At 40.8% G+C, this 122,599-nt stretch overlaps 2 protein-coding genes across 2 annotated transcripts; both read left to right on the top strand.

Annotated features, from left to right (window-relative positions):
- The first annotated feature begins 41,085 nt into the window (after positions 1 to 41,085).
- On the top strand, positions 41,086 to 105,573 carry XPO4 (exportin 4). Its single transcript, XM_066620431.1, has 22 exons — positions 41,086 to 41,185; positions 42,096 to 42,237; positions 45,679 to 45,817; positions 57,348 to 57,464; positions 59,213 to 59,366; positions 64,381 to 64,493; positions 66,938 to 67,095; positions 67,291 to 67,465; positions 73,802 to 73,978; positions 77,470 to 77,612; positions 77,720 to 77,865; positions 81,493 to 81,670; positions 84,296 to 84,455; positions 85,250 to 85,419; positions 86,537 to 86,711; positions 87,869 to 88,162; positions 91,511 to 91,691; positions 92,991 to 93,109; positions 94,857 to 94,987; positions 95,835 to 95,952; positions 97,210 to 97,302; positions 98,869 to 105,573. The coding sequence occupies exons 1-22, from the start codon at positions 41,092 to 41,094 to the stop codon at positions 99,064 to 99,066; spliced, it is 3,375 nt and encodes a 1,124-aa protein (XP_066476528.1). The 5' UTR covers positions 41,086 to 41,091; the 3' UTR covers positions 99,067 to 105,573.
- Positions 105,574 to 113,296: 7,723 nt separating this feature from the next.
- Positions 113,297 to 121,983, top strand: EEF1AKMT1 (EEF1A lysine methyltransferase 1). The gene is made up of 5 exons (XM_066621687.1): positions 113,297 to 113,393; positions 115,058 to 115,210; positions 117,731 to 117,813; positions 119,089 to 119,369; positions 121,817 to 121,983. Exons 2-5 carry the CDS (start codon positions 115,061 to 115,063, stop codon positions 121,954 to 121,956), a joined length of 654 nt encoding a protein of 217 aa, XP_066477784.1. The 5' UTR covers positions 113,297 to 113,393; positions 115,058 to 115,060; the 3' UTR covers positions 121,957 to 121,983.
- Positions 121,984 to 122,599: the final 616 nt, after the last annotated feature.

Genomic DNA, 122,599 nt, shown 5'->3' with positions numbered 1-122,599 from the left:
GCATTCCTGGACCAAATCCCTGAAGATGTTCTAAATTCTGCAACATTTGAAAGTACCTTCCCAACCTCAAGTCCTAAATGTTGTGCTTGTTTTGTAATCCAGTCAAATGCAGTAACAATGCTATCATCACTTATATTTCCACCTTGGAATCTTGGATCCAGCAGATTTGCAGCAGCATGAATTGGATGGCAACAAAATTATTTCCTTTTTAAAATAAAATCTTCCACTTTACTTTCTTCTGTAGTTGTAAGTGGAGGTATACAGAGATTGTTCAAAACAGTTGTTTTTATCTTGGTCAGGGGTGCTCAAACATTTTGGCAGGAGGGCCACATTGTCTCTCTGACACTGCGTTGGGGGCCTGAAAAAAAGAATTAATTTGCATTTCAAATTTGCATAATTTACATAAATGAATATCTTAAAGGCGGAACTTGTATGAACGAATGAATTCAAACCAGTTCTTAAGCACTTTCACACACAGGTAGGGGGGGCATCCCACAGTCAGTTCTTAAGGGTTCTCATACACACCCGCCTGCTCGCCTACCTCCTCGTCCTCCCTCCCTCCCTCGCTGGGGTGGCATGTGCTGCTGCTTGGCCACTCACCTGCCCACCCTCTGGTGGCTTGTGCTGCAGCCTGGCCACCCACTCACCCGCCCGGCTGCCTGCCTGCTCGCCCACCCGTCTGCCTGGCCACCCTCCCTTCCGCAGCTTGTGCTGCAGCTGGCCATTTGGCCACCCAGTCACCTGCCCGCTCAGCTGCCTGCCCATCCAGTCCCCCCCGCCCGCTCGGCTCAGCTGCCTGCCCATCCAGCCGCCCTTCCCCCCTGCCCGCCCCTGGCCGCTCGCTCAGCTGCCTGCTCATCCAGCCACCCTCCCCCCACCCGTTCGCTCAGGTGGCTTGTGCTGCTGCCCGCCCGGCCAGCCGCCCGCCTGCCTGCCTGTCCTCAACCGGCCAGGCAGGGAATGCTGGGTCCAGCGTGCATGCAGGACCTATTATAGTGGGAAGTAATGCGACACTTGCAAGGCTTGAACTAATGTGAGACTTGCAAGTCTCGAGTTACCTTCCCACTATAAAAGGTCCTGCATGCACAGTTGGCTGGTCTTTCCTTTGCTGCCACTGACAGCGGCAGCAAGAGAAAACCAGAGCTGGAGCTCGCATGTCAGGCCAGCATGGGCTGTGGTGAGGGCCGGGTGCCCACTGAAGATGGGGGGGACCTCGTGGGGGCTGGATGGGAACCCACTGTGGGCCACAAGTAGCCTGCAGGCCAGGCTTTGGGCACCCCTGATCTTGGTCCTTAAATAAGGAATTTCTGACAAAAGTGCACTATCTGATTCAGCTGCAGATTGCTGCAGCAATTGGCTTTAGAATCTTCAGGGAATTTTGCAGCGGAACCCAGAAGATCTCCTGATCAAGAACAGTGTTTCTCACACTCCTGGGTACTTTAAGATCTTCAACTATTACTGTTTCTTGAAGAGCTTGTTTGTTTTTTAGTAAACTTTCAAAGGAGATCACCACTCCAGCCCACCAAGTTTTACTACAGGGCTTCAGGGTCACTATTTTATTCTTTACATTTTTTTCTACTTGCTTCTTCTTGAAAACGGCAGCTACAATATGAGTACCTTTTATATGTTTTATAACTTCTTTTGCTCATCTATAGATCATTTGAAGGGTGTCCAGTTTCATAATATCATTAAGAAGCCAGTTGAGCCCATGAGATGCACATCCTATTGCAGTAATATGTGGATACTTTTCCATTATGATCTCCCATGCTGCTTTCATATTGCTGGCATTGTCAGTCAACAAAGCAAATACTTTACCACTCCCAATTTTCTGTAGGACTTCACATATTTTACAGCCAATATACTCTGCAGTATATCTGTTCTCTCCTGTTTCAATGCTTTTGTAAAAAACAGGTTGAGGTGTTACAACAAAATTTATAATTCCTTCTCCTCTCACATTTGTCCATCCATCTGTAAGTAGTGCAAGACATAGCACTTCATTAATTTTTCCTTGCACAGATTCCATGACACATTCATATTCCAACTCCAAAAGAGGCTTGCTCAAAGAATGTCTGCTGGGCAAATGGTATGATGGTCTTAGTAATTTCAAAGCTTCCTGCCAGTACGTATTTTCACTGATTGAAAATGATGTTCCAGAAGAATATATTGCTCTTGCAAGAGCTTGATCAATTTTTTCCTGATCTTCACGTGCCATCTTGTCTACAAATGAAGTTATTGAATAATTTTTGGATGCAGCTGTCTTCAGTATCTGTTTACTTGAAGATGCTGTGATGGGACAACACTTTCTGTTGCTGCTGATGTTACAGATAGACTTCTTGTAAGAAGAGACTTCTTCTCTTTCTTGTTAGAAAGAGGACTTCTTGAACGAGAACGTTGAGGAAAAGCTATGTGCATTTTCATCATTGTGGTCGTCTTCGCTTGGATCCATGAAGGATTTTTTAATATCTACAGGACACTTGTTACACACAAGAATGTGTTTTGTCATCCTGGTAGCATTTGGAAACGAGTATTTCATCTGACAATACAGTATTTGCAAATCACATTTTACTTCTCAGTAAAGTACTTGTAATGTGTAAATGACTTGTAATGTGATGTGTAGTGTGTAAAGAACTTGTAATGTGAAAATGCCTCCATATGCTAGATGTTGGTCTCACCATTTTCCTGAGGGGAGTAGGAAAGAAAAATAATTTAATGGCTACTTTGCAAGAAGACACTAATCTATGGTTGTGGGTGGGGGAAGTAAAGAACCAGATTAGGAGTAATTAAATCATTATTTACACAAAGGTTATAAAGATAAACTAATGTAGCTAAATGATTCAGTTTTCTGGAATCAGATAAATGTAAACTCTTACCTTTTTAAATTAAATATATACTTTCAAATCCTTTTTGTTGCTCTGTATTATCTTCCAATGCTTTGAGGCCTAGTGAAGAGAACAGAACAGAACCAAACATACCCACCCACATGCAAAAACCAAACTGAAACCTTTTTCTTTTCTTGTGACAATAGCAGCACCTCCTAAAGGAAGAAATGCATCTTGTTCTTGCATTGGAGAGTTCAGTTTGTAACCTCGGACTTGCTTGTCCTCAGTGCACAGACATTAGAATAATCTGATACCATACATATTTTTTAGAAATGATTTGGAAAATATTTGAACAGCTTGTCTTAAAATATTTTATTCATCATGTTAAAATAAAACATTCTATAATCATTTTTTTTTCTTTTTTTTCTTTGGAAAAAAACAAAAAAGTCTTCAGGAAAAAATCAGAAAAAAACTGGGGTTTTTTTCCTCCAACAAATCTCTGTTTATTTATTTATTTAACTATAATAAACATAAAATAGAAAAACAAAAACATACATAAACAAAATTCTAATAAAGCAGCACAAGCGAAACCAAAACATTCCCATACTTATAATCCAAATACATACAGTCCAAACATTAACAAATATTAATCTATACCACTAATACTTCAAAATCAATCTTCAAATCCAAAATACCTCAAATCCCCATCCTCTCTCTGATTCAAAAAATCAATAACTGGACTCCAATTCTTAAAAAGTTTTCTGTTGAATTCTCCCTAAGCAAAATTGTTAATTTATCCATCTCCGCATAATCCATAAGTCTTATCCACCATTCCTCCACCGAAGGTATATTCATAGTCTTCCAATTTTGAGCATAAAGTATTCTGGCAGCGCTTATCATATACAAAAATAAAACTTCATTTTTTCTTTCCACATACTCATCTGTCATACCTAATAAAAATACTTCTGGCTTCATTTGTATATTTGTTTTTAAGATCAACTGTATCTGTGCGTGAATTTGTGACCAATATTTTTTAACTTTTGAACACGTCCACCACATGTGGTAAAATGTTCCCTCTTGTTTCTTACATTTCCAACAACTATTAGACATAGTTTCATACATTTTGGCTAATTTACTTGGTGTCACATACCAACGATAAATCATCTTATATATATTTTCCTTAATGTTAACATTCAAAGTAAATTTTGTCTATTTTATCCATAATTTCTCCCATCTGTCCATTGAAAGTTCATAGACCACATTTTTTGCCCACTGGATCATGCATTCCTTAACCTGTTCATCTTCTGTTTCAAACTTCAAAAGCAATTTATATATTTTAGATATTACCTGCTCATCTAATCTTAATGGTTTCTCCAATATTGTCTCTCCCTCTTCAAAACCATATAATTTTTTATCAATTTTAAATCTTTCTAATAATTGTAAATACATAAACCATTGGCAGTCAAAACCCTCTACAATCAATTCCTCTCTAGACTTCAAAATACATTGACCTTGATTACATTTCAATAAATTCTTATACAATAACCATTTATCTCCTGGTACAGTTCCCAAACCAAAATGTGCTTCTTGTGGTGAAGCTAAGAGTGGAATTTTATTGTAAAACCTTTTCTTATAACGATTCCATATCTTCCACAGTGCATGTCTAACATAATGATTCTTGAATTCCATATTCACTTTCAACTTATCATACCAAAGATATCCATGCCAACCAAATCTTAAATCATATCCTTCTAACTTCAACAATTTTTTGTTTTGCAACAATATCCATTCTTTAAGCCACAGAAAACAACATGATGCATAATAAGTCTTCAGATCAGGCAGTCCTAAACCTCCTCTTTCTTTTGCATCTTGCAAAGTCTTAAATTTCACTCTTGGTTTTTTCCCTCGCCATATAAAACCTGTCACATCTTTCTGCCACTCTTTAAAAGGTTTATCAGAAAGTAATATTGGTATATTCTGGAAAAGAAAAAGCATTTTTGGTAGTACATTCATTTTAATTACAGATATTCTTCCCAAAAAAGAAAAAACGGCATTTCAAGAATACCGTTTACAACACCGCCTTGTCCATATTTGGCAAGAAGACCAAGACAGCAGACTGGTTTGAAGCCCACTCTGAGGAGTTGACACCAGTCATTGAGGAAAAGAGGAGAGCTCAAGCAGCATACAAGGCCTGTCCCAGTGAGCGCAACCTGCAGGTCCTCCGAGGTGCTCGCAGCAAAGTCCAGCAGACTGCCAGGAGATGTGCTAACGACTACTGGTTCCAGCTCTGTTCCGAGATACAGATAGCAGCTGACACGGGCAACATCAAGGGGATGTATGATGGTATCAAGCAGGCCCTAGGTCCAACACAGAAGAAAATTGCCCCTCTGAAGTCTGCAACAGGCGAGGTCATCCAGGATCGGGCGCAGCAGATGGAACGCTGGGTGCAGCACTACTCTGAGCTATATTCCAGAGAAAATGTAGTCACCGAAGAAGCGCTGAACAACATTGAGTGCCTGCCTGTGCTGGAGGAGCTTGACAGTGAACCAACCCTAGAAGAACTTCACGTGGCCCTGGACTCCCTTGCCTTTGGCAAGGCACCTGGAAAAGACAGCATCCCTGCTGAAGTCCTAAAGTGCTGCAAAGAGATCATCATCACTGAGCTGCATGAAATCCTTTGTCTCTGCTGGAGAGAAGGTGGAGTACCTCAAGACATGAGGGATGCAAACATCATCACGCTGTACAAGAACAAAGGCGACAGGGGTGACTGCAACAACTACCGCGGCATCTCTCTCCTTAGCGTTGTAGGAAAGTTGTTTGCCCGAGTTGCACTAAAGAGGCTCCAGGTACTTGCAGAGAGCGTTTATCCAGAATCACAGTGTGGATTCCGAGCCAACAGGTCCACCACTGATATGGTATTCTCCCTTAGACAACTGCAGGAGAAATGCAGGGAACAACGACAGCCACTCTTTATAGCCTTCATAGATCTCACAAAGGCTTTCAACCTGGTCAGCAGGGATGGCCTCTTCAAGATTCTCCCCAAGATTGGATGTCCACCCAGGCTCCTCAGCATCATCAGATCCTTCCACAAGGACATGAAGGGCACTGTTGTCTTTGATGGCTCCACATCAGACCCCTTTGACATCCGAAGCGGCGTGAAGCAGGGCTGTGTTCTTGCACCAACCTTGTTTGGGATCTTCTTCGCTGTCCTGCTGAAGCAGGCCTTTGGAACTGCAACAGAAGGCATCTATCTCCGGACCAGATCAGATGAAAAGCTCTTCAACCTCTCCAGACTGAGAGCAAAGTCCAAAGTCCAGCTGAAATGTCTGCGTGACTTCCTCTTTGCCGACGATGCAGCTATCACTACCCACTCTGCCAAAGATCTCCAGCAGCTCATGGATCGTTTTAGCAAGGCCTGCCAAGATTTTGGACTGACAATCAGCCTGAAGAAAACACAGGTCATGGTTCAGGATGTGGACTCACCTCCCTGCATTACAATCTCTGCACATGAACTGGAGGTTGTCCATGACTTTGTGTACCTTGGCTCAACGATCTCTGACACTTTCTCTCGATACCGAACTAAACAAACGCATCGGTAAAGCAGCTACCACGTTTTCCAGACTCACAAAGAGAGTCTGGTCCAACAAGAAGCTGACGGAACATACCAAGATCCAGGTCTACAGAGCTTGCGTCCTGAGTACACTTATGTACTGCAGCGAGTCATGGACTCTTCACTCACAACAGGAGAGGAAACTGAATGCTTTCCACATGCGCTGCCTCCGAAGTATTCTCGGCATCACCTGGCAGGACAAAGTTCCAAACAACACAGTCCTGGAACGTGCTGGAATCCCTAGCATGTATGCACTACTGAAACAGAGACGCCTGCGTTGGCTCGGTCATGTCGTGAGAATGGATGATGGCCGGATCCCAAAGGATCTCCTCTATGGAGAACTCGTGCAAGGAAAGCGCCCTACAGGTAGACCACAGCTGCGATACAAGGACATCTGCAAGAGGGATCTGAAGGCCTTAGGAGTGGACCTCAACAAGTGGGAAACCCTGGCCTCTGAGCGGCCCGCTTGGAGGCAGGCTGTGCAACTTGGCCTTTCCCAGTTTGAAGTGACACTTGGCCAATAGTCTGAGGCTAAGAGGCAAAGAAGGAAGGCCCATAGCTAGGGAGACAGGCCAGGGACAGACTGCACTTGCTCCCAGTGTGGAAGGGATTGTCACTCCCGAATCGGCCTTTTCAGCCACACTAGACGCTGTTCCAGAACCACCTTTCAGAGCGCGATACCATAGTCTTTCAAGACTGAAGGTTGCCAACTTCCCAAAAAAGATAATTTCAACCTTTCCCGTCTTGCAAAATCTTTTTTGATTTCACCCCAAACTTTAACATAATTATTTTGAAATAACATACAATTCGTGTTTATACCAACCCTAGAAGAACTTCACGTGGCCCTGGACTCCCTTGCCTTTGGCAAGGCACCTGGAAAAGACAGCATCCCTACTGAAGTCCTAAAATGCTGCAAAGAGATCATTGTCACTGAGCTGCATGAAATCCTCTGTCTCTGCTGGAGAGAAGGTGGAGTACCTCAAGACATGAGGGATGCAAACATCATCATGCTGTACAAGAACAAAGGTGACAGGGGTGACTGCAACAACTACCGCGGCATCTCTCTCCTTAGCGTTGTAGGAAAGCTGTTTGCCCGAGTTGCACTAAAGAGGCTCCAGGTACTTGCAGAGAGCATTTATCCAGAATCACAGTGTGGATTCCGAGCCAACAGGTCCACCACTGATATGGTATTCTCCCTTAGACAACTGCAGGAGAAATGCAGGGAACAACGACAGCCACTCTTTATAGCCTTCATAGATCTCACAAAGGCTTTCGACCTGGTCAGCAGAGACGACTTCTTCAAGATTCTCCCCAAGATCGGATGTCCACCCAGGCTCCTCAGCATCATCAGATCTTTCCACAAGGACATGAAGGGCACTGTTGTCTTCAATGGCTCCACATCAGACCCTTTTGACATCCGAAGCGGAGTGAAGCAGGGCTGTGTTCTTGCGCCAACCTTGTTTGGGATTTTCTTCACTGTCCTGCTGAAGCAGGCCTTTGGAACTGCAACAGAAGGCATCTATCTCCGGACCAGATCAGACAGAAAGCTCTTCAACCTCTCCAGACTGAGAGCAAAATCCAAAGTCCAGCTGAAATGTCTGCGTGACTTCCTCTTTGCCGATGATGCAGCTATCACTACCCACTCTGCCAAAGATCTCCAGCAGCTCATGGATCGTTTTAGCAAGGCCTGCCAAGATTTTGGACTGACAATCAGCCTGAAGAAAACACAGGTCATGGTTCAGGATGTGGACTCACCTCCCTGCATTACAATCTCTGCGCATGAACTGGAGGTTGTCCATGACTTTGTGTACCTTGGCTCAATGATCTCCGATACTCTTTCTCTCGATACCGAGCTAAACAAGCGCATCGGTAAAGCAGCTACCACATTTTCCAGACTCACAAAGAGAGTCTGGTCCAACAAGAAGCTGACGGAACATACCAAGATCCAGGTCTACAGAGCTTGCGTCCTGAGTACACTTCTGTACTGCAGCGAGTCATGGACTCTTCGCTCACAACAGGAGAGGAAACTGAGCGCTTTCCACATGCGCTGCCTCCGACGCATCCTCGGCATCACCTGGCAGGACAAAGTTCCAAACAACACAGTCCTGGAACGTGCTGAAATCCCTAGCATGTATGCACTGCTGAAACAGAGACGCCTCCGTTGGCTCGGTCATGTCGTGAGAATGGATGATGGCCGGATCCCAAAGGATCTCCTCGTGCAAGGAAAGCGCCCTACAGGTAGACCACAGCTGCGGTACAAGGACATCTGCAAGAGGGATCTGAAGGCCTTAGGGATGGACCTCAACAAGTGGGAAACCCTGGCCTCTGAGCGGCCCGCTTGGAGGCAGGCTGTGTAGCATGGCCTTTCCCAGTTTGAAGAGACACTTTGCCAACAGTCTGAGGCTAAGAGGCAAAGAAGGAAGGCCCATAGCCAGGGAGACAGACCAGGGACAGACTGCACTTGCTCCCGGTGTGGAAGGGATTGTCACTCCCGGATTGGCCTTTTCAGCCACACTAGACGCTGTTCCAGAACCACCTTTCAGAGCGCGATACCATAGTCTTTCGAGACTGAAGGTTGCCAATACAATACAATGTGTGTTCGTCAAAATAATACCTAAATACTTAATCTTCTTCTCCACTTTGAACCCAGTCTTATTCATCAACTTCGATTGGTCTTGTTCGTTCATATTTTTAGATAAAATTTTAGTTTTCTGTTTATTTATCTTAAATCCTGCTAATGATTCAAACTTCTTCAATTTAACCATCAACAACTCTATGTCTTTTAAAGCTTTTTCTAAGATCAAAACCATATCATCTGCAAATGCTCTTAATTTAAAACATTCATTTTAAATCTTTGCACCATGTAGTCTTTCATCTTGTCTAATATCTCTACATAACACTTCTAAGGCAAGTATAAATAAAAGTGGCGACAATGGACATCCTTGTCGTGTTCCCTTTTGAATCTCAAACATTGTTGATAATTCTCCATTTACCACTACCTGCACAGTTTGTGATGTATAAATTGACTTTATCCATTGAATAAAGTTCTCTCCAAAGTTCATCTTCTCTTGACAGCAATCAAGAAAGTCCAACTCAAATTGTCAAACGCCTTCTCAAAGTCCAAAAAAATCTATGCTAATTGTTTCTCTATCCTTTTATCATAATATTCCAGCAAATCCAATACTATTCTAATATTATCACTCATGTGTCTTTTCGGTAAAAAACCACATTGATCTTCATGTATAAGATTTTGTAATATCTTCTTCATTCTGTTTGCTAAAATTGCTGTAAATATTTTACAATCATTATTCAACAAGGAAATAGGTCTGTAATTTTTTATAGCCATCAAATCCTGTCCTTCTTTAGGAATCAAAGTTATATTTGCTGCCTTCCATGAATCTGGCATTTTCCCAGTCTGCAAAATATCATTCATCATGTTAAGCAATGGTAAACTTACTTCTTCTAAACTTTTATAGAATCTACCTGTTAAACCATCTGGACCCGGAGCTTTATCTATATTAATCTTCTTTATTGCCTCTACAACTTCACACAGAGTTATTCTATTATTTAAAATTTCCCTTTGTTCTTCAGACACTTTTGGTAAATTTTGTTTATCCAAGTAGTTCTTTACTTCTACTTGATCTATTTTTTGACTTTTGTATAAATTAGCATAATAATTTGTAATTATTTTTTTTTATATCCTCCTGATCAGTATACATTTTTCCCGCCTCCTGCAATTTTAAAATTACTCTCTTCTCTCTCTGCTTCCTCAATTTGTAGGCCAACCATTTCCCTGGTTTATTGGCATGCTCAAAATATCTTTGCTTCACAAACTTTAATTTAATTTCCATTTGATTCACCATCATCAAAGATAATTGATGCTGTAAATCTTTTATTTGTTGTACTATTTTTTTTATCTCCTGGGACTTCTATTAACTCATATTCCTTCTTTTTAATTTCCTCCTCAATTTTCTGAAACTTAATTTGTCTCTCTTTTTTCCATTCTATACTTTTCTGAATAAAGTATCCTCTCATAAAGGCTTTACTAGCGTCCCAAACTATCCTCATTTCTGTTCCCTTATTTAAATTCAAATTAAAAAATTCCCTTAATTTCTGTTTAGCATCCTTTATTATAACCTCTTTTTGTAACAACAATTCATTCAATCTCCATCTATATGTTGTAGGTTTCTTCTTAATAGTCATAGTTATTGGATTATGATCTGAAAGAGTCTTTGATAGAATTTCTGTTTTAGAAGTTTTTATTGCAATATCCTTCGTCACCCAGAACATATCTATTCTTGAAAATGATCTGTGTCTTTCTGAATAATAGGTAAACTCTTTTATATTTCCATTCATTTGTCCAAATATCTACAACCCCTTTGTCCAAATATTTGTCCAAATATCTACAACCCCTAAAGCTTCTACCAAATCAAAAAAAGTTTTTGGTAATTTCCCTTGAGAAATCTTAATCTCCTTCTCAGATTTTTTATCCCTTTGTGGTAACACAACTGCATTCCAATCTCCCATCAAACAATAACTTGAATATGAGGAATTTAAGAGTACATCCAATAATTGCCTAAAAAAAACTCCTCCTTCTTGATTTGGAGCATACAAACCCAAAAGTAAAGTTTTTACTCCCGAAACGATAACTTCCACAGCCAACCACCTGCCTTTTTCATCTGCAAACACAAGTTTTGGTTTTAAATAATCTTTAACATACATAACCACTCCATTTTTCTTCTTTGAATTTGTTGAAAAAAATTCTTGTCCTAACTTTCTCTGTATTAAGTAGTTTGTATGACCTTTTTTAATATGTGTCTCTAAAAGGCAAATCACATCTTTTTTAAGTTTCTTCTAATAATAAAATATTTTTTTCCTCTTATTTGGAGCATTAGCTCCATTAATGTTCCAAGATAAAAACTTATACTCCATAGCTAATCTTCTGAACTAATTATTTGAAAGTCTATTTGGGTTTGTTGCATATCCTTTAGATTTTCCTGTTCTCTTCTTTTTCCTCCTCCTTCGAATTCCTTCATAAAATCTTTAGCTTTCTGAACTGTATCTATTCTATACATTCTATTCTGAAATCTAAAGATAACTCCTTCCATCTAAAGATAATTTTCTTCTGTTTCAAAACATCTACCAGAAAGCCATATTCTTTCCTTTTCTTTAGAATTCTAAGTGGAACCTCCTTCATCACAATAATCTGTACTCCTTCTACTGTAAGCTTCATCTTTGCATGTTGCTGTAAAACCCTATCTCTTGTCCTTTTTCTTATGAAATGCACTAATATATCTCTTGGAAGCTTTCTCAACCTTGCAATCCTTGTATTTACTCTGTAGACTCTATCTATCTCCAACTCCATCTCATTAGGATCACTTTTCAAGCAAATTGCCAAGATTTCTCTCATCCTGGCTCTTATCTCCTCTCCTTCCTGTTCTGGTATAGCTCTGAATCTTAAAATATTTTCTTTTTGCGCCTGTTCCATCAATGCCAACATATCCTGATTCCTATCATCTCTGACTTCTAAATCTTCAAATTTTGTCTCATGAACTTTCATTGTATCATTAATCCCTTTTATCTTTGTTTCTTCCCACATTTTATCCCAACGTGACATGTTTGTTTGCCTCTGTAAATTCATCTCCTGCATTTTTTGATGTAATGTTTCGAATCTCCCATCCATCCCTTCTATTTTTTTCTGCAAACGATTTTCCATCTTCATTAGTAAGTCTTGAATAGCTTCCAGATTCAACTCTTTCCCTGATGATCTTGGTGGAGATTTCTCTTTATGTATCTGTTCCAACGTATTACGTCTCCTGGTGGACATTTTCCCTTTAAAAATCTCAGTCTCTCAGGTAATTAAATTACCTGATCTTAAATTTCCACAGATGTTCCAATCTGTAACACTTCACAAGTAGTTATCTTAATTTGCCACCAGATATCTGTCTACTCCTTTATGCAAAAAGCTCAACAAGCAGCCTTTTAGTTTAATTCTATTATTAATGTTGGTAACTTAAACAAAGTATTGTAACCATAACAAACTTCTCACTTCCCAGAAGAGATGGTAAACACAACTGATATGCTCAGGGAGAGGAGAAAAAAAACTTTTTCAACACAACAAAAAACGAGACTGTCTTTCTTCTGTCCCACACACAGTAGAGTTTTATAAGAAAAAAAAAAACTCCAAAGTAATAAACTCCAAAAGGGTTTTATAAAAACTCTTCTCTTCTCGACAGTCTCGATCCCAGCTTGAAAATCCACCTGACCGGGCATTTAATTCTTAGTCCTTTAATACTTCTTATCTTGTTAATGTTGGTCCTTCTTTATCTTTCAAGTCCAAATATTTCTTGCTCTTTCCCAACTCTGTTCTCCTCTACGTGCCCCAGAAAAATAAAGCTGTAGGAAGGGGGGGTCAGGCTTACATTTACTTCCGTGGCTGAGCTCGATAGTCTCCAACTCCTTGGCTCTGAAACGGTTTTACACCCAGAGCCTTCGCCCCAGGAAGACAAAACAGAAACGTTCTGGAGTTAATTATGGTTAATCTCACGCCAAGACCCCTTTCAATCCAGGGGTGTTTAAATTAAATCCACAGATGTATCTGCTGATAAGCAGAGCTTCCAGCAGCCGTCAGCCCGCCATGCCTCCCTAACTGGAAGTTTTTTTTCTGAATTTTTCTGGTTTTTTTCCAGACCTTCACATCTCTAGCTGGAACAATAAAATTCAAAGTCTGAACACTGGCTGACACATCAAGGCATAAATTGGAATTACTGCTGTAGCATGCAACATGAATTCAAAGCTGCAACCAAATGTTCCATTTTTGTGTGAGATAATTAACAATAAGCATATGTTCAGATTTAAGAAACAGTAACCTTTTTCCATTCTGTACTCTAAAACACTTTATGGACAGGGAAGAAATCACTATTTACCACTCTGTGAGCATTTCATATAGAATTAAACAGGCATAATTAACACTCCAATTCTATCCACCACCACCAGCACCAATACAGCCATGTCAAAAAGACTCACACTGCATCCTGGGGATGTAATCCACAGGCAAATGGAAAGTTAAATAATTTTTACTTCCGTGTAGGCTCTGGGGCTACTTATGGGTCTCCTCAGACATATGCCTGAGACATATATGTCTCCTCAGACATAGGCTATGATCCAGCACGCACCATTCCCACCAGATCTACATCTTCCTGTGTCCTCCATTTCTCTAGTTCCTTCCCCCTTTCCGGCCCAGAAACCTCCATTCTTCCCATCTCTCCCAGCACCAACGCCCCCGCCACTGCCTTACCTAGTCCCAGTGGATGGTGTCATTGCTGCCAGCAAGCCACCGGCAATTGCCCTGGCAGCCTTGTCACGCCTGCTGTTAATTTTGTGTGATGCACGCTGGATCCAGGCACTTCTGCCTAAATTCTGATGCTTCAATTGGCGAAAAGCGCATTCCATCAGCAGACTGTAAAGGATAGATTGGGCTATCTTTCTTTCTTTTACTGGATTTTTTTGAGATCAGTATAAATCCAGCCTATAATTTACAGCCCAAACCTAACAAGGTCCTGAGTCAGCAGAACGAATGTTTCACCGGTACTTTCACAAAAGCACCATAAAGCACTTTGTCTGAACCACACTGACCACACTGTGTGGTCAGATTTGATTGAATCAGATAGGGTTGTAATTGGCTCACCAGCCAAAGCTGAGCAGATGCTCCCCTAGCCAATAGCCCAATAAGGGCATCACATTTCTCCTGACCAAGAGGACTTCTGTTATGTGCTGATTTAGGTTTAGCTTGTTAACCAGACCCCTACTGTCTCTAGATAGCATCCTAGGATTACCGTGATCTCTTTGGGATTAGATCATATATGGCCCAAACCTATCCAGGATTGTGCTGATTTTTGACAGCAGAATGCAGTTCTGCCATCATGAAATAGTTTCCAGCTGATCTAATTAGCCCGGGAGGGACATTTTAGATCCTGGAGGACTGAAGCAGACACTTGCACAATCTCAGACTCCAAAGGCTCCTGCCCACATCCTCAGGTCATACAAGATGCTAGGACCACAATGCTAGGACCAACAGATACACGGGATGTTGACGGGAATGCCGTGTCCAAGTAGTGATGGTTGAATGAAAGCAATTGTAACTGAAAGTGCCTAGTGAAAGGGTCACAATGAACCAAGTTGCTCAGCCCTGCCTCTCAGGGACCAGATGGAGCAGACCCCACACAACCCAAAACGGGACAACCTTCTAAGGACACAATGATTGTCAGGCCTTTGGCATCCCAGGCCCTGAATTGTTGTAAGTCAGGATGTGGCAGGAGGGGCCTTGATGTCCAGGCCTGATGTGAAATGTAAACATGGGAACAGCAGCACTGTATATGTGTGTGATTAGCAATCAGCTGCACCTGTTACAGGTGGGAGCCACGTGACATGGGGAGAGATGTGTGCAGAGTCACGTTGGCCGTGGTGCAATGCACCACTGGACAGCCAATCAGAATGGGTCAGAAGACTGTCTTGTGACTATGAGGTCGCCCTACTCTGATTGGCTGACCCTGGTATATATGGGGCAAGCACAGACACCAAGGTGTGGGTTGTTGTGGTGGAGTTTCTGTGTGATGCACTGCTGGTTTGTGTACTGATTTGGACTGCCTTCTCGTGACTGTGACCTACTGCATCCCTTACTTCTGGACCACCTGACTGACTACTCTTCTGCCTGCTCCTTTACCAATATATGCTTCTGCAACAAACAAGCCTGTGTCTGCTTCTTTGGCTCAGTTTGGGATCGCCTGCTTCTTGTGCTGTCTCCCTACGCTCCCGTGCCACTCTGCTATCGCGAAGGCAAGGGCTATCCTCCCCTGCTACCCTGATGATGATGACAGAGAAGAATACCAGAAATCATTCTACCATGCTATTTCATAGCACACAACTCCTGGTAAATCATATCCATGTGTGTGAGTGAAATAATCCATAACAGATTTCAATATACGTACACTTTTAAGTTATGGTTGAAAAGGGCCATCTAGTGGTAGAAAGAATTGTGTTTCAAATGAGTAAGATGATTTCTTGTCACTGACTATTAATATTTTTTAAACAAAACATTAAATTAATTTGTACTTTTAAAATGTACTATGATGCTGTCTGTTGTCTTTAAGTGTTAAGTCGGTATTACAAAGCATCCCTGGGGGTTGATTTTGACATTGCTAACGGCAGTCAACCTGCTGGTTACTCTTGGAATGCTTTGCATACAGTTATTTAAATCAAACATGGGCAGGCCCAGGATCTGAAGTAATTTAGCAACCCAGTGTTTGGCTCATGAGACAAGAGGGGGGTTAAGTCTTTTCATTATTATTACATTAGATATTATAATGTATAATATAATATATATTATAATATTAATATTATGATTCCTGAATATTAGTGACGTCACCTAATATTAGTTACTAGCACCAGCAAAAATTGAAAGGACTGCAGTTTATGATTTGCGTAGGTTGGGATCAAATGTTTGCCTTACTGTCTCACTTTTTTGACTTGGCTGTTCCTCTATAGGCCCAGTCCTATCCTTTCCCCCAGCATAGCATGCAACAGGTTGCTGCATGCTGGGGGTGTGTGTGGAGGGATCAGGAGGCTTTGGAGGGGGAATGGAAAATGTTTCCCTTACCCCTTCTGTATGCCCTTTGACTGCCAATGGGTCTCCTTGGACTTGCGCCAGCTCTTTAGCTGGGACATATAGGCTCATTCTGGAAGGGATATCATCCAGTGCAAGTCGTCCCTGTTTCTGCCCTGATCCTCCTACCCCTCACCCTGCTATCCTACCTTCTCAGGATCTTGGACCATAAAGCTGTCTTGCAATAGGCTGGATCATCTTTTTCTGGTAAACATCAACATGCATTGAGTTTCTGATATTTATGGTGGAAAAACATTTCAGCTCCTGTAGCCCTTAAAAGAACACATACACATTTTAATAAAAGCATTACCTGGACAAAGGCTTGGTCAGAACTACAGGAAGTTCACGAACAGAAATTCATTCAGACAGGAACCATTAATTTACTGTGGATTAATCTGCTTGCAGAAGACAAGGACATCCTTTGTACATGCTCCAACACTAGTTCAGGAAGCCTTTGTAACTGGCATTCAGCCAAATGTGAAGGACACGTCTTATATGGGCATAAAGGATGCAGAATGTGTGGGTGACATTCTACTTTTTTCTTTTTACATTTCCAAATGATTAAGAATAGGCCATTGGGCCATTTATAGATGTCATTCTGTTTATAGGTCAATGGTTAAAGCTAGTCTCACTGCAGCCTTTACTACTCTATCAATATACAATAAAGGAATGAAAAGTGGGGGGAGTATTAGATTGCTTGGGGTTATTTCTCCAGCAATCTCTCTGACTGGGTATTGATTAATGATAAGTAGGTACAGCACAGCACAATAAACCCAGGCAGCTTGAATGGCATGAGGAGCAGAAAAGCCAATATATTGTGGGCAGCTTCAGACATGGTGAATCCCACACAACCAGTCAAATAAGGGCCAAACTAGATGACATGCACATTGTGTGATGGAAGCCTGTTTTTTGTATGTAAATAGGAACCATGCAGTAGGGCAAGGAGAACTTTTTCCCCTTGCCCCTGCCACCACCCACCTTGGGTGCTGCCACAGCTGCTGTTTGTTCCCACCAACACTTCTACATGCAGCTGCTCACACAGAAGTGACATAGCTGATTTCCAAAGAGAAGCTGAGCTTGCTGTAACTGTGCCTATCACCAATGCAACTTTGCACTGCAAGCTCCTCTTTGGGCATTGATTTTATTGGTTTATTTTAAAATACTTATATCTCCCCTCACACTTGCAAGATTCAAGGCAGCTTACAAAATAGTTTTGTTTTTTAACTCCAGTAACAATTGTTTATTGTTTTTAACAATAAAAACAGCAAAACAAAACAGAGATAAAAACATCACATAATAAAAATAGCCCAAGAGATAGAAAGCAACTCCCTACAACTAAATCTAACCATAGAAAATCTGACAAAACAAGGCTTCATAGAATGCTAGGAGAGAAAGGAGGGAGCACTAGCAAAGACAGAGAATTTCACAACTCTCTGGGCAGGAGGTCTGGTCTAGAGGATAGAGCCTCCATTTGCCTGAAGATAACATTCACAAGGTCGCCAGTTCGAGGCCACCGGCACCATGTGACCTTGAAGCAGCTGACAAGCTGAAGCTGAGCTATTCCATCTGCTCTGAGCGTGGGAGGATGGAGGCCAGAATGTGAAACCAGATCAGAGAGAAACACCTGAATGTTGTGGTTCTCGAAAGAAAGAACCTTCTTTCATTTGTAAAAATCCCTACAGGGATTTAAATAAGCCTGCCTATGTAAACCGCCTTGAGTAAAGACCAAGAAAGGCGGTATATAAATACCTGTATTATTATTATTATTATTATTATTATTATTATTATTATTATTATTCACAAGGAGAGAAGACTGTCCTATATGAAGTTCCTCCGGTGTTCACATCAGACAACTGAGGGATGCGCTAGAGGCCCCACTCCCAGAAGATCTCTCCATGAAGGAAGAGTTGCAGTGTGAAACATTCAAGATTCTTAGGGGGGGAAAAAGAGTACCAAGGGGCAGAACTGCAAAGGGCAAGGATTTTCAGCCCTTTTCATTTCAGGGCACAGTGTCTTGCAGACACTAAAATGGTCAAGACAAACCATCAGTTTTTTGACAATTGACAAGGCACACTATGCTGGCAATGGGGGGGGGGGCTCACACTTCCAATGGCCCTGTTAATAAATGATCCTCCCCCAAATTCCTGCAGCACACCTGGGGATCATTCGCGGCACACCACTGTGCCACAGAATAGTGGTTGAAAATGGCTGGCATAGGGTAACCCAAAAACAATAAATCAAGGACACAGAAAACAGGGACTCCAGAACTGCACACAGATATTCAGAGAGCAACCTGAGGAAGTACTCATCTTAATTAAAGAGTAATATGTACTGTTGTTGTTGTCTGCATGTTATATTGTTTTAAAAAAATGATGTGTGGAGACATGTTCACTTTTAGGACTGGGATTGGGGTGATGCTCTCTAGTTCAGTGTTTTTCAACCACTGTTCCATGGCACACTGGTGTGCCACGGGTGTTTGGGGAGGGTGATTTATTAGTAGGGCATTTGGGGGATGTAAGCCCTGGACCAACAGCATGGTGTGCCTTGACAATGGTCAAAAAACTGATGGTGTGCTTTGACCATTTTAGTGCCTTGTCAGTGTGCTACGAGATGAAAAACTTTGAAAATCTCTGCTCTAATCTAAGGGAAAGTATGAAAAAATGTGGGGAATTTTTTTTACCACCCTCTGGGAATGGTTGGGACCCTGTATTTATTATTATTATGAATATTTACATACTACTTTTCAACCAAAAAGTTCACAAAGCAGTTTATGGAGAAAATCAATTAATTAAATGGCTCCCTGTCCTAAAAGGGCTCACAATCGAAAAAGATGCAGACGAACACCAGCAGATAGCCACTAGAAAAGACACTGTGCTGAGATGAAGAGGGACAGTTACTCTCCCCCAGCTAAATATAAGAGGATCACCACTTGAAAAGTGCCTTTTTGCTTCTCATCTCAGTTCTTGTGCTGGCTCAAAGTGTCAAAAACATGTGTAAAGTATGTTTGTGTCTACTGTGAGCCGGCAGGACCAACTCAAAGGATTGAGTTATTGATATTAATATTGATATTGAGTTGCTCTGCATTCAGGAGCAGCAGCAGCCAGAGCAGGTAGGCTTGTGCCAGGTGGTGCAGGGGCATGGGGAGGGGGTGATTCTGGGTGGGTAGAGGGCAGAATAGGGGGAGGATTGGGCCTGGGAGGGGGAGCGGGACTGGAGGAGGCCTCCTTTGTCATATCCTAACCCCCTTCCCAGCCCTCCTGGTGTTACAAAGAGCTTCCTGGATTTGCGCCAGCTAAATAGCTGGCTCAGATCTGAGAAGCCCGATAGAACAATCTGGAGCTTGACACAGATTGGAGGAGGAAAATTGGGAGATTGGGGTAAGGAGGAAAATATTCCCTTACCCCAAGGAGACCACCTAACTTGTTGCACTGGATACAGCCTGTCTGTGCCAGCGCAAGTTAGGATTGTGCTGCCCCTCATAAATTAGTGAAAGCATTAAAATATTATGAGGATAAAAACACTAGCATTTTTTTTTACATGAATTAACATGCCAACTGATTCAGATCACTATTTAACTTCCAGTTTAGGCAATCCTGCTGATAAAATAGCAAATACTGGAGAAAACAAAGCCACTTAAACTACAGACTATTCCAAATACTTCAATCTAAAAATTAAAGAAGAGGCTCAAGGATATTTTATATTGTATGTGTATCCTGCAATGCTGCAGTCACATTGCAGCATCTTGATAAGTACTTTTCCAGTGCAGTTGCTAGGCAAGTTGCGTACACTATCACACTTCATGGAGAAACCCATGCTGTTGCTATAGTATAGAGTGAATGTGTTCTGGTTCATAGATTTTAAAGGTGTTTTTAGACAGTTCTTTAAACTCTGATCCTGTGTTGTTGTGAGGACGTTGGCTAGGTTAGGAGACAGTGTGGCTTGCTCCAACGCAAGCAGAGGCAGGGTGGCACCCATTTCAGCTGCCTATCCCAGTTCTCTGGCTTAATAGGAAGATGGTGGCAATGATAAGGAGTTACATTAAAAAGAACATCGAAGAATTAAGACTGCAGTCCTAAGCACACTAATTAACCCATTTCTGCCCAGCCCACAGGTGTACACATTTGATCCCTGTTGTGTATGTGCAACGTGGGGCAGAAATAAAGTGACGTCCCATTGAAGGCAGAGAGGCTTACTTCTGAATAGATGTTTTGACAGTCTCTCCAATCACCACAGTCCTACACAACTTGAAGTAAATTGGGTGTAGCTTAGAGCCTGGGCTTGTTTTGCATTCACTTCACATTTCTGCTCTAAAAGTCGCAAATTATAATTGGAAATATGTCTGAAAATGTTGTAATGGACAAAGACAGTTTCAGTGCTATTAGGATTATACTTCTGTCATACAGAATGCTTCCAAATGCTAGATTTAAGTGACCCATTTATCCTAGTGGTATTTATTTATAAGCTTATATTTAAGTGTTTTGGATTCCATGTATAAAGTTATCCTTTACTTAAACGCCTTATATTTGTCATTGTATTGTAGCTGTTTATGTTCTGTTGTTTCAGTGACCATTAATCTGTATGGAGAAAGAGGAAGTCTGTGGAAAAATCTTTAGTTTTCAAGTGTTGACCTTCAAGCTTATCTTCAGGATTTGCAGATGGTGGGCTAGTACAGTTTGCTTCCCATTCTCACTTGGAAATTTATCTATAATGGCTCTCAGTTAGTATTTGGAAAATGTGTGTTGTTTTTCTGCCTATAACCTCTGTTCTTACTGATAAATTAATTTTGTGTTATTCCAACCTTTCAAAAAAATATAGAAAGCTGTAGCCTACTAGGCTGTCAGTGTAAGGCTTGCAGTTTGGAACAAGCTATGAAAAATTGTTTTGCCTAGGAATGTTAAAAGACACAGGCCAAGATTCAAAGAAATGAGGGTCCAATCCTATCCAACTTTCCAGCATCGGTGCAGCTGCAATGCAGCCCCAAGGTAAGGGAACAAATGTTCCCATATCTTGAAGATGCCTCTGTGACTGCCTCTGTAAAACAGGAAGCAGTGCATGCCCCATTGGCACAGCAGCACTGGCACTGGAAAATTGGGTAGGATTTGGCCCTGAGTCCAAAGGGGCTATATAGATTTGTGTTTCTCAGACAGGAGTCCCCCTAATGATACAGTGAAAGACTTTTGAAACTGAGGGGACTTTGAAAGTATTCACTCCTTTTATATGTTATTTTATTATGCAAAGAAGAAAAAAGTCCTTGTCTGTGGCATGCCTAAGAGCCCAATTGTGAGCTCAGTGCGCCAGCTTACCACTGGTGCGCACTGTCACAAACATGCCATAAGGCATGTTTGTGGGCCCTAGCACTGGGTGAGTGCTGATGAAAGCTCAGTGCTGGCTGGCGCCAGGCTGCCGCTGGGCGGGCACCCATCCTCTGCCACTCAGCCGTTGCGCAGACCACTGAGCAGTGGAGAGGTAAGTGGGAGCGTGGGGGGAGGCGGGGAGAAGGTGTTCCGGGGAGGCGGGCGGGGAGAGGGCAGGGACAAGGCGTTATGGGGAGGCAGAATGCGGGGAGAGGGTGGGGGAGGCATGCCAGGGAGAGGGAGCAGGGAGGGAGGGAACCGGTGGAGTGACACTCCACCGGATCCAAAGCCTCCATGTTGGGTTCACCACTGGACACAGAGGCTTTTGATTCACAGCCGACCTTTCCTTTGGCAGTGAATTGAGTAGCTCCATCGCAGGGCTACTCTCTTTACCTGCGGGAAGGGGATGAAAGTCCCCTTCTCCTGAGAAGCCTATGGCAGCTACCCAAAGCACGCAGTATGCGGTAGCCCTGCACAACTCAGGATTGGGCTGTAAAATTCCTGCCATTTAGAGCACAGTCATTGTTCTTAAACTTAAAGGAATATGTGTGAAGTGTAGCTGAAGTATTTAATGTTTCTAGTTGCTTTCACAGACATCTTTAAATATGAACCCTATGTAACAAAATCTAGACTGAAAGATTAGTGGAAATGAATTGTGAAGAGATTTGTCTCAAATGCAGGCAGTCATGATTTGAGAAATGAGGGAGCTCTCTTTGTGGGCTTGAAAGTAAACTCACACACAGATATACAGATCTGAGTTGGTGGGAATTGGGATTGCTCATCTTCTCTTCTGGCAGGGCTGATGGTAGTTTAATAGTATGACATGCAGAAATTGGACAAATGCAGCTGTTGAAAAGATGCACCTATTGAATTTCTGCCTGTTTCACCACCATTTACAGGCTCAAAAGACCCTGCGGGAGGAGGAAAATTTATTAGGCTCAGGGAAACTGTTGCTTTAAAAATCAATTGATTCTATTAATTCAGTGAGGAATGTCCCATTCACAAGTGATTATAATTTTCTAGAAAATTCTAGAGGTTCAGGTAGAGTTGGCTCAATGAAAGTATTGCCCCAATGTGCAGCAGCTGTGAAGAAACCCAATTCCATACTTGGGATCATTAAAAAAGGGACTGAATAGAACGGCCAATATTATGATGCCATTGTACAAATCAATGGTAAGGTCACTCCTGGACTACTGTGTCTAGTTCTGGTCACCACATCTTAAAAAAGATATAATGGAAATGGAAAAGGTGAAGAAGAGAGCAAACAAAATGATTACTGGGCTGGGGTACCTTCCTTTACACCAAAGGTGCGTTTGGGGCTTTTTGGTCTAGAAAAGAGGCGCCTGAAGGGGGACATAATTGAGATGTACAAAATTATGCAGGGGATGGAAAGAGTGAATGGAGGAACACAACACCAGAACCAGTGGACATCCACTAAAATTGAGTGTTGGGAGAGTTTTTCACCATCATTCTTTATTTACGGTCACAGACCCAACATTCATAAAACATTTAAAAACATTCATAAAAACATCCATAAAAACATTTTAAACAAAACTTTTATAAAAAAGAAGCAAGAATCTTCTTTCGTGTTCTTTGTACTGAAAAAAGAAACTTGGCCACTGATTCAGTTATGGACTTATTGTTATCAGCCAAGATATATTTTAAATACCATGTAAGAGTCCTACCTGGGAGATTACACATAATAGGGTTAATATATCTTGTACGCTCGTCCCTGTAAAAATTACATACAAAAAGAACATGTTCCAAGGTCTTCATTTCCATATTATTACAGGGACATAATCTATTTTCATATGGCACATTATTATATGTAGTGTCCTTCCAAGACTGCAGATGGAAGACAATTAAATCTAGCTCTTGTAAAAATTTGCCGATATTTTGGGATAATTAAATTGTCCAGATATCTAGTACTTTAATTCAAAATTCAAACCAAAGTGCAGTGGTGAGCAAGTCTTGCGGGCGCTTGATATGACATGCTGAAAATCAATATCTTTAATTCATTTTTCCATAATGGACTTAAGTGTGTTAAACTCATAGCCATAGATAGAATCCCCAAATAGGCCCAGGAAATGCAATTTGACAGAGAAAGTTTTAAACCAGGAACTGGTGTAAACATCATTCTGTAATGCATATAAATATCCTTCTGAAGCATCAGCATATAAAACTTTTATCCAATACCTAAATGCATATAGCCAGGCAATACACTCTGATGATGAAATACCTGCCTCAAGTCATAATCCTGCTGCCAGGACACATCTTGGTAGACCAAGAATAGATCTTAAAAAGGTAGTAAGAACACTTTCAATACTTAAATGAAATCCCAGAATCCAAACTGGGCACCCATATAAAAGTTGAGAGAGAACCTTGGCCTTAAAAACCTGAATTGCAGTGGGTATAAATTGAGCTCCTTTAGTAAAAAAAAAATGGGTGATTGCCTTGGTAGAATTCTGAGCTGCCTGTATAGCAGACTTCCTATGGGCAACCCACAAGAGATTATGTTGAAATGTAATTCCCAAATATCTAAAGTGTTTAACTTGGTCAAAATATTGGCCATTAATTATCCATTTTTCAAAAACTCCATGTTGGCGAAAGACCAACATTTTTGTTTTACTATTATTTATGGTCAGCAGGTTGTTCTTACAATAAGTCATGAATGTGTGCATTAAGTGCTTAAGGCCTAGTTCAGCTAATGACAACAAAGCAGCAGCATCTGCATACAATAATAATGGGCATTTAGTATTTCCCAACTTAGGTGTATGGAAATCTGATGCAAGGCAACACTCATTCAAATCGTTTAGATAAAGATTGAATAACGTGGGGGCCAGTATGCATCCTTGACGGACTCCTCTGGTGGCAGAAATGGATTTTGTCAAATGCCCCTCTATCCTACATCTTACTCTAAGTGTGGTGCCCTGGTAGAGACGCATAATGAGATAGAGGAGTCTCTTGTCTATACATGTTTGAGACAACTTTAACCATAAATTGTCTCTTGGGATAGAATCGAAAGCAGATTTTAGATCTATAAATGCGGTAAAGAGCCCTTTGCCATACACATTCATATATTTCTCGGCAAGATAATTTAAGATAATGCAATGGTCTATTGTTGATCTACTCTTTCTAAAACCTGCCTGTTCATTTCCCAGGATGTTTTCATTTTCTATCCAGACTAGTCTTTGATTTAAATAGCTGGCATACAATTTACCCACGACTGAGAGTAAGTTGATTGGCCTGTAATTTGATGGATCTTCCTTATCTCCTTTCTTGAAGATGGGTATTACTATGGCCTCAGACCAGGCAATGGGGAATTTTCCAGCGCTATTAATATGTGTAAACAAGTTTGCCCGCAGAGGGACCCACCAGCTTATATTTCTGGAAGAATATTATCTAGCCCAGGAGCCTTGCCTGGTTTAATACAATTAATCAGAAATTCTATTTCAGTTTGCGTTACTGGGTCCCAGGGGAGAGTGTCATTTAGATTTATAGTAACAAGATTATTCACTGGACCCTCTTTTACATCCCTGAACTTGCTGGAGAAACACTGTTCCCACATATCTGTTGATATGTTGCAACAAAGCAAATTTGTTGGGTCGGCCAAAGCATCTGTAACTAAAGCCCAAAAAAGTTTCGAGTTCTTATTCAATGAAGATTCTGTCAGTATATTCCATTTCTTATGAACTTCTTGTCTCTTTTTAAAAAGCTATCATGTTTATACTTCTTTTTAACTTCATAATATTCTCATGGTAGTACATTCAAATTTCCCTTTCTGTAATGATTATATCTCTCTCTCAACTGTTTTTTGAGTGCATGGCAGTTCCCATCAAACCATTTTGGGCCAGTTATTTGTGGTTTTATTCCTGAATCAGATTGCTTTGAAGTTAAAGCTATATTCAAAGCATTAATTAAAGAAGCATAGTTCTTTAAAACAGAGGAAGCAGTTGTTACTCCTATAATTGAATTTTTCAGAGCTTCTCCTGCAGAAGAGCCAAAAAAAATCTTTCACCTTAATATTGTTTTTCTCAGTCCAATATATCCTTTTATGTTTAGAAATTAAAAATTTATCTTGAAATTGAGATTTGATATTTATGTTGACAGCATGCATCAAAGAAAGGGTAACAGTAAGAGGGAGATGATCACTATTAAGCCTATATCCCACAGAAAATTCAGATATCCATCTAAATAAGCAGTGAGAAATCAGTACAAAATCCACCACACTGCTTCCATGTCCAGATAAAAAGGTAAATTCTGCTTGCTTACCATAATAAGAATTTCCATTTAAGATTATAAGGCCAAGACGACTCACCATTTGAGTCAGACAAATGCCTCCATAGTTCACCTTAAGGTCTTTAGAAATCCTATCATAAGCGGGCATAAAAATCTCATTTTCAACTGTCCCACAAAAGCGGAAGAGAAGAGCACCTGATTTGGGCCTAGTCTAGCATTAAAGTCACCCATTACAAGTAATTGGGCCTTAGGGAACCTAGATTCTAATCCTATTATATAGTTTTCTAAATCATCCCAGGCTTGCTTTATAGAATTTCGAGTTGAAAAGGGGGGAATATATACATTAATCAACAAAAATGATTTAATTCCAAAATCTATGTGACTGGCCACTGCAATTTTCCCACAAGGAGAAACCTGTTTGATTGATGCTTGCAGGGCTGTTGATATCAATATTGCCAGACCTCCCTTAGGTCTACCTTTTCCTTTAGGTGGCTCGGCAAAGACGTCATTAGTTAGAAACCTATTTAAATAGATTTTTCCAGTAGCCCAAGATTCTTGAACACAAATCACATCATGGGCTTTTAAGTATTCCAAAACCTTCACATCATTTTGCTTAGAGGCCCATCCTGCTATATTCCATGAGACTATTTTAAATTTCTCAGATGCCTCAGTCAAAATATTTTGTTTAACCCCAAGACAACTATTGGGTACTGGAGAGATGGATTTAACTGTGAAGGCATCTTGATGTAATCTCTGTCATTCTGTCTCCATAATATAGTTCAGTTCCCCATCCTTATCCAAAAGAGCACACCCAGTTCCTTTTGAGGGATCAAAGTACTCTTGTTTAGGTGCTGTCAGATGGGATGATGACATGGGGGCATTTTGACCCAGTTCTTCAGGATCCAGGTATCTTCTTTGTAGCCATTCCTCACTGGTCATAGGGGCTTTCTTAATATACTCTTTTGTTTGGTCGGTGGTTATATCATTCACCAGAGCCTGAGGTCTGATGTTTTTATCTATGTTCTTATAGTAAAAAAGAGCATCACACAGAGAAAAAAGATTATCAGTTATTTCCTCTTGTGCGTAAAGAGGCAGGGCTTTATAGGAGTTTAAAAGTTTCAGTTCTTCCGGATCAAACTCAGCCCTTAATTCATATGAATTCTGTTGCTGTTGCCACTCTGAGTTCTTATTGGGCATTTCACATTGATTAGTTAGTATAGCTTCTAATGTGCTTGGTTGGCCTTCCTTCCTGGGACTATTATTATTTCTTAGCTGTTGATGAATCAGTGTGGTGGTTGTATAATTTTCAAATAACCTGGTCACTGTAAGACCCACATTTTGAAGCTTGTACCTGGCCTTATACAATTTATTGGCAGTCATCCAGCTCCTAAATGTAACTATTGCATGAAGAGAATGATAATTATAAAATAGGTATTCTATATCAAGAATATCATCAGGTTGAAAAACTGTAGGACTGCTTCAGTTAATAATTCTAAAGAATGAATTTTACGTTGCAGAAGAGCAATTTTACCTTTAGGTTTTGGAAAATTGAGAAAAACCAGCTTCTGACGATTTCACACTAAGTCCCATTTCTGTTGAAGTTTTGATTTAAATTTAATTTGATGTTGATCAACTTCCTGGTGGTTACATATTAAACAAGTTTGTTCGGGTATTTTGTACTGTCTGGGATCCTGTTTCACTGGAATGTGATCTTAGAGAGTTTTTCTTTACCCAGTGTGTGGTTAGTCTGTGGAACTCCTTGCCACAGGATGCCTGGCCTAGATGCCTTTAAAAGGGGATTGGACAGAATTCTGGAGGAAGTCCATCACAGGTTACAAGCCATGATGGGCAAATGCAACCTCCTACTTTTGTAAGTAGGGTGCCTCAGAAGGCCAGGTGTAAGGGATGCAGGTCTTTTACTGTCTTGTGTGCTCCCTGAGGCATTTGGTGGGCAGCTGTGACATACAGGAAGCTGGACTAGATGGGCCTTTGGCCTGACCCAGTGGGGCTCTTCTTATGTGCTTATAGGGTTAACAGTTGACTGCACTTAGCAGCTCTCTGTATTTTCAAGGCCATGAGCACATCTTCAGTTGTGTGTGAACTTTGTGTGTGTGTGACTAAAATACGATCATATGGGCTAGTGTTGCTTCCTGCTGTAAGCACTTCGTACATGCTCAAAACCAGTCCCCCCCCATCTTTCATTAATTCACGGATTCCGATAGGAAGAAGTTACAGGCCAATCCAGTCGTTCCCAAACTGTGGGCCATCGTGGTTCCCAGGGAGCCACAGAAGCCAGCCAGAGGAGCCGCAGGATCCTCACAAAAAACCTGCTGCACTATACAATGTATAGGATTGTACCCGGAATGAGGGACCTGCAGGTCAAGGGAACCACCAGTCAAAAACGTTTGGGAACCTCTGGCCCAACCCCATGCATGTCTACTTGGAATGAAGCCCCATTGTATTCAGTGGGGCTTACTCCCAGGTAAGTGCGGCTGGGTGGCAGCCTCAGAGCCCCAGCCATGCCTGTCTACTCAGAAGGAAGTCCCACTATAGGCAGCGGGCTTACTCCCAGGTAAGTGCGGCTGGGTAGCAGCCCCGGAGCCGCAGCCACACCTGTGTGCACCGGAGGAGGACCCATCGCAGTCAGCGGGCTCGCTCCAGGCAGGCGCGGCGGGGCGCGCGGCCCGAGGGCGAGGGCGGGGCCGGGGCGCGGGAGCGGCGCCTCGAGGGCTCCCCCGGCGCGGCGCGTGCCGCCGACTGAGGCTCTCCCCGCAGCCCGGGGAGGTGGGCGCTCGCCCCTCCCCCCCAAAGCCGCCGAGCTGCGATTGGCGGGGCGGCGGCGCCGGCCCAGAATGCCTCGCATGGCGCGTCATTGAAGAGAGACCATGATGGCGGCGGCCGTGGTGGTGGCGGGGGGCCCCTCGGAGGTGATCTCGCAGCTGGAGACCGCGGCCAAAATGCTGATGGTGAGCGCGCCGCTGCCCTGCTGCGGAGCGGTTGGCGCGGGGCCCCGCGGAGCCCGGGCCGCCGCCTCCCCCCCACCGGGCTTCCTCTGCGGGGCTTCGCGGTCCTTCCCCCTCCCGTGGCGCCTGCCCTCCTGTGCTCGCCGGGGAGCCTCCCGCTCGCCTGGGGGCAGGTCCCTCCACACACGTGCACGGGCTGGAGCGGCCCTCCGGACTCGTGTCCGCCTCTGCTTCGCTCCCCCGCACTCCCTGCAGTGCCTCCCGCGCCCCCTCCAGTTGAAGCTCTGCCCACCTTCTCCTGAGCTCTGTGGTCCCCAGACCTTTTAGCACCAGGACCTACTTTGGACTCTCTTGGGACCCACCTAGCACTGACACCCACTTTGGAAAATGGCACTCTATAGAGACCCACCTAGCACCAGGACCCACTTTGGACTCTCTCGGGACTCACCTAGCACTGACACCCACTTTGGAAAATGGCACTCTATAGGGACCCACCTTGCACCGGGACCCACTTTTTAAAATGACATTCTATTGGGACCTATCTAGTACCAGAACCCATTTTGTATCAGGACCCACCTAGCTCCGGGACCCACTTTTTAAAATGACACACTATCAGGACCACCTTTGTAAAATGGCATTCTTTTGAGACCCATCTAGCACCCAGACCCACTTTTAAAATGTCACTCTATCGGGACCCACCTAAAGGTCAAGTACTGCTAAAGGTCTTTGCAAGCGTCTCTGGGAGTACATGTACCTCACACTGGGAACCACTGCTCTAGCTTATAGTAAACTCAGATTCTTTATTGCCACTGGTTTCCACTCCTTGCTCCACTGTTGTCTTCCCTTTAAGGTCATCCCTACTGTTTCCTAGTCAGTGGTGTTGCTTTTGCTGATGGGAATAAGGTCTAGCTAACTGGTGTCTGTCTACCAAACTACATGCGAGGGTGACCTAAAACCCAATTGTTGATTCCAGTAGCTGTTTTGTCAGTGGTAATCTGGATAATCTAGGGTGACTAGTGGTGCTTTTTCATCTAAAGCAGGGTCACCTGAACCCCAGCCTAGGGGCCGGATCCAGGATTCAGATGAACACGTCGCCTGGTGAGCAGACCTTACCATTCTGTCCAGGTGTTGCATGTAGTCCCTTTTGCTTGTGGGGCAGGGATGCTCCAGTCAGTCGCATCTTCCCAGAAGTTCTTTTGTGCAGCCTTCTGGGTTGGCAGCAGACGTGACTCCCTAGAGCATCCCTGTCCCTTGAGGGACACGTCCCTACACGTGGAGCCTGGGTGGAATGGCAAGATACGATCCAAATGGAGACCGCTTATCTGTTGCACAGCGGTGGCAAGATTGGCCACTGCTGATCTAAAGACCCTGTCCACACAAATAGGAAACTGTACTGAGGCAGGAACTCCTTGTGAAACAAGGTAGCCTTTGATTAGTTAATGTCAGTATTTGTAAGTTTTCTTCTCTCCCTCTCTCCATCCCACTTTACTATGATTGGGTCATTTTTTAAAATAGTCTTTGATATTGTTGATTTTAACGCTTTGTGGGAATAAAGGTATGAGTGACAATTTTTAGAGTACTCTGGAAAGTATTTTCTATCGCTTATAAAATTTGTTGCATTATTTTCATACAAACCTATGCAATGTACAACTTAAGTGGTACTTTATAAGGTGTGGCAGTACTTATGAAAACATAATCATAAGTTATTTAGAACCTAAAAAGATCCAAACTAAGGTATAATAGGCAAAAAATAGAGTGGGGAGAAATAGAGCATTCTTCACACCTTATCAAAAATATATGCTACAGCCCTCCTAGAACTGTATCACTTTAAAATGTAGGTTCGATGTGTGCCTGTCCATATAAAAATCTACTTGCATATGGAAAGCTAGCATGTCAGAGGAGTTCTAGGTAGTTTTCTCTCTGTGACAGTTTTCTGAGTCCAGTGAGGGTGGTTTGATGGGTGTGTGTGTGTGGTAGTATCAATCCTCCACCAGTGTTCTGAAGTGGTATAATCTAGGGCTGCACCATGTGATTGTTTGTGAATGTGTAACTTGGCTCTTAAGAGGTTTTTGTGAGGTGGTTAAATTGAGAGGTTTATCTACATTCTTGTTTGCTCACTCAACTAACTTTGAATAAGGTGTGATAATGTGATTTCCCATTGCAAAGAAAATGGAAAATGAGACAACCTGTAAAGCTGTAAGGGGGAAAAATTACATAAACTCTTTTCATAGCAAATAACTCTTGAGATTGCCCTCCGTGTAGAAAACTGAATTTCACTGTAGCCAGCTTACCTTTTCAATATAATATGAGGGCTATTCAGAAAGAAACTTCCTCAAGAAAGCTGCAGTGTGAGCATGTTCATTGTCATGGAGAAGAATCATGCCTTTACTTTACACAAATGAAAGCTGGCTGATCTCCCAAGAGGCAACATTCTTTGACAAGGGGAGACGAGGGGAGTTTGTCCCATGATAGCCAAGTGCCTCAATTTAGGTGAAGATTACATGGAAAAGTAGTGCTGGCATGGCATGTAACTTCTGTGCACTATAAAATGTTTTCCTTCATTCTTATTTTTTTAAAAGCCAAAAAGATGTTACTTTCCAAACTGCCCTTGTACATTGTGGCATGCAAAACACTGAAGGGCACTCAGTGTTTTGCCACTTCAGATCAACAGAGCTATCCCTGTAGAAGTATTTATCTGCTGCACAAAGAGGGTTTTGGTGGCTGTAATACAGCCTTTTAAAAGGTTATTGAAGGTTTATAAGTGTGAGGGTCAAAACATTAGTTATTTAAAAGATTTGTATCCCACCTTCCCCTTCTGCAATGGTCACAAGGTGTCTGTGGGGAGGGGCTTCCAATACTAATAGAAAACAAGAACACCTGAGTTCTCCACTTGCTTTCTCCAGCCCCCAGGCAACTGGCAGTTGGAACAGAGTTCTTTTTAGGCATGAGAGTAGGAGGGACAGTCCCTGCAGCAGCACCATTCTTTGGCCTGTGATGGGGTCCAGAGTGATCCTCCCCTTGCCATGGTATTCATCCTGGGAGCCACCTACCCTGATCAGTAGAATGTTTTCTAATGTTTGCCTGTAAGTGGCTGTTGTAATCATGAAAGCAATTTAAAAATTGTTTTAATTATTTTAGGATTAGTGGGCTATGGTTTTATGCTACTATATGCCTAGCCAATTTGTTCTCTTCTGTGTTGATGTGAAGCTGCAGTGTCTCCCTGTGAAAATGTTCTGAGATGTAGACTAGAACTTAAAGAAATGCCATTGAAGTTCTATGACTGCCTGAGAAGCTGAATTTTAAAGCTTTTTAAAAAAAGTGTATTCAGGCAGTATCTGGACTGACAAATCTTGTTTTTAAGAAAACCTATGCTGGCAATCTTTGAATACTTGCATACAGACTGCTTAATGATTTGCTCCAGCGTCTTCTTGGGTATCATTGTCTAGCTGACCAGTTGATAATTGCCTGGCTTTTATAAAAGTTTTCTTTCTTGAATATAGGGGCCATGTTTGTTCAACTTCAGTCTGTTGGTGCTTCCTGGTTGTTCAGGAGTTCTCAAAGATTATAGACAGAGGCTCTGAAATAACAAGTCTCAGTTCTTTGAGCACCCTAGGTTGCAGGATCGAGTTTGCATTCAGCATAACTTACACTGGATGAACAAATCCGACATTCAACATTATTCACCAGTTAGCACATCATATAGTACATTATGTCACTATAGCGTAGCTTCTTTTCCAGTGACTGTTTGCTGGTGTGTCTTTTGTGCCTTTTTTTAGACAATGAGCTTTCTATCATAGAGAACATTTTAACCCATTTATTTTGTTATATTAGTCAAGTTCCTATTGTTTTGGAAGTGAAATGAAGATACCAAAAATAAGAATGGTTTCTGTATACTTTGGGGATCGCTTTTGATATTCAGAAGTTTGCGGTTTCACATACAGGCATCCCTTTGTATGCATGGTTTCAGTTATCCACAGTTCTCCGCTGTTCCCTGAACCCATTACCTTCTGTTTTCTTCATCAAAAAGGAGGCATGTTTCTTGCTTTTACAGACTCCCAAGAGGAAACCAACAATTGGACAGGCAGCCTGTACTCCTAGAGGGACACTGTCAGAACATTAGCAGGAAGCAGGTTCTGACTTTGTCCCCTTTGCATGCAAGCTGCCTGCCTGCTTGTCACTTTCCTCTTGTTGAGTCTAAAAACAAGTAATATGCCTACTTGTTGAAGATAATAGGTAGGAGCATTGCATCTTTCAGGTTCACCCATATCTGTGGTTTCTGTATCTGGGGTGTGTGTGTGTATGTGTGTGTGTGTGTGTGTGTGCTTGCAACAGATGCCTGCAGAAGTGGGGTGACGCCTGTATAAGTGTACGGAAATACGGTACAGATGGTTAGTTCATTCCTCCATAGAGCTTTCATGAATGAGAGAGTGCATTTTTAACAAAATACAAGTACAGTGGTGCCTCGCAAGACGAATGCCTCGAACACCGAAAAACTCGCAAGACAAAAGCGTTTTTGCGATTTTTCTGGTGACTCGCAAGACGAATTTTTCTATGGCCGTGCTTCGCAAGACGAATTTTTAAAATTAAAAAGTTGAAGTTTTGTGCTTGAAATTTTTGAAATCCTCTGTACAGTATGTATGCCTTTAAAGAGCACTTAATAAACACTTTGTAAACCAAATTTGACTTTGTTCTGACTTTTTTTGCCCATAGGAATGCATTAATTAAATTTCAATGCATTCCTATGGGAAACTGTGCTTCGCAAGACGAAATTTTCGCAATACGAAACGACTTGCAGAACAAATTAATTTCGTCTTGCGAGGCACCACTGTATCTGGCTAATAAAACAATTAGCTGATCAATTTAGTACAAAAGTTTCCTAGTATGTTAGTAAAAGTAGCAATATCAAATTTTATTGGAAGTGTCTGGCAGGAGGGTGGAGCTTGAAGCCTTGGTGAAATAAAGACAACTTCATGGTGAAATCAAATCAGTTACCTCAATGATATAATATCCCTCACAATAACTGTACTGGGGTGTGTGTGTGTGTGTGTGTGTGTGTGTGTGTGTGTGTGTGTGTGTGAGAGAGAGAGAGAGAGAGAGAGAGAGAGAGCCCACGTGTGTGTGTGTGTGATCCTCTTTGGAAACGGGGAACCATGTTTTCATTTCTTTTGCTATATAAACTGTTGAAAATTTTTTTGTAGAAAAGCAGCATGTAAATATTCTATAATCTTGAAATTAGACTAATTTGACAAAAGACAGCTGAAGAATCTTGTCTCACTAATCTGAATTTTCTTCTGACTATTCAGACTGAACTAACCAAAAGATGATGTAGAAGAGAAGTAATTTACCAGAGTCAGGCAGTCTTGTATCTTTCCCTTCAGATTCTCTTTGAGGTATGCCACAATGCTCCTGGTAACTTGCTATAGGTCCATCTCAGTCTGTTTGGAAACCCCATATTGCATAATAGTAGTGTCAAAAGAATTTAGTTATGCGGGAATGTGCTTGTAGTGGCCTGTTACGGAAAGCTGCAGCAAAGGATTCGGTTCTGCTCTTTTGGACATATGCTGTATCTCTTGTACATGGGATTGTTGCTGGTCTAAGGCTGTATAAACGCTCTGAGAGCATTCCTGCTTGTAATCTTTTTACATTTGTTTCTCAGATAGTGAAGAATATATATCTCTTTCCCCCTCCCCTGCCATGTGTGAATGAGATTTGGAAAAATTTTTGTAGCACACAGATACATTTTTCTTAATTTGTATGCTGTTTTTGCTGTACCAAGTTACTTATTCTTTTCATTAATTTTGATAATGTCAGAATAGATAGTCGGAATGAACAGTTGTCTGGTTGAGTGCAGATTGAATGCAGAAAATGTTTTTCAGGTTCAAGGTAGTCTTATTTTTTAAAAATTTTGGGTGCTCTCATACCACTTGATATGATTAGTCAAGTTGCTTAACTGCTCTCAGATATACTTCTGCCTCCTATTGTTGAATATGTTCTTGTTTTTGATTGACTTGCTCTTTTCATAAAACCTTACAGTGCTCTATTATCTTTAGCACAAATGAGAACAGGCTTGCCTGCCCTTTGCCAATGTAGACATTCAGTCTCCCCACTTAAGAAAGAAATGCATTATGATTGTGAGCTGAAATTCTAGGACAGGAATTATTTTTATCAATGACTTGCATAATAGCACTTTAATACAGTGGCAAATAATATTTGGCTTGGAAGCGATTGGTATGGTTGTAAGCTCCTTTTGAGATTTTTTTATGATGTTGTTCAGTAACATACATACCTGAGCATTGCACATTAGGAGGTAGTTGAAAATCTTGAGGGAAGTCATCATCCCCCCATTTAGTTAAGAGTCATCTGATGAGATGACTTGAGACTTGAGCTTTTCAATTCTAGAAACATGATGTGTACGTTTGAACATACGTTGTACGTGCATTTTCTTGCCTGATATGTTCTGATTGGTTTTTGGTTCTGAACAAGTTCTGTTTGCTCTATAGTATAAGCACAATATAGGTACTGTGGCACTAATTCAGAGCATTGTACAGGTACAGTATAACTTGTTTGTAATTGGACAAGATTGTGGCAAATGTCATTTTTCCCCCCCAGGCAACTGGCATATCCCCTGCTGCCTTTGATACTAAGCCTGGAATGCAGCTATTGCAGTGCTGGTCTGTGATTTGACAAGACCAGGCCTTGTCGACTGCACATGTGTAAAGTGTGGATGCAGCTGCATCTGGGGATAATTCCATAGGTAAAAATGGGAGGGGAGGATGAGTTACCTGTTTGAAAGGAGGAGAGCAACTATTCACTGTATAGTATTTCAGGCTGAAACCCATTTATTGGAATGATATGTAAGGTGTTGAAACTTTAGGTATTTAGACATGAATCAGGAGGTTCATGCAACTTGCTGCGAGATCCTTACTGTTTTAACTTACAGCATGCTACCTTGTACATGACACTAGGGGGCAGTGTATCACTCCTATTGCCTTGCCCAAATTTGATTCTTGAATTTCTCAGGATTGCTATATTATGGCACACAACCGCATTTAGCTATATCTGTTAGATAAGAACTCATGTGTATAAATAGTAGGGGCAGCCATTTGGCAGTTTGTGGCCTGAAGTGGGAAATTTTATCTGGCTCCTTATGTTCCAGTTTATATTCTTCAGAATTTTAATTCATGTGTTAAATTTAGCACATTACTTGTAAGTGAAATAACTTAGCTTTTCAAAAGTATATAAAAATAACACTTATATACTATTTTTTAACAAAGTTCACAAAGCTTTTTACGTGGCAAAATCAATAAATGTTTACACAGCAAAATTCTGTGCACGAACATTGCACGTCTGTCTGTGTTGTAGTCGGTGTTCCTGTAGTCTGTGAAATGTGTTTGTTGACTTTCTGCATTTTTTAAATGGTCGCTAAACTTTTCTGGAACCTGGCCGTTTGTTCTGCCCCATGGGGGTTGAGCTTTGTTTTAGTGAAGTTATTAAAGTTTGCATGCTTCACTTTAAAAAACAATTTTCTGATCAGCCTCTAAAAGCCTTGAGAATTAATGGAAAGTGTAGCAGATAGAATAAAACCTCATAAATCAAAGTATGATTTGATTTATCATCAAAGTATCAAATTGAAAATTGTCCTGTATATTGTACAGTTGGGCCTAGATGATGCTGGCTGCCCAGCAAAATCTCTACTGTGCCCCCAGAGAAACACCTACCCTCCCTAAGGCAGAGCTTGATGAACTTTGAATATACTCCAGTCCAAATACTTTAAGAGCCAGATAAATTTTTCAGCTCTTTGAGTTCTAATGTTGCCTCTCCCAAACCTCATATGCCACCAGTATTAATTGTATTTTAATCAAGTGATACTTAATACTTAATACTTAAGTATAATAATCAAGTAATCAGGTATTAAAACATATTTTCAATCAAGTATTCAAGTAAGACATATTTTCAATCAAGACAATCAAGTATTAAGACAATCAAGTATTAAGACATATTTTCAATCATTGTAGTGGTAGGAAGATTAGTGTCAGTGTGACAGCAAAAATCTAAAAGTTTTGATCCAAAGATAGACAGTGCATTAATGGTTTCTTTAAAGTTTAAGTTAATGGTGGCAAGGCTGTGATTCTATACATCCTTGGGAGTAAGTTCTATTGAACTCATTGGGCTTACTACTTTTAAACGTAATGAAGAACAAGTACAGACAATTCCCATTATCTGCTACGTTAGGTTCCAGTTGATACAGAAACTGTGGATATTGAATCATTAATCCTATGGGATTCATGGAGTTATATTCCATGGACCCTCTATACACCAGTGTTTCTCAATGTTTCCTGCTGTATCACTTCGCATGGTCCAGCTATTGGAACTACCACTGGAAGTAACTGGAGAGGATGTTATTGCCAGCTGCTTCCGGGTTGGGAGGCCAGATGCAACAAACTCCAGTAAGAGGCTCAGGGAGGGTGGGAGGGCTTTTTTGAGCATGTGAAAAGTGCATACTGGGGTTCTAAATGCCCAGCAGAGCCACTTACCACTGTTTGTTGCGTTGTGTCACTGGTCTCGCTGCCAGTTGTCTGGGGATCCTGTGCATACCACTGGGCACCACCTAAAGTAACACTGTGGTACACATACCCCTGGTTGACATACACTGCTGTATGTTATATAGGGTATAAAAGGACTGCCTACTGCCATATTCCTTTCTGTCCTCCTTTATTCTGGATGGCCCCAAGAATGTGAAATGTGAAAGGATAAAAAAAATTTACGGTAAAAACCCTTTACAGTAAAAACCCCTTTGAAGTTTCAGTAGTTCCAAAAATTGCAACATAAACCAGCTGTGATGCTACAGGGCACTCTGGGGCACCATTGGCTGCAAGGCATTCTGTAGTGCTGCCAGTACTTGACCAGCTGCAGGTTCAGAAAGGCTGCGGATAGCTTCAGAAGAGCAGGAATAGCTTAAGAATGGCCACTGCAAGTTCAGAATGGCTGCAGATACCTACAGAACAGCCACAAATGCAACATATAAGTGAAAGCAGGCAGTGGATGGTGTGATAATAATAATTGTATTCCCATGGATAAGTGAATATGTGGAAACGTAGTGCATGGTTACCAAAGATTGACTGTAATTTCTTTCCTTTCTCCCAGCACTGGGGAGAGAGGAATATGCCAAATGACCATGGGAAGAAATGAGTGAGTGTGTGTCCCATATGATACTCCCCCATGCCAGAACACCCCTGTGTGTTCCCTTCCCTTCTCCTCTGTCTTGTGATGGCCTCTGGGCTCTCCTTGCTGCTGCATTTATGACCTCTCTAGCAGCTGGAGCAGCATGAAGTTTACCCCTGCAGCCTTCCTTATGAGGAAAGGCTACGGTGTTTGGGCCTCTTCAGCCTAGAAAAGAGACGCCTGAGGGGGGACATGTTTGAGACATACAAAATTATGCAGGGGATGGACAGAGTGGATAGGGAGATGCTCTTTACACTCTCACATAACACCAGAACCAGGGGACATCCACTAAAATTGAGTGTTGGGAGAGTTAGAACAGACGAAAGAAAATATTTCTTTACTCAGCGTGTGACTGGTCTGTGGAACTCCTTGCCACAGGATGTGGTGATGGCATCTGGCCTGGACGCCTTTAAAAGGGGATTGGACAAGTTCCTGGAGGAAAAATCCATTATGGGGTACAAGCCATGATGTGTATGCGCAACCTCCTGATTTTAGAAATGGGCTATGTCAGAAGGCCAGATGCAAGGGAGGGCACCAGGATGAGGTCTCTTGTTATCTGGTGTGCTCCCTGGGGCATTTGGTGGGCTGCTGTGAGAATACAGGAAGCTGGACTAGATGGGCCTATGGCCTGATCCAGTGCGGCTGTTCTTATGTTATGTTCTTGCTGCAGTTCCCTAGGCTCTGGGAACAAACCTGAATCTCCATGGTGACTTGGCAACCTGAATTTGTCCAGCCCAAGTATAAGAGTGAGATTGTACAGGCAAAATGTGTTTCTGAACCCCAGATTGCTCCTTAGAAAGAATCCTGCATATCGGGAAGTTGACCACCCTCTGTCTTTGTGGTGTAATAACATAGAACTGTGCTGTTTACTTTTTAAGGCTGTAGTCTTCTACCCACTTACCTGGGTGTAAGTCCCACTGAATCCTTACTTCTGAGTAGAAGTACACTAAATTCCTTAAGGTTATGTTTCAGGGGTTGCTTAGGTAAGGTTCCAGGGGTTTGTACTTAAGTCAAAACATCTAGTTGTTGCTGGCCGAATTGTACCTGTGTGAAAGTACCACCAGACATACTACACCTGCACAAAAAGAGCCAATTTAAAAGTGACTTGGAGCTGGTGCAATTCCAAAGATTTTTCTCATGGGCATAAGTGCAACTCTTGGATGTCCACTGGGTGAAAGCAATTGCAACACAGAAGCCTGCTGTCTTAAAAAAGCCTCATTAATCATGATTTATTACATTTAAACCTGTGGTTCTCAAACCTTTTATCCCAGACCCAATTTTTAGAATGATAATCTGTCGGGACCCACCAGAAATGATATCATTAACCTAGAAATGATGTCATGGCGGGCATGACATCAGGCAGGAAATTTTTTTAACAATCCTTGGCTGCAATTTGATCAACACTTACCCAATAGTAAGCCCCATTGACTATCATTGTTAAAAGCATTTACATTAAAGCCTGTTAAGTGCAGATCTCCCCAAATGCAGTCACATACTGTGTTGGCATAAAGTCTAATATACTAAAAATAAAATATTGAAATGATTGGGGACCTACCTGGAATTGGCTTGCAACCCACCTAGTGGGTCCCAACCCAGTTTGAGTAACCGTGATTTAAACTGTAAGTTTTTTTATTTGTTTGCTTTTAAAAGGGTAGATAGCAACTGTAGGGGGCCTTTATCAAACTTTGCTGTAACCCTCCCTTCTTTCCTCTCCTATTTGGTAGTGGGAAGAGGTGACTCTGTCTTCATTGCTCTGTTGTTGGTGTTGCCTCTGTTCAGGGTCCACTTTTTCCTCATACACTATTAATGCTCCCCTGCACCTTGCAATGTCTCTGCAAACCCTGCTGACCAATCAACCTTGGCCATGCTGGCTGCTTCCTTGATCCTTTCCCTTCTGCCCCAGAAATCCCCAGATTTTCAGTGCCATCCAGTGTCTGAACTGCTGTTTTTTCCATTGCCACAGCAAGAGGTCACTATTTTCAAAGTTAATGAGCTGCTCTGGTTGTCGCCAAGCAGTTTCCATTGTTTTGACTTCCCAGTGCCTTCTCAGTTGCACCTGCTTCAAGGCCCCAGCCAAGCCTGTTTGTTCATGTTCATAAGTTGAGGACCTTCTGTATTGCAAGATATCCAGGCTACAGCACAGGATTTGTTGCTGAACTTCGTTCTGTCTGAAGCCCAAATAACTCCCTTTAATTACCACCCTGGAAGATTAAAATCAATTGGCTTGGGAATTGGATGCTAGTACTTTTTAAAGGGAGTGGGAGGGAGGAGTTGGCATGCAAAAGTTTGGAAACCCCGATTTAGATATGGCTCAAATTATATCTGATCAATGTTAACCACTACATTCCATCAGTTCTTGAAAGAGAGAACAAGGAAATCCATGGTTCAAATCTCCTGCATTCTTTGTTTAACCCTAAATGACCCAAGAGTCACAAACCACAATTCTTAAAGCCTTAATGTAGAATCTGTAATTTTGGAAGTAAAAATACTGGCCTGTTTCACAGTATTGTACTGTAAGAAATCTAGAGTGTGTGTATTAAACACTTGAACGACTTGAAATGGGGGACATAAATGCTAAGCGTACCATTATCACAACTAACATCATGACCAGTTGAGGACCTCCTGATACTCAAGGCAGCAGGCCAAATGCTGGCCCCCTTACCTGATGATGTATCAGCTTCTGTTCCTCTACTGCTTTCCATATTCAAGTCACCACCCTCCTCCCCTCCACACTTCTTCCTTTACTAGTCCAGGAAGTGAAAAGAGAAAGAGGATCTATGGAGGCAAGTAGGAGGACAGAGATTGGTACTGCCTCCCCTACCAATCAGCTGCCTGAAGTGACTGCTTCAGTTGGCCTCATGAATGGGTAGACCCTGACTACCATAGGGTCGGGAGGGGCATTTCCCTTCTATCAGATTGGCCATTACACTAGAATCTCAAGATGTTTACGCCATAATTATTTTATGACTCTTTGCTTATGGGCACAGTATGGGCTGGATTGGTTAGACTCCATATAGCTGGGATTGATTGATTGGAGTTGGACGAATTCTGATACTTTATGAGATTGAATGCAGTATGAATTTAAAAAAATAACGGGCACTTTGAAATTAAGTGCAGTTTTCATATACAGAAAGATATGCAGTGCTCTGTTCTTGTGAGTTTCTTATAGCACTTTGCTGGATTCTTACAGAAGCATGGTTTTTCTCTTTAGGCACCACCTTCCATGGTCAATAATGAACAACGCCAGCATGCCGAACATATATTCTTGGCATTTAGGAAATCCAAATCTCCATTTGGTGTTTGCAAGCATATTTTAGGTAAGTCCTAATATTATTTTCAGTTATTTAACTAATCACTGAGAGATGCAATGACCCATTAAGGCATGTGACTTGTCTTCCTGAGGGCTGTACCTGTTAAGTACTGCTCACAGGTATGCCATGCTGAATGGTTTTTTCAGTCTTTCATTCAGGAGTCCAAAAACTACTGAACCCTGAAAGTAAAAGGGGTGGGGGCTTTCTGGGTGCCGCTCCTGTGCCAGTTATAGCAAAGCAAATTTCCACAGTTCATTCTGTGTTCACAGAACATAGTTCTTTTCATTCGCAAGTCTATAAATTCAACAATATCGCCCCATCTTATACTTTTGTTATAGTAAGTAAGTTATTGTTTATAGTAGCTGTAAATTCCCTTGAATACTATTTTTCAGTAGGAAGGTGGGCTGTAAACCTTAGTACAGTGGTTCCCAAACTTTCAGAGGCTCTCTAGAGGCTGCTGCCTGAAAATCAGCAGCACTCCCCCCTATTAGCAGCTTGTTTAACACTTCATGTACATAGCCTAATCTGCTCTGTCAGTAGTGATCCAACAAAAATTGTGTTATCCACAGTTTGGGAACCGCTGCCTTAGTGAGTTTCAATAACTAGTTGAGCTGGGATGGGAATAGAACTTGGCAGCAGTGGAGCAGAAGACATTATTTGCTATGCAAGAATAAAAAGTTCTGCTTCCCCCTCCCCTGCTGGCTGCAAGCATAGCAGTAGCACTTTCTCAAGCTGCTTGGTTACAACTGCCTACCATCTACTGTTAGACACGCTTTGTGATGATAACGATCTACATCTGTGTTGGGAAATTGTATTTAAATGTGCTTATTTTATGCAGCTTGATGGATTTGTTTGAGTAGTGCCTTTTTAGGTTATAACTATAGATTGTAAACATAATATTGCATCTTTCTGACAGAAACTAGTAAAGTGGACTATGTCCTTTTTCAAGCCGCCACAGCAATAATGGAAGCAGTTGTACGAGAATGGATACTATTGGAAAAAAGTAGCATTGAGTCACTACGAACATTCCTTTTAACATATGTCTTACAAAGGCCTAAGTAAGTACAAAGTCAAAACATTTGTAAAGATGCCTGAATAAGGATTTTGGAGATACTGTAAATGTTTCTGTTCAGATAAATAGATCCTCTTAGAAAGCATTCAGTAACAAATTGGCTACTATTTTGTGAAAACTTGTAACTGTCTTTTATTTTGACAAAAATATTTGTATATATTGTCTTTATTTCTTCATTAAATTTATATATCAATTTAAGACATCTGTGTTTCATTCAGACTTTGGATTTTCTGAATATGAACTTATAGTTTGTCCTTCCTTTTTTTTTCTTTTTTTTTTTTTGCAATAGAAAATCTCAAGGTGGTTAACAAAAGAAATATAAAATATACTGGCCTGCTTTCACTCATGTACAAGAGGGCTTGTTTTCTTTGAAAGGGGATTGGACAGATTTCTAGAAGAAAAGTTCATCACAGGTTACAAGCTGTAATGGGTATGTGCAGCTTCCTGGTTTTTGAAGTAGGTTATCTCAGAATACCAGGTGCAAGGGAGTGGCAACAGGATGCAGGCATCTTATTGTCTTGTGTGCTGTCCAAGGCTATTGGTAGGTCACTGTGAGATAAAGGAAGCTGGACTAGATGGTCCTCTGACCTGAACCAGAGGGGCTTTTCTTATGTTATCCCTTCCCTAGAATCTTTATTCTTTCAGCACCATCCAATGCATGTCTCCTCAGATGTAAGTTCCATTGTGTTCAGTGGGACTTAATCCCAAGTCTGTCTAGGGAGAATTCATGACAGAAGCAAGATTAGAACCAGGAAATTTTGATAGGCAGCCAGGGCTCTTAGCCACTATGCTGCACCATTTTCCCCCTCCATTTTTTTGTTTTAATGTTCCAGCTGCACTATCTGCTGCTGATTCCATGGCTTTGAAGTGAAGAAGTTCAAATGTGTGTATGTATATAAACCAAACTTAGCACTGAAATGGATTTACCTTCCTCTGTGTAAAGTACTTGTACTATTTCAATATCAAGTTCAGCAAAGAACAAAAAAACAAATTTTATCTTTTGGTATTTTGAGTTCTAGTCTCAAGGAAAAGAACAATGTGATTTCTTTAATTTTGGTTTTGGTTTAGACTGCCAAGGCAAGAAAGAAGATGGAAAACATTAAATGAAAAACATTAATACAGATGTTGCTGGCACTCTGATTCTGAACACATTTACTTGAAGGCAATTCCCTTTAATTTCAGTAGAAATAACTTTTTTCATCCAAAGTTATTGTTAAGAAGAATATTTATATATTGCTTTTCTGCAAAAAGTAGATCACAAAGTGATTTACATAGCTAAATAAATCAATAAATGGTTCCTTGTCCCCAAAGGGCTCACAGTCTAAAAAAAGATGCAAAGAGATACCAGCAGTATCCACTGGAGAAGACACCATGCTGGGGTGAAGAGGGACAGTTGCTCTTCCCTGCTAAATATAAGAGGACACCACTTTGAAACGTGCCTGTTTGCCCAGATAGCAGGAGTATAAATTGCTTAGTTGTAAATAAATAGCTTGTATTTGGTGGTACATATAAAACCCAATATATAGTTAAGTTTACCTCAAAGCAGATTAAAAGGAATGTATTTTCTTTGACTTTGGTGTTATAGAGATCCCAGGTTTTGAACCAGAAAATATTGCGAAATCATTGTTTGTCCTTGCCCAAAATACAGTGATCAATCAAATAATACAGGCTTGGAAGTCTGCTGACAAAAGATTTAAACATAACTTAATTCCAAATATATTGAAATACGGAGGGAAAGTGGTGTGGTGCAAGAAACAGAACACTTTTGTACAAGGGAATACACAGTGTTCTTTATCAAATAAGGTTCAGCCTGATTTATCCATATCTACTTGGAAGTAAATCCCAATGTATTCTGTGGTACAACGCTGTTCCAGAACCACCATTCAGAGTGCAATACCATAGTCTTCCGAGACTGAAGGTTGCCAACAAATTGTAACAGTGCAATCGTACATGCTTGCTTAGGAGTATGCCTCAGTAAAACATGTGGACCTTATTTCTGAATAAGCATGCATAGGATTGCACTTTCAGAACTTCTAAAATTGTGCATTGTGTTCTGTACTCTATATACCCTTGCAAATGCTACATGTTTTATGTGAGCTTTGTGCATGTGATGGAATCTGCTCTTTTCTGCAAATTTCTCATGCCTCTGTAAACTCTGTAGTTCTTCAGTGTACTACAAGACCGAGCAGACCAGCACAGAATTTGTAACTTTCTGGTGTCTAATGTCTTTGATTTTGTTGTATCCATGAAATGCAGAAAGAGCTTACATAATCATTTAACTTTATTAATTACACTTTTATCCTACCCTTTTGTTCAAGGAGCTCAGGGATGGTGTGCATACAGTGGGCCCTTCTTATTCAAATTTGTGTATGCCAATCTATAGATTGAGTGCACAGGTGGAGGGTCTTGGAAGTCTGTCTGGATACTACCAGAAGCTGCCTTCCAGTTCTGTTCCAGAGGTCTGAGGTGTGGGGAATTCACTTGGATCTAATGCAGTTATTTACAGATTGCATTCACATATGACTTCCCAAGGCAGTTTTCAAACAATTCAAAGTTAAATTTTAAAAACCGATAGGCAAAAAGTCTAGTCAAAGATCATCAACCTCAGAACTGAATTGGCTCAAATACTTGGCTCAAATGAAGAGATTCTAATATCACTAGTACTTAATTCATCCAGTTGGAGACTGTCTGTGATATTTACAGTAGTTATGAATATTACAAATGTAAGTACCTCCTAGAACTTCTGAGAACTAATGATCTTGAATGCACAGTTGTATTAAAGTATGTTCATAGTAGGTATCTTTCAAGGTACAGTCATTTGCTGGTTTGTTTGTTCTATAGATTATCTCACTTTTTGGAGCCAAGCCCCTTCAAAAAAATAAAAACCTTTATTTATAACAATCTAATGGTGTAGGATTGCCAGTTGCTTCTAGCCAGCAACTTTCTTCTTTTTCTATTTTACTTTCTCACAGCTCACCTGCTTCCCATGCCAGGTTAGAAGTGACAAGCAGTTTGGGGGCACATTCATTTAGTAGGAGAGGTGTTTGCATTGTTTTTCAACTTTTGGTGTGGGGCGGGAGAGTTCTTTCTTGCCAAGCAACAATGACATAATTGGCCCCAAGCTGTCTGGTGGTGGATTGTCCATACTTGAAGACGTTGACTATGATGTAATGGTATAGACATAATAGCTCTCTGAAATTTTATTCTGAAAGCACTCTACAGTTGCTACATAAGTACTAGATTTCACTCTTGTTGACCAAAATAATTGAGATGAAATACTGGTACATGGATGGGGTTGCCAGTTAAGTCAGTCTGGTCTGCCTCTGTGCTTATAGCACCAGTATAAATTGAGAGGCTTGCTTTGTGAATGTTAGAACAGTTTTTGTCAATGATGCTGAAACTTAAATTTTTAAAATTATGTTCACAGCCTTCAGAAGTATGTACGGGAGCAGATATTATTAGCTGTAGCAGTAATAGTGAAACGAGGGTCCTTAGACAAATCAATTGAATGCAAGAGCATTTTTCATGAAGTCAGCCAGTTGATAAGCAGCGGAAACCCCACTGTGGTAAGTTCTTGGATTTTATGTTTATTTTAATCTAACTGTACAAATCTGTCCTTAAGCCTTAATTCAGTTACAGACAGAGCAGCTACAGCCTGGTCTGTACTTGCAGTAGGACTGAGGGGGTAAAATGCTGAAGTGGTGCAGTCTGCCATCGTAGCTGGTATATTGCACGTTTCAGTGCTTTTCCTATGTTTAAAAACAAACTACCATCTTCTTGCAAGTAGAAAACAGCAGGGAGTGAACTGGGGCTGCATCTTTTTCCTCTGGTGTGTCAGATTATCTTTTCTAGGGAGTTCTTTTTACATGGGGTGCATTCAAAATGGGTATCCCCCTTCTCTCCCCCACCTGCCATTTGAAGAGGTGCAATCCACTCTTCCATTGTTAGGCTAGTTCCATTTCAGTCTGCTTCCTGTGTAGATCAGGGCCCTGCTGCTGCTTGAAAGGAAGTTTGCCATTATGTGGAAAAAATTGGCATGCAGCTATTAGGGATGCATTTAGCAACCTCAGAATGGCAATAAACTATATCTTAATGTAGGCACCAAGTTAAATCTCTGTGTTAATGTAAAATCTTGGACCCGAATCTGGCATTAAAATGCAACATGAATTGATTTTTATTACTTTGACTCTTGTTATGTAGCTTCCAGTCAAGTACACACGTTAACACCTTTGTTAAAATCCTAGGACTGAAACACTTGTTTGAAGAACCACAATAGTTTGCTATCAAAGTGGATTTTCCATTTGCTGGCAGTGATTTCCTTCCACTTAGTTCGGTTTACCTCTGTCCCTTACAGTAAGGGACAGTAAGGGACAGAGGTAAACCGAACTAAGTGGAAGGAAATCACTGCCAGCAAATGGAAAATCCACTTTGATAGCAAACTATTGTGGTTCTGTGGTTCAGCTGTTCGAATTGTCTGAGGAAAGACCTTTTCCATTCCCTGGGGAAGTAGTGTGGTTAGGTTGAAGGGGTGTGAGCAGGCACAGAACTGAAAATGGCAATATAAAATTTACTCATGTTACATTCTTGGAATCAGAAGAGGAAATATTGTCCACCCTCTCATGAAGCTCTAAATAGATTTCCAGCACCTTATTTCCACTTGTGCGTTTAGTTCAATTCCATGTGCTGTGCCAGAAGATAAGGTTCCATTATGGAAATGAGTTGGGTATCATTCAGACTGAAACCTTTGGTGGTTGAAGATAAATATTTCAAAGTTTTTCACCTTTAACTAGATTTCCAGAGGTATCATCTCCACCAATGAAGTCAGCAACTACTATAGATGCTTTGTTCCTTGTTTTAAAATAAACTACCAGACCTTTGTTCCTCGTTTTAAAATAAACCACTACCAGACCAAAGAAGCATAAGTGAGAGCAATGCAACTTGCATATTTATAAAAACAAAATTTATACAGAAAAATGGAGAAAAAGCAATTTCAAGATCATTGTGGTATTTAGATCCAGATAGACTTCCTGTTTATCAGCATTCCTGTCTAATAAACTGCATGCAGTAAATTGTAGAGAACTGTATTTTCTCAAGGTGTGTTTAAGTGCAGTATGTGTTGAGTCAGAAAATCATTTGGATCTTATTAAAAACATTAAGTTCATGGAACATTGGAACAAGATGAGCATTTGCACCTTCATTTGTACCCTGCCAAGATGGGCATTTGCACTCCATCATATCCTATTTGGCTAAGGGTTTGCCTGTCTCTTGCCAGAATTCCTTTTTGAACTCTTGTTTAGCTTTGTTCAATAATGTGTCAAAAGTTCAAAGTAGTGATAACTTACACCTCTATTCTTGGGGGTCCATATTAATTTCCAGACAGTGGCTTAGAAGCTGGAAGTGTATTTTGTCTCCCAAATCAATCTCCTTATCAATTGTTCAGTGGTTTCAGCTAACAGAAAAGACTGCCCAATTATGGAGCATTTGCAGGCATAGCATTATATACACTTACATACATGTTGCATGCTATTTAACCAAATCAGAAAGGGCTGTGGTGTGTGTGTGTGTGTGTGTGTGTGTGTGTGTGTGTGTGTGTGAGAGAGAGAGAGAGAGAGAGAGAGAGAGGGTGTGTGTGTGTGTGTGGGGTGTGTGTGTGTGTGTGTAAATCTGTTTCTTACAACAGCAGAGCACAACAAACTGCGAACAAGCTTTTTGCTATATGCTGATAAAAATTTGAGCTGGTAGGGGCTATACAAAACTACCATCCCTGGCCGTAAGCTTCCAGCTGTCTGTCCCTGATCTAGAAATTTACTTTTACAGCTGGGTGCTTGTTTGTTCGAAGTATCCTTGATTAATTGCACACTACATTTTTAGTTTACAGGAGTTTTAATTTATAATTTTGCTTGTCTATGGGAGGGGGCCCAGGATGAAGGATGGCATTTGTTAAGAGAAGCACCCACTACTGAAAAGTCTCAGTGAAATCTTTGTGCATTATAGTCTCTTGGACAGAGCTTCTGCTTAAGAGCCCATGACTAATTTTAGTCAGCCCTAATTCATGTTTTCCACAACTGATTCCAAGATGCTGAGGAAATGAATGTGGGATAGACTCCTCTCTTAACCACAAATGCTTGCAGTTCTTTGACACTGGACCCCGGTATAGAATACTGTTTCTGCTTTGGCTATTTGAAGGATTCCCCATTCGGAGGCTTGGAGCAAAGCTACATCATGGGTGTGTGTTTTTCAGCTGCCTATGGTGTTGCCTCGTGTTAATATGTAAAAATAGCTTATTCAAGATGTCAGATTGGTCATCTAATATTTTGAGTGAGTTGTGTACTCCTGACTATGAAAGGTTTCCAGAACCGTTGAGGGTAAATGCATTATAGTGGAAAACTTTAATTTGGGTTGAAATTATTTTGGTGAAATATTTTGAATTGTTAAAATCTGACACCACTGTATAGATAACTTCTCAAAACTAGTGTTTTTTTGGGGGGGGGGGGGGTGGGAGCAGAAGATTCTTTAACACAAAGTGTTTCTTCAGTATAACTTCAGTATAACTGAAGAAAAGTGTAATTACAGATTTGAGCTTGGAAATAAGAAAAAGCAGCATATGTGAAGAAAATGACGTTTGCCAGACATTTCAGTTAGTTCAAGGCTTATGCCTTTTAATATTCATGGTAGTACATCTTGGATGAAAGATCAAATCACATCTTGGTGCTACAAATACAGCCTTCTCCTTGCATGTTCCCTTCTCCCCCAGTTTGCGTTGCCTGAAATAGCTGTTCCTTAGAGTGGAGGATAGGTGCAGTGACAAGATAAACTGGAAAGATGATTTGCACTTGGGTTGCCAACCACAGTTCGAAACTAGTATGCAATCCTGGTTGGTAGGCAAGCACAAACCATATATTTACCCATTCAGATGTAATGGCAAGCTCTGGCCTGGGCTAAAGGGGAAGTACTTGAAATACAGCATCTGTGATGAGGAGGCTGGACTTATTCATGCAACACCATATCATAATGTGGCATTTCAGTGAACCAGCAAACTCTGTTTTGGGGAGAAATTGCAGCATCATCAAGCAGTGAGCGCCATTTCATTTCTTATGGACAAAACTGACCACAGTGTATGTGTGTCCGTGTGTATCTTTGAAAGCTTGCCAAAGGGCAATATAATCACTGGTTCTGCTACTGGCCCCCTTTCCCATCAAAATGGTGGGGGGAGGGAGTTGGTGAAAAATTGGTCCCAGGCCTGATCGAAAGGCAGATGATACAGCTAGCTTGCTGAAATCAAGCAATTCTGGGGTCCCATCACTGTCTAGATGGGTGATTTTGTCTGGAAACCCATGAGTTGCATAATGGAAGAAAGAATATGCCATACTCATGCAGAAGTCACATTTCCTATGACACATGGATAAGTTGAGTTTAATGGAGGCTTTTGCCTCTGTGGAGCAACTCCAGTGGAGTTGTGCCACTGGACGTTCTATTCCATATATGCCTATTCCCTCATTTCAACTAACCCAAGCTGGTATTGCTGCAACTAAACCTGATGCTTAAGCTTACAGGCTTATTCTCTCCCTTCAGCCTACCCAGGCAGGTATTGCTGCAACCAAACCTGATGTTGCTGCAATGGAATTGAATGTTCCATTTCATACAGGCTTATTAGACCCTTAGACCTATCCAAGCTGGTGTTGCCGCAATCACACTATGTACAGCTCAGAAAACGCAGGTTTTTTTTGAAACTGAAATACCAATTTCAAAAGATTACCCAATTCTTTTAAATAGCACAGATTAGGATATTGGAGCTATTATGAGGCCAAAGCAAGGCCCTCAGATCTGGGCTAGAGCTGTGTAGACTGGGGAGCAGGTGGAGAAGAAAGCATTGTATGAAAGTTAGGCTAGGAAAGCTTAACTTCTGCTTTGATCCTGGGTTTATTTTAGTCTTTATCTTACCATTTCTCCAAATGGTTTCTATATCCTGTTGTATCCTCACAACAATCCTAGTGGGTAGCTTAGTTTGAGAGATGGTGACTTGCCCAAGGTTGCCTCAATTCACTGTTTCATTGTGAATGGACATGAAGATCTGTGTTTATCTTCACAGATAGCACAGGGCTGCAATTAAGGGACACTGTCTGCAAGACCTTTTTAGTAGCAAGGTCCTTAATAGAGCAATAGTAGCCTGTCCACCAGCATCCTCAACATGTGCAGCCTGCTCCTTCTTACTTCTGCAGGTGTCCATACATGAGCCCTGTGCAACTGCTTGGCAGGGCCCTGCAGTTTGCTTGAGAGCCTGGCAAGGTTTGGCTTCAGATTGGCACAGACCAAAGGGTCACCACAGGCTATGGGTCTCCATGGGCCGGATTCAGGGTCTTTGCGGGCCAGATATGGCCTGTGGGCCATAGGTCAGAGACCCCTGAGTTAGCCCACATTTACTTTGTTGTGGGTGAAAGCTGGGGTAGTGTTAAGATACATGTTCCACTGGGTTTGATAAATTTAAGCAGATGGTTCCAGGAAGAGGTGCAAAGAACCATATTGGGAACCAAAACCTTGGGTCCTCATAGTTTGGGTTGCATTTGTTCTAACTTACTCTCATCAGAGCCCATTGACTAGGAATAACTTGAATATCATGCAATTGCCAGAGCATTTTGGAATCATTGGCTTGAACACTAGCCCTCCTAAAATTATTTTTATCTGCTGATGGTTCCACACGACTCTCTTCTGACTTCTCTACCTGTTTGCATCCCTGATGTCCTATGTAGTTACTACCACCCTCTCCCTCCCTTTTATTTACTATACCCCAAAATTTTGAACATCTTCTGTGCAAAGTACTGCATTTGTTGCTTGCCTATTCTCTTCCACTTCAGTCTGCTTCTAGAGATTTGTGTGAGACTTCTCTCCCCTGGACAATAAAAGAGATAAAATAATGCGTGGGGTAAATAACATAGAGCTGCTTATGTCATGTGTTCTCTGTGTACAAGGTTTGTTGGGTGCCGAGCATGTGCTCCAGCTTTATTTCAAGTCTATGAAGTTCTGTCATTTAACTTGAGAACCTCCCATGGATTTATTTCCAGAATATTTATCTTCTGTATCGTATTTGTTAACCTGAGATATTTTTAAAGAGTGGTAAATATAACCTTTTTCATTTGAAAGAGATTGTGTAAGGACAAGGAATTCAATAAAGAGTCCTTTAAAAAAAAAAAAGTCAACATGTTACTTCCAGAACCCCTATATTTCTCATTATTCTGAGGGTTCCCTTCCAAGAACTCAGGTGGATGGCAAAAAAACATATTACAGCAAATCCATTTAATAAACAATGTCCCTTCTCTAGAAACATTTAAAAACAACCTTGCAGACCTTTGTGGTGTAAGATAGAATAATTAAGCAGACAATCCATCAATCAGTCTTCCTCCAGGCACTTAGAAAGCTTCACTCCAGCTAGGTCTTTCTTTCAAGTGCTCAGAGGGAAGGGAGGAGCCTCAGGGGGAAGGGAGGAGCCTGTTGCCTTGGAGAGAGAATGAGGGATTGTCAGCCAACTACCCTCTCTCTGCCCTCTCTCACATTAAGGAGGCTATTTTTAAAGGACTGCTTTAAACTGTGATTTTTTTTTTAAGGGATGCATTTTTCCCCTTCTCCAGGGATCAGCACAGTCCTTCTCATTTGCAGTGGCCATTCGTGTTGAGTCAAATCCATGTATAAAAAAATCCATGTATAACAAGGTTGAACCTGTATCTGCTTCCTCCGGCTGCTTGTGATATCAAATACTTCCTGTGTTGTTAGACATCAGTTAACAGCAACAATATGGATTTCACAGAAGCATATGAGAAGAGTAGCAGCTCTGCAAACATCTCGACAGTACCTGAAAATGATCTAAGACAGCGAGATTTGTTGATCTGCTATAACAGAACAGTTTATCCTCTTGTCGACATGTATTGCTGTTTTCTCTTTCCTGGGTAGAAAGAGGCAAAAGTAGGATTCTCCGAAGGGGTTGTTTTGGTGTTCTGTCTTGAATATGCATGTGTAAAGGTGAACGGTTGGAGCCAAGTGCTGCTTATGCTGGTGACCAGGGCAGGCATTACGTGTGAACAGTTTTAGCTGCTGGAATTAATTCCCTGATCAGGGTCTGTGTTTTGGACAGGTGTGCACTAGCCCCTGTATTTTCCTAAACAGTCTTTGAACTCTTATCCCTCTCATCCTCTGTAACCTAACCACTCTCAAATAAAGCAGTGAACGTATGCCACCGACAGCCCAGACACAAGTGTGAAATCCCTTCAAACATTCATTATGGCTTTAACTTCCAGTTTAAATGACATTCTTTTGGAAGTATGAGTTGCATGGTATAACAGTTTCATGTGCAGAAACCGTCAGTCTGTGCTATTTTCCCATAAAAGTCTAAATTGTTCTTTTTAAAAACAGATTGCCTTTTTGGGGGGTGCATTAGATCTTAAATAAAACTTTTAAAGGGGGGAAAAAGAACAATTGTCTGGGAGTACTCTCCTTTGACTGGGTGTCTGATTGCCCAGTTAATCTCTCCTAGCACATTCTCATTGATCTTCTGTTAGAGCAGCTGGAACTTCTGTTTTAAGCATGGCAGACTTTTATATAAAGTATATTCCTGGTAGTAAAGCCCAACTGGGGTAATTGCCAGGCTATTCTAAGAGACAATCCACCCTCCAAACAAGAGAAGTATTTTATTTTGTTAAATGGGTTTATTGTTTGGGTATGTTGTCCGTTCATGTGGTAGAACCAATCAAACTGCTGGTGAGTGAAACAAATTTTTATGAGGTGCGCTCTTTCCTGATACAGCACTAATGTTCTCTGTCCAGTCGCACTGAGCAAAATGGGACATTTTACCCAGTTATCAGAAGCAGCATCTTTGCTAGCTTTTCATGCCTGGTTCTCTCAATGTGGTGATAGAGTAAAAAGACTTCTGCAAAATGGCCTGGTATAAGTGCAACATTCCCCACTTTTCAGATGGTTAAGACAGTAGTTCCTAGACTTTTCTGACTGGCAGATCCCTTGACTGACTTAGCCCTGCCTCCCCATTAGGCCTATAATCCTATACATCGCATAGGGTGGCAGGCTTTTTGTGAGGATTTTATGGCTCCCGTGGCAGGTTTCCACATCTCCTCAGGGTGCCACAGCTCATATTATGGGAACCACTAGGTTAAGATACTGGAAGTGTGCTATGAATTTGTGCTCCTCTGTTCTGTGAATTTTTGCTCTTCTGCCCCAGTCTTTTTGATTTAACTACATTATAGCTGCATTGGAAGTAACCAAAGTTTTTAGCTATTTGACTGGCACAAATCTGGAAAGCCCAGTGTAGCGCCAGGCGGGGTTGGAGGAGGTTTTGGATACGGCGGAGGTCTACTCCACAAATTCCACTTCCTATTCTGTCCTCCCCTACTCAAAAAGTCCCTCCCCACCTCCAAAATATCCTCCTGCCACCCTCCCCCACCCCGACATGCCCCCTTGTGCAGCCTTACCTCTGCCAGCCGGCACTGCTCCTGGATGCAGTTCTGGCAGGCTGTTGGCCAGTGCTGCTGGCTCACAAGTAGCCACAAACATGCTTTTCGGCACGTTTGCAGCACTCAGAGCTGACACAGGGGTGGCTGTGCTGCCTCAGGCCAACCTTAGGATTGTGCTGTTAGTTGCTGTTTTCATGCTCGGAAAGTCTCAACTCTAGGAATCCTGCACTTCTCCTTCCCTCTTGATTTTTCTGGTGCTTGGTGCAGACTTGGTGGTGCCACTTGGCATTTAGGGTTGGATGAGGCTATGTGGGTTTTCTCCTATGTGTTTCCTATCCAATTTTGTGTGTGTGTGTGTGTGTACACGCGTGTGCGCACTCGCACACTATTATTGGAGTAATTCCAATAGCATGGTTTCTCAAATATCGCACACTGTATGAAACAGCGCAGTAGAGTTAATTTGAACTGCGTCTATGTAGCAAAAAGCACTAAGGAAGTTGCCTTATTGGAGGCATTACTATGTAACCAAAAGATTATGTTGCTCACTGCTTTGTGATTTTAGTGAAAAGCAACATTAAGTAAATACAAGTTTGCAGCAGTTTCTTTTCCTTAGGGGAGAAGGAAGGCTATATTTCAGACTGCAATATAGTAAGATACTGTTGTATACTGTACTATTAAAGATGCAGTTCTCTCAGGACTGTTAGAGTGATGGCAAAGATGCCTAAAAAATTAATGTTTAACTTTTAGAGGCGTATAGAACAGAATGTTGAACTTTACATTAATCTTTTAATATTACAGCTATAACCTGCATAGTTTCTAGCTGCAGACAAAAAAGAATGTACTTTAAAAGAGTTTTTTTTCTTAGTCTGTCTGGGATTTATATAGCAAAGAAGAATGTTAATTTTGTGTATACTAGCTGAGATAACTAGCTGTCTGTGGGGTCAAGGTACTGACATCAGAGGCATTTCTGAACAAAGATGTTGCAGTTGGTGGGTGGATGGCACTACTGTCAGCTGTTGCATGACCTCGCATAAATAGTATCATCACTACTTTAATCTTTCGGGTGTTCAGAGGTAGTGTGCATATTTCCGTTTAACCCCTGGACACATGCCGGCATGCGTGACCCTTTAACAATTCCTGTTCCTCTGTTCATCCATGGTACCTTGGCTCCAAATAGTCTAGGAATAGAGCCAGTAGTCGAATGCATCTATTGTGTATAAAGCCAGAAGTTGTGTGTATCTACAGTGTATACATCCATGTGAGAACAATGAAACAGTTTTATGTAACATTAATGGCCTAAGTAGAAGTGGATGTTGTGAGGCTTTCGTTGTCCCTTTTTTGGTACCTGAAAGTTTCATTTAAGCTTTCTGACAGAACAAACGTGGAGCAAGAGATGCATGTTTTGTACTTCAGAAAAATTGTGCTATATCTTTTGGTTTCATGCCAACAAAATGCACTATTCCAGATTTGCATCCCACCCTTTTTTCAAAGAAATGCAATGGCATACCAACTGTTTTCCTATCTATTTTCTGGGTTGGCTCAGGCTTGCATTTCCAAGTGTGTAAGTGATAGGTGTCTTCAGCCTCTCAATAAGATAGAAGGATAATCCTAATATGAATAAATCAGAGTTGAAACTTCATTTTGCTTTCAAATGGGCATTGGAAACTTGTTAGTGAAATTTGACTGACGCATAACAGTATGTAGTCCTTTTGGATGAGTGGTTAGAAATAGAAGAAATGGTTGAAATGTCCAATGAAGCCAAAATCTCTGTCTAATCCTGACTGTTCAAGATTTTTAGTTGCTAGGCTTATTTCTCATAAAGTGAATCTTCCTATGTTTTGGAAGCACTCCTCCCAACTAGAGTGTTCTTGTAAAACTGATCTTTCTGCCAATGTTAACATATCTTCAAGTACAGTACATTAATTCTGGTCCAGTTTTGGAGGAGAAGGAATATATTGAGTTTCTGGAATCATTCTTTTCTGCAGTAACTTCTGTCATGGAGCAGAGGCAGAAAGCACAATGGCAAGTCTGTTGAGTTAGCATATTTTTCTATTACTAAGATCCAAGTTAACTCATATTCAACCCAGCCCCTTGGGAAAAAATATACCAGAAAGGATTTAGAATGGTCTGGTCCTCCTAACAGTGTTGCAGATATTGGGTGCAGACCATGTAATTATGTGCTCCCTCTCCCAAGCCTCTTGTCTTAGGAGAAAGAGAATTTGCCTGCTGATTTTAACCATGGCTAAAGGATATGTCTGCACTATCCTTAGACAATGCACAGTTAATGTCCGGTCTCCTAAGTATTGAATCATAGGCTCTCCCATTCCGTAAAATTCCCACCTCTAATGGGTGCTGCATTACATTTCCTTTGAGTTTGAGTTAACTCCAAACCATAAGCTGGCAACTGTAGGGCTCTCTGTAGGCATAAAAGGCAGTTCTTATCCAAAGAAGGTTTACTGATTTTCTCCCCTCTGCAGCATTACTACTTAAAATTGGCTCCAGAGGATCACAGGAGCTTCCAGAATGGTTTTTGGGATAGATGTAGTGGTCTTGCAGCAGGGGGGAGAATTAGGCGCACTCCTCTACCCTTAGCAGTAGCTTCTGCTTCTTGCGCAGTGAGATATTGGGAACCAAACCATAGTTTGCAGCCTGTCCTTAGCAGGTTTACAAGCCAGTTTGAAATAATTGCTTGATGTCACTTTGAGAGCCCTTTTAGGTAGAAAAGGAGCCTATTTAAATATACTATGTGTAATTAGTAAAAACTCAGATGCAGATTTAACACTGCACCATGGCTAACTCTGAAAGGGAGGGAGAATTCATGTCCCAAAGGGAGAAGCAGCATGCAAATTCACTATTTTTGTTTTGTTTAATGCATTTGTACCTTGCTATTGAGCTGACAAGGCTCTCGGAGCAGCTTACATAAGATGAATAAACAAAAAACCATTAGAACAGAAAAGGTGGATGAGATGTGTTTATCCCCCACTAGACAGTTGATGGTTTTGTGGCCTCCTTGAGGGAGAAGGGACCTAGTCACAGCTTGAAAAGCACAAGCAGGTGGTGGTGACAGTGATGACTCTTCACCTTGTTAAGTTTTCCTTTACACCAGGCACTTCCTGTCTTTTTATCATGCTTAACAGCTTGGGCAGTGTTGTGTACCTGCATCAGACAAACCAGATTAACACTTTGCCATGGAAGCCCATTTTAGTATTTATGGTTGGCTAGTCCAGAGTGCCATACATAATACAGGTGGGGAATATTCACAATGTTGTGGCTTATTCTTAATGTAGTTAGAGATTGGGACAGTTAAGCCTGCAGTGGACTATTGAGTTGAAAGACACTTGAAACATAAAATTCAAATTAGAACTTCTAGTTACAAGCTAGTATTTGAAATTTAAATTTCAGTTGTTGTTCTAGTACAAATTTTGGCTGGAAGTTTATGCCTTTGTTCAAGAGCAAAGAGTCATGTATTAATAGTGTTTCCTGTTAATAGCACTTTAGGCAGAGCTTATACTTGGAATGGTGGAGTAACTTGGAAGCAGCATTTTAGCTTATCTTAAAATGAGTAAAACATTGCAGTAGGATTAAGACAAAAATTAGGCTTTACGTCATTGAATTTGCTAAAAAAAACTGTCTATCCTTGCAGCAAACTTTGGCCTGTTCCATTTTAACGGCATTGTTGAGCGAGTTCTCAAGTTCAAGTAAAACCAGCAACATTGGACTAAGCATGGAGTTTCATGGTAACTGCAAAAGAATATTTCAGGTAAACTAATAACGCTTGTTTCTGTAATTCTTATAATGTTAAAAAGGGACAAACAGTTTTATTTAGAATAAATACATGAAATGCATGAGTTGTGTTGTGATTGGTGCAATGCATGGGGTTTTGTGATGATTGGTGAGGCTGCTTTTTGGGGATGGACCAGAAGCAAGGGATAATGTCCATACACCTGACCTTTCCACACACCCTTCGGTACCTCACAGGATGACTGTGATATAGTGCCCACATGGTGGTCTGTTGCTGCTGTCAGGAAGGGACCACTCCACAAGTGGGGGCAGGGGGCTTTCTGTCACCCAGGTGAGATTTGTTTTTAGGAATTTCTCAGCACAGAAGCCAGTTTTTAAAGAAGCATTCAAGAATCAATTGACTGGGTCAGCGGCATCTTCTCTACATCTATCCGTAGAAAGCTTTTGCAGTTTTAGTTACAAGCAATCTGTAAGAGAGAGAGGAGTGCTAATTCTCCATTCTGGACTGAATGAAACAGGCCATGAGTGTTTAAAAATAAGAGTAGATTTTTTTAAAAAAGTAAGAATGGATATAGTTCATATAGGCAAAAACAGGTGCTTGAAATTAGAGTTAAAATGAAAATAAAGTTAAAATGAAAATAAAGCTAATGCAAGCACCTTGATATTTCCTTGTCTAGAATTCACTTTTGCAGTTCCATGGCTTGTCTCCAGGGTGCAGAGGGCAGGAGAGCAACATGCCATTTACTCTGCAAGTGGGGGCATGAAATACACAGCACTTCAGTCCAACCATCCCTATCTCTACACTCCCTATCTTTACACTCTTTACACACTTTATCCCGATCTTTACACTCTCACATAACACCAGAACCAGGGGACATCCACTAAAATTGAGTGTTGGGAGAGTTATGACAGACAAAAGAAAATATTTCTTTACTCAGTGTGTGGTTGGTCTGTGGAACTCCTTGCCACAGGATGTGGTGACAGCATCTGGCCTGAATGCCTTTAAAAGGGGATTGGACAAGTTTCTGGAGGAAAAATCCATTACAGGTTACAAGCCATGATGTATATGTGCAACCTCCTGATTTTAGAAATGGGATATGTCAGAATGCCAGATGCAAGGGAGGGCACCAGGATGCAGGTCTCTTGTTATCTGGTGTGCACCTGGGGCATTTGGTGGGCTGCTGTGAGATACAGGAAGCTGGACTAGATGGGCCTATGGCCTGATCCACTGGGGCTGTTCTTATGTATAGAGGTTGGGAGAATCGGGATTCTCCTTTTGTCTGTTGGCAGCTCCCAAACAGCAGGAAATCCTCATTCAGCCCCCTGCACTTTGCTTTTGTTCATGTTTAGATAGATGGACTTGCCAATGGACAGGTGTGAGCAAAATCCAACAAGACAGTACTTTCCTCCTGACCCACTGTTCTCCAAAACCATGTGTTGGCCATGCAGCTGTCAGTACACATTCCAGGTTAAGCCTTTTCTGCAGATATACATGTTGAAAAGGTCGTGATGGCAGGGCTACAGAAGCTGGGTCCATGTTACATGCAGATAGGAACTTCTCATTAGGGTGTAAGGTTCCCACCTGCCTCAGGTGTGTGTACTCAGTAGGTGGCAGGTGTTTAGGAAGAAAGGACTCCCCATACTTGTTGTCTAAAAAGAGCTACTGTTGATTGCGCAAGGAAAAATAGCCTCTTATTGTTTGGCTTGCTGATGATCCCAGTGTCCCAGTGAGAGATGATTAAAATGTTTGTGCTTATCCCTGCATAGGAAGATGACCTCCGTCAGATCTTCATGCTCACAGTAGAGGTACTACAGGAATTCAGCCGGCGTGAAAACCTTAATGCTCACATGTCTTCAGTCTTTCAGCGTTATCTTGCACTAGCCAATCAGGTCTTAAGCTGGAATTTTCTTCCTCCAAATTATATCCTTTTAGTATAATTTCTTTCCAGCTGGAAATGTTGCTTGCTCTTGATAAACAGTCTTGTAGAAATAGTGTAAACCTGCCAATTCTTCATGTTTCATTGGCAGACAGCTACTTCATACTGTTGGTGCTACATATTTTTGTCACTCACTTATGTTGTGCATATGAAATGAATCGAATAATTTGACTATCTATAGAAAGATAAAAATTTGTACATGAAAACTAAAGGTGTTGCAAAGGTAAAGCTGCTATACCGAGTAGGTGTATTTGTTGGATGTAGAATACAAGATGTTCTTATCTGCCCTCTGAGGTCATTCATGTAATATTTATGTTTTGTATATGAAACTACTACTACTACTTTTCATATTCTCCCCTCAATCAAAAAAGAAATGCCAGGGAGAGTCTCATCCTGAAGTTTCTTCCTTTTCTGTACGGAAAAACCCTAGAACTGAGCATGTAATAATGCTATGCAAGTATGCTCCTGTTATGTGGAAACTGCAGGTATGGGGGATGCCTGTTTCAGTGGTGCCCCCTGCTCATTAACATAATTTAAAAGCTAAAAGCTTACCAAAGGATGACATGTATCTTGCTTAAGCCATTTCTGCCCTACATTGCATATACACAACAAGGACCAAATGTGTACCCTCTGTGCAAAAATGGGTTAAACAGGTTGCTATAAGCATTTATGCTTACAGAGCAATGTGAACAGGCTGCCAGCAATCTGAATACTTGATTAAACTAGCTCCAATACAAAACAGGAAGTGGTTAATGAAATCCTCAGATACAGGGGCCCGCCTGTATATTACAGAGTTTTCTGAATTTGTTGAAATTTATAATTGTATTCATACTAGTTACCATTAGTGTCAAGCAAACAAGAGAATGATGTAAAGATCAGTGTTTCCTTGCCTTAAACTAGGGGTGTCCAAACTTTTGACAGGAGGCCCACATCACCTCTCTGACACTGTTAGTCGGGGGCCGAGAATAAAATTAAATAAATTTACATAAATTAATATATTAGAGATGAAATTTATGTGAATGAATGACGGTCTTGCAATAGCTCAAGGCCTATAAAAGGCCTTGCACAAAGCAAGACCGGTGTTTCCTTCACTGCCACTGCTGCATCACAGATGTCAAACAGCAAGCAACCCTCTTCCCACAGCTCATGAGAAAGGTTGAACAGTCACACTCATGCCGAGAACACTTGCATCGGGCCAGCACGGGCTCCAGCAAGCCTCCGGAGGGCCAGAGGCTCATTGAAGACTGGGGGCTCCCTGTGGGCTGGATTGGGAATCCCCGAGGGCTGCAAGTTGTCCCTGGGCCAGGATTTGGACACCCCTGCCTTAGACTTTGGAAAGACATGGAGATGGACCACTTCACTATGATGTGTCTAAATGCTCAGTAGTTCTACCTCAGTACAATAAATCCCCTTTATAAGTTGTGGTTAGGGACTGAAAAGCTTGGACTTTAATGACATAAAGGGAAATATCCATAAGAAATAAAGTAGATAGGTTTAATGGGGACTGTAGATACATCTCTGGCCTTTCACTGAACTTAAAGGGAAATTTTATTTCATAAGAAACAATGGGTAAGGAAGACATAGAGATTGTAGATTGTGGCATGCAGTCCTGAACACACACATACCTGTAACCCCCCTCCCCCACACATTTATTAATGTAATTTTGTGTCAAGTAGTGAATTGGATGCCAATGGGGAGAGATAACTGAAGTGGCGGGAAGATCAGTTTACTCTCCCTCTTGTTCCAATTAATGATGCTGTCAACAATGCTAACGTTAATAATACTCCAATATCCCTTTAAAATATTGGTGGCTGATGGTGCATGTGGGTGCAGGGCAAAATGTAAATATTAGGGATGTTCCTTTAAGAGTTCAGAGGAGAGAGACTATATCTTGGTGGAACTACAGCAGTAAAGGATGCTAGTGTGGAGAATTTTTAAGTGTACAGTAGCCTCCCCCATCCACAAATCCTGTATTCAGGGTCCACAAATTCCCCTATTATGCAAATTACTTAGAGAACTGAAAACATTATGCTAAGCATTTTCAGCCCTCCAACCCACTTTCTGTTAATACTTCCTACTTCCTGTTGCATTTGCAGACAGTACAATGACAGCGAGATGCAGGAGACAGCTACAAGAGGGCTGCAGTCAGACAAGTCATTTGTGCAATGGGAAGATTTGTGAACCACTTTTTGTAGGATTTGTTACTATCCACAGTTTTCACATATCCTCAGTGGCAGCTGGAACTTATCCTCCACAGATATAGAGGAACACTTGTAGTTAAAAAAAGTAAAGACTTAAATGTGGGGAAATGTATAATGGGGGAACTTAAAACAGGAACCTCCTGTTCACATTCAGCTATGTCCAACTCTTGTCGTCCCCTTTCTACAATCTTGCCCCCATACTTCTGATATGTCCTACTTGGATGTGACAGACAGAAGAGTTAATGGAAGGGAAATGATTCTCTGTTTTTAGGCTCATCTCAGATCAAGCGAAGGTTGTACTATGATCTGCTGTCAGGCTATTTGTTCAGGACCTTGCATCAGAAGTGTAGTCTAGTGTATACTTACCATTTTCATCTCTTATCTTATTTGGAGAATAAGAGTTGGCCTACAGGCTCATTCATTCCTGTGCTTCTGTCAGGCTTTCCCTTTTTAGCAATACATTAGTATTGCATCTGCCCCAAAACTGATCATGTTTCCTCTTAACCTGGGTTTTAAAACTCTAGTTAAGGGAAAATGCAGTTAGAGTTCATCAGGGATATCATAGGTAGAGATGTAACACTAACCCACAGTTAAAGCTGACAAGAAACAAGAGAGAAATTGACATGGAAGTGCAAGCCTGTGGCTCATTTCCAAATTGTGAATCACGATTAAGAGATCAGCAACATTACGTTTGCACAGGGTTATGGCCATGGCTTAGTATGAATGGCAGTATAATTCCTCTTAATGTGTATGAGATCAAAGAGTGTTTTAAGACCTACGAAGAAAAAGGGGATAGCAGAAATAATGGGCATCCTGTCTGATTTCCATTTGTAACTGTGTCTTAACACCAGATGGCTTTATTCTGTTCCCGTAAATAGGTATTAATTTAAGGGGATAAACATGTCTTACCACTCCACAGATGCTAGACTAAACTTTGAAATATGGTAACTAGCAAACTTGCATTTTTAACCAAAATGGACAGCTGTCACTTTGACTGTCATCCTAAACATATTTACATGAAAATGATTGTTTCCCAACCCTAAGTTTATTCCACTAGCTAAAAAATTATGAAACTAGAAATCTACATTTCTTTGTCCAAAATTAAAAAGACACATTTGTTCAGTGCTTTGAAACTTAGTCTATATTAAACATTTGGAGTTATTATGCTGGAGTTATTTTATGCTGAAGATTGTATTCTAAAACAGCAGGCTCTAAACCTCAGCCCGTGGGCTGTATCTGGAAAAAGGTAGCCAGAAATCAGGGCTCAGAGTCTGCGAGGGTGACTGACAGAAGAAGCGGCTGCCTGGCAGGAGTTTCTGACACAATCGAGTGGAAAGATAAGATGCTAAGGAAAGGAAAGAGCCATGCTGGGGTGCCTTTTTCCTAATGCAGCAGCCCACAGTTTGGAGACCGTTCTTAAACAAGCTTTTAAAACATTAGCCATAAATGCTATTCCTGTGTTTCAGTAAGAATAATATCTTGATGTTATAATATTACAGTGCTGAACAAATTGGCAGCCTGCTTGGAGAATCTAAGAGCACATCAGGGAGTTTTTATGGGGCATTTTTAAAAGCAAGTGCTCCTAAAAATGTTTTTGTGCTGTTAAACGTTAATATACCCTGTTGAATCACATTGATGGCTAGCCACATTGTAAATTTTTGTTCAAAAATGAAATCATTTAAGAAGAGATTGCATTCGGAGAACTTTTTAGTGCTTAGAACTTGTATGAAATTTGTTTTACGTTGCTGATAATTTTCCTTTCCTCTCCTCCTTTGTCAGTACTGTTTAGAGTGCAATTTTAATGTACTGATCTAGCTTTAAAATCAAACAAATACTGTTTGGGGAGATCCAAAGATGTACTATTTGTCTTAAGAGAAAAACCTCTTTATTAAACTTTTTAGTTTATGGTGGATCTCAAAAAGGAATTGCATATTTCTTTCTCGGTAACCAATATGACAACACATCATGTGATAGGCTAAGCTGCAGTTAGTGTTCTGGATAGTTGGTATATCTTTTAAATAGTCATAGCTTGTTATCTCTTGTGGCCAGCACTGAATGCAAATGGATTTTCATGTTGGTTTAAATGCATTTTTCCATTGCAGAAACACGCTTATATATTTTTGCACTAATATCCTATGTTTTGGTAATAGTTGTGTAGCTATGCAGTGTCCGTTGCTAGAGAATTTTTCCCTCTTCTAGAACATTACCCCTCGCAGAAAGTAATGGATGTCCTTTGTATTAGATGCTGAAGCTTGAAATGCTCATTCAACAATCCTTCCCTCCGGTTAATGTGTAGAATACTTTTATTTATTTTTCTGCATAGCATGAGCATAACATCGTTCTAATTCTGGGACATATTAAGAATTAAGATCCATAGAGAAACTTGAAAGGGCTCATCTTAAATTGTTATAAGATATTGTGCATTAAAACCAATCAAAAACATTTGCAAATAGGGTGTTTAAAAAGCATGTTTTACACTAATTTGAATACCTGTCAAATGCGGAATCCCTTTTGTTTCCCTTTCTCCCCCGTCACATTGCAATGATGGCTAAAGTGATCGTGCCTCTGTGGAATGTCTCGTCATTGTGATCAAACTGTTATCTGGCATTCCTAGAGCATTCTTTTTTTTCAGTAGTTAATACCTTTTATTCCTTGTCCTCATGCATGAATTATGCTGTGTATGTGAAGAGGCTTAAAGTTTGTTTCCATTGCATTCTTTCTGAATGGGACCTGTTGTATCTGGGATTTTTTTTAAAGCCAAGTCGGAATGTTGTTGTTGACCTTGACACCAGATAACTAGGCAGACATTATATAGCTATGTTTGAATCCTTACAAAACGTGATGCTAAAACCAACAGAGTCCTGGCGTGAGACCCTTCTGGACAGCAGAGTTATGGAGCTTTTCTTTACAGTAAGTCCCATTCTTCCATTTTTCTAATATAGCAGCAGAGAATGTTGTTGTGTTTCTCCCACCTTGGATGAGGTAGGATGGATTCAGATAAGATTTTTGATCATAAATGAATTTCTGTGTTTTTGCCAAGCAGTGATTATACTGTAGTTTAAGTGTTTTTCATTAGATATTGTGTACTTGCAAAATGTACTTACTGAATGAAAGATTTGTGTGCAAAAAGTGACTACTGAAATCTTACCCAACAGAAGGGTTTCTGCATACAAATGTTGTTGCTCTAGGTTTTTGCTTGGCAAAAGAAACTAGCATTTTCTACTAACTCTTAATGTATAAAGGTATGTATTTTAGTCATGATTCACACCAAACAGGTGGTGTTGGGTATTCTGTATTTTTAGTGAGCTTCTCTGACATGAGGCTCAATAAAATGTCTTCCAGTTAATCATAAAAAGCAGACTAATCTGTACCTGCAAATTTAATCTGCTCCTCACAACATCCTTTGCTTATGCGTTATAATAGAACTGAATGTAGTGTAAAACTGCTTCCCACTTTTCAATTTCCTATGCAGATTTCTTGTATGTAAATATGTGTACACTGTCATGTGAAAGCACACACATGTCTATTTTACTGTGTGTTCCTCACAACAAATGTGTGCATGGAATAGAGATTTCTGCAAGAAATCTTGACATTGGATGTAAAGACATTGGATGTATTATCTCCAGATAATAGACCAATACTTTTCAGGTAACTTGCAGCCCAGTGCTATAGGTATTTACCTGGAAATAGGTTTATTGAGTTCAGTGGAGCTTATTCTCAAGTGAGCATAGGATTCTAGCATTAGTTGCCTAAAAATCTCAAATGTTTACCCGTTAGTAGAGTGGGAAATAGTGGAGAAGGTGTGTGCTTTTAGTGTTGGGTTACTGACCTGGTTAGTGAAGGAACCAGTTTGTGTTTATCTCCCCAAATAGAATCCTGGATTGCTGGAATTTGAGGGTATTGTTTTCAAAGCCAAGAGGTGTATAGTACTTTGTGTAGATGATAAATAGCACATAGTAAACCTGTCATGTGTACATAGTTTCTTGTACATCTAAAAATCTTGCTCGAGCATTTTCAAAAAGGTGAAAAACTTGCCAGCAGACCACTTAACAGCTGCACACAGTGTGTACAGCTGTCTAGACTACCCAGACAGTTGCTGCTGTCAGCTGGGAACGTCCTCAAACAAACAGCTTTTGAATTTACAGGTTAACCCTTTCTAATGTAATTCTGAGTTAAGCAGTCCCTAGTTCAATAACTTTCTAAAATAGCTATGTTTAGATTTTAGCACCCTCCATACACATTTAAATTCCCATTGGATATCAAATCTGTACTGGTGAAATTGTGACCAGCATCTGTCAGCTTAAGGAATGCCAAAGTAATTAACTCACAGCAATACTTGCAAATTTCTGGTTTGTAGAGTTTACTTGCAGCATTTGTGCCACAGTTGGAAAATGGCATGCTTTTATGAGTCCTGGGAAAATAAATGGATACAGAGAATCAATTTTTTTAGTTGGTGTGCCTTTGTAGAATGTCTAGTGTTCTATTTTATGAACTTAACTATTAATTTTTGCAGTGAAGAAGCTAAAACTATCTTGGAGATGGTCATTTGATAAATTCATATTAGATATTGATTCAGATACTGTTTGCTCAGTTATCATTTAGCTGTTTATTTGAAGCATAAAATTAGTATAGTAATGGCTAAAATATAACATTAATATAATGAATCCTGTAATCAGTATGCCTGTCAGATTCCAGATTTTCCACTTTGCGCCCAACTGTAGGAGATTTTTCTTTAAAGAAACATGTTTATCTTTTGTCATAAATACTCAGTCGGCAGTTAAAAACATTTTCAGTGATGACAGCTTAAGCAACTAGTGCCTAAAAATTGGGCAATCCTGCTTTGTAGAAATGAGATTGATTAACCTTGAAAATAAAGAAGGATTTTGCTACGAGTGAAATGTTTTTGCTTTCTTAAGGGTCCAGTGTTTACCTCTGCAAAAGAAGCATCTATATAATCTTGATTGAACTTGACGACTAACTTTAGCAAGACGCTGTAGCCCAGGCATAGTTAGCATTATACAGATGGCTGTCATTATTGCTGTTTTTAGAAGTAGGAGCATGTCTGACTGGCTGGCATCTGTTTCTCTCTTTAAGACTCAACATGCATAGACAGTTCAACATGTAGGTAGGTCCCAGTGAAACATTGTCTTTGATTAATTATGACTTATGAAGTTAGTATATTGAGAGAGCAACTTGGAAGTTTTAAATACCTAAAAGTAGACTCTGTTCTCCCCCCTGCGTCAAATTTAATGGGAGTATATGCTTGCTCTTTAGAATTGCAGACCATGACATGACAGTAAGTCTTTCTTCTGTCTCCTGTACAATGTTGTATTAACCCTTTTGCTTCTTTAAAGGTGCATCGAAAAATTAGAGAAGACACAGATATGGCACAAGACTCTCTACAGTGCTTAGCCCAGCTAGCCTCTCTTCACGGGCCTGTATTTCCTGATGAAAGTTCTCAGGTTGATTACTTAGCTCACTTCATTGAGGGATTGCTCAACACTATCAATGGGTATGTAATATGCTTGCTTCCTAGAATTTAGATTTGGGAGGGCGGGAGGGACTTGCTTCCCGTTTCTTCTTTATAGCTTGAACAGTGGCATAGAACTAAAGAGCAAGGTTCTGAAGATACTACAGACTCTTGATTTAAATATGCCAGTAGAAATATTGACTTTTACCATCATTTCTAAAATATATTTGTCTGCAGAATTGAGATAGAGGACTCTGAAGCAGTGGGAATATCCAGTATAATCAGCAACTTGATCACTGTATTTCCTCGCAATATATTAACAGCCATTCCAAATGAACTTTTTTCTTCATTCGTTAACTGCCTCACACACCTCACTTGCTCTTTTGGGAGAAGTGCTGCCTTGGAAGAAGTGGTAAGTACCAGCTTTGAATTTAAAAAGGCTTACTTCAAAACGCGCATCTCAATTTTTCCTTTAGAATTTGTTTGTACAATATCTGGCTTACTGTACCACTTGTCTCCCAAATAATGAATAGTTTAAGTGGTTTGTGTGTGTGCAGATGAGCCTCGTTTGAGGGCAGCTTAGGAGACAGTTTTGGGTTAAAACTGAATACTTGCTGAAAACTGGCATTTCCGCAATGATTTGCATAGGCTGCACTGCTTCAATGTACATATAGGAGCCTTTGCATTTTTTCGTGGAAATGTAAGTCAGGCTCCTTTAAACATGTGAAAACTAGAATAGCTAAGTGAATAATGGGCAAAACTAAAATATCACATATTACTTCCAACCTGTTGTCATCTCCTTTTAATGAGCTTACAGTAATGATTATGTCTTGATGGACTTCATTGGGAGCAGGCTTGAATCAGAATGTTTCCATCACTATGCTCCATAAAAACTACTAAGATGAGATGAAAGGAATGATCAGTATCATAGGTAAATACATTCCCTATCTCCCGCTCCCCCACACATATGGAGCTTTTTGTGGGTTATGTAGTTGTGTATACTGGCACATCTGTATTCAACCTGTACTTCCATGTAGATTATGTCTTTTTGGAATTGCCTTTCTTTAACCTGAGGCTTCAGTACACAGGGAGTCTGTGTGGGCTTCAATAAATTGGGGGGAGAGTCTTTCTCCTCAGCTCCCCTTTCCTTTCTGTGAATTATAGCCCATAATTCCCTGTTTCTGCTCACTTTCTACTTATGTATGTTATCCTTCACCCCCCTCTACTGTTTTCATTGCACTTTGCCTTGTTTTAAAACAGATTTACTATAGTATTTATGCTGCTGATTTTTTAAATAGTTAATGTGCATAGTCTGTATGTAGCCTGTGAACTAACAGGTTTTAAAATGGTGGGCCTCTTATATTTAGCAGGGAGAGAGCAATTGTGGATTCACCCCAGCATAGCTTCTCTTCTAACAACTGTTTGCTGGTGTTTCTTTTGCATGTTTCGTTAGATTGCAAGTCGTTTGGGGACAGAGAAAAGATTTCAACTGGAACTAAGGGCTATGAAACATTGTTGTGTTTGTGTGTGGGCAGGGGAAGAGGTTCTAGCAAACGAGTAAGCCTGACCGTACACGGAATGCTCAGTTATGTGGAAGTATCTTAATTTGTGCAGAGCTGGTTTAAGGCTGTTGGTATCCTTAACAAAAGTACAAGTCTAGCCTCTCCTTTCCCCCATAAGGAATATAGACCAGGCATACATGCTTGTTAATTTGTATCCCACTAATCCAAGCAACTAGCGGCAAAGAGCATGGAGTGCCCATGTTCTCTGTGTTCTCATTGCAGTTATACTAGCTCTGAGTTTGGCTCCAGAGATGGCTGCTTTCAAATCACATTCTGTGCCAAACCAGAAGATGCCTTCTCACAATTAGTCCCTTGATACCAGTTGCATATGCGCAGCCGTTGACAAAATCTTTCACTCATGCTATAGTTATTTAACTGGGCATGTTAAACTGGGCATATAGTTATTTAATCTTATTGGTCTATATAATACCATATTCCACCTTTCATTCTGCTCAGTTCTGCAGTCACTGAAGCCCCTTTTAAGCAGAATTAATAAGAATATATACTGCTTTTCAACAGGAATGTTCACAAAGTGGTTGACTATACATACCAAAGTAGATAAATAAGTGATTTTCCTCTGTAATAAACTATTTGTATATTACAAATATATTATGTATAATTATACATTATATATTACAAATATATTATTATATATTATACAAATATATTATATATCACAAACATACAAATTGTGTGGATCTGTATACTCTGTATGGCTGCATAGTCTGTATGGCTCCTGCTCTTTGTGGATTGATGCCTTTCTCTCCTGGTGTTGGCAGGTTGAAGGAATTAGCTGGTGATCAATGAATCCTTACCATGATACATTTGTTTGCTGAGTGAAGTTACTAACACACCCTCCACCACTTACATCTATCCACTTCATATATTCTTTCCAAAGGCTCTCAATAATCTTGTCACCATAATCCTGAATATAGTTAGAAAAGAAGTATTTAATTCTGTATCATTCTAGATGCAATGGCATTTAGTTTTCCAGTTTGTAGATTTCTTTTTTTGGCACAGATGGCTACATATCAAACACCAGATGGGTATTAGATTTCCTGCAGGGGATTCTGCACTGACAGTCCCTAATACCATGTAGGCTCATGGTACAGCATGTCCTTGTGCCTGGTCTCTCTCTAGATGTGTTCTAATTTAAATGACCAAGGAGGGAAGTAACGGAGTTATTGAATACAGTAACCAGAGTTTTACAAATTGTGATTGGCTAACTGGAAATAATGGGTAAGGGATGATATACACAACACTCCTGTTGTTGTTTATGCTAGACTAGTATGTCTGTGGGTTGAGGAAGACTTTTCAGGAATCCAAGCTTGTGGAATATCTAAGCATTGCATTCTCCAAGTATTTCCGCACTATTTGAACACATAAAACGGTCACATATTGTGGCATTACAAGAACAGTTCAAATTCTTATTTGACCTGGTAACATACTTTGTCAGTTTCTTTACTTAGCAAAGCATCTTTTCCCTCTTTCAAAGGTGATTGTGGTTTGTATTTTCAAAAATATTCCATTTGAATTAATTTGGTTAGTCTTCCACCTCAGGAACTTAACTGTGCACTACAGTGGTAGGGTTGCTACATAAGTGAGTGTACGTGGGCTGCATGTGTGTTGTTCACATCTGTGTGATTGTGAGGAACGAAAGTTAAGTGTAGAGAGAGGATTGTATTTGGTTAGGAGAAAAAAACATTGCTTATTAGGAAGAAATAAGACTGGTTGAGCACAATGCAGTGAGGAAATGGGGAATGGGTATTGCAACTTAATGCAGGGAAGGGGCTATTTTAATTTTTTTTAAGGTTTTTGCCAACGCATTCCTATTATGAGGAGTAAAATAATTTCAATTGGAAAAGACTTCAAAGGTTAGGAAGTCAAACTACAAATTCATTAATTTTATCTTAAATTATACTAACCTCGTAGTTTCTGCTTCCTTCTCCTTCCTTACATGCATTGGATGCAATGTATGTGCAACATCCAATAACCTATAACCCTGTTCTTCATTCCCCCTCTTTCCCCCTTTCTTAGTGAATAAACACTGTGGGATGTTGGAATGTTTACATATGTAAGGTACATTCATCTGAGCAGGTGCAAACTTGCTGTCTCACTGTGTGTGTGTTTTTTACCCATTTTATTGTTCTGTGAAGAGGGCTATAGTCTTCTAATTCTGGGCATGTGCCCTGGATTTACCTGAGGATTTCTAGGTGAATTTGCCAAATGTTGTCAAAAGAAATTCAGGTTGAAACAGAATCCTTAGGGAAGTCTTCCTATTTTGGAAAGATATTCCTGAACTGCTGTTTAGAGAAAGAGATCAATTTCTGGACATGAAATATTCCATAAAATTGCTTTCATTTCATTTAAAAGGTTTTGTGATTTTGGAAATACAGTTCCTATTTCATAAATTATGCTGCATTTTCACATGAAGCACAACTTCATCATCAAAAGCTCCTTCTGCTTGCCAGAGGAGTTCTTTCAAGAGTGCAATGCTTCTGCAAGTTGAATGAACTTTGGCTTTCCATGCATGCCTTACTTATCTTTGGATCTGTTATGGCTTTTTTGAAAGATTAATAACCACAGGGGTCATTACAGTAATCAAGACAAGCTCTGTTCAGTTGATGCCTGTTGACCAGGTGGGCCAGGGCCTTTTCAGTGGCAGCCCCAGGCTATCAAATATCCTTATATCAGAGGAAGATACTGTGTCAGATCTCCCAGCCTTTAGATATGCATGCAAAACTTATCTATTTTATGAGACCTTTACAACAAGAGATGTGGCTTTATGCTGTTGACAACTGGTTTTTATGCTGTCTCTGTTTTTGCTTTTGTATAGCATGTACAGATTGAGACTAATTATTCTCATGGGTTCCATTCCAAGCACTCATGTGGATGGCAAAAAACACACAATAGCAAATCAATTTAAAAAACAAAGTTTCTTTGCTCTGTTGATTTAAAAACAGCCTTGCTGACCTTTGCTATGTAAGTTAAGAGTCATTAACAAGACAGTTCATCAATCGGTCCTCCTGCAAGCGCTTACAAAGAGCTGATAGCTTACACTCAGCCCCTCCCTTCACCAATGCAAAGGGATCACCTTTCTTTCAGGTGTCAGGGGCAAGGGAGGGGTCGCCTGAATTGATGGATTGTCAACCAGCTGCCCTCTCTCTCTCATATATTAAGGAGGTTATTGTTAAAGGATTGTTCAGCTTCTAAAACTGATTTTAAAGGGATGCATTTTCCCCTTCTCCAGGGATCAGCACATTCTTTCTCATTTGCACAGGCCATTCGTGTTGAGTCAAATTCGTGTATAAAAAATCCGTGTATAAATAGTCTGGACCTGTATATCTGTGTATGCTTAGTTTTTTTATAATGGACTAGTGCCGTGGTTTTCAAAAAAATGGTTGGCAACCTTCAGTCTCGAAAGACTATGGTTTTCAACTAATAATTAAATTAGCAAAAAACAAATAAGGGGAAGCCAGAATAACACCCCCCCCCCCCGCACACACAAAAAATCAGGGAGATTTTCAGCCCTATCCAGTGCCCAGTTCAATTTAAGTTTCTTATAGTTTAACCACATCACTATCACCTAGCTTTACAAGTCTAAAATAGAAAAAATTCACCTTACCACCTCAATTCTCTGTTTAATTTTTTAAAAGGGGGGGCTGCCTTCTTGAGCATTTGTTAAGCTCCACATTCATCAGATGGGACCATTCTGGTAGCCTCACTTTCCCCCTTTGCCTAACCTGACCACGAGCTAAGACAGGGGTGTCAAACTTGTTTCATATCGAGGGCCGAATGGCATTCATGATGCCTGCTGAGGGCCGGAAGTGATGTCATTAAGCAGGAAGTGATGCCATTAAACAACTCATAACCAAAAATTAGCACTTTTTCTCACTAAGGAATTCATTAACTTCAAATGACAGAAGAGAAAACACAAATCTTTATCATATTTCAAGATATGGGAGAGTCTAATTTTTGTGGGGGTTTCCCTTTAAGCCGTAACACCTCAGCACTGCTCAGTAGCTGAGAGCCTGAGGGTCAGATAAAAAGCTTCTGCAGGCTGCATCTGGCCCCCTGGGCCTTATGTTTGACACCCCTGAGCTAATGCGTGTGTGCTTACTTATGAAAAAACACAACTGTGTGGCTTAGTTTCACTTTCCATAGGTCTCAATACATCCGTCAGCTTGGAGGGAGGGACTTTCTTCTTGGGTGTTTTTTAAGGCCTGCATTGATCAGATTGGGACCATTCTGGTATCGCTGGATTCCTCTGAGCCTGCCCTTTCTGATGAACTAAGGCAAGTTCACCTACTTGTGGGTAAATCACAATATGGCTCAGTTTCACTTTTCATAGGGCTCCATGCATTTTTGTTTTCTGGTTTTTTGGCCATAATGTTTGATAAAATGGAGATATTTCACTCTGGTTTTTTTCATTGCATTCCGCTGTAAATTCCGCATCCTACGGTATATAGCATGATGGTATTATTCCTAACCACCGCAATTTTAGCGATTTTGATCACTTGCGGTGTCACCCTTCCAAGGCTGGGTGGACTGCCCCCTCACTAGCTACGCCACTGGCTCCACGCATCCATTTCTGGATGTCTAGCATTCCAGACATTTGGTGGCATCATCGCCAAACTTTCAATCCCCTTTTAACAAAAAGCTTGCCGACCCCTGCTTTAAGGTGAAAAGCAACACATAAGTAATAAAAAGGTTTTGTTACACTTATTGAAAATATATCCACTTTGTACCATTGTAAATGGGTTGGATCCTATGAATTATAAGGTGAATTCCAGTGACAGAATGGGGCTTTTCTGCTGCAGTCCCCCACATCTCTGAAAACCAATACTGAGGACAGGAAAACCCTTGGTAATCACATGGAATGCGTTGTGGAGGATTGTAGCTGGAAAAGGGGAATAGTTGCTTCATCCTCACTCTAGATCCTGCCAGATATATCAAATTTAGATGGATAACTCTGTGGTGCCAGCTATTGTAATGAAATGCCAGCTATGAATGCTTTAGAGTAAATATGAATGTATGTGTCTCATAGTAATGTGATATTTAATATCTTAATATGCAAAAAGTGTGAATGATACTCTTACTTGTGCATTCTTAATAGGCATAATATCATAAATTAGTGAAAGCTTGGGCAACTTTTTGATACAAGGACTTCTTGTTTTCTATCCTAGCTTGACAAAGATGACATGGTATACATGGAGGCATATGACAAGCTCCTGGAATCCTGGCTTACTTTGGTACAAGATGACAAACATTTCCATAAAGGCTTCTTTACCCAACATGCAGTTCAAGTTTTTAATTCTTACATTCAGTGCCACTTAGCTGTTCCTGATGGTACAAGGAATTTGGTAAGTTCTTGTGGTAATGGAGATCTTGGCATGTTGAGTGATGTGAAACTGTGTAAACTGTATAAATAAAGCAATATTGTAAATATATTGCTTAAATATGTCATTAAATGTATTTAATGAAAGCAATGATAAGGACATTTCTTTAGTGTGTGACTACTTGTGCGGCTATGAATCCTGACTTGAGTCCACCCTACTAATGTAGCCTTCTTTTATAGTATTGTTTTTCTGTGTAGGGGGCAGCTTCCTTTCTGGATTCTTACCCGTAAGTGAAAAGCAGCCTGGCTTTGCTTGTTATAAACTTCTGAAGGTTCCATCATTACAAGCAAAGAGAGTTTGAGGAAACTGAAATTGCACTGACAAGGAGAGGGAGACAGTTAAATTTTTTCCTTTTGTTTTTCTCCAGTTTTCTACCTTTTCTCCTTCCTCTCTCAAAAATCTAACTAAACACCAGGAGGAAACATATTTACCATATTTGTAGAGCATCATAATGACTTTTGAAGTTACTGTAAAAACAGTTTTAAACAATTCAAGTCTAAAAAATGAATTCTAAATTCCATAGACCAGTGGTTCTCAAACCTTTTAGCACCGGGACCCACTTTTTAGAATGACAATCTTTTGGGACCCACCAGAATTAATGTCATGGCCAGAAGTGAAATCAAACAAGAAAATGTTTAACATCCCCAATATGACAAAATTAAATTAATTAGAAGTTTACAACAAGTATAAGTTAAAAAATATTCAAAATACTGCCAAGCAGTTGCTGATCTGTTTAAAAATATTCCCCAAACATCCTAGAGTGGCCATTTTCAACCATTGTGCCGTGGCACACTGGTGTGCTGCAAATGGTCTGGAGGTGTGCTGTGGGAGTTTGGGAGAGGGTCACTTATTAGTAGAGCCATTGGAGAATGTGAACTTCCCACCAACAGCATGGTGTACCTTGTCAATTGTCAAAAGACTGATGGTGTGTCTTGACAATTTTAGTACCTTGTCAGTGTGCCATGAGACAAAAAAAGTTGAAAATCACTATCCTAGAGGCTGCAGCCTTATCCACACTTTACCCCAGGAGTAAGCCTCATTGACTATCATTGTTAAAAGCATCTACACAGTAGCCTTTAAAAGTACAGATCTGTAACAATTCCCCAATGCAGTCACATACCATGGTAGCATCAAGTCAAATCTATTAAAAATAAAATACACATTGAAATGAATGCGGACCCACCTGAAATTGCAACCCACCTAGTGAATCCTGACCCACGCTGCATAGACAAAAATCCTAACTGTGCAGCTACAGTAGGACAATCAAAGCAAAGTGGTGGAGCAAGCAGCAGCTCAGTGAGTTACAGCTCCTCCCATGTGGGGCTTCAAGCTCATCCTGCTTTCTTGGCCTGTCAGAAGGGAGGATTCAGAGAGGCAGAGACGGGCTGTTTTTCATGTGATAAGTAGAACTTGCAGCCTGGAACAAAATGGTTGAGGCTTTATCTTTGTTTTGGGGAGGTATGGATTTTAGATCATTATAAAGTTTGAAGAGATGGAAAAATTCTGAGACAAAGAAAAGGAATGTAATGTGTTTTACTTGGTTATGCAAAAACAGTTATGTTTTTGTTTGTGAATTATTTCATATAGAGACCTAACAAGTTTTCTTTATCATTTTAGTCTGACTGTTGTTGTTACCCCATTAAAGTGTACTGGAATATTTCAGCTTGGAAAAGTGATGAACAAAGCCCAAGTTAGTGCTCTCGGAAGCACTGACAGATGGTTTTTAAGTGTAGGCATAAGAGAATATTTAACAGAAGAGATCTTTGAATTCATAACTAGACAATCTTGGCATAACTTATTTATACAGGTTAATTCACTGCATTCTGTGAGATAAGTCATTCATCCCATGAGTAACCATTTAAAAACCACAGCTGGCAGTGCAGAGCCTGGCTTGTTTGATATCAAAGCAGTAGCTAGGATTTTCAAATAGAAGTACACTCTTCAGTAAACAGCTGAAGCTTTGAAGTTTTTAAGAGCATTATTAGCCGGTTTGCATAAAGGAAAGAGGGTTTAAAGAGACCCTCGGGAAGGCAGCAAGGCTTGGATCCAGTTTCCAGCATCCTCTACTCTGAGGGTAAAAAAATTGAGGAATTTGAGTTTTATTATGCCTTCTATTTTATTGAGTTCCTAGATCAGGCTATATATAGAGAAATGACAAGTTTCCAAAATGGAGAACCTTAGTAACTTTAGAAAAAAGAATCACAAACTTTTGAAATTTTTTTTACTTAATTGGCTAGCTTATTAAACTGGATCCTTTCTAATTTGACACTGACCTACTTATATCAACCCTCTGCTCTCATCTTTTGGTGCTTTTTAGTGCCTTCTGTGATTTGGGTGTGGTTTGCACTAGGTGATACTGCAATGTGTTAATTATATGTAGACTAGGTCAGAATGGCTGCCTACAAGATTGTAGTGAGTAGGGAAAGAAATTCAAGTGAAAATCTTGAAAGACAGGGATATAGCTCTCATTTTCCTTACCACTTTTCAAGCTAAAAGTTCCTAAATTGTAAACCTAGAATTTATTTTTGAACAATAGAAGTCGTGACGGAACATATTCTTCTCTCAGTTCAGACAATACTCCAAACTCTGTTTTGGCAAATCTTTCAGAATTTGTTGCTTTTATGATGAGAATGTAGACTGGTTTCTGCTCAAAGTGAGATTGTTTCCTGTGTGCATTATAGTTTGTGTGAAAAAACTGTGGTTATCATTTGTACAGAAAAGTGGGATTGAAAGACTTGGAAATAAACAGGCAAGCTGTGGGCTCCCATGCTCCTTTCTCAGTTGTCGGTTTAGTGCTAACCATAGTTTTGACCATGCCTAGTTTTTGCTCTGCAATCCAGAATTTGAAATCATGGTTTGAAGTGGCTTTCTGAATCTGGTTTAGAGGCATGTTCTAATCACAGCTTGCTCATTCGAAGGTAGCAGTGGGAAACAGAGAGGTAAAACTGCATGCAAGGAGAAATATGCAAGTCTGTGGCTTGTTCCTGAATCTCAAACTGTTTGAACTTAGTTTGACAAATTTTGTCAATAATCTGGCAGAGTGTGGAGCCAGTGCAAAGTTTAGCCTCCTGCGTATCTTGACTTGAAACATTTTTGTTTTAACTTAATGGTGTTTACAACTAGGGCTAGAAAAAACTACAAAAATGTAACCTTCTTCCTGAGGACTCCAAAACTAGAGCTATCTCAAGCAAAGTTTTCTGTGATCAAGGGTGGATAGGTGAACTTTGTCAATCATGTCACTTTGTGTTTGATATTTCTAAGGAAGGCAGTGGAAAAACAGTTACCAGGTAATTGTTGAAGACAGCTGTATCTTTTTGCTTTTGAGCACTTTTTTCCACCATGGGTTCCTCTTATAAATTTTACTGCGGGTGATCTGTCAATTATCTGATTTCTTAAAAACAGAGATGCCAGAGACTGAACTTCTACAACATAATGTTTAACTTTTTAAATGCCAGACTGCCAATGGTGTGGCCTCGAGAGAGGAGGAAGAAATAAGTGAGCTTCAGGAAGATGACAGAGAACAATTCTCTGACCAGCTTGCCAGCGTAGGCATGTTAGGAAGAATTTCTGCTGAACACTGTATACCTCTTCTTACAAGGTAATGGGTTAGTTTTTGAACTACAGCACACCCTTTTCATGAATTGTTACAATTGTTTTTCAGTGTGAATTTAATTGCAATCAGGTTTTCTCACTGTTCCTCCTCAGTTTATTAGAAGACAGAGTGACAAGGCTTCATGGCCAGTTACAAAGGCATCAGCAGCAGTTAATTGCCTCGCCAGGATCAGGCACCATTGACAATAAAGTGCTTGATGACCTGTATGAGGATATTCATTGGCTTATCCTAGTCACAGGTGAGTGAAAATGTTTAAATTCAATAAAAACTTGGTGGTGTTCCACTGGAAACAGTGTTCTCCTTGATTCATCAACTTGAAAAAAAAAAAAGACTAAACAGTACATAGTGATGGTACATCCACAGTGAGTCGTCATTGAAGTTGTGTATGTAATCCTTCTATGCAGTAACTGGCTTCCTTTCACTGGCTGGATTCATCTTGTTCTGTCATCATCATACTAATACCTTCCCAGGACCACAGTGCTTCACTGTTTGGGCCAGTCCCACATCTAAACTTGATAGTTTCCCAAAGTAAAGCTGCTTCACAGCCATTACAGATGCGGAAGACAATAATCAGAAGGAAAGTATTGATTGCCGTGTGAGTTTAATGGAACCAACTGGTCAAATTGGCTTCTGAGTAAAGATATCAAAATCTTTTGGCTTAGTCAGGAACTAAAGAAAAGCTCATAACAAGAGTAGCAGCAATATTCCCCACAGAAAAGAGACAATTCAGATATGCCCTTTTGTCTGATCAAATGGAGAAAGGGAAGTCAAACCATAGAAGATGAAACCAATGTTGCCAGTAGTGGGTTGCATCACTTTAGGGGATATCTTCCCCTTATCAGTATGAAGCCACTGCGGATTCCTTTGATACCATGTTCAGTAGTTGCTCCCATTGCAGGCCAAGGTTTACCTAAAGGATCAGTGGACTGCAAATGAGAGCTCTGCACATGGCTTCTACCCTGCTCATCTGATCCTCTTGCACAGTTCTAATCCTGTTAAGAGCAGCTGTTTTAGCGGGTCTGAAGAGCTAGTGACCCTAGTTTCGCTGGGCAGCAAGACCTACAGCAGTGGTTCCCAAACTCTCCAGGAGTTTAGGAACTGCTGTAAGTGCTTGCAGGGGAGGGGCAAAGGCAGCAACACGATTCCCATGATCATGCTGCTGCCAGGGACAAAAGATTTTCTTACACACCCTTGGCAGCGTTAGCCTTCCTGGGGGGGGGGGGTAGCCCTTGGACCCTTCTGCAGGGCTCCGCAAGATTCAAATGGCTAAAAGTAGTGATCACATCCACTTCTGGGTTTCAGGCAAAACCAGAAGTGGGTCACAATTGTGTCATGGAGCAATTGCATCCGGGAGCCCTTTGGAAGGCCAGTGCTACCCCCAGATATGTGAAAAACCATTTTTTCACAACAGTGACATGATATCAGTGGTGCTGTCACACACGCACACCCCAAAATACTTAGAGTGGCCCCTACTGTTGAGTAAAGTTTGGGAACCGCTGCCTTAAAGTGAAAGATGGTTTACAAGGAGCACTTTCTCCCCTCACCAATTCCAAATATGCTGACAAAAGAGAATGAAGGAAGGCATTTAGCATGTATTAGGCACCAATGAACAGTTTCACTCAGATCAGCACACACTTTGTCCATCTCTGTTGTTCTGGATAACAAACTAGAAAGCTGCCCTAGGCCTGAATTATCTCCATTCATAGTGAAGAAAGAATTGAAGTGACTCCAGAACAGATCTCAGCATTTCAATTAAATTGCATCAGTGGACTTATAGAATTAACCCATCATCCTTTTGCTCCAGACACATTTTTTTTCATAACCAAGACTACATAAAACTCAGAGAGCCGAGGATCAAGACCCTTTCCAGAGTTCTGTACTGGCTTCATCTTCTGTAGTTCTCTAATCAGATAAACTGTTCAATTGGAGAACCAAGGTATCATCTAGCACCTTCACTTCCAGGATCCAATCATCTGCCACGATCTAAAGTTGCTTGACTTGTGGATATTGAACGAGACACTCTACATCAGTTAGGGGATTTTTCTCTCATGTTGCCGCACAAGTGATCTATGAGACTACATGAAAAGCTTTCTCTTCCTGGTGCTCTGTCACCAGGTTTTTGCCACAGAGTCTGAGAAATTATGGAATTTCCTCAGTCATCTAAATAAGTGGTTCTCAAACTTTATAGCACTGGGACCCACTTTTTAAAATGACGCCCTTTTGGAATCCACCTAACTTTATGAGACTTTAAAAAATTGCACACTTATTCTTTACAGAATAAAGTCATGTTACCCACTCAAAGATTCTAAGACATTTTCCGACATGGAAAATGTGTAAAACTCATCCATCCTAAACAGATTGGCGTGCACTCAATGTCTGAAGGGATTTACACTTTTATAGAGATTAAACAGTATGGTTGAGAGAAACAAAAGCACTTTTGTTTCCTTCAATGCAGAAGCTAGTCTCTTGATCTAGTTTAGATAGGTGGTTGAGAGATTTCATTATTAAGGTGTGAACAGGGAAAGGGGTATTGGAATCAATTAGAGACGAGGTATCCAGCATGGCCTTTCAGGTCATTGACTGTGTAGATGAGAATTGTAGGGCTGTCGCTTATCTCCTCTGGAATAAAATTGATTCTTATGCTTTTAAGGGTGTAGGCTTTGACAGAAAGGGATTGCATTCTGCTTAAAACAATGGAATTCTCCCATGTGAGATGATACTGCTCTTGAATATCCTAATGGTCTGCTATCCCCTACCAACTGAGAGAGAAAAAGTTGAACTTGTGAAGTTTCATGTGTTTTGGTAAGAAGAGAGCAGTTTATCCCACTCAAGTTCTGGGCATGTGATCTCTAGAGTATATGCCTTCCATATTAGGGACCTCAGGGTCTTATCAGTTCACTTTTTGTTGATTATGCTATTGTTCAATTTTCATATTTTAATGGTGGATTTTTTCCAAGTTCAGTCTTTTGGCTGAGTTGTGCCAATTCTGAGAAAGGAGGGAGAATTGGTGGTCCTCTTGATTTGAGGAAAACTCTGGCCCTACCTGCAACAATGCATATACTACTTGCTGATGTATGCCCTATCATTGATAGCCTGAAAATTTGCATCAGATTGGAAAGCTTCTGTTGAACAAGCAATATACAAATAATCTAGTGTCTACCTGTGATGGAGGATTGGGGTCACCCAGCCAACCATGTTCCAATAGAGCGCATCCCTTGCACCCCATCTGCATATTAGATATCACAGATCAGTAGAGTTCTTTGTGTGTAAACTTAAGTCTGGGCCTCTATTCAAATGTAATACATACCATGCAGGTCCAGGTACATGGCAGTGTAGCACAATCCTGATCCCCTATCATGTGTCAGCTTAGGGATGTAGCTGCTTCTCCTGTCTTTTCCTTTGTTGTGTTTTTTAAGTATAATCCTGCTGGCCATTGAATATTTCTTCTGGAAAGAAAGTATCTCTTGGCTGCCACTGTTACAGAAATGTTTCAAGTTAGTGTATGGTGAAAATGTAGTAAAAAATTTTTTTAAAGGTTGGATTTAACATTGGTATTATAGCAAAGATGTACATGATTTAAAATTTAGTTCGTTTGCTGTAGTATGTTAAAGTGACTAAAGTATTTTTCTTATGGGGTGTTTCTTCCCAGTGATTGTTACATTGTAGTGTTTAGACTGTTTTCTCACATGCAGAAAACTGAAATATATAATTGTAAATGTAAGTTAGACTTTAAGCATATGAGAGAATTCAGACAAATGTTGATGCCAATGTTCTCAGCATCTCTTGTATGGCCCTTAAACTAGTATTTAATTTAGGTCAGGTAACCTGAGGTCACTACTTTCTTTTGTTTGCTTTTAATTTTAAGGCTACCTCTTAGCTAATGATACTCAGGGAGAGACTCCGCTAATACCTCCAGAAATAATGGAGTATTCCATTAAGCATTCAACTGAGGTTGACATCAATACAACGCTTCAAATTCTTGGATCTCCAGGAGAAAAGGCCTCTTCCATTCCAGGGTACAACAGAACCGATTCTGTTATTAGGTAATTTATTTAGTATCTTAATACCAAATATTGAAATCAGTAGTTGACAGGATAATACCATCTGCTATTAATCTACATAAAAATGAAAGCATTGTAAATGTTGATAATTGTGATAGAAGTGACATAGGCTCTAAAGGTGAAAGTGGCCATATTGGGCTGGAGCTGATGATAATCAAGGATGCTTAGATTCTAGGAATAAAATTATGCATTGAAATTGGACTTCAGAAGCAGTTTGGAATGAGCAGGAATACCACGTTTGAATGGCTGAGCGCAGGTTAGAAATAAATAGCTTCTAAAGGAAGATGGAGTTGATAGGGATATGTGTAGAAATTTGATCTACAGATGATATGGCTGCATTTTTTAAGTTAAAAGAAATATCTCCTACCAAGGCAGAAATGACTACTCAGAATTCTGTTTAGAGCAGGAGACTAAAACTTGCCCATCCGGGTTTTCTAGGTTCATACAAAGTTACAAACAAATGCCTTTTATCCATTGAAACAATTAGAATTTTTTTAAGTTGCAGGCTATCAGTGGTAGGGATAAAATTTGGAGCACATGTATTGCTTAGAGCTCTGATTCAGGGCTACATTTTGATTGACACGAATCGTTTTTGTTCTTTACAAGAGGAAGAAATAAGTGTCCAAAAGCTCACTTTGAAGAAATAATGTTTAATTTTGAGGATCCTCTATTTAGCCTGGATAGTGATAAGTGAGGTGTGTTTTTTTCTCAAGGCTTATGTTCTTCAGGAAACCATGTAAATGTTTTTATTACTATGCATTTGATTTCTGAGTTGACTGGCTTTGATACATGCTGAGGTAAAGCTTATGCCCTGGGACTAAACATCATTTGATGTTATTCGACCGTAATGACTGAGAAAATGCCCAGATCAGGTTGAACCAGATATGTTGCAAATTTTGGGATTAAGCCACTAGTTGTTAATTACAATGGGATGCGGTAAGCATTCTAGTACACTGTAAAAGTAGCCATAGAAACAATAATTGCTATTTTTATTGATAAATATGAATTATAGTTATCAATGAAATACAATCGAGGAAATAAATATGAAGTCCTAGAAAAAGTTTAAATTCCGTTAAGATAAATGAGATTCAACCAGACACTTCAGTATTGATTACAGTGTGATTTAAGATATATGATAAAAACATTCAAGAGTTGTAACTACTTCAACTCTGTGTTCATTGCATATCCACAAGAAGCCTCCCCTTCACATATTATGGTGCAGAGACCTCTTTAAGCACACAGCCAACACAGAGCAAGAAGGAGTTGTCATGCTCAGAGAGACCACTATTCTGCTCAGTCTTCCAACTTGGAAGATCTTCAGGGTCTTTTCCAATGAGTCCATAAATGGAAATGCTGGAGATGAAACCTACAACCCCGACCCAAGCACACACTGCACCTGGGGTGGGGTGCGGTTTTGTGTCCCTGCCATCCTGTTTTTAGGTTGTGTGTGCTGCAGGAACCCATAGCTTATTCCTTGTACTTCTCTCTCATCTTTTGTGCAAATTGCAATGGCAGTAGTCCCCACCCAGCCCAGCTGCCATTGAGATCTTCCTGGCTCCCCTTTCAGAAACACTGGGGGTGGTCAGAGAACAGACCACCTCATGCTTTGTAAAAGGGGAAGATCTCATTAGTAGCTAGGCTGGGAGAGGACAAGGAGTTGAGGGCCATTGGCAGTATTATCTTCCCTCTGGCCTTCCTTCTGAAAGAGGAACTTCTTGCATTCTCTGTCTTTTCCTCCTCCCCCCGCACAGGGTGCTACCAAGACATTCTTCCTTGTTTTCATTTCAGGAGGGGAGCTAGAGGGAAGAAGATTGTAAGGCCACAGGACAAGCATGGCCCAACCCTGAATAAAAAAGCAAGCTAGCTCAGTGATGTACTGGAGGGAATGGTGGGCACTCATGGGGTCATGTGGTGTACTGTTTGCCACATCTAATGCTCATAAGGCTGCCTCTTCCAGCCTCATGAGTAGTCCAGCCTTGGGAACCTGGAATCTTGTGCATGGTAACTATGCATTCAGCTATTGCACTATGGCCTCTTTGTCCTGTTGTGTGAAACTGCCCGACTCCCTCCGTGCTGTATAGCTATTGCTGTAATGATAAATTTTTTAAAAATCATAACTTTCCTGAAAGAGATACTGATACTTCAGCTATGTATCCAGTATGGACTGATATTAAGTGGTAATGATCAAAACTTTTAGCATAATGCCTTTAAAAGGAGCTTTAAGTACTTCAGGTAAAATTAGGCAAAGTTCCTGTTGTGACATTCCCATTCCCAATTGTTCGGGACATGGGGAAATAATTCTTCCTGCTGCAGTAATTGAAGAGGCCAGTTCAAAAGTTGAAGACTATCCTTCATTACATACTAGTTTTCAAGGCTGAGAAAAGGCACTGAATAATAAAATTCAGCACCTGAATGAGCAGGGACTTTCCTTTGATAACATACTCATTCAAATGGGGAAAAATAATTTTCTTTCAGAAAGAAATGCTGGAGAGGACCATTTCACTATGGTATTTTGAAGATTAAGCCCATGTTTTGTGTGTGTGTGAGAGAGAGATAATGCATTAAAAGAGAAAAAACTGAAAAATCATATCTAAACATCTTCTTCAGGTTGTTGTCTGCTATCCTAAGAGTTTCAGAAGTGGAATCTCGAGCAATAAGAGCAAATCTGACATACCTTCTGAGCCCACAAATGGGAAAAGATATTGTATGGTTCCTTAAGCGGTGGGCAAAAACCTATCTCCTAGTGGATGAAAAACTCTATGACCAGGTAAGAGTCTTTTAATCTAATAAAGCACTTTTTCATTCATGTCTGTAGTCCATGTTTGTCAGACCAAACCCTATGATGAAATTGCTAGAGGAGACATACATTTCTTTTTGTTACCCACTTGCTTACCACCTCTTCTTAAAGACATTGGAATGCAAGTAACTGTAGCCTAGTGTTCACATGCAACTGAATGAGTTGGTAGAGTCCTAACAGGAGAAGGGGGAGCGCATAACTCAGTGGTATTACACATGCTTGGCATATGGATACCTCTGACTCAATCTCTGGCATCTTTAAGTAAGATTGAGAGAGATCCCTGTCTGAAACCCTGGAGAGCTGCTGCTGTAAGGCTGGTTCCTATATGGTAATTGAATATATTGCTTCAGAGTGCAGGTGCCAGATTGCATTTTGGAGGACTCTTCTATGCAAAGTTCTATGCACTAATTAGGATTAACTCATTCTTAGCAAAAAAAAAAAAAAAAGTGAGTATTGGGAATTATGAGAATAGTGTATTTCATGTATTGGATGTGGTGAGAGCAGAATTAGGTAGTTAAATTGATAATGCTCTATAAAAATGTGTAATTTTTTTAATCTGGAAAGATTTGCATTGACTTATTCAGAATTATCAGAAGTCATGGGAATAAGAGTCTGTTGTGTTTTTTTTAAATGAGAGTTTATTTGAATTGAGATTGAGAGAGCAGTGTTAAAGTCATTAAATTAAAATAGCAGTTGAACCCTTGCATTTTGTCCTTCCTATTTTAAAATACATAAGCCTGCAATTTTAACAATTTTTTCAATAGATAAGCCTGCCATTCAATACAGCATTTGGTGCTGACACAGAGGGTTCTCAGTGGATTGTGGGCTACCTCTTAGAAAAAGTCATCAGCAACCTTGCAGTGTGGAGTTCTGAGCAGGACCTTGCAAATGACACTGTGCAGTTGCTTGTAACTCTGGTAGAAAGAAGAGAGAGGTAAGCCTGCCAGTTTTACAACTAAAAGGGAAATTTGCTTCTCCAATACTTTTTGGAGAGGTTCTTCAAATTGGTGGTGGTAATGATGTTCAGTAGGTATTGGGAATAATCAGCTAGTAGGGAAGCTTAATGAATATAATAGCATAACTTTAGAAATGTTGAGCTGAGGAGTGACCTTGTCACTTATGATACAGCTGTTTGTGAGTACAGGATGAGTTCTAAGCATTTGGATTTGTAAATCAGGATTTGTATCATTGCATGTGTAAATGAGCCATCTCAAAACTAATGATGCAGATTGAATATTCAGTTCATCCAGTGTCACTTCTAACATGCTGTTGATTTTCAATTAGATCAGTTCACACATTCAGGTGCAAGCTGTAAATTGTATAGAAACCAAATGGATTGGAAGTTATAGCAATATATCCAAATAGCAGGAAAAAATAAACACTGAGACTCACTTGATGCATTCAGCTATCTGCCCATTGGCCCAAACTGTATACATTTAGCTGCATATCAGACTGTATATCCCAGTATAGGCAACATGCTTTGTCCAAAGGGCCAGAACAAACATAGTTGCAGAACCTTTACTTCTGCAAACTTGGCATGTACCGAGTTTATATAGTAAAGAATAAAACATATTTATTCCCAGGGTATGACCTGAAAGTACACAATGCTACAGCCTTGCTAATGCTAAGTAATTCTGAGCAGTCAGTGCCCGGACGGGAACCTTCTGGAACTTGTGTATACTGCCTTGAATCCCATTGTAGAATGGGCAAAATATAAATATAATCTAACATTTTATTGAAGGGTGGGGAGACAAGGTAGAGATACTACATTTATTCTACCATGTTTTTCATATTCTCATAGTGGAGGGGAAGAATAAGAATAGTAATGGCAGCATATGACGTAAAGAGAGAATTGTTCACTTACTAAAAAATGAGACCTGCAGATTACCTTACTGTTATAAACGGAGAGAGAACTCATTAACATAAGGAAAATTTGAGCATAAGTGAAAGCGGGATGTTTTAAATACTAACATTAATCCTTCTCAAAAAGTAGTTGTTGCATATTGCCAAGATTTTTCCCCCCGAGTTACTAAATACCTTTCTGTTCCTAGGGCAAACTTAGTAATTCAGTGTGAGAACTGGTGGAACTTAGCAAAGCAGTTTGCAAGGCGGAATCCACCTCTTCACTTTTTATCCAGTTCTGTGCAGCGAACGTTAATGAAGGCTTTAGTTCTAGGAGGTTTTGCTCATATGGACACCGATACCAAACAGCAGTACTGGACAGAGGTAAGACAAGTAACATAATAACTTGAAAGTCCTCAAATTAAAATTCTTCTAAGATCATCTTTATTTAAACATTTTCAAACGTTGAGTTGCCTAGATATTTTTAAAATTGATTTTTACATTGTTACAACGTCAGCTGATGTTAACTCTGTGCAAGTTGCTTTTTCCTATGGCATTTATTTGCTTGCTTTGTATGATCTATTCAGCAGTAGAACTCTTGTCTACTTGCATCATCAAAAATGAGTTGTGAAGAACATTTTTGTATATTTCAGGATTCCAATACCTACCTGTAGTTCCATTGCTGCTTGTTCTTTCTCTTCTAAACTGAGAACCCAAAGGGGGGGGGCTTTGGATTACTAGAATAACGTATTTTACAACATTGGGTAATATATTTTAAGAGTAAACGAAAGTGTAAAAACAGACATTACTGATGTTATGTATTCAAGTTTGCTTTAGAGGATGTATTCATTGCTTTTCAGCATTGTGCACCAGAGTGGTATACAATAAATATCAATATTTAATAGCAAAAACCAAAACAGTCACAATCCAATATAAAGCAATAATAACCAAGAACAGAGAGGCTTGTAAAAACCACAAGGGGGGGCAACTTCTAAAGCAGCAGTTTTCAACCTTTTTCATCTTATGACGCACTGACATGGCACTAAAATTGTCAAGGCACTCTATCCATTTTTTGACAATTGACAAGGCATACTGCACTGCTGGGGAGGGGCTCCTAACCCCCAATAGCCCTACTAATAAATGACCCCCAAATGTCCATGGCATACCTGTGGACCATTCACGGCACACCAGTGTGCCATGGCACAGTGGTTAAAAATCACTGTCCTAAAGGCAGTGAAACAGATTTGTCTTAACTTTGTTATAAAATGGCATCAGAAAGATAACTAAACATTCCAAAGCTCTGGAACTACAGTTGTGAAGTCCTTGCATCTTGTGGGGAGGGTAACCTTATTTTCCAGTAAATTGCAGTATGAAGCAGGGCTTCATTGCCTACTCTTAACTTCACAGAAGTTCACATGGGAGGAAGCATTCTCTGAGAAAGGGACTCTTTGTACACTAGGCTGCAGCTAAAGTCATCTTCAGCTGAACATGAACATGAAACTCAAAAACTGGAATCCATCTTGTTTGCCTTTGCTCTGTAGGTTCTTCAGCCGCTTCAACAGCGATTTTTGAATGTGATTAACCAAGAGAACTTCCAGCAAATCTGCCAAGAGGAGGAGGTGAAGCAGGAAATCACAGCCACTTTAGAGGCACTTTGTGGTATTGCTGAGGCTACTCAGATAGACAATGTAGCAATTCTCTTTAATTTTCTGATGGACTTCCTCACCAATTGCATTGGACTAATGGAAGTGTACAAGAATACGCCAGAGACTGTTAACCTCATCATAGAAGTTTTTGTTGAAGTTGCACACAAGCAAATATGCTATCTAGGAGAGGTAAATATTAGCATGCATATGTTTTGGGGTCTTGATACATTTGAAAAAGTCCACATTTGTGCAATTGGCTATTGAATATTTCTGTCTCCCTCAATATGCATCTGCTGGGTCTTTCAGTCCATCCCTATGCGTCCATTCTGTTGCAAAAATTAAGAATTACCTTGTTAGATAAGTTTAAAGGTTTGTCTGGTCCAGCATTCTGTTTCCAACATATGAATGTTAATTAGACTTGAAAGTTGCCACAACTTAAGCAAAATCTTTTACAAAGAGAGGCTCCAATATGAAACTGCCAAGTTGGTTCCAATTCTGCATATGAATTCTATTCAACTTTTGCTGAATAGAGCTAGGGGAGATTTACAGGTTTTAATTGTCAGGTATTTTTATGTGCTTTTCATAACCAGCTGAGTCAATGATTCAATCTTCTTGGCATTCCTGCTCTACATAGTAATGGGTCATCTTTTGCTTGCATTGCTAGGCCTTCCAATCTTGTGTTAGAATATCCCATGTGCATGTTTGCATGTGTAACATATAAAAGCTGCCAACAAGGATAATGTTTGATGTGCCTCATTATCAGCAGATTTTGCACCTGTGGATTTGACTCAGTGTAGATCATCCAAGTTGAGTCACTTTTTTTAAAGTCCCTTTAAAAACATGTGAACAAGGGAATAAAACAAAACGAAAACACTTCCCTTACCTCATGTGACAAGCTGGAGGGTTGTAGGGTAGTCTATGGAGGTTCAGGAAGCTATTTTCAGATCACATCGAGTCCCCTTCCTTGATCCTGCATGGAAGCTTCCCTCCAAAGAAGCTGCCTGGCACTTCAGGAAGCTGCCTTGATTCCTGCTTGGATGCACATGCACAACAGGCTGTGCTTTCCTCAAGCACTCCCCCTCCACTGCTCTGTGAACATAAGAACAGCCCCACTGGATCAGGCCATAGGCCCATCTAGTCCAGCTTCCTGTATCTCACAGCAGCCCACCAAATGCCCCAGGAAGCACACCAGATAACAAGAGACCTCATCCTGGTGCCCTCCCTTGCATCTGGCATTCTGACATAACCCATTTGTAAAATCAGGAGGTTGCACATACACATCATGGCTTGTAACCTGTAATGGATTTTTCCTCCAGAAACTCGTCCAATCCCCTTTTAAAGGCGTCCAGGCTAGACACCAGCACCACATCCTGTGGCAAGGAGATCCACAGACCAACCACACACTGAGTAAATAAATATTTTCTTTTGTCTGTTCTAACTCTCCCAACACTCAATTTTAGTGGATGTCCCCTGGTTCTGGTGTTATGTGAGAGTGTAAAGAGCATCTCTCTATCCACTCTGTCCATCCCCTGCATAATTTTGTATGTCTCAATCATGTCCCCCCTGAGGTGTCTCTTTTCTAGGCTGAAGAGGCCCAAACGCCGTAGCCTTTCCTCATAAGGAAGGTGCCCCAGCCCCGTAATCATCTTAGTTGCTCTCTTTTGCACCTTTTCCATTTCCACTATGTCTTTTTTGAGATGCGGCGACCAGAACTGGACACAATACTCCAGGTGTGGCCTTACCATCGATTTGTACAACGGCATTATAATATTAGCCGTTTTGTTCTCAATACCCTTCCTAATGATCCCAAGCATAGAATTGGCCTTCTTCACTGCCACCGCACATTAGGTCGACACTTTCATCGACCTGTCCACCACCACCCCAAGATCTCTCTCCTGATCTGTCACAGACAGCTAAGAACCCATCAGCCTATATCTAAAGTTTTGATTTTTTGCCCCAATGTGCATGACTTTACACTTACTGACATTGAAGCGCATCTGCCATTTTGCTGCCCATTCTGCCAGTCTGGAGAGATCCTTCTGGAGCTCCTCACAATCACTTCTGGTCTTCACCACTCACAGAGTTCGCCACTCACAGCACAAGCCCCTGCCTCAGCTCAAAAACTTAAAAATTGGCCTAGGGAGGTACTTGGGGCGGCGGCAAGAAATAGGGCCTTCTCAGTAGTGGCACCAACGTTATGGAACTCCCTTCCCCTTGACTTAAGAATGGCTCTCTCTCTTGAGACTTTTTGGCAGGGCCTGAAGACCCTTCTGTTTAAACAAGCCTTCTGAGTTCGTGGCCTTTTTAACATCTTTTTTAACATCTTTTCTACATCTCTTAGTATTTTTTACAGGCCTGATTCCTATGATCTGCTGCTCTATGCTCCTTTTACCTGATTTTTTATCTGATTACTGTTTTTATGATATTTGTTAATATGTTAATGTTTTTATCTGTTTTTTAATATTATGTTTTAATCTGTTTTTAACTTGTTGTAAGCCGCCCTGGGTCCCTTTGGGGAGAAGGGCGGGGTATAAATAAAGTTGTTCATTATTATTATTATTATTATTATTATTAAAAGGCCCATCCCCAGAGGTGGTGTTGTGAAGCAATTGGCTGAGACTAGCCACTCCCTTTGGTTACTTGAATTGCTAAAATAAGTCCCTTTAAGAACATTTAAACAAGGAAACAAAATTTCAACTTCCTCTCCTGAGTATGGCAGCAACAGCAGCGGCATTTATCAGTGTGTGTTATGGGGTCAAGGGAAACTTTGTGGCTGGCTGCTTCATCTTGCAGGAGAGGAGGAACCGGATTCAGGTGCCTGTGTGAAGACAGCTGGGGCAGTGTGTATCAAGATAAAGCAGCTATTGTTTTATTCCCTTGTTTACATGTTTTTAAAGGGACTTTTTACTGTGGATTTCCATCACTTCCAGAAAAACGCCATTTCCCGTTCTGAATGGACCATCCATAGGTTTTTTTCAACTTAGGGGGTTAGGGAACCAATCCCCCACTGATGAGACATGACCTTTATCTGTTTTATTCACCTTTGGATCACAAAAGCCACAATAAATGCATTGGTCTTTAAGATGCCACAGGACTCTGGTTGTTTGCTGTAACAGACTAACATTGCCAGCCTACTGGCATTTGTCTAAAGAGAGCAAGTCAAAAATTCCATAGTGAATGAGTCCATAGTTGGTATTTGGAGCCTGATCACATGCATACTAGATATGTTGTGGTAGTTGATTACATACATAGTTTGTTGAACGTAATTCTTAAAGACTGTAAAATCAACATGTTACTGTTGTATATCAATTCTGCCAGTGGGTACCCATTCTGAAATGGGTATTCAAATATAGTACATTTATTTTCTTATCATGTGTCTGTTTATATAATGTTGAAATGATACAGCTGTAATAGAAATCATAAGGTGCATAGCTTGTGGCCATAGTTAAACTAATTTAACTAAGTTAACTAATAGTTAAACTAACATAGTAAACTAATGAACTTTTTTTTAAAAAAAAAAACTCCTTTTCTTTGCAGTCTAAAGCCATGAATTTATATGAAGCCTGTCTGACCTTACTTCAGGTGTATTCCAAGAATAACATGGGTAGACAGAGAGTAGATGTTACAGCAGAAGAGGACCAATATCAGGACCTTCTTCTTATCATGGAGCTTCTTACTAACCTACTTTCAAAAGAATTTATAGATTTCAGTGATACAGGTAAGAGGAAATCTAGAATGGAAAACATCAGCATTAGCTCCAGAAATCCTCTTTATACATTACTGTCACCAGGGCTTTTTTTGTAATGGAACACACCGGAATGGCGTTCCAGCACCTTTTTCCCCCCTCCTCTCCGCCCCCACCTTTTTTCCCTCCCTGCGCCATCCCCGCCCCACACTGCTGGCTAGGGAAGGATTTCAACCTCCAACCTTGTGCTCCACAGTCCAGCACTCTCTCCATTAGGCTATAGGAAAGCCTATAGTTAAAGTGTTCAGCACTAATATATAAGGTCTTGAGCCCAGCTGGTAGCCATCAGCGCCTCAAGTATTAGTTCCAAACACTTTGAGCCTAAGAGCTCTTATGGCTCAATTGCTAAAGTGCTGGTCTGTGAAGCCAGAGGCTAGGGGTTCAAATCCCTATGAGGAAGAAATTTTTTTTTTAGGAGGGGAGGTGCTCCATGGCTGCAAAATATAAAGGTTGGTTGCCAGTTGCCAAAAGGGGGGCCAGTTGAGGCTGCAAAACTCCTCAAAGTTCAGTCCCAGGCAGGCTTTCTCCCCCCTTTTTTTTAAGTCCCAGGTAGGACTTAACCCACAGTTAAGCTCCTGGAGTGAGCCCCCTGCTGGAGGCTGTGATTTTAAAAAATGGCTTATAAATAAATAGATAAATAAATAAATAAATAAAAGATTAACCGGTTGTGAGTTCCTGCACCTTTTTTTTTTTTTTTTAAACAAAAAAAGCACTGACCCTCACACATAAAAGGCCCTTTGCAGCTTGGGACCTGGCTTTCTGAAGCCTTCTCCTGTAGGAATCCATTTGGTCATTAAGGTCTTTATGGAAACCCTTTTCTTCCTGCTCCTTTAGAGATTATGTGAGTGCCAACCAAAGGTGGATACTCTTTGCTTACTTGGTGGCTACTCTTTAGTTTTAGGTGATATGTTTATAAAATGTATGTTGCCCTTCTGCCTTTTTTTTTTTTTACACTTTTCAATTCCCATTTTTTTTTTTAGTATGGGTGCTGCCTTGGAATTTTAACAGATTGAAAGATGGGATATAAATCAGTAAATTAAAATGTGATTTGTAAATGAATGTGTTGAATACACCCATCTCACCTTGCAGCACGTACAGTCTTGCCAAAATGCACATGCTGAACTAAAGTTGCTTTTGAATGGGTATGTGCATTAAGACAATATTAAATTTGGCTAAAGTTTGGTGTTCAGAATGGAATCCTCTATCGAGGAACGTGTGGTGCTCTAATATGACAAATATAAAATGTGTTTTTCTGTATTTTGTTTTCTTTAGATGAAGTATTTCGGGGACATGAACCTGGACAAGCCACAAACAGATCTGTATCAGCTGCAGATGTAGTCTTGTATGGGGTGAATCTAATTCTGCCTTTAATGTCCCAAGATTTGCTAAAGGTAAGAACAATTTAATACACCTTTACAGGTAGGTTGACGATGATTTTATCCAACCACCCAAACATCACAAGGGAACTGGACGTCAAACATTTTTCTACTACTACCTGTGCTTGTGTGTCCGACTGGAATGTGCGCCCCACTGGAAAGTTTCCCTTCTTTGATTTTCACAAAGATTTTGCTCCCTGTCTCTCATATGCCCCATAGAGTGTTTGTACAATGTTCCATTCTGCTATGCTGAAAGCACAAACGTGTGGCCTGTCTGCTGCAGCCATGATGGTTCCATCTATTCAAAATCGTGTTTACAATCCTTATCTGTACTCCTCTCCAAGTAAAAAGTTGTTTGTTCTAATTATTTTTTAAACTTTATATTCTACATTCCATCATGAAACTCCAGCAGTGGCATCACTAGGGTTTGTGTCATCCAGTGTGGGAGACCAGCATATCACCCCCATGATGGACCTCCTCCCATGCAGTGGGTGGGACAACGGCCCAGGTGGTGGGAGTAGTGATGTATCATTGCCCCATCCCTGCTGGTTTTTTGGCAATACCTTTTGACAGAACACAGATATTTTGACACGGTTTGTATCAGTACATTCTGCATGAAATTACACATCAATTGATATAGAACATGATGATATTATTCCTACAAACTGTGGTTTTAGCAATTTTGGTCACTAATGGTGTCACCAACTCAAGGGTGTCAACTTACGAACCAACTTATTGGTTCCATTCTGTATCATAATAACATCTCATTGACTGTTTGAACAATCAGTCTCATTGGTCCATTCTGAATTAAGGTAATGTACTTTTTTGTTGCATAAGACAGTTGTATTTTTGTTTCCTGGTTTTTTGGCCATAATTTTTGATAGGGTGGAGATATTCACTCTGTTTTTTTTTCATTGCATCCTGCTGTAAATTTTGCATCAAATGGTAGATAACATGATCGTATTATTCCTAGAAAGCAATTTTAGCTATTTGGTCACTAGTGCGTGTCGTCCCCACTTTGTGTGGTGTGACCCGTGCCCCCTGCACCCACTAGTGATGCTACTGACTCAAAGCAGCTGTGTATAGGGTTCTCAGCTAATCTCCCATCTAGGCTTTAATCAGACTAGCTTAGCTTCAGCAAGGTATTGCGTATCTCAGTACCATGTCCTGGGAGCAATTCAGACCATGGCAATCGGAGACCTTTCTGACGTGCCCCCCTTATATTGAAGCATCTTAGCCAAAGGGTATCTAGGCAGTCTTTTAACATGCTATAATATAAATTTATACCATTTAAACTCATACCATTATGGGTTCTTTCTGAGGTTGTAGTTTTTCAGGAATTGCTTTGAATGTTGGGTCAAATGGTCTTTTATCTGCTTTGATTTGTTAATTTGATATTTAAACGGTAATTTTGCAAATTAGTCTTTTAACCAGCAAGTGCCTTGTGGCACTTAAAGACAGTTTCAGCATATCTGTCTGCTGCTATGGATTTCATTACTGTCATACACTTTTGGAAGATATTACCAGAGGATTCTTCTTTAGTGAGAGAATTCAGTACTCAAGGTTTAGAGTTATGTATGATCTGCGGAGAAAGTTTTGTTTCAATTTTTTCATTTTTGTGAGGGGGAAAAGTCACAACAAATATAAACATAATAAAAAGAGAAAGTTAAATGTGTAGAAAGCCATAAGATTTTGCCTCAACTTTTTGCTGTGAAAATAACGCAATTTAAAGGACTAACTTAAACTTTTTTCTCCCCTACAGTTTCCATCGTTATGTAATCAGTACTACAAACTAATCACTTTTATTTGTGAAATATTCCCTGAGAAAATTCCGCAGCTTCCAGAAGACTTGTTTAAAAGCCTTATGTATTCATTAGAGTTAGGGATGACATCGTATCCTTTATGGTGAACTTGTGTGTGTGCTGGATTCTAGTTTATGAAGCAATCTTAAATGCTTCCCTTTTTAACTTTATACTTCAGGCATACTGTATATTCTTTTTGCAACTTTTCTGGTTCAGATGCCACACAGAACCGGAGTTAAATCATGCTTCCATGCCACGTTCCTGTGTCTTGATCTCACACAGCCCTCTCTCCGCTTTTTGCATGTGAGGGTGTATGTGAGGATTCCACTTCCAATCCAGGTTTCACACTCACCTGGTATTTTTGTCAGTTAACCGTATAAGTTTGCAATTATGTACACACTTACTGGGAGTAAGTTTCTTTCAACTAAGTGGGGCTTAATTCTGAATAGATAAATCTAGGATTGTGCTGTGTTTCCATGATGGCATAGCAAGTCATAAATCTTGCAGTTTAATACTGTCTGTGTTCAGATGTTCGTTGCCCAATATAAAACATCTGTTTAGCCTAGTTTTCTCACAGACATGGTAGTTTTTCTATAAGCAATGACTTTCTTGGAAATATATGTAACATGCTCTACTGCTCCACCTCACTGCAAAATCTGAAGTGGTCCAGGAGCAGGTGTGGGCCTACAGATCATGTTTTATGACTCTCACTTTGCTTTCCTTTTTAAAAATGGAAGTGTTTTTGAATGAGACTCCTTATCTGAAAATGTCATAGAAGAATTCAACAACTCTCTCTATTAGATTACTACAAGCTCAAAAGGCGAGTTATACAGTGTAATTGTTAGTATTTTCCAGATGGCACAATGAAGACTATTGCTGAACATTTTTACACTATTTCCAAAAGAAAAAAGTTTGATTCTCTTAATTTGGTAAATCAGAATGAGTTCAGATGTTTGTCAGCTCTGCTTAGAAGCTCTGACACCGCTAGCAGAACAGTGTGCAAAAGCGCAGGAGACAGACTCACCCCTCTTTTTAGCAACAAGGCACTTTCTCAAGGTAAGAGTGTTCTGTATCTTACAGTCTTATTGGAGTTGGTCGCCATTAGTGAGTTTTATCATAACCCAGCTATGATGCTGGGGACAAAAACACCAAAAAACAGTGAGCTTGTAGGCAGCTTTTTTTAAAAACTATTTTATCTTTTTTTTTGTACCTTGCCTCATATACTTTTGATGCTTTTATGAATTGATATGATGAACTCAAAGCTAGTGTACTTGCTTTGAATGAAAGGAAAATTGAACAGCAGTGGCTTGGAGTAAAACCAACATAGAGACAGAGCTTGCCTGCAGTAGGTACCAGGTTTAAATCCTGGCAACTCCATTTTAGGGTTAGGATATACCCCTTTTGTGAAACTTTGTAGAGCCACCAACAGCATAGATGAAGTAAGAGTCTGGCCTCTTTACGTTCATGTGTTGAAATTCCACAAAGCAAGACTTTCTTTTCAGATGTGTTCTGTAAAATGAACCATATTGCTTTCAGGGTCTCAAGAGACAGAATCTACTGTGATGTTTCATAAAGAAAATGCAACACTGACATCTTATTGTGGGCCAAGAGCTCTGGGTCAGGAAGTCCTCTGGTTCAGTTTTCACAGCCACGAACTCACTAGATGGCTTTAAGCAAGCCAGTAGCTCTCTGTTTTACCCTCACCCCTCCCTGCAGTATTGAAATGACACTACAGGCTGCTGAACAGTGACTAAAAATGCATGTGAAATACAATCATATGTTGTATAGAATAACTTCTATAGTATTTTGTGTTGTATGCTTTCTATAATCAAATGAGAAATTGATCATAGCTGCAGCAGGGGAAGCATTTTACACATTAGTATGTTTGTATCAGGTATGACATATTTGTATTGTTAAAGCTATTAAATAAGACAAGTGTAATCATTCAAGGAATCGGCTTTACATAGGAGTAATTTCTTAAACGCAGGAAAAATACTTAGCTCCTAAAACATTCCTTCAACTCCTTTGTGTTTTTTCCCTGCAGATTCACCTTTGGTTTACAGGTTCACTCCTCCTAGTGGTTTTAATATGTGTGATTGTTTATATTTATATTTCCACTAAAGCACTTAAGTTGCTTTACATTTTATAACAGTCACTTACAGTGTGAAATGCTACATTGAGAAGAGACAAATAAGCATAGTTACCTGGCTTGAATAATTTTGAACTCCGTGGCATTGTTAGTCTATGCTTAATTTTATAATTTAGAGCTCAGAAAAATGCTTCCAGGGTAAAGTGAAATATTTGTAATTTCAGATGGTTTTTGATATGCTGGTACTGCAAAAGCACAATACAGAGATGACGGCTGCAGCAGGTGAAGCATTTTACACATTAGTATGTTTGCATCAGGTAAGACACTTTTATATTAAAGTTATCAAATAAGACAGATGTAATCATTCACGATGTTAAGTAGTTTGCATCAGATTAAAAAATATATAATTTTCATGTCCTTATGTACAGGAATGTACAGATATTACTCTGTTCAATAAACATTTCCATGCAGAATAATTCCTACAGTGGCTGGATCATACAAGGTCTGTGCATATGTGAATGCTAGGGGTGTGTGTTTGCCCATTTTTCCTTCTGGCAGCAATCTGTCATATTTCATGGAACGTCTCTGTGGAGGATCCCTCCACTTTCTAGGGAAGTGGGGGCTATTGTAGGTAGGCTAAAAGTGTGTGAGTGCAGTCCTAACGGTGCTTTTGGCCAGCGCAAGGATATGCACTGACCACCCCACGCCATGTCCCGGCTAGCAAAGGGTTAGTTCATGCCAGTCAAGGGAGGCAGGTGGGGGGGGGGGGTTGGGGGAGGGTGGCAAAAGAGCCTAGGAGGCATTTTAGGGCAGGGGGAGGGTGGATACTTTCTTATGAGGAAAGGCTACGGTGTTTGGGCCTCTTCAGCCTAGAAAGGAGACGCCTGAGGGGGGACATGATTGGGACATACAAAATTATGCAAGGGAAGGATGAAGTGGATAGAGAGATGCTCTTTACACTCTCACATAACACCAGAACCAGGGGACATCCACTAAAATTGAGTGTTAGGAGAGTTAGGACAGACAAAAGAAAATATTTCTTTACTCAGCGTGTGGTTGGTCTGTGGATCTCCTTGCCACAGGATGTGGTGATGGCATATGGCCTGGATGCCTTTAACAGGGGATTGGACAAGTTTCTGGAGGAAAAATCCATTACGGGTTACAAGCCATGATGTGTATGTGCAACCTCCTGATTTTAGAAATGGGCTATGTCAGATGCAAGGGAGGGCACCAGGATGCAGGTCTCTTGTTCTCAGGTGTGTTCCCCGGGGCACTTGGTGGGGCCGCTGTGAGATACAGGAAGCTAGACTAGATGGGCCTATGGCCTGATCCAGTGGGGCTGTTCTTATGTTCTTATAGCCCTAGGAAGAGGGTGAGACTGGCCTGGGTGACCTATGCTGTATCCTAACCCACCTCCCAAGCAGTCTGGCATTACACTAGGCAGCTTGAATCTTTACCAGCAAAATCACTGGTGTAGATCTGATTAACCCCATAGGGGTGGCTGCCTTCCAAAACAGGTAAGAGGAAATCTCCTTACTCAGAGATGCACGGCAGCCACCTTCTACCCTGCGCTGGATACATTGCAAGCCAGTTGGCCTGACTGTTTCAGCACAGGGTAAAACTGGGCTGTGTGTGTATAAGATAGTTACATATTTCCCTCAACCATGAATTTATGAGGTGACCTTAGACAAACCAACTTCTATAGTCCTGTCTCTCCACCTCAAACCCAAGGTCTCTTTCCCATCTCAGAACTGCAGTAGGATGGTAATACTAGTTTATCTTGAATTGCTGTCATGCGTATACCTGAAAATATGCAAAACCCTCAAAACTAAAAATAGGTTTATATAAATTCTAAGCTTAATTGACAACTCTTTTCTTCACAGACTGAATATTCTGAATTAGTCGAAACGTTATTATCAAGTCAACATGATCCAGTAATTTACCAACGGTTAGCAGATGCCTTCAACAAGCTTACTGCAAGCAGCACTCCGCCTACGCTGGACCGTAAGCAGAAGATGGCCTTCCTCAAAAGTTTAGAAGACTTTATGTCAAATGTCGGTGGACTCCTCTGTGTAAAATAAACACCAGAACTGTATGTCTAACTTAGACCCTTTCTGCAGAATGCACTGAGAAATGCTGAGAGCTGATTTAAACTTAATGCCTGCTTCTGGGTTTTTTTGCAGCCATCTAAGATTTTTAGAGAGCCTGGAAGTTTTGATATAGTGCAGTGGAATAGGAGATGTCAACTTTAAATCAGCTTCTGCTAATGTGTGTTACCACAGTCTGTCATACCTGTTTATGTTGTACAGAAAAACTGAAATCTTAAAAAGAATTCCACAAGTGCATACAGATATGGGCACAGTAAAAACAAGAACCAGTGCCTTGTCCCAAATGGCCTCAAATAGTGACAATTCAAACTCCTAAAAGATTTTGTTGTTCCTATAAACCCTTCTAGCATGTGAAATAGACACATGCAAAACTGTAAAATAATTCTAAGCTTTATTTTTTCCTCTCTGAAAACTGTGTGTGTGATCCAGTGAAGAAGATGGAAACCACCAAATGATATTTTTAAACTTGGATTTAGTTTTTGGGGTTGGGGTTTTTTGTTTTGTTTTTACATCAACCTGGCGTTGCATGTTTGTGTAATACAAGTTTCTACATTATATGCTGCTGCCTAAAGTTCAGAAAGAAGAAAGGTGTATATTTTTGTTTCCCTGAAATGAACTTTAGGAATTGTAGCCATTTCATTGCCTTAATTTAAAACAAATAAAAAAAGAGCTGATTTAAGTTAGGTAAGAAATCTAAGGCAAGTTTTGGGTCTTCAGAACTGATTTCGAATGTTGGCATTTAAGCGGCCGTGTACCTGTTTGCAGCCCTCTTGTGTTGCAAGTATTATGTCCTTGTGAGTGTAATGAGAAGTTCATGTGTAGTTTTTTATGTTCAGCATCTGTTGATTTCACACCCAGGTCATACACAACTAAAGTGTATTTCTAGACTGAACTGTTTGCTGAAGCAATAATGATTCAAACATTTGTAAATTATTGATTTATACAAACTATTTTTATGTTGGGGCATTAGATGCAATGGCTAGACCAGATGAGTATCAAGCTCTTCTAGTCACAGACCATGCATTTCGATTGCTAGATTCAAAATCCTGAACTGTGGTCTGATGTCTTGCCACCTCTGTCAGATCTGCGGTGCTGTCTTCTGCTGCTCTGATTCCACTCATTCAGTGTGTTGGCACTTTAAAGATCTAAGGTTACCTGGACAGCTTCTTCCTGCACCCACCAAATAGGAGGTTGCTGTGGGAACAAAGTGGCAGAACTCAAGAGTATGGACGCAGGGAATTTTCTTACAGTTACAAGCCAAACTAAACCACCGCAAATGCATATGCTGCTGGTTAAACTGAACCATTTTTGATGAAGGAAGGAGATAATTTGTCTCCGAGGCCTTGTGCTTCATACCCCTGAAAGATTTCTGCTGTTGGATATTTTTCCAAGTAGTGATTTTTACATTTTATATGGAGATATATAAAACAGTCACCTCTACAGTGCTGTATATAGCATCATGTTTGCAATTCCGTGCCATCCTTCAGTTGTTCATCGTAAAATTTAATCTCACTAATAGCATATAACACTGTAGAGTGCTATAAGGGTCCAAAACATAACTTCTTTAATTCCTTCTTGGCAAGCCATGAACTCAGAAATCAAGGAGGGATGTGCCACTGTTTCTGAAACCCCCATTCCCTCCATTTTGATATTTTTTCTAAAATGAAGACTGGGTGGAACAAGTTGTCTCCTTGAATAAGACAAAGACCAGAAAGACTCATTTGAATAAGGTTCGATTCAGAGTTCACTGCCGGCTCATGGTTTGGCCACTGGGAACTTGCTCACACATTCCCTTCTGCACTTCTTGGTCTGCAGTGACAATTGCTTGTTATGCTGGCTGAACTGAGTAAATGAGGATTACCACTAACTATAACTTTGCCGCCAAACCATAATTAGAAACTGCAATTTGACACAGAGCGCATTCCTAGCAGCTAAACTGTGATTTTGCCACAATGACTAATTTGAGCCGAAGTTTCTCCCTTCACAGTTAATCTTGTTTCATCCATTTCTAACATAGTGATATTTGTAGAATGTGGAAATTTCTTTGGTTTTTTATTTGTTTAAAAATTGAAAACCTGTGGCTCCAACAAAGCCACACTTGCTCTGATGATGAGAAATTCTAGTATGTTCTTTAAAATAATTTGTTAGCTTTTGAGCTTCTAAAATGATGACTTTCAAAGATGGTCACTAGGATTAGAAAAATAGGCAACTTTGTAGCCTATGTTTCGTCAAGCACAACCACAATGTATAACAGTTTTGGATGTAATCAAATTGTGTTCTCAGTTATTGTGTATAACAGCTCCAGTTTATAAAATTTGTGCTTAAAATTGGTGCCACATGAATCTGTAACTTTTGGAAATGTAAGAGATAATTATCTCTAAGAGAATTGAAAATGAGTCTTTAAAAAAAAACTTGCAGAGTGTAAAATACCTGCAAAAGAAGAAACTTGCCCAAGCGTCCTGGCTTCCTGACCAGCTTGGGAAAGAGTCTTCCAAACACTTCTGTTGTGCAACCTCCATTTATTTTAGAAGGAAATATGCCAGTTTTCAGTGCACAACCATGCAAAATGAATGGGCCTTACACACAGTAGTGCTTGGTGGATTGATTCTAAAGTTAACAGTTGAGGATTATTTGTAATCATAAACCTATTTCCTCATTTTAAATGTATATTATATTAAAGGGACACTGTCCAGTACATTTTTATCTGAACTTTTGTAATTGTTAGTAATCTGAAAAGGTTGACTTATCTTTCCTGTTTTTGTATTTTTTTAATATAACATTTGATTTCTTCCTTTCCCATCCAACAAGTTTCCCAATGTCACATTTCTCCACCTTGTCATTGTTTTTAACAACTTCAGAGATCACAATAGCTCTGGAAACAAGTTTTGGTGTATAAACCTAAACCACATTGGAGAGCTCTTTGTTACTTGACTATGTCCTTGTCGTTAGAAAAGAAAAGAAAAGAAAAGAAAGCAGTCTTTAATGGAAAACTATGTACTTCTGTTAGTGAGGGCAGAAAGCAAGCCTTTGGAAGTCAATAAAAACAATACTTTATTTCAATTGGCAGTTGTTTAAGCCATGTGACATTTTTGAGAAATTGGTATATTTCATGTAACAGTGCTACTGAAATGAGAAACCCCCTGAGTATAATTTTAAATTGACCTTGTCAAATCTATTATATAAACCACAGTTTTATAATTATAGCATACTTCCTTGTCAAATGTGGTGGTTTGACCCAGTAAATTTCAATGGGATGTTTGTTATGATAAGCTTGTCAATCCTGCTCCCCACTTATGTGCTAATCTTGGTTCAAAAAGATTAGTTCAACCTTTTCAACCTTGGTTCAACCTTTTATTAGTTTTTGGAGTTGCTTTCTAAAGTTCCATGATTCCATCCCACTAATTGCTACATTTTTCAAGGCATGTAGGTCTGACCCACAAGTTTGTTATCTCTAGGACAATTTAGACACATGCGTGTAGGAAAAGTGGCCTTGATTTCACAATATGGGTCAATACCATTTAGAGCTGTAACGATCTGAGTAATAAAGTTTTCATGTTTTCTTTAGGATTGAAAATATACTACTATAAAAGAAAAAGGTCAGATTTTAATCAGGGCTTCTGTCTGGATTGTACAGAGCATTAAACCATTTCTGCCCAACATCGCATATACGCAACAGGAATCAAATGTGTACACCTGTGTACTGGGCAGATATGGGTTAAGCATCTGAAACATTTTGGATGTTTAGATAGATGCTTAACTTTCTCCAAGTAATGCTCTGCATCAAAAAACTGATAATCTAAATTCGGTTTTAAAATACCTATTGCAATGTAGACCATAATTTGTTTATGTTCCCTACAAGGAAATGGAGTGAATTCTCATGAGAATAGAATAGAAAAATAGAATTCTCTTAAAGTAAAGTTTTGTTAGTGAGTATATATTACAGAAGAAAATCTTGCACTCATCTAGTGACACTTTCCTGTTTGTGAGGAGGTTATTAGTCTCGCATACACATACTGGTGGTCATGTTCATATAAATTTCAAGAATTAATATATGGAATAGAAATAATCCCCTGTAATCACGTACCACATAGCAAAGGAATTGGCAGTGCTCAATACTTGCACTACTAAGACCACCATTGAACAATCATGCTAAAGTCTGTGTATAGTAATACTATTCTCAGTTTTGCAATAGAGCAAAAGCAAGGATAGCCTTTTATTTTGGATGGACTAGATTATGGGAGCTATTGCCATGCCAGAAATGTGCAAAGAACCCTGCAGTCTAAAGAAAACCCTCTGTTATGGAGACAATTAACTCCTGAATACTGATTTCATTTCCTGAATAAGCCTATAGAACAAGTGTGTTGTTTTTTTTAGTTGATGTTTCTGGATTAATCTCTGGAACCTGAGATTCAGTTTTGCTTGAATTCTCTGAGATAAGTTCCTTTAGAATGTTTAAATCCTGACACACTCTCTTTGAAGGTCCTGACCATCCATAACATGCAACTCTTTAGATGTTCCAACTTTACACCTAGATGCTGGAAAACTGTTGTAGAAACTGAAACAGTTCCTGGCCTGAGCAAAGCCAAGGGTAGCAGAGCTGAAATTGCATTAGAGTTGCTGAAGCCTCACTACATTTTTAAAGTAAATGGAATGTCTGTTAACAGCCTTTTAAGTGTTAGGAAGTCATAAGCTCTGTATTAAAGCCACATAAGGCAGAACACTAGTTTAAAACTACTGAGAGTGAAGTGTTCATTACTATAGATTTCATTGGTTTTATTTTGTCCATTGTACTTGGTAAATTTTCATCACTAAAATCCTATTTACTCTGAAATCTGAAATTATTTTTCCAGCTGGTTCCTAATTTTTTTTAATACCAGACTCTGAACAAATTTTTGCCGATATCCAGCCTTCTGTCTACATGGCACTAGAATGCAAGTAGAACCTAATTCATTTGCTCTTAATTATAATGTTAAATGAGCACAAATTGGAGGACAGTGACATAGCAATCAGGGCAATAAAAATTGCAAAATGCAATTCTCTTGTTACCTCTACAGATATAACAACTTTTTGTTTCAGACAAAGTGAATTTTGCCTCAAAGCATGTTCATCTTGGTCACTTTACTTTCAAATTAGTGGAAATTCAATCTCCAGTTCAACCTGTTTGAGAATCTGAAACTACCTGGTCAAATGATACTGTTGTATCTCAGAAATACTTCATTAATTGCAGAATAGCACTATCAGTGTAGAGATCTTTGAGTTTACCAATTAGACCTTTGCTAATATCCAAGTTCCAGGTCAAACCGAAAAGGTTTAAAGCTGCTGTTTGTCGAAGAACCTTCTTGAGGATGTTGCTTCATGTTAACAAATGAGGTCTGGAGTAGCCTTGAATGATTTGGGAGGGATAAAAAAAGGCTTCATGCTTACTTTTACATAAGTCAAAATACACTTGTATTTTCATCAATTTACTACTAACCTTGGGTTCTTAGTTTGCTCTTGCTTCTCAGCAATCTGAGGTGTCTGGTGTTCAAGAGACATGACATAGGCAACAAGGTTTAACTAAAACTAAAAACATAACTAAGGTGGAAAACAGTGAAGGAGGTAGCAGGAAGTCACTAATTTTTCATTGGATTTGAATTCTGACAGTAATGATCAGAGCTTTGATTTAATTCATAGTACTTGTTTTTAAAGAAAGCAACACAGTGACATTCTGGATTGCATTTGAGATCTACCCATAAATGTAGCACCGTAATCTTGACTCTTCAATATGTGTAATTTGATACTTAATTTTTTTCTGGATGACTTCATAGTCAAAATATTCTATTGCAGGGGTGTGTTAAATACAAAATGCAAATCTTCCTTATACCTAATGCTTGTTGCTACATGAATATTAGAGCTTCTATGTTCAACTCTCAAAAATGCATTGGATTGCCTTTTACCAAAAAGTGGGATTCTATAGTAGACTTGCATGTCTTGTATTTGTACTGAAGCAAGGGATTGTTACTGCAAGCAAGACTACATGCAGAGATTTGGGTTCATCTCTTTCTTCCAGTAATTCTGCTAGACTCAATCACCACTGCAGAATTAATAAGCAAAAGTAAAACACGCAAATAATCTCCAGTGGCCAATAGATATGTGATGTCTATTTTAGGTGTTGTGTCTGCTCTGCATTCTCCTTGGTGTGCTCCAGTACTTTTGAGCAGCATTTTGCTACTTTGAACAATTACACAGAAACATTCTAGGAAGATCTCTGCTCACAAGATCAACAAACTGCAATGAATGCTTATATTCGTCTATCACCCTCATGAAAGACTGTTCTGCTGAAGTACTCTTGGACTGCCTTCAGGCTTTTATGCACTTTTGTGACTTTACGGCTGGTTGAAAATGAATTGTCTTGCAAAATATTTTGATAAACGCATATGTATTAAAAGAAAAAACCTAACTGTCTCAGGAAAGCAAGTTACAATAGATACCTGTCTCTTATTTTGACTGAAATATGTTCATTTACTGTTTTTAAGATAACCAAATCTTCATTGGAGCCCAGAACTGTGTCTCTAAAAATGCAAAAAAATCAAAACCCAACTTGCCATAAAGAAAAAATCATGATGCCTTCTATGCAGGGTTCCCTCTAGGAACAAAGGATCGATCATAAGTTCAGATAGACTATCCTTATCTCTGGGGAAATCTATTGTGGTACAAACTGGTTTGCTGTTTGATTGCATTTCTGTTCCATTTCTAAATTTACAGCTTTGGCTAAGTATCTTATTTTTCTTCTTCCTTGTGATAGCAGTATGACTAATGCCCAAGCATGGAGGGAAAGTTAATTTCTGACTCTGTATGTATCCTGATAGAACTTGGAATAATTTGGAGTGAGCACAAATTGTTGGAATGGTCTTTGTGTGGGCTGATTTGCAATAATATCCTTGGGATCCAAGGAGTGATTTAAGCAAGCCTGAAGGCTTGGGCATGCCCACTAGAATCTTTGCCTTCCTCCTTTTGTGTGACACATCCCCATGACACGTTAAACTTCCCTTACTTTCATGCACCAAACGGCATTGCTGTTTGGCAAAACACATCCAAGGACTTGATTATGGCACAGGCACATCCTGGCTCTTCCCTTTGCTTCCCTTGTTGCTCTTTCTGATTAGTTGAGGGGAGCTTGTCCAAATTGTCATCTTACATGCACAGCTAAACTGCAGTAGGCTTAGCTGTGTGTGTGTGTGTGTGTGTAAGGGAGTGGTTTACCTGAACCTTGCCCGTATGCAATCAGGGAGATTGCACTTCTGCAGACATCACTTCTCGTCTAGATAGGCTGGTAGACAGTGCTGGGGAGGAGGTAGCGGTTGTGGTGCATGTTGTGGTGCTGGGGAGGAGGTAGCAGTTGTGGTGCATGGCTTCTGTCTTCACGGCAGAAGACCTCGGGCAGATACCGCTGCCCGAACGGCCCCTCCTGACCGAGGAGTTAAGTCAGATAGAGGTTAAAAGAGAAGATGTTTCAGACCTCATTGATCAATAAGTCACCGGGCCCTGATGGCATCCACCCAAGAGTTATTAAGGAATTGAAGAATGAAGTTGCAGACCTCTTGACTAAGGTATGCAACTTGTCCCTCAAAACGGCCATGGTGCCAGAAGATTGGAGGATAGCAAATGTCACGCCTATTTTTAAAAAGGGAAAGAGGGGGGACCCAGGAAACTATAGGCCGGTCAGCCTAACATCCATACCGGGTAAGATGGTGGAATGCCTCATCAAAGATAGGATCTCAAAACACATAGACGAACAGGCCTTGCTGAGGGAGAGTCAGCATGGCTTCTGTAAGGGTAAGTCTTGCCTCAGGAACCTTATAGAATTCTTTGAAAAGGTCAACAGGCATGTGGATGCGGGAGAACCTGTGGACATTATATATCTGGACTTTCAGAAGGTGTTTGACACGGTCCCTCACCAAAGACTACTGAAAAAACTCCACAGTCAGGGAATTAGAGGACAGGTCCTCTCGTGGATTGAGAACTGGTTGGAGGCCAGGAAGCAGAGAGTGGGTGTCAATGGGCAATTTTCACAATGGAGAGAGGTGAAAAGCGGTGTGCCCCAAGGATCTGTCCTGGGACCGGTGCTTTTCAACCTCTTCATAAATGACCTGGAGACAGGGTTGAGCAGTGAGGTGGCTAAGTTTGCAGACGACACCAAACTTTTCTGAGTGGCGAAGACCAGAAGTGATTGTGAGGAGCTCCAAAAGGAACTCTCCACACTGGCAGAATGGGCAGTAAAATGGCAGATGCGCTTCAATGTCAGTAAGTGTAAGGTCATGCACATTGGGGCAAAAAATCAAAACTTTACATATAGGCTGATGGGTTTTGAGCTGTCTGTGACAGATCAGGAGAGAGATCTTGGGGTGGTGGTGGACAGGTCGATGAAGGTGTCGACCCAATGTGCAGCGGCAGTGAAGAAGACCAATTCTATGCTTGGGATCATTAGAAAAGGTATTGAAAACAAAACGGCTAATATTATAATGCCGTTGTACAAATCGATGGTAAGGCCACACCTGGAGTATCGTGTTCAGTTCTGGTCACTGCATCTCAAAAAAGACATAGTGGAAAAGCAAAAGGTGTGAAAGAGAGCGACTAAGATGATTACGGGGCTGGGGCACCTTCCTTATGAGGAAAGGCTATGGCGTTTGGGCCTCTTCAGCCTAGAAAAGAGACGCCTGAGGGGGGACATGATTGAGACATTAAAAATTATGCAGGGGATGGACAGAGTGGATAGGGAGATGCTCTTTACACTCTCACATAACACCAGAACCAGGGGACATCCTCTAAAATTGAGTGTTGGGAGAGTTAGGACAGACAAAAGAAAATATTTCTTTACTTAGCGTGTGGTTGGACTGTGGATCTCCTTGCCACAGGATATGGTGATGGCGTCTGGCCTGGACGCCTTTAAAAGGGGATTGGACAAGTTTCTGGAGAAAAAATCCATTACGGGTTACAAGCCATGATGTGTATGTACAACCTCCTGATTTTAGAAATGGGCTATGTCAGAATGCCATATGCAAGGGAGGGCACCAGGATGAGGTCTCTTGTTATCTGGTGTGCTCCCTGGGGCATTTGGTGGGCCGCTGTGAGATACAGGAAACTGGACTAGATGGGCCTATGGCTTGATCTATTAGGGCTGTTCTTATGGCCCCCAGTCCATGATTTGGAGACCTCTGCTCTATGTGAAAACTTTCATGAGAGTCTGCAGTTGCAGGAGGCAGACTTGCAGTTTTCTCATACTTACCCTAAAATTATTTCCCTGTGGCTTTTGGTTCTAGTCTTGCCCTCAAGAGCCGGTAAGCAAGTTTCCCCCTTCTGTGTGAAAGCCTTCAAATACTTGGAGATGGCCATCCTCTCTTCCCTTAGCATTAGCTTCTCCAGGTTAAGTATACCAGACTCTTTTAACCAGCCTTCATTGGACTTAGTTTTCAGACTCCTTACCATCTTTGTCTTTCACTGAACCTGTTTCAGCTTATTAATGTCCTTTATAAAATGAGGTGGCCAAAACTGGACCCAGTATTCCAAGGGAGATCTCATAAGCACAGAATACAGTAGAACTATTACTACTTGGGAATATGATTTTACATCTCTATGAATTGATAGGGCACTGTACATGTTACATGTGCTTAGGAACAGATTCCTATGTATATAAAATACTAATATGCTGACTAGTAACATGTAAACTGTGATTATATTTTGCTTGAAAAAAATGTGTGAATAGGGCCCATATTTTAATTCTAATCACATTTCACAGGTATTTTATTGGCAAAAGCAAAATGTGTATTCTTGAAATTTAGTTTCCAGGTATAAAACACATTAGGAGTGTTTCAGAATTAAACACATCAGGGGTGCGGTTAAGGGAGATACAGGCTTGGATCCACAGATGCCCCTCTGCTCATATGAGAGCAATTTACAGCCTAGTCAACAACAAGAATGTTATGTGCGAAGAATAATCTTAAATTCCAAGACAGTCTTCCATTTTTTAAGCTCTTGTATAAGACTTCACACAAGCTATTTGAGGCCTCTTCATAGTGTCTATGCTTTGCGTTCTCAAGTCTGTATCTTCCTCCTTTATCATGTGTTTAACCCCATACAACCCCTGGGGGCTGGGGGATAAGAACAGGCCCTCAGTTTGGCTGTACTTGTTGTAAGTGGCGACTAAACAGCCACGGGGTAGATGGGACTCGTCAGCCTGGGAAGGCAGCTCATCTGAGAGAAGGAAAACTCTGATCCCAAACCTCCACTGCCTTGTGGCTACATCCAGTTATGGAAAAGGCTTCAGGAGTCAACCCTGAGGCAAAATCCGGAGCTGGAGTCCCTGAGGCAGCCATGTTCTGGCAACTCCTGCGACGCTGCTGGAACCAACCGTATTGGTTTCTGCCTTTCCACTGGACCATTTCAGCGATGTGGAGAGGGGATTTGCTGCATGGGTAACAGTCTATCCTCCATATCTACTTTACCCAGGCTTCGTGCACTGGGGAGGACACTCTGTTCCAGAACCACTATTCAGAGCGCGATACCATAGTCTTCTGAGACTGAAGGATGCCAACAACAATCAACCCCATACACTGGTGCTGTTTTGAGAATACTGAAGGCTAAAATACTGAGGGTCCAATCCTATCCAACTTTCCACTGCCAATGCAGCCTGGAGGCAAGGGAACAAACATTACCTTGAGGAGGCCTTCATGACCACTGCCTCACCACAGGCTGCAGCGCATACCCTATTGGCATGGCTGTATTAGTGCTAGAAAGTTGTAGGACTGGTCCCTAAGGGTGCAGTCCTAACCAACTTTCCAGTACTGGCATAGCTGTGCCAGTGGGGCATGTGCTGCAGTTGTGGGGGGCAGTCATGGAGGCCTCCTCAAGGTAGGGAAATGTTTCTTCCCTTACCTCCGAGTTGCATTGCCCTTATGTCAGTGCTGGAAAGTTGGTTAAGATTGTGGCCTAAGAATACTAAGGATTCTTAGAATCAAAATATTTAGGATTAAAATACTGTATTGTGTTTTGAGAGTACTTTGAGAGTTCATCAAATTTCATGCACATATTTTCTATTTCAGTATTAGCTGTGAAACTGTACAGCAGTGTTTCTCAAGGTTTGTCCTCCGCTGTACAGATTCACATGATCCACCTATTCAAAGTACCACCAGAAGTAACTGGCGATGACATCATCACCAGTTTCTTCTGGGTTGGGAGGCTAGATGCAACCTAACAAACATCAGTAAGAGGCTCAGGGATGGCTTTACCGAGTGTCATGAATATGTACAGTTTAGGCCTAGTAGCATGTAAAACCTGAACCAAGCTAAACCAGTAACAGAGAAGTGGCTTGCAGTTCCTAGCTGCAAGGAATTTACAACTCAATGGAAGGTGATAATGTAGCACCTAGGCAGACAGAGAGGCGCCCATGAATCTCCAGTGGGGAGGGGAAGAACTAAGAGGACTAGCATCCAGCCCCACTTCAGGAAGATTCTGGCCCCAAGGGTTTCTGATTGGACAGTTTAAATGAGTACAGAGTCACCTCAGACCTGTCAGCCTGAGAAGTATAAGAACAAAGCCCAAGGGGTGTGTCTTTGTCTTTTGGTGGAAAGGTTGTGGGTGCAACATCCTGCAGGGGAGCCTAGTCCACCAGGGCCATGTGGCCTCATAGTTAACCTGGAGCTAAGGATCTACAAAGGAAAGCTGACCCAGGTGAGAGTTAGGGCATAATAGAGATAACCAGTTAGCTTTGTTATTTTAATGCTGATATGTTTCCTAGAAGTTTTATGCCTCTAGCATTTGCTGCCTTTTGTAACTTATGTAACCCTATGTATTTAATAAAGTAAAAATCCTTTTAATAAGTTGTTGCATTGTCTGTTGGGGACAAAGGTTCAGAACCCTGCCTAGCTGTTCAGCAAGCTACCAAATACTCATTGAGGACTAGTAACTTGAGGCTTTAATTAAAGAAAGTGCTCAGTGCCTGCAAGGGATAGAATTAAGCCTAGAGGGTCTCAATGTGCCTGGACTGAGACACTGGCGCATACAGGGTGGTGGCAGTACTACTGAACAGGGGTCCTTGAGGGCTCTAGGGTTCTAGAGCCAAGAACTCTGAGCACCCCAAGACCCTGGGAGTGTACGACAAGTCTACGACACTGAGCACAGAAAAGCATGCTTTAGAGCTCTGCTCGCCAAGCTGAGCCTCCTACTGCTGTTTGTTGCATCATGTCCCTGGTCTCATTGTTGTGCGGCAGGTGTCCAGGGGTCCTGCAAGTACCACTGGGCACCACCTCAAGTACCACTGGTGGCACCCATACCACTGGTTGAGAAACACTACTGTATAAAAATACAATTAGATTAAGTGTATTCTAGCTTGTCCAAAACATTTAGCCATCATGACATTTTATCTAGAAGGGTAATTCACTCTAAATTATTATTATTATTATTAACAGTATTTATATACCGCTTTTCAACTAAAAGTTCACAAAGCGGTTTACAGAGAAAAATCAAACAACTGGTGGCTCCCTGTCCCAAAAGGGCTCACAATCTAAAAAGATGCAAAAGAACACCAGCAGACAGTCACTAGAAAAGTCACTGCTGGGGTGAGGTGGGCTAGTAAATTCAGAAGGATACAAGGGGAGTTGTGTGTTTGATCTTTTAAATATGCCCCAAGAAACTGCTGGAAACTCTATGGAGAACTTTTAACCCAAAGATCTAGCTTTTAACCCAAAGATCTAGCTTTTTGCAGGTGCTAGAATAAAATGACAACTGACTGCCTCTGGCCTAATATAACCCAAAATGCTAGCAAAAGTTTGGATGTAAGAACAGAAAGTTTATGTACTATACATATGCATATCTAATCAGTGGCAGTGCAATGCAGGGGTGTGTGGTGGGGGGGACAGGTGAGGCAGAGCCTCCCCATCAGAGTCCTTTGAAAAGCACTGCTGCTGTGTGAGGCACCCAAGCACCCATCACCCTTGCAGTGGTGTCACTAGGATTTGCGTCACCTGGTGCGGGAAGCCTGTGCGTCACCCCATGCAGTGGGCGGGGCAACGCCCCAGGTGGTGGGCATGGTGATGTACAATTGCTCCACCCCCACTGGTTTTGGCTGTACCTTCTGTTAGAACACAGATATTTCAATGTCATTTGTTTCATTGCATTCTGCATGAAATTACGCATTGATTGATATATAACATGATGGTGGTATTCCTCCAAATTCTGATTTTAGTGATTTTGAAAACTTGTAGAGTCACACACACACACATCCGTGTCAACTTACTAACACATTATTGCAGCAGTTCTCAAACTTTTAGCACTGGGACCCACTTGTTAGAATGACAATCTGTCCAGGACCCATTGGAAGTGATGTCATGGCCAGAAGTGACATCATCAAGCAAATTAAAATAAATCATAAATAATTAAATTAAAATAAAAGAAATAAGGGGGAGCCAGTCCTATTCCACCAAGTGAATCTACTCTGAAGTAAGTCCCATTGTGTTCAATGGGGCTTACTCTCAGGAAAGTGTGGGTAGAATTGCAGCCTGCGAACCCAAGCGTATGCATGTCCACTCTGAAGTAAGTCCCATAGTGGTCAATGGAGCTTACTCTGTAGTCTGCCTGTAATAACAACCCCCCAAAAAGAACCAGTGAGATTTCCAGCCCTCCCACCCATGCACTTTGCACCCGCTTGGGTGCCTCACACAAAAGCAGCAGTGCTTTTTGAAGGGCTCTGGAGGGGAGGGGAGGCTCAGCCTCGCCTGTCTCCCCTCTCTCCCTACCCATCACATTTCCCTGCAACAAACTGCCCCATGTTGATCTGTGCCACCCCCCTGCCTCCAACCAGGACCTCATCACTCCCACCCCCAGCCAGCAAAGCGAGTGGGTTGTTGGTGCTTGAGTGCCTCAGACGGTGGCGGAGCTTTTTGAAGGACTCCGGTGGGGAGGCTCTGCCTCGCCCGTCCCCTCACCCACCGCACTTCCCCCGTGCAGTGATGTACATGGGGCTTTGTAAGAGCAGGTGTAATAAACACTCACACCGGAAGTGCACTCCCTGGGAAAGACACTTGCCTGTGGGTTGAGAACAAGCCATCTCTCTCAACCCAGCTGAGTTGCAGGTGCCGGCAGCAGCCGCTAGAGGGGGCAGTGAGCAGGACGCCAGGGACTGCGAGGAAAGGTGGAGCTAGAGTCACCCCGCGGGAAGAGGAGGAGATAGACAAAAGAAAGAAGGGCCGGCCGTCACTGGCGCGGAGGGAGCGCGTTTGGGGAGAGTGAAGCGGTCGTCCTGGAGCGGAGGGAACTGGACGAATGTAGTGAGTGAGACTAAGGGAAGGGTGGTATGTGTGGGGGAGAGGTGTGTTTGGGAAGCACTCCCAACGGTAGAGGCTAGCTGGGGTGGGATGGAAGGGGGGCAGGAGGAAGAGCTTGTGAGTCTGGCTCCCCCAGGTGTGAGTGTGGACAGCCAAGGGACCTGACTTGCAGTTGCAGCAGTGCAAGGCAGGTGGTGTCAGCTTGCAGGCAGGCACCTCGTTTTTAATGCTCCCCCTCACATACATGAGAACAAAAGAAGAGCCCCACTGGATGAGACCCAGGGCCCATCTGGTCCTGCTTCCTGTGTCCTACAGGGACCCACAAGGTGCCTCAGAGGACACACAAGACCACAAAAGACCTGCATCCTGGTGCCCTCCCTTGCATCATCCAGGCCATACACCATCACCACATCCTGTGGCAAGGAGTTCCACAGACTAATTAAGAACAGCCCCGTTGGATCAGGCCAAAAGTCCAGCTTCCTGCATCTCACAGTGGCCTACCAGATGCCTCAGGGAGCACACAAGACAACAGGAGACCTGCACCTGGTGCCTTCCCTTGCATCTGGCATTCTGAGGTAGCCTCCTCCTAAAACCAGAAGGTTGCACATGCCCATCACGACTTGTCACCTATGTTGGACTTTTTCCTCCAGAAATCTGTCCAATCCCCTTTCAAAGGCATCTAGACCAGAGCCATCACGACATCTTGTGGCAAGGAGTTCCATAGACTTAACTCCTTGTAAATTAGAAACAAGCACAGTGCACCAAACACTGAAATAGAGCCTTTCTCTGTGATGTGCTAATTTCTCTGGTCATGGGAAAGTTCTTCTTCAACCCCCCTTTCTTCCCCTGCAGTTTGAAGGGGTAAGGGGAGATTTTTCCCCCCTTACCCTGAATAATGTCCCAGCCTGCCCTATGGGGCTCATTGCCGCAGAATCTCTGCCAGCTGTACTGCTGACAGAAGTATGTGCAGCCAAGTATGTCAGCTGGGCCAGGAGGGGGCTTAGAATAGGCAGAGGCATACTCTGCTGATCCCATCCCCCTCCTGGGCCAGATCCACCTCGCCCATTCTACCCTCCCCACAAATGCCCCCACCACACTCTCTCAGCCCCTCCTCTGCTTGGCAGTGTACTTATTTCTGCCAGAGGCCAGGACTCTGAATGCACCACTAGTGGGGCAGTGCAGCCTACTCTGCCTGCTTACTCACCAGGTGTCCCAACATGCCTTATGGTGTTTGTGACACTTTCTCCCAAGGGCTGCTGTGTTGAAGGATTGTCAGGATAGGATTGTGCTGCCCATCTTTTTTCCTTTAATACATTAATTGTGGGTTGTTACTGAGTAACCTTTTCTAGGTGATCTATTTTGAACAGGTAAATTTCTATTTTAAATTTTATTTTAGGGAAAAAGTTCACTGACAATATTTTAAGAACCCCTTCTGTACAAAGATGACATTTTGGATGACATTTCCATGGTGTCTGGTTGAGTGCATTAAACAGTGGTGACAATCAGAATGTCTGAAAAATTTAAAAGACTTCTGTTGCCCTTGTCTGCAGTTTGTTTTTGTTGAAAATGAGAGAAGACCTCTCTCCTATCTCTTCCTCTTGTAACAAAGAGACCTGCTTTTATGGTATCTTTCAGGATTCTTGTTTTTTTTATATCTTTCTATCTAGAAAATGAGTGACAGCGACGATGATGTCCCTCAGCTTTCATCTGAAACCTTGGCTGCTCTACAGGAGTTCTACACTGAACAGCAGGAGAGAGAAGATACTAAGACAACAGAGAGATTTAATAACTATTTTCTTGCATCAATAGAAGAGAACTGGGTAAGCAGGTGTGCTTTGACTGAACTGCACTGGCTCCTAAGTTGCAGGACTGGCTCCCGAGTTGCACTGGCTCCTGAGTTGTCTGAGTTACGGATGCCTGCATCAGTGTTTTCACACAGGCACAGTATCCCTGGAACTTAACTGGCATGTAGGTTGGGGATTTGGGGCCTGATCCTATCCAATTTTCCAGTGCTGGTGCAGCCATGCCAATGGGGTGTGCACTGTGTCTGGTGGTGGGGAGGCAGTCACAGAGGCCTCCTCAAGGTATGGGAACATTTGTTCCCTTGCCTTGGGGTTGCATTGCAGTTGCACCTGTGCTGGAAAGTTGGATAGGATTGGGCCCTTAGTGTACAGTTAACAGCAGTACCTGCAGTAGTTTGCTTCAGTGCAGTTTACTTTCTATTTATCATTTTCTTTCTGATAGAAAGCTCACCAAGAAAAGCTTGACTATTTTTGTAAGTTTATTCCTGGTTCACTGGGAAGCTATAAGATGTATCTGTTTTTCCCACCATAAGTTCCTTGTTATAAATGTATTAACATTTGAATATATGGATTCTGTTTATCTTGCTTGTGTTCACTGGAGTTTTACTTTGTAGATATCAAACTGGATTTTCTCAATACGTACCGTCATTTTCTCAATTCCATAATGAAAAACCATATATTTTCTCAATATAATTTTAAAATTACAGATTTACAGAGTTAAAAGAAGGCCTTTTAGATATAACTTTTTCATCTTGGCTAATGAGTTATTCAGAGTTTAAAAGCTGGCAGAAATCTTTATATGGCTGGGTAAAAAGACTTGTAGTTGTCCCACTGCTGCTCCTTCTTGTCCATTAAGCTGCTTGCCTCATTCCAACCCCAAACCCACATTGCTGTGTTTCCTCACTATTGCTAGATTCCAAACCAATCTCCGTTCAGCCCAGAGTCCCTTTTGCTTTGTTTCTTCAACACACATCCTTGACCACTTGCATATTGTGTTCATTTTTCTTGGCTCTGCCACCCTTTTCTTTTGAGTGCCTTCTGGTGGGAGAGCAGTGGTGTGGCAGAAAATGAAAAAAGTAAGACACATAGAATGTCTGTAGGGACCATATATGTCTGTGTAAGCCCTAGTTTATGTACTTGAAGTCTTTTTTTTTTACTTGACTGAAAGGAAGATGATTAGTCATAGTCTGTAAAAGGCAAATATCTAATCCAACCAAAACCAGTGGTTTTCAATCACTGTGCCACAGCACACTAATGTGCTGAGGGCCAGAGGGTGGCTGCTTTGCATCTCCTGCTGCTGAGCAAGATCCTCATTGAATGCAACCCAATCTTCATTTCCCTGGGAGTAAGCCCCTTTGACTATTATGGGGCTTACTTCTGAGTAGACACACCTAGTCATTTGTTGCCTCCTCTACATGCTGATTGGGCAACCAGAGAAGCCCTGAGGAGTTCCAGGTGGAGGGAGTGAGAAGAGGGAGCCAGGAGCAGGCAAGCAGCTTTGAAGGGAGTAAGTCTGCTAAGGCCACCAGTCTAAGAATTGGCTGGCTAAGCGGCCACAAAAGGCCCTTTTCCTTGCCACAGTTGCCTGCGAATCCCCAAATCGACCCTCCCTGCCTTGCCTTCCTTCCTCAGAGGAAGGGCTTTGGGCCACAATCCTAGCCACACTTACCTGGGAGTAAGCCCCACTGACTATAATGGGACTTACTTCTGAGTAGACATGCCTGGGATTGGGGTTTTGGCCATACTCTTTTTGGCCATACGCAATGGGGGGGGGGGAGAGAATGTGAGGCAAGTGATTCTGGACCTTAGGAAGGTGGATAGGGACAGTAACTAACTACTGCAATTATGAGATGGGGGGATGTGCCTGTGGGAAGGGGTGGGGTGAAGAGAAAAGAAGTGCCACTTGCCTGCTCCTATATGTAAGAAAAAAGAGTGTGACCAAAAGCCCAATCCCAGGCATGTCTACTGAGAAGTTAGTCCCACAGGCACATCCCCCCCCAATTTCATAATTTGCAGTTAGCACCTGTCTTACTCTCCCTCCCCACCTTCCCAAGGTCCAGAATCACTTGCCTCACATTCTCTTGTGTGCCCCCCAACTGAATCCTGTAGTTGTTTCAATCCTGTCTCTTCATTGCCCCTCACCCCACATCTCTCCACTATGTGCTCAATCTGACCTTTCTTTGCCAGCAGTTTTGGCATAACACTTCAATAACATCTGATCAGCCTGCTTCAAAACATTTTTCCTCCTTTCCAGAATCACATAGATTTTCCTCTCCAAACTTCTTGAGAGTCTTTGGCTGCAATCCTAACCACACTTTCCTGAGAGTAAGCCCCATTGAACAAAATAGGACTTACTTCTGAGTAGACCTGGTTAGGATTGTGCCCTTTGTCATGTAATGTTTAAATTGTATTTTAGTAATTTAATGTAAGTAAAAAAACTGGTAGTGTGCCTTGACAATTTTAGTGCCTTGGCAGTGTGCTGTGAGCTGAAAAAGGTTAAAAATGACTGATCTAATCAATGACACTTATTTTGCCCAGCAACTCAGCCAGTTTTGGTATGATAAGGAAACTGCAGTTTGTTTGGCTAATGAGGCTGTGAGAGCAGTTGGAAGAGGTGGCAGGTAAGTTGTCCTGATTTTTATAGATCAAGCACTGTGTTGTCTTACTAAAAATATTCTGAATATCCTGGCTCTCTTCACAATAGGTTAATATAGCAACATTTTGGTAGAGTGGAACTATGCTATGCTTTGATAATGAGATTTTATGACAGAAGCACTTCATGGCCAAATGTTAGGAATGAATTGCTGTGATACTGCTGGTCTTTATATTTTCTGCATTGCAAAGAGCTCTGTGGTGTTTCTCATCCTCACAGTAACCTACCTGTGAGGAAGAAGCCCAGTAATTTCATTTTACATGGAAAGAGCCAAGTCTGAGACAGTGACTTGCCTAAGGTCAATGCTGAGCTTATGCTCTCTGCAGGAACTTTATGTGTTTATTTCAACACATAAATATTTATGAAATTATTTCATAAATAATGCAAAGAACCCTTGTTCACTTTTTTCCTGCCATTTTTATTTATTTTTAATTGTAAATATCGTTAATACATGTAATGCAAGAAAGTGTAATTTTGAGTTTTAATTATAATCCTTGAGTTTGAAGACATTTTCCAGTACTAGTGGCCAGAGTCTTTGGCTTTAATCCTATACACTCTTACCTGGGAGTAAGTTCTATTGAACTCAATGGGACTTACTTCTCAGTAGACATTTATAGGATTGTTCTGTTAATGGTGCATATCATTAGTTGATCACTTAGGGCACAATCCTAACCAGGTCTACTCAGAAGTAAGTCCTATTTTGTTCATTTGAGGCTTACTCTCAGGAAAGTATGGTTAGGATTCCAGCCAAGGTTTTGTTGTGTGAAAATGCAACACTTGGGTCTCCTTGTCAGGTTAATGGGGATGTATTTTCTAAGAGCATGAAACAGAAATAGTTGCACAAGCCTTGTGCAGGCAGTATTGCAGAGTTGGGAAGTGAAGCCAAAATTGAGGTTTCTCTTGTGAGACCAGAGCTCCCAAAGCCCTGCTTTATCAGATCCTTATCAGTAATGATGACACATGATCCTGGGTGTTGGAGTTCTTGCAAGTGAGAAGTGCAGTTGCCTTTAATTTTTTAATAGTCTGAATAATTCTTGTTTTATGAATGGAAAGTTCCTTGAAGAAAATGCAGTGAGTGTAAGTTAGCATTTCCACTCTTTTTAAAAAAACTGCATTTGATTACTTAACTAAACTTGATCTTTTAAGTGTCATAAAAAAGATTATATTAAGTGATGGATGAGTTCTGATATAAATTCTTTGTATTTGTAGTATCTCTGCTTTAGTCATTTCTTTCTCTTTACAGGATAGCTTGTGTTAGTGCACCCAGCATTTATCAACAATTGAAAGCACAGAATAGCAAAGATTTTTCAGCTTGTATATTGGAATATGACCAGAGATTTTCTGTGTATGGTACTGAATATATTTTCTATGATTACAATAATCCTTTGAATCTTCCGGCCAACCTCAAAGCACACAGTTTTGACATAGTCTTAGCAGATCCCCCCTACTTGTCTGAAGAGTGTCTCAGAAAAACAGCAGAGACCATAAAGTACTTAACTAAAGGAAAGATTCTTCTTTGTACAGGTATGTCCTTAGTATCCTTAAATATTCAGCTATATTCAGCTTTGTTTTTGAATGACAGGAAGTGTAAGTCATATCTGAATAACCAGTTATTATAGTAAATGTCTTCAGCATTCATTGCTCTGAACAGCAGTTTAGTAAAAGTAACCACATGGTAAGCCTTCCTGTACATCATTGTGTTGTCTGTGTGTTGAGGTGATCACTAGAGGGCACTCGTGTAGCAACAGCATCTTTCTTGATCACTTAAACCAGGGGTGTCCAAACTTTTTGACAGGAGGGCCACATCATCTCTCTGACACTGTGTCAGGGGTCTGGAAAAAAAGAATTAATTTACATTTCAAATTTGAACAAATTTACATAAATGAATATATTAGAGATGGAACTTATATGAATGAATTAAGATTTTGCAATAGCTCAAGGCCTATAAAAGGTCTTGTACAAAGCAAAGCCAACCTTTCCTTTGCTGCTGCTGCTGCATCACCAATGTGAAACAGCAAGCAGGGGAGGGAGCCCTCGTCCCACAGCTCACGCGAGAGGTCAAGCAGTTGGCCATCATGCTGAGAGCAGTTGCATCAGGCCAGAGTGGGCTCCAGCAATTATCCAGAGGGCCAGAGGCTCTGGGGGCTCACTGAGGGCCAGATTGGCAGTCCTCGAGGGCTGCAAGTGGCCCCAGGGCCAGGATTTGGGCACCCCAGATTTAAACCTTTAAAAAATCTCTAAACTGGGAAGGAGGGCAAAGAAATGTCACACCGGGATATATTGTATCCTTTGTCCCTCTTGTAAATCTAGATATGTTGATATTTTTAATTGACTTGGGAACGGTTTCATCCCATTCAAAAAGCTGCTTTACATAGGATAAAACCTGTAGTGGGGGAAGCAGTACCAGGGGAAAAAATAATGATTCAGGGCTAAGTTTTGCTTCTTTCCCTGTGTGGGCTGCTCACCTCCTGTGTTGCTTGTGGTTGCCAAGCAGACAGGTGGAGAGATTGATGCAACCTTTGGACAGGTGACATATGATTTGTGAAGGCCAGATGTGCTAGGTGAGCCCACCCAAGATATCTTCCCAGACATCCCACCATCATAGATGTGCTTGTTAAGTGATGAATCTGTTGTCGGATTTATATATGTGTGAAGAAATTCTTTGTTTCTCTGCACCCCAGAATGTAGTCTAGAGGGAGAGATTTTGTCATTCATTTCAAGTCTTTTTTTAAAAATTTGGAAACAAATCATGTCTCCTTGTGTTTTTCTGAGTGTCAGATGTTTTTTGTGAGATGAGGAAAGAACAGAAAATTTGGATCCCTGGAGAAACAGTGTATTTTTAAAAAATGCACCACAATATTCCATTTTCTTACTCTGATAGTTAAATGAAATGTTTCAGTTCAAAGGCACCAAATGCCAGGTACTAGGAGGCCACAGCTGGGGGAGAACTAATGCCTTCAAACTTTGTAGATTTTCTGGAGGCATTTGACTGGCCACTGTGGGAAACAGGAAACTGGGTAGGTGAACAGTGATGATGCTTAGCATGTCCTTAGTGTAGTGGTTCCCAAAGTGTGTACCACAACACCTTAAGGTGTTGCAGGACACTCACAGGGTTGCTGTGGGATGTCCCCAGTCACCCCTTCTACCTTTTCCTCCCAGGCACCACCATCTTGTATCTCACAAAATCTCATGAGATTTGGGCACCTCCATTTTGGATCTTGCAAGATTTTGTGAGATCCAAGGTGGCAGCCTGGCTAAGCCAGTAAGAAGAGGCTGTGGGGGGGATCCTGATCCAAGTAAGTTTGGAAACCACTAACTTAGTGCTTTTTTCGTTTGCAAAGTGTTTCATATGCACTCTCTTACTGATGTTCTTAGAAATAGATTTGTAAGTTAAGTAAGGGTCAAACTAGATGTGTGTCTAATTGCGCAACATGGTCCTAGAGGGGAGTTACTTCAGTTTTTAAAGAGCAAAAAAGCGGACCAGTGAAACATGACAAAAGCATGATGGGGGAGGGTACCTGAGCTTTAGGACTTTGACCTGCTAGTTTAGATGCTGATCATGGGCTCCCAACCTGCAATATTTAATAGGAAGAAAAAACCTTCCATTGACACCAGTGGAAGTTTTGTTTCAAGTAAAAATAGTGTTTAGGAGGTTGCGATCAGGGGCTTACTTCTATGGCTCATGTACCTACTCTGTATTTCACTACATTTTGCAGAGCCCCCTTTTGCTATTTAAGAACAAAAGTGTACAGGTGTGAGTTAACTCGCATCTAGTTTGGCCCTTACTTACCTTATAGGGTTTTTGTTAAGAGAATATATGTGAATTGCTTTGCACACTCAAGAAAAGTGTTGTGCAAGTGGTAAGTATTATCACAATGCTACATTAGATTCTTGGTCTGATCCAGCAGGGCTTTTCTCTGCTTCTTTGTTCTAATTAAGCCATGATTTTTGGTTGTTTGTTTCTCCTTCAGGTGCAATCATGGAGGAACAAGCTGCAAAGTATCTTGGTGTGAAGATGTGCAAGTTTATTCCAAAACACACACGAAATCTAGCTAATGAATTTCGATGTTATGTGAATTATGATTCTGGACTAGATGGTTCTGCCTCTTGACAACATACATAAATAATCAGTAAAATATCTCACGCTGGGACTGTATTCCATCTCTGAGTGATGTGAACTTTTTCTTTTTAATGGTGCACCAATTTGAATTTTCTTTTTCTAATTGAATTTGGCATCTCCTGGTGATAGTTACTTTGGCATATGTTTGGAGCAAATTTGTTTGGTGTTACTATGAATTAAAGAAGGTTTGGGCTCAGAGTTCAGATAACGTGATATCATACATAATCTTGCTTATCAAAGATTATTTTTAAAGTATCCTACCTCACATAATTTCTCATTTTAGTGTACAGAGTCAGTAAGCTTGTGCTAGAAAAGGCAGAGGGACAGGTCCTTTGTGAGCACAATGGACACTTTATGAAATGCAAGGAAGATGTTTACAGCACAGCTTTCTATACTTCATGGAGGCCTCTGTTCCAGTTGTGTCACACTGGAGGAAATGGAGGAGACAGAGCTCATAGTTTAACTTTCCCTTCCCCCTGCTCTCTCTTCTTGTTGCTGAAAAAGGCCTGGTGTCTGTTGCTGGCAGGGCAGTGGGCAATGAGGTGGTTCTCTATAGTATACTTAGCCATGTTGTCTACCCCCCATGAGTCCCTTATCCAAATCACATCCCAAAGCTCCCATGGGTGGAGTAAGA

This window comes from Tiliqua scincoides, chromosome 3 (genome assembly GCF_035046505.1).
Source record: "Tiliqua scincoides isolate rTilSci1 chromosome 3, rTilSci1.hap2, whole genome shotgun sequence".
NCBI lineage: Eukaryota > Metazoa > Chordata > Lepidosauria > Squamata > Scincidae > Tiliqua > Tiliqua scincoides.
Note: the sequence above shows the minus strand (reverse complement) of the source record. Positions and strands in the feature narration are given on the sequence as shown.

Bases quoted from the DNA above. Each gene is read 5' to 3' on its own strand.
- XPO4 (XM_066620431.1), top strand. From the start codon at position 41,092: ATGGTCAATAATGAACAACGCCAGCATGCCGAACATATATTCTTGGCA. The intron at 59,367-64,380 runs ATATCCTTTTAG...ACACCAGATAAC, and splicing joins GAATTTTCTTCCTCCAAATT to TAGGCAGACATTATATAGCT. The intron at 77,613-77,719 runs GTAATGGGTTAG...GTTCCTCCTCAG, and splicing joins TGTATACCTCTTCTTACAAG to TTTATTAGAAGACAGAGTGA.
- EEF1AKMT1 (XM_066621687.1), top strand. From the start codon at position 115,061: ATGAGTGACAGCGACGATGATGTCCCTCAGCTTTCATCTGAAACCTTG. The intron at 115,211-117,730 runs GTAAGCAGGTGT...TATTTTGCCCAG, and splicing joins CATCAATAGAAGAGAACTGG to CAACTCAGCCAGTTTTGGTA. The intron at 117,814-119,088 runs GTAAGTTGTCCT...TTCTCTTTACAG, and splicing joins GCAGTTGGAAGAGGTGGCAG to GATAGCTTGTGTTAGTGCAC.